Source organism: Notolepis coatsorum, assembly GCF_963971535.1.
Source record: "Notolepis coatsorum genome assembly, chromosome: 17".
Lineage (NCBI taxonomy): Eukaryota > Metazoa > Chordata > Actinopteri > Aulopiformes > Paralepididae > Notolepis > Notolepis coatsorum.
Window position 1 is genome coordinate 77,912,663 of NC_140181.1, and position 118,924 is coordinate 78,031,586.

The following is a 118,924-nucleotide window of genomic DNA, read 5'->3' on the forward strand; positions in this document are numbered from 1 at the left end:
TGTCGTGGAGTCTGACCACAAGATTGTTCTTTGCACCGGAATGGTGAGTTCACGTTGGATTAACGTGGCGAGTTGCGCTCCTGCTAGGGCTGCGCAGAGCTCTAGACGCGGGATAGATTGTTGCTTTCGTGGGGCTATTCTTGAGCGAGCCAGGATGAAAGCAGTATGTATTTCTCCTCCCTCCTCTCGGGCACGCAAGTAGGCCACCGAACCGTAGGCTACTTCGGAGGCGTCGCTGAAGACGTGCAGGTCCATCTGGCACGTCTCCGGCCTCACTGTGGGTGGGAAGTAGCTGCGGCGTATGTTGACACCTGGGAGTGAGCCGAGTTCCGTCTCCCACTCTCTCCATGTGGATGCAAGGTGTTCGGGTATGGGGTCGTCCCAGCCCTGGTCCTTGTCCCATAACGCTCTTACAATCATCTTTGCCCTGGTGGTGTAAGGTAGAATACATCCCAACGGGTCATATTGTCTGGCGAGTGTTCTGTATACACTCCGTCTGGTGGTCGGTAGTGCAGTCGACCTTCCCTGCTCCTTGGTCAGGGGTGTGTGTTCATAATGGAGCGAGTCTGTTTTGAAGCGCCAGACTAGTCCTAATGTCATTTCTTGGGCTTCTCCTGGGATGGTCGCCATCCAGGTCTCGCTGCTTGCTGCCTTGTCCTCGGGGGAGAGGCTGCGCAATACTTGCGGGTCGCTGCTGGCCCACTGCCTGAGATCAAAGCCGCCTTTGATCAGGGAGGCGCGGAGCTTGAGTAGAAGGGCCTCGGCTTCTTCTGGCGTCGAGACGCTTTGCAGACAGTTGTCCACGTAGAAACTATTTCCTACACTTTGTCGGACCTCTTCATCAGCTGCTGGGTCCTCTGCGACGTGTCTTTGCAGTGCAAACGTAGCACAGCATGGGCTGCATGTGGTTCCGAAAGGGAGGACTTCCCATTGATAGATGGCTGGTTGCTCATCCCCGATCCTCTCTCTCCATAGGAACCGCAGCAGGGGCTTGTCCTCCTCCACTAGTCTCACCTGCAGGAACATCCCTTTGATGTCGCCGCTGATGGCCACCTTGTCTTGGTGGAAACGTAGTAACACGCCTAGTAGAGAGGGGCCGAGTGTTGGGCCGGGCAAGAGCTCTTTATTCAGATTTTGTGATCCGATCTGGTAGCTGCAGTTGAACACAATACGATCCTTGCCGTTGTGGTGGACTTTGTGGTGCGGCACGTACCATGATTCGGTCGTCTGATCGGCCTCTTTAATGTCAATTTTCTTTATGTGTCCCGCTGTGATTAGCTTGTTAATCTCAGCGCGGTACACAGTCTCTTGAGCGGGGTCTCTGGCTAGGCGCCGCTCTGTGTTCAATAGATACCGCTCCGTCGCTTCTTTTGGGGCGTGGAAGGTAGGCATACCCTCTCGCCTCAGGAGTGGAGTTGCGTATCTCATCACTCCGTTGACTTTGACTCTCTTTGTCCCCTGCTCGAGGAGTGCTATAGCGTAAATGTCTTCCTTGGAACGAATGTCTTTCTTTTCGTTCTTAAAGGGCATTGTCTCTAGTGTCCATAGCCTCTCGACATGCTGTAGGAGGGTGGTGTCTTCTTCTGTCACTCTGGAGTGGAGGCAGCTAGTGGCTGCTGTTCGGTTAAGAGACTTAGCGAGGGGGCCTTGTAATGTCCATCCTAGGCGGGTCTCGACTGCTGCAGGACAGCCTCTGGGCCCTGTGTGGACCCGGTCTATCGGGACTATGAGGTCTGCATGGTCGGAGCCTATCAGCAGGGTCGGGGTGGCACCGTCTATGAGCGGTATAGGTAGTTGACGCAGGTGCACATATTTATCCATCAGCTTGGCGATGGGGTAGGTGTACTGCGACAGGCCTATTTCTTGGCTGGTGAAAGCATTAGTAATCCTATACCGTCTCTCTGGCTGCCCGCTTGCTGCGATAGTGAAGGAGACATTCTCGCCCTTTATCGTCTTTAGATCTCTTCTTATTGTCCGAATCGTCATCTGGTTTTCGCTCCCCCGCAGCCCCAGCTGGGCCGCAGCGGACGCGAGGAGAAGGGTCTTCTCTGACCCATCGTCAAGGACGGCGTAAGTGTCCATGACCTTATCTTGGTAACTCAGTGTTACGCGGACCACCTTTAAGAGCACCCGGGCGCCCCCGCTGCTGGCGGGGTCAATGTACATAACACTTGCCTTTGTGCTGCTTGAGGGTGCAGGCTTTCTTCTGTTACTGTCGTGTAGGACATCTAGGTGGGCTCCGTCACACCGACTACACCTCTTCTTTAAGCGGCAATCGGCTGCCATGTGACTGCGCGCACATCGGTAACAGCGTCGGTTGGACTTTATCCATTGACTCACCTTGTCGGCGGTCATCTTCTTGAACGTGTCACATTGTGACAACCAGTGTTCCTTTTCGCAGTACGGGCACACCATCTTCCACTTCTCTTTCATCGAGGGGGTACTGTGGTTCTTGCTGCTCGGTACTGATTCTGATTGGTGCATGACGGTCACCAATCTTCGGCCATCGTTTGCTCTCCTAGGTCCCTCTCTGGAGCTTGGTGTGCTCCGCATGAACGTATCCAACCGTAGGCTGTTGACTTCTCTCGCCAGGAAATCGGCTAGGTCTAGGAGGGATGGCTCGGGACCGTTAGGATCACGGTGGTCTTTTTGCCGCCTGAAGCGCTCTTGTCGGGCGGGCGGAAGCTTCTCTAAAATCCTCTCGACATTAGAGTTCGCGTACAGTTCGTGCATACCCTTTTCTCTTTGCGCCCCCAGCATCCCTACCAGGGATTGTACCTTGATAGACAGGTCATCTAGTGAGCGATTGTCTGTGGCTGGGGGTAGGCGGTCAATATGCCTTATCTCTTGTATTACGTAGTCCCATATGCGTCCATATCTTTGGTCGAGTGCTGCTAGAGCCGCTGTGTATGGGGTAGTAGAGGTGGCATAGGCCAGCGCTATATTGTGCGCTCGGGGCACCTTGAGGTGCTTCAGTAGGATAGCATACTTGTACGGTTCATCAGCTACATCGGACATCATTGTCTCTAAGCACATTCGTAGCTCCGTGTACTGTGCTCTGTTCTCGTGGGTGAAGTCCGGAAACGTCGGTGTGCCAATGTATGATGCCATGGATGGCTGGCACATCGGTGAGCGTTGGAAGAGAGGCCTCCTAGGCGAGTCTCCTCTTACGCCTCTTGGTGGGCTGGTACCTGCTGGGTACCATGGCCCGCGTATCCAGGTGCTATTCCTCGGGGCTGGTCGTGCGTCAAGCTCACCCGTGAATTGAGTCGGGGGTCTGTAGCGCAGAGCCGCGGGGGTAGAGCCTGGGCTGTACTGGACCTCCTGGTCCTGTGGAGTACTGTGCTGCTGTCGGGCTTGACTCTCCTCCTCTCCCTCTTCTTCTTCCTCTGGCAGGTCCTCTAGATCCTGTAGTCGTCTATTTAGCCTCTCCGCGGTGTAGACCGTTTCTTCCTTGTAGCTGGGTCTCGCGTGGACCGGTCGGGGAAGGAGTTCGGAGGGGGGTATAGGCTCTCTCTGGTGGTCGGGCTCAGGGTCGCTTGATCGGGTAGGGGAGGGTGCCCTTGACCCTTGTCTTGACGAGGCCCTGGAACCCCGTGCGGAGGGAGGGGGTGTTGCCCTGGTGATCAGCTGCTCCATTATCTGCGCTTGTAATCGGTCGCGCTCGGCTTCGCGCTTGGTGAGAGCGAGGTCGCGCTCTGCTTCTCTTTGGGCACCGGCGGCGGCGCGCTGGGCTTCGGCCCGGTCCCTTACCATATTCTCTTCCGTCTGAAGGTGTCTAATCTCTAGACGTATACGATCTTCTTCGCTCCGTTGCTGCGCCTGAAGGCGTTCTCTTTCCATGGAAGAATGTTCGCGCTCACTAAGCGTCTGTGCTTGGAGTCGATCGCGCTCTGTTGAGGCTGCTAGGCTGGCGAGGAATGCCTGTGCCAGCATCTTGTCCGCCTCGCTGGGGGAAGACGCTGGTTGAGGTGATCCGCTCCTGGCAGTACTCGTTGGAGATCTGTTCTCCTGTGGCGAGTCCTGGAGATCCATCTCCGGGGTGCTCTCCTCTTCTTGTAGCGGGTAGAGTTCCATCCCTGGAGGGCTGTCTTTATCCTGGAGCTCTCCGGGGACTACTTCTTCGGTCTTGGCGGGGGGTAAAGTCGTGTCAGGTCCCTCCTGGTCCCTACCGTGAGCTTGGTCAGTTACGTTAGAACCCACTAGGGCCTCTATTGGCGGGGTAGCCTGGGCGATAGGGTCGGACATAATCTACTTTTTCCGCGTTTACCGTCTGTAGAAGGCTAGGTAGTATATTGGCAACGTAATCCTCTAAGTACTGAGGTGTCTGCCGTCTACGCTGCGGGCGATCTACTTTAGGAGAACCGTTTTGTGGAGTGTTCATCATAGGCCATGTCAATATTAATACCACTATATTAATATTACACTAGTTACCCTCCGGCTCGAAGGACCAATTGTAACTGAGGGGTACAATTCCCTGACTGTATTGATAAGTATGGTATCATTAAACCACTACCGCTTTATGTACTTTAATTACTGGCCATACAGTACATGATATCTAAATATAATGAACACTTCCCACAATGAACCGGTTCTACACAAAGTTGTCTTTAAGTATTTATTGCAGCAAAAGGTACATAATACTTCTCTATTATACTTTGAATGCACTTGTAAGGCAAAGGAATGTGCGTAGGCAAATCAACAATGAATGTCCATTCTCTGGTTACGCAGGAGGTAATTATACAAACTGAATCTTAGGGAATTATATCTATGGTACACTAGTAATATATAGCGGGAGATACTGGAAGGGTCCCCCTGGTTGTAAGCCAGCAGGGGTAGAGGATCTGTCAGTAGTAGAGAGTCTGGTCAACGATGACTAAGGAGACTCCAAGTACAGGAGACGGTGCAATAGCCTCTTGATCCACAGACGAATACAGCTGTTCTCCGTAGACTGTAGCTCCACAGTGAAGAAAGCTAGCCGGCCTCAGGCTCTCTGAGGCGCGGACTCGACCTGGCTCCTCACAGGGTAAATCCAACACGTGCAGGCGTCGGCGATTCTCCGCTCCATAAATCACAGGACCAAAGCAAATATAATCCAGCCGCAAAGGGCTATGTAGTCGTCGGGTAGATTAATCCAGTGTACATGTCCACACGGTTCTCGTCTAGGTCTCCTCGGGTGAAAGCGCCATGAAAGCAGCCCAGCCTGGATAAGAACTCTAGCTAATACGAGGAAGCGTTGGTGATGCTGGTCACTGTAGAACTTTAGCCGCACGATACACTATACACAAATAGACTATTACTGACTTAATAGAAATATGTCGCACTCGACGGTATAGCGCCAAACTCTGACAATTCAGTTATTAATTCGCACGCGGTCTCAACGCTCTATTCTGGGGCCAAACAGGCCATACTTCACCGCACGGAGTATCGTGGGTGAGGCTTCAACTTATTGGGTAACTCTTAGACTAAGTGCTTCTGTATTCACCTGCGCCATATTTATATGCACGGTGAACAAACTAGTGCCAGCCTCATTTCTGTCTCGTAGCCCTGGGCAAGGCCGGGCATGCACAGACATGTCTTGACGGTGACTTTGAACCTGACTCTGGAGGCACGGCTCTGGCGCCTGTGGACCGCTGTCCAATAGGAGAATGAAATATTATGGTCTGGGCTAAAGGGATATTCCGTGTATATGTACAAGGAATATACAAGGGATATCAAACGATATACAAATACTATGCAATATATATCAATAAATAAATATATATATTCGGTTTAATCTGATCCTTTGTAACAAACACCAAAATGATGCCGTAATGCCTTGCATTAATTAATTGGGAGTACCTGACATGAAAACATTAAAGCAGCCCTGGGCCCTCATTCATCAACGTGTTCTACGCACAGATTTGTGCTTACCCTGTGCGTACGATCATTTCTAAGCAAAGAGTGGGATTCATCAATTTCAACTTGAACTTGACTCCGTGCTTACGTCTACGCACAGGTCAGAGCACACTTAGCTGACGCCCAGTGGTAGAATATCGTTACTACGCATAAGCACTCCTCAGTTCTGCATTAGTTTCAAGGCGGAAATAAGCTTCCGTGCATTAGTGTTCAACTTCTGTATGACCCGTAATTCATTATAGTTCATTGTAAAATAGCAACAGTAGTGTAATTATAACGGGCTCACACGCGAACAAGAGGTTGGCCTGCTTGTTTGGCACGGGGGGGCAGACGCAAAACACCAACCTCCAAACGCGTTTAGATATTGTTTCAAATAAAAAGCAAATTATTTTGTGTGTCATGTTTCCAAATAAGATTGGTCACGAAATGCTTTCTACTTCAATTTGTTGGTTAGAATAGATGACCTCCGTTGAAACTTCACTGAGACTAACAGTCTATTTGTGAGCTCCCGCACAGATGTGATGATAATAATAATAACAATAATAATAATAGCTTCATTTTATATAGCGCCTTTCAAGAGACCCAAGGTCGCTTTACATAGATAGGGGGGGGGGGGAATAACAAAGTAACAAACATAGTGGACAGACACACAACATATATATATGATGATGGAATTCATTCAACCTCTCCACCCTCGGGTCTTTGCCACCGGCACGGTCCATCGTGATATTGGAGATGGATCGAGCAATAGACTGTTACTGTAGCTGTCAAAGCTCCATCACAAATGCAGTTATGTGAATAGAAAGGGATTCCACTCAGTCAATGTTGCGATGCGCATTTGCCTGATACATGTTATTGCTGGATGCCGGGAGGAAGGCGATGCTGAATGTTTTCAATTCATTAAATAAAACGGATACTTTTTGCAAGGGTTTACTGACTGTCATACAAATAATCAACCAACTACATACTGTAACTTTTCAGTGCACGTTCTTATTTACATTGTGACAACAGCCTTGTGAGTTCCCGCAGTGACCCGCACACAGACATGATGGAATTCAAGTTCATGTTTGTATTGATCACATATAGGCAGGCTACACATGGCGTATCTGCTACATCATACATGGCAGTAAGATTAATTGTTCTTGTATATGCTCTCGTATTATTGTTTATATAGGCTACCCAATACTGACATCAAAATAGATTGTAGTATGCCTCTAGAAATCATATGCAGCAGGTAGAGAATTGACGGGAGATCCATCGCGATTTGGAATAAAATTGAGGAGAACTTTAATCCCTGGGTATTAATCAAACAACACGGGAAAAGGCAGTCATATTCCAGCGCGGTATTTATTAGTGTTTGCGCTGCCCAGGCAGCAATGGTTAATAGATATCATATCCGACATCACCGTAAGTGTACACGTCTGTCAGCCTGTTTCATGACACGCTTCCCTCGGCTTAGTCCATTTTTCCACATTTCATGGGTGTATTCCATTACCGTATATGGTTAATCGGGGCGTTTCTGGTATGCAAATACTTAAAACAGTGCACGAGCTCAAACGTAGGATCAAAGTCATATTCATCATGACAGGTGTGCGTAGAACCTGCGTACGCACGTGTGATGAATCCCGACTTCCCTGTGCGTACACTCATTCTAAATTCTGTGCTTACGTGTGGAAATAGAACATGTTCTACGCACACGTTGATGAATGAGGGCCCTGGTCTTTAGGAGAACCTGATGTGATAACAATGTAATGCTCGTCATTCCGTACCAAGTTGGAGCTAACATTTATTTGAAAGTGGTTTTGGGAGCTCTTTAGGTCAGCAAACAGAAAATTGGAGGGATAACTTTTTTCCAACCTTATACTATTGTTGATTAGATAATTGTTATTATTTCTATAACACATTGTTTAACTTAGATTTAACTGACCAATGCATGAACGTGACAAAAAACAAACACACGCAGTGACACAAACGGTTGCTTTTTTATTTTTTTATTTATTGCCCTTGACCAAGGTAGTAGAGAGGCGCAAGCAGGTGCAACGGGAATTAAAGAGGAGTCTGAAGCAGGCCAAGGAGGACTATAAGAGGAAGGTGGAGAGGAAGCTGCAGCACAACAACACCAGAGAGGTGTGGAGGGAAATGAAAACCATCACCGGCTATAAGCAGGTAAACTGCCAGGCAGAGGGTGATGTGGACAAGGCCAACGAGTTTAACCAATTCTACAACCGGTTTGACACGGCAGCCAGGGCTCGCTCTGCCCCTGTTGACCGGGCCACACCAACACCCCCTCCCACCTCTCCAGCTGCAGCTCCTCCCTCTGCACCATCTCCTCCTCACTGCTGCAACCACAACTCTGCAGTTCCGTTCCCTGGCCCCACCCCCTGTCACCTAGCCCCCCACAGTGACCTAGTCCCCCCCCCTGTCACCTGCCCTCCCCCCTTGTCCCTCACAGTAGATGAGGTGAGGGCGGAACTTAGGAAACTGCGTCCAGGAAAGGCGGCTGGCCCGGATGGCGTGTGTTCGAGGCTGCTGAAGCTCTGTGCAGACCAACTGGCTGAGCCGGTCCTGTGGAAAACATCATGTCTTGTGCCGGTACCCAAAGCTGGGCGCCCGGCCGAGCTCAACGACTACAGACCGGTGGCCCTCACGTCACACATCATGAAGACACTGGAGAGGCTGCTTCTACACCATCTGAGGCCACAGACTGAACACGCCCTTGACCCCCTGCAGTTTGGGTATCGGGAGAGCATCGGGGTGGACGACGCGGTCCTCTACATCAGTGATTCCCAACCTGGGGTCCGCGGACCCCCTGGGGTCCGCCAGGGGGCGCAGGGGGTCCGCCAGACCACAGATGATTTGAGGTCTTTTTTTTTTAATTTTTTTTTTTATCATCAGAAGCATGAATAGTCTCTCCACTACAATAAAAAATAAAGATAAATAAATAAACATCTAGACATGATTTTTGAACGTTAACAGTAGGCTACCGGGTAGCCGCTAAAACGCGAATCAGTTGACTGTATCACTTTCTGTAGCTAGCCTAGCACGCTAGTTAACTTTCTCGGCTCGTCTGCAGTCAGCCGCCAGAGGCGAAAATGTGTGACAGACGAAAAGGAGATGACGGCAGCTCATCTGCAAAAAAAGTTAGGACCTACAGCAATCGCGAAAATTACATCACCATGGGCTTCACTGAGGGACCAGACAAACGACCTGAGTGTGTGATTTGTGGAGAAAAGTTGGCAAACTCGAGCCTGAAGCCCAGCAAGCTGAAGAGACATCAGGCGTCTAAGCACCCAGAAACCGTTGGGAAGGATCCAGACTTTTTTCGGAGGAAAGAACAGTCTCTCAAGGCGAACAAGCCTGTTGATGTTAGAGTAGCGTGGAGCAGGGGTGGCAGTGATTTACAGAAGGCTACCGAAGCCTCCTTTGAGTGTTCGCTTTTAATTGCAAAAGCAAAGAAACCGCACAATATTGGCGAGCAGCTCATCAAACCAGCCTGCATCAAAATGGTTTAGAAACTGTGCGGCCCACAGGTGGCGGATAAACTAAAATCAGTACCACTCTCGAACAATGTAGTGAAAGACCGAATTGATAAGATGTCAAGTGATTGCGAGCAGCAGCTGTCAGAAAAGCTTAGAAAGGGTCCATTTGCCATACAACTTGATGAAACTACAACTGTCGCAGACGAGGCTGTGCTCATCGTTTATGTGCAATATATTGAAAATGAGGATCTGAAGCAGGACATTCTCATGTCAGTCAACCTTACTACCACCACTCGAGGTGAGGATATTTTTACTGCAGTGGATTCTTACTTCATTCAACATAAATGCAAACCGTTCACCATTAGGGCCTGATTTGAGAGGATGAATACAGGATTTGAATATTGGCCAAAATTTTGAAATACATATGGTGCAAGATTAGATTTGTTGATTGAAGGCACAAGTCAAAGAAGCATAGTGGGTCTAATTATGATGCATATGCCTGTGTATAAGCAGTTTGTTATTAAAATGACAAAAAAAAGGTATTAAACCCAGCTAGGACAGATTCTCTCTGCTACTGATTGGAATTTCCTGTCTCATATTTAGTTTAATTTGTTGCATTGATTTGTTCCATAAATGCAAACCGTTCACCATTAGGGACTGATTTGAGAGGATGAATACAGGATTTGAATATTGGCCAAACATTTTGAAATGCATATGGTGCAAGATGAGATTTGTTGATTGAAGGCACAAGTTAAAGAAGCATAGTGGGTCTAATTGTGATGCATATGCCTGTGTATAAGCAGTTTGTTATTAAAATGACAAAAAAAAAGGTATTAAACCCAGCTAGGACAGATTCTCTCTGCTACTGATTGGAATTTCCTGTCTCATATTTAGTTTAATTTGTTGCATTGATTTGTTCCATAAATGCAAACCGTTCACCATTAGGGCCTGATTTGAGAGGATGAATACAGCATTTGAATATTGGCCAAACATTTTGAAATGCATATGGTGCAAGATGAGATTTGTTGATTGAAGGCACAAGTCAAAGAAGCATAGTGGGTCTAATTGTGATGCATATGCCTGTGTATAAGCAGTTTGTTATTAAAATGAAAAAAGAAAAAAAGTATTTTATGGTATCTTATTAGGAGGGGGTCCGCGAATTTCATCAGAGATGTTTGGGGGTCCCTGGGGGGAAAAAGGTTGGGAACCACTGCTCTACATGCTTCACGGGGCCTACTCCTACCTGGATGAGCCGGTGAGTTATGTGAGGATTATGTTTTTTGATTTTTCTAGCGCTTTTAATACTATTCAACCTCCCATACTTAAAGACAAGCTCAGGAAGATGGGGGTGGATTGATTGAATTGATTGAAAAGTTTATTAACAGATTGCAGAATGGGTACAGTACAGTTCAATACATACAATTGTTAAGGGGATGCAGACCAGAGAAAGACTTTTGTCTTGTTTACATCAGGGTCCCCCATTTTCAATTCATCATAACATATATGACATACATGACATACAGATAGACAGTACTGCTACATCTATACATTTATAACATATCAGATTTGCAAATACAGTACTGTTTGTGATACAAAAGTGTCCAGAAAAAGAGTGTATATACATTTGACGTAGAAACTGTACATTGGAGGAGGTTGGGTGGGTGGGGTGGGGTTGGGTGGGTGGGTGGGGGCTGTACATTGGAGGTGGGGGGGGGGGGTTGGGTAGGGGGGACACACATTGTACACTGTACATTGCCATACTTGGTCATTTACTGTACAACTAGGTTAGGACATTTGTAGGGGCCAGTTTCGAATTGCAGTCTCCCGTAGGTGTTTTTTGAGAGTGTTTTTGAAAGTGGGTAGTGATTCACATTCCTTTACAGCTTTGGGTAGGGCGTTCCACATTGATGTGGCATAATTGCGAAACGTGTTTAGTCCCTTGTTTGAGCCGAATCTGGGTTTAACATGATTTGTGGAGCTCCCTCTCGTGTTGTGATCGTGGTATTCACTGACCTTTGGGAAGTATTTTGACATGTACATGGGTACCTTGGTCGCGTAGTGTATCTTGTAGACCAGGCCCATTGCAAGTTGCTGTACTCTGTCGTCTACTCTAAGCCATCCTAGGTTGTCAAAGTGGGCAGGGGTGAGGTGGGTTCTAGGAGTCAGGTCAAGCAGTAGTCTGACCAGCTTGTTTTGAGATGTTTGTAATTTGGTTTTTAGTGCCTTTGAGGTGCTTTGGTACCATGAGGTGCAAGCATAGTCGTAGTACCCTTGAATGAGTGCTCCTGCTAGAGTCTTCAGGGTATTCTTGTTTACCAGATCCCTCCTTCACTTCCTGGATCACAGATTACCTGACAGACCGACCACAGTTTGTCAGAATGGGCAACTGTGTCTCGGAGACAGTGGTCAGCAGCACTGGGGCTCCACAGGGGACTGTTCTCGCTCCGTTCCTGTTCACCCTCTACACGGCAGACTTCAACTACAACTCTGAGTCTTGCCACGTCCAAAAATACTCGGACGACACAGCGATTGTGGCGTGTGTGAGGAAGGGACAGGAGGGAGAGTACAGGGACCAGGTGGGAGCCTTCAGCGACTGGAGCGAACGGAACGGCCTTCTCCTGAACGCAAAAAAGACCAAGGAGATGGTACTGGATTTCCGCAGGTCGAAACCACCTCTGCAACCAGTCAGCATACGGGGAAACAACATTGCGACGGTGCAGACATACAAATATTTAGGCGTGCACCTAGACGATAAGCTGGCCTGGGCTGCAAACGCGGAAGCGCTCTACAAGAAAGGACAGAGCCGGCTGTTCTTCCTTAGGAGGCTCAGGTCTTTTAATGTGTGTGGGGAAATGTTGTTCATGTTCTATCAGGCAGTGGTGTCAAGTGTGCTCCTCTACGCCGCTGTCTGTTGGGGTGGTAATACCACGGCCAGGGATGCCAGGCGGCTGGATAAGCTGGTCAAGAAGGCTGGCTCAGTGGTGGGGAGGAGACTGGACCCACTGGGGACCGTGGTGGAGAGCCGCACGCAGAGCAAGCTGCTGGCCATCATGGGCAATACCAACCACCCTCTCCACCACACCCTGGTGGGGCAGAGCAGCAGTCGCAGCGGACGGCTCATCTCCCTGCACTCACGGACTGAGCGGCACAGGAGGTCCTTTGTCCCCACAGCCATCAGACTGTAGAACAGCGTAATATAGTGCGGGGGACCTGACCTCTGACCCACACACCTGTTTTTATACACCTGCTTTTATCTAATCACGCTCCTATTAATATTGATGGATATGATTTAATTGAATTTTATCATGTGCTTATTTTTAATTCATGATGCAGACATAACGTGTAATAACTGAATGAGAACGGTCAATGTCTGTATACTGTGTGAGCTGCGAGATACCCTGAATTTCCCCAAGGGGATTAATAAAGTATCTATCTATCTATCTAGTAGGGATGGGCATTTTTAAGAAAAATCCAGATCGATTGATCGCATGCTATACTCGAGTGATCGTGTATTACTCGTAAAGAAAAAATAAATCGAATTTTTTTCTTTTTTTACTTAATTGTGTTCATTCACATGTTTAAGGAAACCAACAAACAGTTAGAATCTTACACATACATGTGATATGTTAAAAAGAAAAAATATTATTAATGAATTAAGATCGATTTTTCTCATAGCTACGAGTAATCGATTACTCACGCCCATCCCTACAAGGTAGTGGCATTAGAACTGGAGTTGGTCCCAGAGTGCTGGACTGTGGCTGCTGCCCAACGCTCCTAAACAGTTAGGATGGGTTGCAGAGGACACCTTGCTGGTATACAGTATGTACATGTATTTGAGGACACCTTCTTGGTATACAGTATGTACATGTATTTATTTTGAGGACACCTTCTTGGTATACAGTATGTACATGTATTTTGAGGACACCTTGGTATACAGTATGTACATGTATTTGAGGACACCTTGGTATACATTATGTACATGTATTTGAGGACACCTTGGTATACAGTATGTACATGTATTTGAGGACACCTTGGTATACAGTATGTACATGTATTTGAGGACACCTTCTTGGTATACAGTATGTACATGTATTTGAGGACACCTTGGTATACAGTATGTACATGTATTTGAGGACACCTTCTTGGTATACAGTATGTACATGTATTTGGCAAATAAGGAGTTTTCTGTTGTTTCCAATTCAAAACTACGTTTATTTTCATCGCAAAATTCATATACAGTCCAAGACCTATGAATAGCATCGCCACTGAAAAGAAAACCTTTACAAAATGATCTTCATGTTAAGTAGTCTTGAGGTAATGAGAACTTGTGGTCGGTCATTTAGAGAGACATGCTAGATAAATGATTTAATTAACATTGACGTCACAGAGACCCAGGTTCAATTCCCATCGGCCGTCCCTACGAACAGAATTGGGAGTGTTCGTGGAGGGGAAGCCAGTGGGGTACGAGTCCTGGTCGTTGCAAAAGCGACTCCTACTGGTTGAGCAGGGAGGGGATCTGGGGAAGACGGCGTGAACCTTTGTGTTACGCTCTCCTAGTGAAACTCCCGTCAGGTGAAAAGCAGCTGCCGACTCCACAAGTATGGAAGGAGGCATGTGGTAGTCTACACCCTCCCCAGAGACAGTAGGACAGCATGTGGTAGTCTACACCCTCCCCAGAGACAGTAGGACAGCATGTGGTAGTCTACACCCTCCCCAGAGACAGTAGGACAGCATGTGGTAGTCTACACCCTCCCCAGAGACAGTAGGGCAGCATGTGGTAGTCTACACCGTCCCCAGAGACAGTAGGGCAGCATGTGGTAGTCTACACCCTCCCCAGGGTGGGAATTGGCTTAACCATCAAAATTGGGGGATGAAATTGTTTTTTATAATAACATTGGCTAACTGTACATGTGTAACCGGCTTTATTTTACATGCCCTGAGTGGGAGTTGAACCCCATACGAAGAGGTGAATTCACTTCTTGTTAATGGGTCTGGATGCCTCTGGGGAGTGAGTTTACTTGCAGTACCGCTTAACGTCCACAGCCACTTCACTACACTGTCCATCGTGACTGTGGATAGACACGCGGTACCTCCGTTACACTCACCCCCCTAAACTCACTCCACCCAGGGCATCCGGGTCACGGCACCACTGTAACCGGCTTTATTTTACATGCCCGAGTGGGAGTTGAACCCCGGTCTCCCGCGCCACGGGCGACATCACAGACCACTATACCAAGAGGTGAATTCACTTCTTGTTAATGGGTCTGGATGCCTCTGGGGAGTGAGTTTACTTGCAGTATCGCTTAACGTCCACAGCCACTTCACTACACTGTCCATCGTGACTGTGGATACACGCAGTACCTCCGTTACACTAGCATGTTAACACTTTGAGCGCCACGCCTGGTTTTCCTTTTTACCGGCTGAATGCCACCATCGGCGCCAATGTTAACGTTAATATCGCCTAATCTATGTTTTAAATTATGGCTATGTGTCTAATCTGCCCATCGCATTATCAAAGACTATTTTCCAGTCAGTGCTGTCAAGGCAGATTGTTTTTTTATCGCGTCGTTTCCGTTTCAGAGCAGTTAGAAAAGCCCCCGTTTTGATATAAAAAACAGCTCATTCTGGAGCATTCTATGAAAATCGTCTTTTAGTGGAATATTCCACAACGTTGATATTCGTCTGCCTTTTTATGTCGTTTTCAAATAAACGCTAGATGATCAATATTATACGTGCACGCAAGCACATTACGGCCACGCGCAGATAATCGCCTCGTTGATTTCCTCTCGGACTTTTACAGTGAAACCGAAAGACATTTCACAAAACAGCCTATATCTTCATCAAACTTACTCCGATTATCCTAACACTGATAACATAGAGTCCTTACCTGACATCAGATGGTATCCAACTGGTATATTCCAATTCCTGATCACCATTCGAAAAAATCGATACATGTATGGATCCAACGCGATACTGTAGAACTCCATGATCAGCGGGGATCTGAGGTTCCAGAATGAACTGTGGTAACCCCGGCTGGATCAGTGGACTGGAAAATGTGGAGTACCGGATTTTTTTCCCCATTCATTTTCATTGAGTCCATTCCAAAATCACTTATGTCATCTGGGAGACGACAGGGGGCGCTTTTTTCCACAGTGATCGCCGGCGCCGCTCGGCTATACTCGGGTAGGCTCGGGTGATGCAATAATTTTTCAGATCGCTACAAAAAAAAAAAAAAAAAAAAAACGAGAAATCTCGTGAGTGGCATTCAACGTCACTATTAAAAACCCGAGATATCTCGTGAGTGGCACTCAAAGTGTTAATAAAATACATTGTCACAATTGATGGATGTTTTTGATCCACTAAAATGGACTACATTTCAGCTAGTTCCATTACTTGTTTGTGGGCTAACTAACTAATATCCTCTCTACAGCTACTGACAACTGACTGATGGACCAATCAGGGGAACCTGTGTATATTATGCATTTGAAAAGGAAGTACATTTTGAAATGGCTTGATTTTGCTGATATTCAGTGTGATATAGTCATCAGTTCTAACATTTTGGGTAATTTTGTGTCAGTGAACTTAGCTTCTGTTAAAAGATGCAACAAGATTGAAAGTTGTTTTTAAATTGTACTGAATCTTTAAGGCTTAGTTTTGTGAGAATTACCCAACTGCTGGGCTCAACATCCATATAGTCCAGTCATTATATGAAAAAACCTAGGACAAATTGCAACAGTAGCAAACTCAACTGATTTTGTATCCTCATTATGTCCTTAGTGAGGGAAAAAAAGTCCCAAGGAATCCCATCATGGGAAAGTTTTGAAAACGACCTATATATATTCATATCGAAAAATGCCTGTTATAACATAGTGGTGAAAATTTTACTTTTAGATATCACTATAAAAACTCACAAGCTGATTACACACACAAAGACAAGAAAAAAAGTCAATCACAACTTCATTGAATTATTCTGTTTACTCATGCAAATCACACATTATCTTATTTGATATGCACCAATTAGCATACACGCCAGAACTAATCAAAACATTTGATAAAGACATTTTTTTCTTCTTGGAATATTAGTAGATAGGCTCTGTGGAGCTCAGTCCACGAGGATGGGGCTCAAGGGTTTATGTCCGTGGGGATAGGTCCATGGAGATGGGTTTTTTTTTACAATAGGCGGAAACTACATATTTGTACAGCATGCAAAACACTACATGATTCTTGCACAAAACTACATGGGCTTAACATAAATTTGGTATATCTGTATAGGGGAGGCTTGTAGGTACCCATGTAACCCATTTCCATTAACATATATTGAGGTAGAAGGCCAAGGGACCATTTGAAAAATGGTGATGGCCATATTTCCCTCCCCAAAAAATCGTCTTAACTTTGAATAATTAGGTATGTAGCCCCCTTTCCAATGAGGTAACATGACATGGTTGGTCTCCTTGGAAACCCGAGGTTGTCTAGAATCAAATGGTATCTTTACTTTTGAGCTACCTCAAAATTTGAACGCGTCACAATCTCTGAAAGACAGTGTCGTCAGTGATCCTGCCAGCAATCAAGTACATTGAAAAAAAACACATTTCCCATGATGGGATTCCTTGGGACTTTTTTTTCTCTCACTAAAGACATATTGAGGATACAAAATCAGTTGAGTTTGCTAATGTTGCAATTTGTCCTAGGTTTAGCCTAATTCTGGCCTATAGGGGTAACAAAACATTGAAAAAAAACACATTTCCCATGATGGGATTCCTTGGGACTTTTTTTCTCTCACTAAAGACATATTGAGGATACAAAATCAGTTGAGTTTGCTAATGTTGCAATTTGTCCTAGGTTTAGCCTAATTCTGGCCTATAATGACTGGACTAATAGGGGAGGGCGGTTGGATCAGTAGCTGTAGAGGGGGATGACTGGGCCGTGGCCTCACTAGGTCCCCGGGGGCGCTAGTGGCTGTGGAAGGGATGATGATTGGAGAGATGGTGACCGGTGTGGTGGTGGCACTGCGCCTCAAGAGGGCGCCACCTCCCCAGGGAATGAGAGGGGTGAAGGTGAGGTGGAAGGCTGAGGCCTAGAGAACACAGGCCCCCTCCGGGAGGAGAGGAACGCGAGAGGAGTTTTGGCTTCATCGATAGTGAAAAGTTATTGATGGAGCCTCCCTACGATCCAGGGTGTTGCCCTGGTACGAAGACTCAATGTACCTCGCCCAGGCATGGGAGATGGGGAGGATCCACTGGGGCCAGCAAAATCATCCCCTCCTCCTAGGTTGCTAGGGTTGTGGATTGGGATTGGACTGGGGGAAGTCCATGGTAAATTCAGCGGAGGATGGGTAGAGATTTAGGAAGTCCATGACTGATGAATGCAGGGTTCCCACTCTTTTGGAGAAATCAATTTCCCAGACATTTCCAGTAGTTGGCAATCTTGGACAATCCAAGACAGCACTTCAGCTCACAAACAGTCACCTTTTTTAACCCTTGTGTCTAAAAACTAAACTGTTACAGTCACTCTTACCATTAGGGGACTAAATGATCCTCTTCAAAAACACCATAAAATATTATTTTGAAATCATTTTCTACTCGCCGCCCCCCCCCCCCCATAAGTATTTTATTCCACCTCAGCCCTGATCATAACCACCAAATATTCTATTCATTTTAGAATTTTAATCCTTTAATTAAATGCCAGTTTTTGGCATCACAAATTATTGAAAAAACAAAACTCCAGAAAAATGGGAGAATTTCATTAAAAAGAAAATCCATCAAAATCTGTGTGGCGAACATTAACATATGCTAGCATGTAATACTACCCCCCAGAAAAATCCACTTTGCATTTGATATATTGAAAATATTTCACTCTGTGTGTTTGTTAACAATAATTTGTGATGCCTTCACACACACCGGCATTTAAAGGGTTAACATTCTAAAATGACTTGAATACGGTGGTTATGATCAGGGCTGAAGTTGAATAAAAGAGAAAATCCCCCCCAAAAAGTGGAAGATTATTTCAACATATACTTTATGGCGTTTTTGAAGAGGACCATTTAGTCCCTTAATGGTAGGAGTGTAACTTTTAAATTCTACAGAGTGAATGAAAGTAGAGTTAGAAATGGGTTTTTACAAATTCCAAGATAATAAAAAAAATACACACCTTTGCCACATATATTGGCTACAAGCATAACCACTGCAAGGTTATCAAAAAATATATAATAATCTCAAAGGACCATTTGGTCCTTATCAGACACAAGGGTTCAAATGATGTAGTGTTCATGATGGAAGTTCAGATTCATTACAGGCGACTGCTACAGCCACCATAAAATGTAGGTTTTAGTCAATACGGTTAGGATTTTACAGCACTTTTAAAAATAAGCATGAGCTTGTCAAATGTCATGGCGGGCAAAAACAAAGGGAGCGTGGGACAAACTTAACCCGTGGGCTCCAGAGTGGGGCAGCGCTGCTATAATCCTACCAACAATTGAGTTTCAAACTAAATACACACCTAGGAGGGAGGGGCTAAAATACACACCTAGTTTTACATAGGAGGGAGGGGCTGAAATACACACCTAGTTTTACATAGGAGGGAGGGGCTAAAATACACACCTAGGTTTACATAGGAGGGAAGGGCTGAAATTAGGAGTGTAAATATTTGACCCCACAACGATTCGATTACGATTCTTCAGGCAAAGATTCAGTGCATCATGAAATCTCTTCATTTTACCATTAATTTTTCTATCAGTTAATTCCCCCCAAAAAATTTAATACACAAATGTGGCTGGGGGAACTGATTCACTCAACATGAATGGACTATAGGGGAGTAAAAAAACCAACCTAAAGAATGTGTTGAAAGAAAAAAATAAATTATTCTAATAGATTCTAACATTTTCAAATCGATGCAGTTGAATCGTCACCTTAGGATCGATGCATTGCGACACCCATAGTTTTACATAGGAGGGAGGGGCTAAAATACACACCTAGGTTTACATAGGAGGGAGGGGCTAAAATACAATAGAAATAATTCCCCCCCCCTGGATATTTAGTAATTTTTTTAAACGTTCCAGGTTTTCCACAACTGGAAATCTAGTCTCAGAATATCCAAGTTTTCCAGGATGAGTGGGAACCCTGTGAATTCAGAGGATGGGGACAGGCCAATCTTCCTGGTTTCCTTAGAGATGAGCTGGTTGGGGGGGGGTGCATGGGAAGTGGAAAACTAGAGCAATCCTACATGCAAATAGGCTAATGCCTAAGAATTACAATGGTGAAGTAGGGTGGGGTGAAATTACTGTGGGGATAAAGGAATATGGTCCCAACTGTGGGGTTGAAACGTGAATGATATGAATGTCATTATACCATACCAAGTTAGAGGTCGTCATTTCCGAGGTTTGAAATGTACTCCATTGTGTGTGAACAGGGCAGGTAGTCGTGTGGGTGGTTGATAGGGAGGCACCGATACCACTTCTTCCACTGCCGATACCGAAACCTTCAGTGTCATCCGATACAGAAGAATGCAGCAAGTCAATAAGTCACTTTACATGTTTCTTGGTATTGGATTTTAGTATGAGTCAAACGGTCAGACACAGATACCCTGTTTTTAGCCTGGTATCGGACCAATATCCAACACCAGTATCGGTGCATCCCTAGTGGCTGATGGTCTCTCCACTCAACTGTCTCACAGGTTCCGTCGTGACGCTGTGCGGCGTGTTTCCCTCCACGGGATTCGCAGTTCTCCACACGCATAGCTGAAATTACGCACTTTCATAGTGTGAAAATCCTCAAGCAGCTGCTGTAAATCACAACACCCACACGTGTGATCCTGCCAAGGTTATCATTACCACCCACACGTATGATCCTGCCAAGGTTATTACCACCCACCCGTATGATCCTGCCAAGGTTGTTACCCCTCCATCTGAGGCCCTCCCATGTCCAGCACCACAGGACAGTGGCACTCTGTCTAATGATAATGATGAGCTGGATCCATATCGTCGGCCCTGAAATGAGAAAGAGACATCTACATTTATAGGGCTGCACGATATATAGACAAAAAAAACACCAACATTATTTTGAGATACATTTCGATTGTGATTTAAATACTGGCATTAAATTCTGGCTTCTGTAAAAAACGAGTACCGAGCTGATTAGCCATCATATAATGATTCCCCCAAATGTATTTTATTTGCATTTGGAGCATGTATTGGAGACAGAATGAAAGCTACCAGTAGCTAACATTAGCAAAGCAGATTGACTAACGATGTTAGTGCACAAAGCAAACAAGTAAAAGGACCTTGCTTAACTACATGATTGCAGAATACTTTTATTTCATTTAGAATTTTAGCTGTAGTAATTGTTTGTAGTCAACAGTCTACGTTACTTCAACGTTAATTCAAGGAACTTTGCACGGCGTGATGTAGTCACTTGCTCCTCAACTGATCTGTCCCAACTACCACTTAATTGTGCAGCGCTATATATTTACCACTTGAAACATACTACACACACTATTGTCTTATGAGAGGTTATTGTAATTAGTGATGCTTACTCCTTCCCCTGCGATTACGGCTCCTCGCCGCCAGCAGCTTGGCTACTCTGCGTATTCCGTTCCATCTTCTGATGCTTCTTCTGCTATGCCATACTCTGCATCTTCTGCTGCGTCTTCTGGTGTATGTTCAGAGAGGTCATACTCTGGATCTTCCGTTTCCTCAGCTAGGCCACACTCCGTAACGTCTGCCGGTGCTTTCGCCCTCGACGTCTGCGCGTATTGTCTGACCGTAGCCCGGCGAAGCGCTTTATCTTCCGCCGTTTCTCCAGCCCTCCGTCGGCGCTTGTGTTCCCTGTCGGCCGCCTGGCGGCGCACTCTCTCCTCCGTCGTTTCGTTCATGCGGGCGCTTCTCTTCATCTCCTTCCACTTCCTCCTCCGCTGTTCGAGACTCTCCGATGTCGTGTCTTCCGATGTGTGTTCAGCGAGGCCATGCTCTGTATCTTCCGTGTCTTCAGCTAGGCCACACTCTGGATCTTCAGACGTTTCGTCCGCTTTTCGTCTACGCTGACTTTCTCTAGCGGCGGCTCGATGGCGTCCTCCTTCCGTCTGAGTCTGTCCTGCTCTGCGCTGCTGCACGTTCTGGTCGCCAGAGGTTTGGCAGCTCTCCGTATCGCCCTTTTCTTTTGCCCGGCGCCTCTGCGTGTGTTTTCTGACTGCGGCTCGGTGAAGCACTCTGTCTTCCGGTGTTTCCTCCGCTCTCTGTCGGCGCTTGTGTTCCCTGTCAGCCGCCTGGCGGTGCCCTCTCTCCTCCGGCGTTTCGTTCATGCGCGCGTTTCTCTTCATTTCCTTCCACTTCCTCCTCTGCTGCTCGTGACTCCTCGACTTGGTGCAGCGTGGCATGATTACAGCGTAGTGCTTTTCTCTTCCTTCGCGGAATCGTCGCAGAGGCTCTGGCTTCTCGTCTGGGAACTATGAAGAAGAGGGAACAAAAGGAATAAATACATTTCCATTTCTTCTAACTCCTTGCTTCTTTTCACCTGACAGCAAGGAGTTTAATTGGGAGAGTGTAACACATGCAGAGGTTCACACCATCTCCCCCAGATCCGCTCCCTGCTGAAGAGGCGCCCCGACCGACCAGTAGGAGTCGCTATTGCAACAACCAGGACTCATAACCCACCATCAATTTAAAAGAATCACTGATATCGGCTGATATGGTCGCCTATAAACTAGGCTATATTTTGTCTTGTACAATCTTGCCAATCAACTTTGTCTGACTTTGCTGTTGACCATTATTGTCACATGATGGCGCCAAAACAAAGGCAATGTACTTTGTATGCCGGTGTAACAATGCATCGATCCTGAGGTGACGATTCAACTGCATCGATTTGAAAATGTAAGAATCGATTAAAAAAATAATAATAATTTTACATTTATTTGAATGTCGATTTTTTTTATTGACCTATAGTCCATTCATGCTGAGTGAATCAGTTCCCCCAGCCACATTTGTGTATACATTTTTTGGGGGGGAATTATCAAATCGTGGTCAAATGAAGATATTTCATGATGCATTGAATCGTTGCCTGAAGAATCGTAATCGAATCGTTGTGGGGTCGAATCGTTACACCCCTACTGGTACTCTGTGTTGTACTTTGAGGCTGAGGGTTACTCTAAGTAAAGGCACAATCTGTAATCCAATTTAAGGCTAGGCAATATGGTCCAAATATATCACAATGTTTTTACGTATAGCCTAATATTTGTTTCCAGTGAAAATTGCAGCATGACTTGGTGTCTTTTATGGTAATAATAATGGTTCTTTTTTATTCAAAAGGTTAATCCAATTTTAAATCCCCAAACACATGATGGGCCTGTTCACGTTCTTCTAGACTAGAGTTTGATCTGTAGCGGGAACATAAGATATCTGGAACTCCCCTAACCCATTATAAAGCAGAATATAGTTCTGTTTCACATCTGTGTTTGAAAATATTACATGCAACGAAACCACCAAACACAGCACATACTGGCTAATAATAATAAATACAAAAATTAACTAACTAGTGTTAGTCCTCGTATCAAGAGCTCAGTCAATCAACTAAAGAATGCAAACGTGCCTCGATTCCTATTTTTTTGTGTGTGTATGTGGTGGGACTGGGGACCACTTCCTTGTTTGTATAACTGACTGGGCATTTAATGTTTGTTTACATCAAACTAGTAAACACTGGGGTAAAGCAACAGGCCTATTTTGCAGTGACTGTTGAGATACAATTGTAGCTGTTGTTACACTGAGAGCAATGGTTGATGAGAACAAAGGTGAAGAATATGCCATCAGTGATAATAATAAGGTAGGCTGATTACAGCTAACTTTACCGGTAGTTTGCCAAATACACAGCACAAGATCGCACAGTTTGACTACAGGCGACGGCAGAGTTAGCGTTAATCTGTCTGGTGTTTGGTTGTAACGTCAATGTTATATCGATGATCGCCCACTCCAGTCAGACTCCAATACAATAGCGTCTCCACACTGGCAGGGATATACACATCCAATGCTCCATTACCTTGTATGGTCCAAACGTCCCAAAGGATAATAATCAGGAGCGAGACCCAGAACGGAAAATATAATCTAAATGTGTTCTTTAGTTTACATACAAAAAAAAACTCTTGTATGTTCCAATTCTACCAGGTATTTATTGATAAAACTACCAAATCGCTTCGCAGATTCGCGCCAACCGTTCCAAGAGGAAGTGGTTCCTACCTTCTTCTTCTTCGGTGTTTATTGGCGGATCGCAGTCCATCTAGTGTAGCGCCACCTATTGTACCGGAGTCTTGTACCGTGGGCGTGGATCGACAGTAGTACATATCCATTTATTATCGAAATAATAAGGTTAGGCATATGACCAATATGATGCCTGGTCATGCGGCTTTATATGAATTCAATGTACATATAAAATAATAGTTTCACAGACACTAGCCACATCGTTACGTCTACTAGAGATAACTAGACAAGTTAATGCTGCACTGGACGGCAGGTGGACAGGAAGTGAAGTGAGTGGGTCTGGCACCATAGATATGTAGCACTAGATGGCTCAAGGCGGAGTCTCCGGCGTACTTCACCGGTGGCCATCTTGATCGGGTGGACTATTCTGGTATGCTGTAAGGTGAGTGATTTGCACAAACAAAAATACTCTTAACTCGCTGAAATCTTGACGGATTTACAAACGGTTTGGTTTATTACAAACGTTATTAATGTGGTGGCTATGATTCTTGCTTGGACATGTTGAAACTGCAGCTTTTCTTTTCGGAAACAAACAGTACTCTATTTGCAAATCTGGTATAGATGTAGCAGTACTGTCTATGATCTGTATGTTGTGTATATATGTTATGATGAATTGAAAATGGGGGACCATGATGTAAACAAGACGAAAGTATTTCTCTGGTCTGCATCCCCTTAACAATTGTATGTATTGAGCTGTACTCTACTGTACCCATTCTGCAATCTGTTAATAAACTTTTCAATCAATCAATCAGCATTTCTGTAAACAAACAGTACTGTATATTTGTATATCTTGTTGTATGTCATAAATGTCGATGTAACAGTACTGTATGTCGTGTATGTCATAAATGTTATGATGAATTGAAAATGGGGGACCCTGATGTAAACAAGACGAAAGTCTTTCTCTGGTCTTCATCTCCTTAATTAACAATTGTGTGCTGTACTGTATTGTACCGATTCTGCAATCGGTTAATAACATTTTCAATCAATAAATCAATCAGCATAGTTGTGTGTCACGGCTACTTGCTATTATCAAGGCTGAGACCACAATCGAGATTTTCAATTATTATATACTAGGCTAGGTTTTCCTGAGACCAATACCGATTTTATGACAGCCTATTATTTTGTCTAAATGACCATCTTTGTGGATGTGGTTGTATTTATTAGCTGGCTAATAACAAGAGGCTGTGAGTGAGTCAGACCTAGTATTACAAAGTTTACCTTACCCAGCAATTTTTCATCAGTGGGAGAGGCAGCATTGCTCTTTCTTTTTAACATAACTTAAGTTGCACATGATTTCCAAGCGGTTTGGTTTGTTAAAAACATCTTACATTATGATACAGGAAATTGATGGCTTTGTGTTTACAGAAGTACGCCTACCAGTGAAGATGCCAGCCTTTTGTGCAGCCTATGGATGCTCTAATGAGCGTAGTCTGAAAACGAGAACCCGTGGGATCACCTTTCACGTGTAAGAAATGACAATATTATGATTATAATTAGGATAATCATTAGTTACTTAGTGGGTGTATGTACAATACAGGTCCTGCTACACAGGAACAGCGGGGCTATGTGAGATAATAGTATTGCAAGATTGTTGTTGACCCAAGGCTTTTTAGAATATGTTGCTGCCATTTGTTTACACAATCATTGAATGTTTCTTTTGGACACCTTTTTTTCTAACTCTTTTAGTGTGCTTGTCTTATTCTTAAAGTGCATAGATGCACACATACAATTACCCCAAAACATACAATTACCCCAAAAATACGAGAATTTAGGTGTATATTTTTGTCCTTACCCATGTTAAAGTAAAGAAGGGTGGAAAATGTTGACAATAATTTATATATCTGGCTACCTTTCTCACGTTTTTAAGGTTTCCCAAAACCGGAGAGAGGAAGAGGCAGTGGGAACTTTCCTTAAGAAGGGAGGGTTTTGTCTCCTCTGGCAGCACAACGCTCTGCAGTGAGCACTTCAGGAGGGAGGACTTTGACAGGACGGGGCAGACTGTCCGGCTTAAAGATGGTGTTGTGCCAACAATTTTCAACTTCCCAACTCCTCTTCAAAGGGTATGTGTATCATTGGCCAACAAGAATTCCAGGTGTATAAGATTGATATATCAAATATATAAATATGTGATTAAATGTCACACTTTAGTTTTTCTTTCTGCAAGTTTAGGAATAAATAATGTGTTGTTTATTACAGCACATTTTAGACACTCAAAACTTCTTTACTTTTGTTTATTTTAGCCGGTAGCAACAAGAAGCACAACCACTTCTAGAAGAGCGGAAGACAACCTGCCAATGGACTTGTCTCAGGATAAACCTCAGCCTGATGTTGTGAGTATTTGCATGTCTTTATATATATCTATGCTCTCGACTCCCTCTACTCTAGGTGCTACGTCATCATATTCCAAAACGCCACTTCCGTGTCCTGTTGCTTCCAGACGGGATATTCAAAGGCAGTAAAATGGTGCAGTGCTGTGTCCCGTGTTGCAGCAATAGAAATTATTTCAACAAAACAGTCTCTTACTACCGCTTTCCTCCCGACAACAAAGAGAAGAGAAGGTGGTTGAAGTTGATACGGTAAGTTGGATCTCAATGATGAACAATAACAGTTAACAGGCAGGCTAAACAGGCTAGTGCCAGTAGTACTAGCTAGGCTAACGTTACTGCGGTAGGTACTAGTTGGGTAACGTTAGCTAGCGCTAAACTTAGTTTACATAATGTTACATGTCTATATAACGTTGAGGCAAAAATGATAAAGTGTGTGTGAGAAGTGCGTGTGTGTTTTGGTGGACATTGGACAGCAAAGCAGAAAATGCATTGCAGTTAGCCAAATAGTTAGCTGACATTAGCCCCCTTCTTTGCCAAACAGAATTGATCACTTGTTTCCAGAGCTGATAACATTATTGTAACTGAGGGGTACAATTCCCTGACTGTATTGATAAGTATGGTATCATTAAACCACTACCGCTTTATGTACTTTAATTACTGGCCATACAGTACACGATATATGAATATGATGAACACTTCCCACAATGAAATCGGTTCCACACAAAGGTATAATCAAGTATTTAATGGAGCAAAAGGTACATAATATACTTTACATTATTCTTTGAATGCACTTGTAAGGCAAAGGAATGTGCGTAGGCAAATCAACAATGAATGTCCATTCTCTGGTTACGCAGGAGGTAATTATACAACCTGAATCTTAGGGAATTATATCTATGGTACACTAGTAATATAGCGGGAGATACTGGAAGGGTCCCCCTGGTTGTAAGCCAGCAGGGGTAGAAGATCTGTCGGTAGTAGAGAGTCTGGTCAACGATGACTAAGGAGACTCCAGGTACAGGAGCCGGTGCAATAGCCTCTTGATCCACAGACGAATACAGCTGTTCTCCGTAGACTGTAGCTCCACAGTGAAGAAAGCTAGTCGGCCTCAGGCTCTCTGAGGCGCCGACTCGACTTGACTCCTCGCGGGGTAAATCCAACACGTGCAGGCGTCGGCGATTATCCGCTCCATAAATCACAGGACCAAAGCAAATATATTCCAGCCGCAAAGGGCTATGTAGTCGTCGGGTAGATTAATCCAGTGTACATGTCCATACGGTTCTCGTCTAGGTCTCCTCGGGTGAAAGCGCCATGTGGTCAGCCCAGCCTGGATAAGAACTCTAGCTAATACGAGGAAGCGTTGGAGATGCTGGTCACTGTAGAACTTTAACCGCACGATACACTATACACAAATAGACTATTATTGACTTAATAGAAATATGTCGCACTCGACGGTATAGCGCCAAACTCTGACAATTCAGTTATTAATTCGCACGCGGTCTCAATGCTCTATTCTGGGGCCAAACAGGCCATACTTCACCGCACGTTGTATCGTGGGTGAGGCTTCAACTTATTGGTAACTCTAGACTTCTGACTAAGTAAGACTAAGACTAAGTGCTTCTGTATTCACCTGCGCCGTATTTATATGCACGGTGAACAAACTAGTGCCAATCTCATTTCTGTCGCGTATCCCTGGGCAAGGCCGGGCATGTCCAGACATGTCTTGACGGTGACTTTGAACCTGACTCCGGAGGCCGGTCCCTGGCGCCGGTGGACCGCTGTCCAATAGGAGAATGAAATATTATGGTATGTAGTAGGCTAAAGGGATATTCCGTGTATATGTACAAGGAATATACAAGGGATATCAAACGATATACAAATACTATGCAATATATATCAATAAATAAATATATATATTCGGTTTAATCTGATCCTTTGTAACAATTATCGTTAAGTCGCTATCTTGTGATAGTAACATGGTCGTGGTGTGAATTACCTCTAAATTAAAGTGTTTTTGTTTGGATGACACAACAGTAATATTCCCTATGCTAACACAAGATCATTCATTAGACTATGAAGGGTAAAATGACGCAAAAATTAAAACTAGTAGGCTTACTGCAGTGTTTCCCCTAGGATTTTTTTCAGGGGGGGTGGTAGGGCCCCCCAAAATTACTAGTGTTTTCGCGGGGCGCACGTGTCACGGATACGTGGTGTCAACAGTGTCGTCATAGCCGCGTGCAGTAAGGCGGTTGTTAGTATCGGTGCATTTCTCTACACTGAGCTGAAATGAAACAATTACACATAAATTAACTTATTTACAATTATACATACAGTAGTGACAACACACATATGAACTATTTACCATACAGGGAGGCACATGCAACACTCATAACTATTTACAACCAGTGTCAGAGCGAGCATACTCAAGTTGTTCTGAAGTTCTGAGGGCTCAGAGTGCACACTGGACGCTCTGACCAAAGAGTCAGTTTATCAGAGCGGAGCAGATTTTCAGAGTGCATTTATTAACTCACCTTAACTAGGGCCCTATGAATTCTGTTTAATCTTTTCTTGTTTTCGGATTTCTCAGTTTTTAATTTTCCTGTTTTTGGATTTCTCTGATTTTATATTTTTTCCTTTTGGATTTAACAAAAAAAAACAATACAAAATTATGTTTTTAACTAACTTTAATAACAGTACATCTGCAAACAGTGCCAGTGTAGTTCAATGTTCAGTGCCAGTTCAGTTATGAGGTTTCTTTTTTTCAATTCAGTTCAGTTCAATGCAGTTCAACTGCCAGTGCAGTGCAATAACGAAATAATAATTAAATAGTTAAATAATACAAAATAATCATTTGTTTAAAAGAAATCAGAAAAAAAACTGTAAAATGTCATTTATTTCAAAGAGATGTCCTTTAAAGGTTCATACTTCTCCCCATCTCTGGCTGACATCACCATTGTGATACATGATGGTTAGGCCTTTGTGTTTTCCTCAGTGAGGGATTCTCTTTTGTCGGTCAGCAGCGTTTTGTAGTTTGCTGAAGCCTCTCTCTGTATAATAATTTTTTAAGTTTAAATATCAACATTATCTGGCCTTCCTCCGTAAATATCAAACTTTCCAAAGACCAGAGTTGGGACGGGCACACGCGCACACACACAGAAAGGGAGAATGGCTTATATATGAACTATCCAGTTCATATATCAACTTATATCAACTATCCAGTTAGGTTTTTATATAATTTTGCTAGCTCGCCAACGTTACTGTGATTAAAGCAAACTTTATAAAAAATAAAATAAAATCTTATTTTTTTAGAATTCTTTTTTATTATCGTTTTTTCAGGGGGGGCGGGGGGTCCCGTTGGCAATGGTAGGGGAAACACTGTACTGTATATATAGCTAAACAACACATCTGATCATAGAAGTTGTTTTTTTTAAGTTGGAGGGACCTTCTTGTGTGAGCTCTGTTTGAATTGGAATTGAAATGACGATCGAATCCCGATAGGTGGCCGTATCGCCTACCTCTTGAACTGGGCTAGTTTACTGTGGGGAATGCTCACTCACTGCTGGCTCACTCACTGCTGGCTACCACTAGCCTGCAGACTGTATGGAATGGCGAGTGAATGTTCTACGAGTCGGTGGTGGCGGGCGCTTTCTTGTACGCTGTGACCTGCTGGGGCAGCGGACTGAGAGCAGGGGACGCAAACAGGCTGGATAAGCTGGTCAGGAAGGCCAGTAACGTGGTAGGGGTGGAGCTGGACTCTCTAGCGGTGGTGGCGGAGAGGAGGAGCCTTGCTAAGCTCCATGCCATCAGGGAAAACCCCTCCCACCCACTACACAGACTTGGCCGACAGGAGGAGCATGTTCAGTGCTAGACTAACACTCCCAAAATGTAGCACTGAACGGCACAGGAAGTCCTTCATTCCGACAGCCATCAGACTTTACAATGCATCTCTGTGCCTCACTGCATCACTGAGCACAGAGTGACAGTACCATCCTCCTGGACTTTTACATTTAAAACAACATTGTTAATATTACACGTACTGTACACTTAATGTAGATCTCTGTATTTGTTACTGTATATTTTATATTAGATTGTACATACATAACAGAGGAAATGTGAAATGTGAATCCCGGACTGTAGTTTATTATTATGTTATTCTTAGGCTTATTTTAGTCCTTATTCTTAGGCAATTTTTTGTTATTCGTATTCATGATTTGTTTTGTCTACCTAAATGTTTACTGTGAGCGATTTGTAGTGCCAAATTTCCCTCAGGATGATTAAAGTATTTCTATTCTATTCTATTCTATTCTATATCCGCAAAAAACGAAAACAAAAGGCTGGCTGTCACAAAACAGTCATCTAGGGACCTTAAAACCTACTCTAGTGAGGCCTTTAACCCTTTCACTGCCACACGACAGAAGGTTAACCCTTTACTATCACACTACCGACGGGTTAACCTAATGTCGTGTGGCAGTGAAAGGGTTAACCAAGAACTGGAGAGCCTGGACTGCTCAGATGAGCTCAGTGGTACACTAGTTGAAGAAACATGGCTTGGCTTCAAAACCAAATTCTCATCAATACTAAACAACATGGCCCCCCTGAGAACCACCAGGGTTAAAAATCACGCTGAGCCATGGATGCATCCGGACATACTGACCGCTATGAAAACCAGAGACAAAAAATGCTCTGAACTTCATAAAAGTCAGTCAAAGCTTACCAAAAGCTTCAACAGTGATCTCCAGGGCGGTCAGGTGGCGTAGCGGAGATTGTGCTCGTCACCAATGCAAGAGGCTGCGGTCTCGACTCCCGGAGAGTCGGCATTGCCTTGGCTTGGGCTGATCGCTATACTAACTCGTTTGGCTGAGTTAGGGGGAGGGAAGCCGTGGGTGGGTCCTGGGCGTTGTGGACAGCGACCCCTACAGTTCGGTCGGGGCGCCTGCACAGCGAGGGTAGGATCTGGAGAAAGGTAGTGTGACCTTCCACACGTTACACTCTCTGGTGAGAATCTGCGCTGCCAGGCTGGCTGCAGGCTGGCTGCACATGTGTCGGTAGGAAAGCATGTGACAGTCTCCGGCCTCCCGGACCAACAGTAGGGGGGGGGGGGGGTGCGCAACAACCAGGAAGGGGGTTGGGAATTGGCATAACGACTAACAGTGGGATGGGAGAAAAATCGGAAAAAAGGAGGGGAAAAAAGATAAAAAAATAAATAAAACTGTGATCTCCAAGCCCACGTGGTGAAACCCAGACAACAAAAGAAACAGGCTAAGAAACGATGTAAATACCATGATCAAATCTGCAAACAATTCTTTTGTCGATGATAAAACTGAGGGGGGTGGCCAATCACTTAAACATCTTCTTTACAAACAGCCACAACACTGGTTAATAAACTACCCTCCCACTCTGGGCATTTTGGTGTAGGCCATCAGGCCATCAGGATGCTCAATGACAATGACACTATGTAACAACCCATCATCTATACTCGCGGCACACACATCCACATGTACACACTCACTTTAAACCTTAACACCCACTTTACTCACTTTAGACACTTTAATAGAGATTGCAATACATTCATACCTCATTTGCACCTTACCCTAAGTTTTGTACCTCATTTATGTATTGTACCTCACTGTTACCCATTTGACTCTGTATTGTATATATCTATATTGAACATTCCTTTTCTTACTTTTTTACCTACTTCTTTTTTTTTTATCCACTTTTTCTCCCATTTTCTATTTTTCTCCCATCCCAATTTCGTATCGTCCAATTCAACCCTCCCCTGTCTCGAACGCTGTTTCATGCCTCCCACAAGCCGGCTGCAATGTGGACGAAGCCATACATAGCACGAGTCCCCTCCGATACTCGAGGTAGCAGCCATCGCATCTTTTCACCTGCGCGGCGCGATCTTTCAGCGTCAGGGGTCTGCGCTTTGGAGGGGCGCCGCCCCCATTGCTTCTTGATTCTACTGCGCAGGCGCACCAACCGACCTGTAGGAGTCGCTGTCCACAACGTCCGATCCCCACCCCTCAGTTTTCCCTCCCCCTAATACTGCCAATTGTATTAGTACGGACGACCAGCCAAACTGAAAACAATGTGGAGAGCTGGGCTCGAACCCAGCGTCTCACTTTTTTACCTACTTCTTAATGACTTTTTTTCCTTACTTTTTAAAAATGTTTACTGTATGAAGCACACTCTCAGGGGCTCATACAGAAACAAGCATTTCATCGTAAAGTATTCTGTATTTTATTGTGACAAATAATAAACAAACTTGAAACTAGAACACATCCTAGCCTTCTACAAAAACCTAGGGGTTCGCAAAGACGATTTCAAACTCGAAATGGTAACAACTGCCCTCCAAGGCCACTGGCCATGACAATATCCCCTCCAAATTTCTCAGACTCAGCAGCAGGCACGTGCACACATAGAGCCCAAGGGGTGCTTGAGCACCTGCCTTTTTGAGCCTCATAAAAAAATTGCCCTTTTTGGAAGAACAATTTTTCTTTTGTTTTTTTTTTGTTTTTTTTTTCATTACTCATAGACTGCCCTTCCAACTGAAAAATGTCAGGATAGAATCAAAATATTAGGTAAAGAGAGAGAGATGCCCCATATTCCATTGCAGTTTGCACGGCCTCCTCAGCGTGCCTCTCCGTGGACCTATATATTTTATGCATACCGTGGGTGCTGATGATGATGATGATAGAAACCGCTGTGGCCCATACAGTTGAATGCTGGTATTACACTCACTGAGGGACACGAAGAAGTCAAGTCCGATGGGATTTGGGAATCTCAAATACAAATCGGGATTGGAATAAAAAATGCATATTAAACAATACAGAATATACAGCACTTCTTGGGGTCTGTAGGGTAAGCACTTATTCCCTCCCCCCTGAACATTTATGGAGATGTATGGGCCTTTTAAGTCAGTGATAAAAGTGTCTTTCAAGGATAAGTGAGCTCCTGCACTGATTATTATAGTTCAATATTTAATATTTGATCAACAAAACCCCCCAAAAAGCATAAAAAGGGGCCCCCCCCGCCCGAAAAGGGCCCTTAAAAATCTGGCTTGTGCACATGGCGCGCTCGGTTAATACACACACACAGGTATAGTGCCCTTTTCAGCCTTTGAGCACCTGCCCCTCTAAAGTCCTGTGCACGTCCCTGCTCAGCAGCCACCATCACCCCAATCATCACACACATAATAAACCTCTCCATAAAACAGGGACACGTCTCCAAAGATTTCAAAATTGCGAGAGTGATCCCCCTACAAGTCAAGTCAAGAGTTTTATTTGTCACGGCATACGCGTAATCAATGAAATGCGGGTGGTCTTGCCCGCAACAATGTGCAAATACAATAGTAATAATATATAATAGAATCCAATAGAACGACATTGTGCAATAAAACAAGTAAACGGAGTAGGGCATATCGGTATATGTACATGAGTTATTTACAGAGCATGGTAGGACATGCTAGGTCCTGTGGTAGTGCAATACACTGTTAGCTACGGATGAGGCACTGGGTCTTTATGTACATGCTATATTATACAATCTCAAGTTATACTATACTATTCTTAAAGTGACCTTTCCTTTTGTAAAGTGGCCATAAGTGTGAGCATGTGCAGCATGAGTGTGTGCTTGCTCATGTTAAAGTGGCTGCTAGTGTGTGTGCTCATGTGTGCTTGTGTGTGGAGAGTTCAGTGTTCAAGGCTCTGATGGCCTGGGGGAAGAAGCTGAGCCGAAGTCTCTCTGTCCTAGTAGCTGGTGTTCGCAGGCGTCTGCCTGACCTCAGCAGCATGAACAGGCTGTTGTTGGGGTGGTGAGGGTCTTTCATTATTCTGCAGGCTCTGGATTTGCACCTCTTGTTGTATAGAACCTGCAGGGGTGGTAGTGCAATACCCATGGTACACTCGGCTGAGCGCACCACTCTCTGTAGGGCCTTCTTGTCCTGTGCCGTGCTGTTTCCATACCAGGCAGTGTTTCCAGTCAAGATGCTCTCTACTGCTCCGGAGTAGAAGGACTGGAGTATCTTCCCAGATACTCTGAACTTCCTTAACTGTCTCAGGTGGTAGAGGCGCTGCTTCGCCTTTTTTACGACTGAGTCTATGTGTGTTGTCCATGTCAGATCCTCTGAGATGTGGACCCCCAGGTACTTAAAGCTGCTCACCCTGTCCACGGTAGCCCCGTTTATCCTCAGTGGTGGTGTGTATGTCTCCTGCTGTCCTCTCCTATAATCCTACACAAAAAAGACAGCAAATTAGACCGAGGCAACTACCGCCCTGTTTCTATTCTTACCTCCATCTCGAAAGTTATGTAAAAAATAGTCTACGAACAGGTCGAAAAGTACCTTGCGGAAAAAAAGCTAATCTACGAATTCCAATCTGGCTTCAGAACATCCCATTCCACTGACACATGCCTTCTCTATTTGAACGACCACATCAAACACGAGGTGGACGCGGGCAAATACTGCGGCATGGTCATGCTGGACCTCCAAAAGGCTTTCGACACTGTCAATCACTCCATTCTGATTGATAAGCTAAAAGCAATTGGTTTTGATAGTTCATCAGTGAGCTGGATGCACTCCTACCTGGAGGGGAGAGAACAGATGGTGGAGGTGAACGGTACACTGCCCCCCGCCCTCCCAGTGAGCTGTGGTGTTCCACAAGGAAGCATACTAGGACCGTTACTGTTCCTAATTTATGCAAATTACATGTCATCAGCTTGTGACTGCAACTTGTTCCTGTACCTAGCTGTTTTGAGAGCCTATAGATCATATCAGCTTGCTAGTCCATAGGCCAACACGTCCTTGACAATGTAGTAGTTACATAAATAAAAATTACTTTTCACAAGTTATGTATATAAATTAATAACAAGTAGGGATGCTCGATATTGGCTTTTTTACCGATACCGATATTGTCCAACTCTTAATTTCCGATACCGATATCAACCGATACCGATATATGCAGGGTTCCCCCCCCCCCCCCCAAAAATGGAATAATTTCAGGTAATTAACATTACATATCTCTTGTTGTGGAATTAACATTATGCATACTTTTGACAATAAATAAAATCAGAATTTGTTCTTACTTGCTTGCCTGGGTAAATAAAGGTTATAGAAATGTAAAAAAAACATTAAAACCGATACCGATATTTTCCGATTCACATTTTAATGCCGATATCGGCCGATAATATCGGTAGGCCGATAATATTGGACATCCCTAATAACAAGGATACTTACTAATTTACAGAGGGAGAGTTGAAGAACAGAAAAACTAAATAAATCTCTGCCCCTCATCATCTGTACTCGCTCAATGTATGTTATAGAAATGTCAGAAATATCTCCTGAACTGTCAAACTCAGATCAATGCGACGTAATGTAAAGACGTGACATTACTTTGTTGGCGTTGATTAAACTACTTTTTTTTTTTTTTCCATTTTTTCTCCCCTCCCCTGTCTTGAACGTTGCTCGACTATGCCCCGGTTGTAGGGAGGATAGAAGCCTGCATCACGTGTCCCCTCCGGTACACGAGGAGGCAGCCTGTCACATCTTTTCACCTGCCAGCGCGGACTCTCAGTGGCGAGGTGTAACGCATGGGAGGCTCACACTACCCCCGCTACTTCCTGTCTCTGCTGTGCAGGCGTCCCCCAATCGACCTGTAGGAGTCGCTGTCCACAACGTCCAAATCCCCACCCACCCTTTTCCACCCTCTAACTCTGCCAATTGAGTTAGTATGACGGCTGGCCCAAGCCGAAGGCAATGCTGACACCCGGATTCGAGACCGGAGTCTCTTGCATTGGTGACGAGCGCAATCTCCGCTGTGCCACCTAGCCGCCCCTATATATTATACTACTTTGTAACTATTATTACACCTGGGTAAAACGGAATCCATTCTCTTTGGATCAAATGGCAAACTCTGCAAGGCCAACCGCTTCTCCGTTACAGTGGGTGACAATATTATCACAAGGAAAGATGAATTTACCTACCTGGGTTCCATCCTAGAGGAAAATCTTTCCTGTGACAAAATGGCAACCAATGTAATCAAAAAAGTCAACCAACGAACAAGATTTTTGTACATGATCTCTGGTAAATAAGAATACCTTGAAGACTCTAACAGGAGCACTCATTCAAGGGTTCTACGACTATGCTTGCACCTCATGGTACCAAAGCACCTCAATTATTTAATTTGCATTTATGGTGTTCTTGTTTTGTTCTTGACTTATTGTGATGTTTCTTCTTGACTTGTTTAAAGAAGACGTGTACGGCCCATGGGGACATTAACGTGTGTTGTCGGGCCTTACAAATAAATTTGATTTGATTTTATCACAAAACAAACTGGTCAGACTACTGCTTGGCCTTACTCCTAACACCCACCTTACCCCTGCCCATTATGACAATCTAGGATGGCTTAGAGTAGATGACAGTGTACAGCAACTGGCAATGGGCTTGGTCTACAAGATACACTACACCACTAAGATACCCATTTACCTGTCGAAATACTTCCTAAAGGTCAGTGAAGTCCACGACCACAACACCAGAGGGAGTTCCAGGTTCAGGTTCAACCCAGATTCGGCTCAAACAAGGGACTAAAGATGTTTCGCAATTATGCCACAATAATGTGGAACGCCCTACCCACAGCCGTAAAAATTAATTGAATCCCTACCCTCCTTCAAAACCGCTCTCAAAGAGCACCTACGGGTGGCTGCAATTAGAAACTGGCCCCGGTAAATGTCTTTTATGTCATAAATGTCTTGATGAATTGAAAATGGAGGACCCTTATGTAAACAAGACGAAAGTATTTTTCTGGTCTTCATCCTCTTAGCAGTTGTTAGTATTGAGCTGTACTGTATTGTACCCATTCTGCAATCTGTTAATAAAGTTTTCAATCAATTACGTTGTCAACTAACCACTTTTTCTAACATGGCTAATAAACACTAGCTAATGTTATCCGGTACGGCAGGCAGGCAGCTAACTAGCTAGCTTTATTGCTAACACCCTCCTCGTAGCTCTTCTTTTTCATTGAGGCCTGGACTTTCCCAGTTAAAGTTCCATCTGGCATTAAATTAACATTTAGAACTCTGTTTGAGTTATACGAGTTGAGACTCTTTTTCACAGACTTTGAGAAGTCAGCAAAGTAGGATGTCAATACTTGTATGAAAGGTGCTATACAAATGAAGTTATAAAGTTTATTATTATTGAACCACACCCGCTGACGTTAAATTAACAAGTAACGTTTAATAATTGTGTTCGACTACCGACAGTGTTTGGTAACAGCCATGGCCATGGATGAAACGGCAGCTAGCAGGACTTTTGACTGTGAGACCAGGCTGATTGTGCTGGTCGCCATCACGTCGGTCGTTGCCATCATCACGAAGTCCTTGGGAAACAACACTGCAAAGAAACTAAAGGTGAGCAGAAAAACTCAACATCTAACGTAATAATAAGTTGTAACATAACAAACGTTTATTATTCAGTAACCTTTTTCTCTTCTCTGTCTTTTCAGGTGTCATTATATAAACCTGCATATACCCACATAAATGTATGATAACATGTACAATAATGCTGTATATACCGTATATATAAACTTATTTATACCTAACGTATACATTTATCAATATCCACATCTGTCTGTAAATACCTGCATAGCATTAACCAGGCATGTCCAGGGGGTAATCAAGCTATGTGAAATAGCTTGATTACACCAGTATTTTCTAGGGATGCTCGATATTGGCTTTTTTACAGATACCGATATACCGATATTGTCCAACTCTTAATTTCCGATACCGATATCAACCGATATCAACGATACCGATATATGCAGGGTTTCCCCCCCAAAAAACGGAATAATTTCAGGTAATTAACATTACATATCTCTTGTTGTGGAATTAACACAACATTATGCATACCTTTGACAATAAATAAAATCTGAATTTGTTCTTACTTGCTTGCCTGGGTAAATAAAGGTTCTAGAAATGTAAAAAGAAATACTTTTTTTATTATTTAATTTTTTAAACCCGATACCGATATTTTCCGATATCACATTTTAATGCCGATATTGGCCGATAATATCGGTAGGCCGATAATATCGGACATTACTATTTTCTATTCTAGATGGTAGCACAATTTATTAATGACTCTGACTTCCCTCCTGTCCTTCTGATTTCCTTCCCCTTAGTTTGTCCCCCTTTTCTGTTGAGTGCCTTGGGTTCCTTGAAAGGCACTATATAAATCTAATACATTATTGTTATTAATTATTATTAATAATAATATGATGTGTATGAATATCAGATTGGTAATGTTGGTCTAAATAACATCTAACCACAAATATCTTCTCAGGTGGGCATCTCAAAGTCCATGTCCTATTACGTGTCAATTTAGGGGTCCTTGGCATGTACAAGTTTATAAGCTGTGATTTAGGCATCACTTATGGGGCAACAGTGGCTCAGGTGGTAGAGCGGTTGTCGGGTAATTTGAAGGTTCCCGGTTTGGTTCCATTCCGGCTCCTCAAAGCAGTGTATCCAAGTGTCCTTAAGCAAGACACTTAACCCCTAACTGCTCCCGAAGAGCAAGTTGCCACCTTGTATGGTTGCCTCCGCCATTGGTGTGTGGGTGAATGGGTGAATGTGAGGCATAAGTTGTAAAGCACTTTGGATAAAAGCTATATAAATGCAGTCCAGGAAATGACGAACTCTAAAATAAGATTAAGAATACAGACAAAACAGCTTTTTACATAATTTCTGGGAGATATACTGGTGTATAAGTGACAATTAGTGTAAGACATACAGTATGTGATACAAGAACATCATCTATTTTGATTTATTTTAAGAATGGCAGCCGCATGCTCATCCATGCAATCATTTGGTGCAAATAATTTATTCAGTCAACATTTCTAGCCCCTACCATTTTTTCCTGAAAAGTTTTCCTTAACATATTATCCGATTGCTATATGGGGGAAAAAAGAATAGTAAAATCGTTACTGGCCTCTTTACCTTTAGGTTACTGACCTCTGGCCTCTTTACCTTTATGCTACTGGCCTCTTTACCTTTAGGTTACTGACCTCTGGCCTCTTTGCCTTTTAGGTTACTGGCCTCATGGACGCGATGGCGAGGGAGGCAGTCCCTAAAATCAGCAGAGTGTTCAGAGAGTTGTACTCCACCGTGCTGAAGGAGAACCAGGCTCTGAGAGACAAGCTGGGACAGTTGGAGCAACAGCTGAAGACAACAGCGCTTCATAATGTCAGTGCTGCGTCAGGGACGACACCCACATTGTTTCTAATGCAACAACCAGGTACGCTGTAGCCACACCAAACACACACACTCAATACCAAGACTCGGTACCAACACTCGATACCAAGACCCAAGACTCTATACCAAGACTCAATACCAAGACCCAAGACTCGATACCAAGACTCAATACCAAGACCCAAGTCTCGATACCAAGACTCGATACCAAGACCCAAGACTCGATACCAAGACTCAATACCTATGACTTGAGCAGTAGTCATACCATACCACCAGTTAAACATTATGCTATTAGCAGTAGTCATACCACCAGTTAAACAGTATGCTAGTAGCAGTAGTCATACCAGGGCTCTACACTAACTTTTTTCCCAAGGAGCACATGTGCTCCTAAATGAGAGATTTAGGAGCAGACAGAAATTTAGGAGCACAGTGAACATATTTCAAACTATTTATTACATGCATATTATACTGTGCGTGTGCATACTAAGGAATGCACATCTGTGCAATAGCCAAATAGCACCAACACCAACATCACACATTAGCCCATGCCTACTAGACTCAAAGGATATGGGTTGTCCAGCTGCTTTTCTATGTTGTAGTGTTGTCACGATAGCAACAGTTTGAATTTGATACTGATAGGAAAGGTAATGGAATGTATTATTACTAGATGACAGAACATGGACAATTCTTTATACAATTCTTTAATTAATTATAATTTAAATGAATATTTTGACGCTGTTGAAATGTATATAATCACAGAGCTGTCGAACGCAGGGCTGAATAGCTAGATGTCATAGCTTCTCAAATTTAAGGTCCGCTCTGTGTCTGTTATGAAAGGACAATTGCACGTTGACACGCCCACTACGCAAAGCTATTACTCGCACACTGTGCTCCTAAATGATTTTTCTGGTTTGCACAAATCTATTTTTAGGGGCAAATGTGAGTGAAATGGTCGCACTGCAGAGCCCTGCATACCACCAGTTAAACATTATGCTAATATCAATAGCCATACCACCAGTTAAACATGATGCTAATAGCAGTAGTTATACCATACCACCAGTTAAATATTATGCTAATAGCAGTAGCCATACCATACCACCAGTTAAACATTATGCTAATAGCAGTAGCCATACCATACCACCAGTTAAACATTATGCTAATAGCAGTAGCCATACCATACCACCAGTTAAACATTATGCTAATAGCAGTAGTTATACCACCAGTTAAACATTATGCTAATAGCAGTAGTTATACCATGCCACCAGTTAAACATTATGTTAGTAGCAGTAGTTATACCATACCACCAGTTAAATATTATGCTAATAGCAGTAGTCATACCATACCACCAGTTAAACATTATGCTAATAGCAGTAGCCATATCATTGATTGATTGATTGAAAAGTTTATTAACAGATTGCAGAATGGGTACAGTACAGTACAGCTCAATACATACAATTGTTAAGAGGATGCAGACCTGAGAAAGACTTTCGTCTTGTTTCCATCAGGGTCCCCCATTTTCAATTCATCATATGACACACATGACATACAGATAGACAGTACTGCTACATCTATACATTTATGACATACCAGATTTTCAAATACAGTACTGTTTGTGATACTAAAAAAATCCAGAAGAAGAGTATATACATTTGACATAGAAACTGTGCATTGGGGGAGGTTGGGTAGGTGGGGTGGGGCTGTACATTGGAGGTGGGGGGGGGGGGGGGGGGGGGGGGGGTTGGTAGGGGGGGGGGACACACTGTACATTGGAATACTGACATACATTTGACATGGAAACTGTACATTGGAGGAGGTTGGGTAGGTGGGGTGGGGTTGGGTGGGGCTGTACATTGGAATACTGACAAAGCCATGCTTGGTCTTTATTGTACAACATACCACCAGTTAAACATTATGCTAATAGCAGTAGCCATACCATACCACCAGTTAAACATTATGCTAATAGCAGTAGTTATACCATCAGTTAAACATTATGCTAATAGCAGTAGTTATACCATGCCACCAGTTAAACATTATGTTAGTAGCAGTAGTTATACCATACCACCAGTTAAACATTATGTTAGTATCAGTAGTTATACCATACCACCAGTTAAACATTATGTTAGTAGCAGTAGTTATACCATACCACCAGTTAAACATGATGCTAATAGCAGTAGTTATACCATCAGTTAAACATTATGCTAATAGCAGTAATTATACCATCAGTTAAACATTATGCTAATAGCAGTAGTTATACCATACCACCAGTTAAATATTATGCTAATAGCAGTAGTCATACCATACCACCAGTTAAACATTATGCTAATAGCAGTAGCCATACCATACCACCAGTTAAACATTATGCTAATAGCAGTTGTTACAAAGGATCAGATTAAACCGAATATATATATTTATTTATTGATATATATTGCATAGTATTTGTATATCGTTTGATATCCCTTGTATATTCCTTGTACATATACACGGAATACCCCTTTAGCCCAGACCATAATATTTCATTCTCCTATTGGACAGCGGTCCACAGGCGCCAGAGCCGTGCCTCCGGAGTCAGGTTCAAAGTCACCGTCAAGACATGTCTGAACATGCCCGGCCTTGCCCAGGGCTACGAGACAGAAATGAGGCTGGCACTAGTTTGTTCACCGTGCATATAAATACGGCGCAGGTGAATACAGAAGCACTTAGTCTTGCTTAGTCAGAAGTCAAGAGTTACCCAATAAGTTGAAGCCTCACCCACGATACAACGTGCAGTGAAGTATGGCCTGTTTGGCCCCAGAATAGAGCATTGAGACCGCATGCGAATTAATAACTGAATTGTCAGAGTTTGGCGCTATACCGTCGAGTGCGACATATTTCTATTAAGTCAGTAATAGTCTATTTGTGTATAGTGTATCGTGCGGCTAAAGTTCTACAGTGACCAGCATCACCAACGCTTCCTCGTATTAGCTAGAGTTCTTATCCAGGCTGGGCTGCTTTCATGGCGCTTTCACCCGAGGAGACCTAGACGAGAACCGTGTGGACATGTACACTGGATTAATCTACCCGACGACTACATAGCCCTTTGCGGCTGGATTATATTTGCTTTGGTCCTGTGATTTATGGAGCGGAGAATCGCCGACGCTTACACGTGTTGGATTTACCCCGCGAGGAGCCAAGTCGAGTCGGCGCCTCAGAGAGCCTGAGGCCGGCTAGCTTTCTTCACTGTGGAGCTACAGTCTACGGAGAACAGCTGTATTCGTCTGTGGATCAAGAGGCTATTGCACCGTCTCCTGTACTTGGAGTCTCCTTAGTCATCGTTGACCAGACTCTCTACTACCGACAGATCCTCTACCCCTGCTGGCTTACAACCAGGGGGACCCTTCCAGTATCTCCCGCTATATATTACTAGTGTACCATAGATATAATTCCCTAAGATTCAGGTTGTATAATTACCTCCTGCGTAACCAGAGAATGGACATTCATTGTTGATTTGCCTACGCACATTCCTTTGCCTTACAAGTGCATTCAAAGTATAATAGAGAAGTATTATGTACCTTTTGCTGCAATAAATACTTAAAGACAACTTTGTGTAGAACCGGTTCATTGTGGGAAGTGTTCATTATATTTAGATATCATGTACTGTATGGCCAGTAATTAAAGTACATAAAGCGGTAGTGGTTTAATGATACCATACTTATCAATACAGTCAGGGAATTGTACCCCTCAGTTACAATTGGTCCTTCGAGCCGGAGGGTAACTAGTGTAATATTAATATAGTGGTATTAATATTGACATGGCCTATGATGAACACTCCACAAAACGGTTCTCCTAAAGTAGATCGCCCGCAGCGTAGACGGCAGACACCTCAGTACTTAGAGGATTACGTTGCCAATATACTACCTAGCCTTCTACAGACGGTAAATGCGGAAAAAGTAGATAGTAAAATTATGTCCGACCCTATCGACCAGGCTACCCCGCCAATAGAGGCCCTAGTGGGTTCTAACGTAACTGACCAAGCTCACGGTAGGGACCAGGAGGGACCCGACATGACTTTACCCCCCGCCAAGACCGAAGAAGTAGTCCCCGGAGAGCTGCAGGATAAAGACAGCTCTCCAGGGATGGAACTCTACCCGCTACAAGAAGAGGAGAGCACCCCGGAGATGGATCTCCAGGACTCGCCACAGGAGAACAGATCTCCAACGAGTACTGCCAGGAGCGGATCACCTCAACCAGCGTCTTCCCCCAGCGAGGCGGACAAGATGCTGGCACAGGCATTCCTCGCCAGCCTAGCAGCCTCAACAGAGCGCGATCGACTCCAAGCACAGACGCTTAGTGAGCGCGAACATTCTTCCATGGAAAGAGAACGCCTTCAAGCGCAGCAACGGAGCGACGAAGATCGTATACGTCTAGAGATTAGACGCCTTCAGACGGAAGAGAATATGGTAAGGGACCGGGCCGAAGCCCAGCGCGCCGCCGCCGAAGCCCAGCGCGCCGCTGCCGGTGCCCAAAGAGAAGCAGAGCGCGACCTCGCTCTCACCAAGCGCGAAGCCGAGCGTGACCGATTACAAGCGCAGATAATGGAGCAGCTGATCACCAGGGCAACACCCCCTCCCTCCGCACGGGGTTCCAGGGCCTCGTCAAGACAAGGGTCAAGGGCACCCTCCCCTACCCGATCAAGCGACCCTGAGCCCGACCACCAGAGAGAGCCTATACCCCCCTCCGAACCCCTTCCCCGACCGGTCCAAGTGAGACCCAGCTACAAGGAAGAAACGGTCTACACCGCGGAGAGGCTAAATAGACGACTACAGGATCTAGAGGACCTGCCAGAGGAAGAAGAAGAGGGAGAGGAGGAGAGTCAAGCCCGACAGCAGCACAGTACTCCACAGGACCAGGAGGTCCAGTACAGCCCAGGCTCTACCCCCGCGGCTCTGCGCTACAGACCCCCGACTCAATTCACGGGTGAGCTTGACGCACGACCAGCCCCGAGGAACAGCCCCTGGATACGCGGGCCATGGTACCCAGCAGGTACCAGCCCACCAAGAGGCGTAAGAGGAGACTCGTCTAGGAGGCCTCTCTTCCAACGCTCACCGATGTGCCAGCCATCCATGGCATCATACATTGGCACACCGACGTTTCCGGACTTCACCCACGAGAACAGAGCACAGTACACGGAGCTACGAATGTGCTTAGAGACAATGATGTCCGATGTAGCTGATGAACCGTACAAGTATGCTATCCTACTAAAGCACCTCAAGGTGCCCCGAGCGCACAATATAGCGCTGGCCTATGCCACCTCTACTACCCCATACACAGCGGCTCTAGCAGCACTCGACCAAAGATATGGACGCATATGGGACTACGTAATACAAGAGATAAGGCATATTGACCGCCTACCCCCAGCCACAGACAATCGCTCACTAGATGACCTGTCTATCAAGGTACAATCCCTGGTAGGGATGCTGGGGGCGCAAAGAGAAAAGGGTATGCACGAACTGTACGCGAACTCTAATGTCGAGAGGATTTTAGAGAAGCTTCCGCCCGCCCGACAAGAGCGCTTCAGGCGGCAAAGAGACCACCGTGATCCTAACGGTCCCGAGCCATCCCTCCTAGACCTAGCCGACTTCCTGGCGAGAGAAGTCAACAGCCTACGGTTGGATACGTTCATGCGGAGCACCCCAAGCTCCAGAGAGGGACCTAGGAGAGCAAACGATGGCCGAAGATTGGTGACCGTCATGCACCAGTCAGAATCAGTACCGAGCAGCAAGAACCACAGTACCCCCTCGATGAAAGAGAAGTGGAAGATGGTGTGCCCGTACTGCGAAAAGGAACACTGGTTGTCACAATGTGACACGTTCAAGAAGATGACCGCCGACGAGGTGAGTCAATGGATAAAGTCCAACCGACGCTGTTACCGATGTGCGCGCAGTCACATGGCAGCCGATTGCCGCTTAAAGAAGAGGTGTAGTCGGTGTGACGGAGCCCACCTAGATGTCCTACACGACAGTAACAGAAGAAAGCCTGCACCCTCAAGCAGCACAAAGGCAAGTGTTATGTACATTGACCCCGCCAGCAGCGGGGGCGCCCGGGTGCTCTTAAAGGTGGTCCGCGTAACACTGAGTTACCAAGATAAGGTCATGGACACTTACGCCGTCCTTGACGACGGGTCAGAGAAGACCCTTCTCCTCGCGTCCGCTGCGGCCCAGCTGGGGCTGCGGGGGAGCGAAAACCAGATGACGATTCGGACAATAAGAAGAGATCTAAAGACGATAAAGGGCGAGAATGTCTCCTTCACTATCGCAGCAAGCGGGCAGCCAGAGAGACGGTATAGGATTACTAATGCTTTCACCAGCCAAGAAATAGGCCTGTCGCAGTACACCTACCCCATCGCCAAGCTGATGGATAAATATGTGCACCTGCGTCAACTACCTATACCGCTCATAGACGGTGCCACCCCGACCCTGCTGATAGGCTCCGACCATGCAGACCTCATAGTCCCGATAGACCGGGTCCACACAGGGCCCAGAGGCTGTCCTGCAGCAGTCGAGACCCGCCTAGGATGGACATTACAAGGCCCCCTCGCTAAGTCTCCTAACCGAACAGCAGCCACTAGCTGCCTCCACTCCAGAGTGACAGAAGAAGACACCACCCTCCTACAGCATGTCGAGAGGCTATGGACACTAGAGACAATGCCCTTTAAGAACGAAAAGAAAGACATTCGTTCCAAGGAAGACATTTACGCTATAGCCCTCCTCGAGCAAGGGACAAAGAGAGTCAAAGTCAACGGAGTGATGAGATACGCAACTCCACTCCTGAGGCGAGAGGGTATGCCTACCTTCCACGCCCCAAAAGAAGCGACGGAGCGGTATCTATTGAACACAGAGCGGCGCCTAGCCAGAGACCCCGCTCAAGAGACGGTGTACCGCGCTGAGATTAACAAGCTAATCACAGCGGGACACATAAAGAAAACTGACTGGCGACGTCGTGCGCTGCTCCGCGCCTCCCTGATCAAAGGCGGCTTTGATCTCCGGCAGCGGGCCAGCAGCGACCCCCCAGTATTGCGCAGCCTCTCCCCAGAGGACAAGCCCCTGCTGCGGTTCCTATGGAGAGAGAGGATCGGGGATGAGCAACCAGCCATCTATCAATGGGAAGTCCTCCCTTTCGGAACCACATGCAGCCCATGCTGTGCTACGTTTGCACTGCAAAAACATGTCGCAGAGGACCCAGCAGCTGATGAAGAGGTCCGACAAAGTGTAGGAAATAGTTTCTACGTGGACAACCGTCTGCAAAGCGTCTCGACGCCAGAAGAAGCCGAGGCCCTTCTACTCAAGCTCCGCGCCTCCCTGATCAAAGGCGGCTTTGATCTCAGGCAGTGGGCCAGCAGCGACCCGCAAGTATTGCGCAGCCTCGCCCCCGAGGACAAGGCAGCAAGCAGCGAGACCTGGATGGCGACCATCCCAGGAGAAGCCCAAGAAATGACATTAGGACTAGTCTGGCGCTTCAAAACAGACTCGCTCCATTATAAACACACACCCCTGACCAAGGAGCAGGGAAGGTCGACTGCACTACCGACCACCAGACGGAGTGTATACAGAACACTCGCCAGACAATATGACCCGTTGGGATGTATTCTACCTTACACCACCAGGGCAAAGATGATTGTAAGAGCGTTATGGGACAAGGACCAGGGCTGGGACGACCCCATACCCGAACACCTTGCATCCACATGGAGAGAGTGGGAGACGGAACTCAGCTCACTCCCAGGTGTCAACATACGCCGCAGCTACTTCCCACCCACAGTGAGGCCGGAGACGTGCCAGATGGACCTGCACGTCTTCAGCGACGCCTCCGAAGTAGCCTACGGTTCGGTGGCCTACTTGCGTGCCCGAGAGGAGGGAGGAGAAATACATACTGCTTTCATCCTGGCTCGCTCAAGAATAGCCCCACGAAAGCAACAATCTATCCCGCGTCTAGAGCTCTGCGCAGCCCTAGCAGGAGCGCAACTCGCCACGTTAATCCAACGTGAACTCACCATTCCGGTGCAAAGAACAATCTTGTGGTCAGACTCCACGACAGTACTCACATGGATCCGGTCTGATTCGTGCAGATACAAGGTCTTCGTGGGAGTCAGAGTCACAGAGATTCAAGATTTAACAGAAGTAGCAAGCTGGAGGTATGTGGACACAAAACACAACCCAGCTGACGTCATCACCCGGGGAATGTCCCTGGATGACCTCACCCGTCACAACCTATACAGTGACGGGCCAGAGTTCCTCAAGCTCCCGGAAGAAGAGTGGCCTACACCCACCCCACGGGAAGCGAGTAAAGAGGAGGCCGAAAACAAGAAATCTATGTTCTGTGGATTGAACACACTCGTCTCCACAGACCCCGACATAGACGATTGCCTCACCCTAGAGAGTGCGCAGCTAAAGACATTCCTGTGGCACCACCCAGAGGTTCAGCTCACTACTGACATTACAGCAGCTGACTACGAAGAAGCAGAACTTCTTCTACTACAACGAGCCCAGAGAGACTCGTTCCCCGATGAGCTAGACTGTCTACAGGGAGCAAAGCCCGTCCCATCAGACAGCAGACTGCTCCACCTAGCTCCGAGAGCCATGGTCTCATCAGAGTGGGTGGTCGTCGGTGGAGAGCTCCAGACTTACCGGATGACGTCAAGTACCCGATAGTCTTAAACAGCCGACACAAGGTCACAGAGCTGATCATAAAGAAATACGACGAGGATGTGCATCACGCCGGGGCAGAGAGAGTCTTCGCGGAGATCAGACGTCGTTATTGGATACTGCAAGGGAGAGAAGCAGTGCGGCGCTTCCAGCGAACCTGTCTAGACTGTCGTAAGTGGCGAGCGCAGCCCAGTATACCCCGAATGGCTGACCTACCTCCCTGTCGCCTCCGACTCGGCGACAAGCCTTTTCACTCCACCGGTATGGACTGTTTCGGCCCGCTGTATATAAAGAAAGGAAGAGGTACCGAGAAGCGGTGGGGTATTGTATTCAAATGCATGACCACCCGAGCGATGCATATAGAACTCCTTCCAACCATGAGCACAGACTCATTCCTTATGGCCTTCCGAAGATTCACATCGCGGAAAGGCAAACCGTCTATACTATTGTCTGATCACGGGACAAACTTCAAAGGCGGAGAAAGAGAGCTGAGAGAGAGCTTCCAAGCTATGGGCCCAGAACTTAAGACCCACCTCGCTCCATCCCAGATTGACTTCCAGTTTAATCCCCCGAACGCACCTCACTTCGGTGGAACTTGGGAACGAGAAGTACGTTCAATAAAGACAGCCCTGTACGCCGTGCTTGGGGCCCAGACCGTGGCGGAAGAAGTCCTAATGACAGTCCTCACGGAGATCGAGGGAGTATTGAACTCAAAGCCCCTCGGTTACGTCTCAAGTGATGTAGCAGATGTCGACCCAGTCACCCCCAACACACTCTTGATGGGGCGGCTGGACCCCGCGCTACCACAGACAATGTACAGGCCTGAAGAAGCGAACGGCCGAAGAATGTGGAGGTACAGTCAAGTATTGGCTGACAAGTTTTGGAACAGCTTCCTACTCCACTATCTACCGTCTCTACAGACCCGCCAGAAATGGGTGAAAGAGAGAGACAATTTGACAGAAGGAACAGTCGTCATGATTATCGACCAGTCACTACCCCGAGCTATGTGGCCGGCTGGCCGCGTAAGCAAAGTGATCACCGGTGCCGACGGAAAGGTCCGAGCAGCCGAAGTGCTCGTCCAAGGGCGGATCTACACCCGACCCGTGGCGAGGCTAATAGAACTGCCAAGGCTCCCCGATACTATCGATGACGACCATGACCCCATGACTTTGTGAACTGACCGACCCCTCACGGCAGACATTGAGTAGTGGACAGTGCGGTTAATCTGTCTCTGCTTAGCTAATTAGGTGGGACTAATTAGGGGGCGGCTGTTACAAAGGATCAGATTAAACCGAATATATATATTTATTTATTGATATATATTGCATAGTATTTGTATATCGTTTGATATCCCTTGTATATTCCTTGTACATATACACGGAATACCCCTTTAGCCCAGACCATAATATTTCATTCTTTGATTGATTGATTGAAAACTTTATTAACAGATTGCAGAATGGGTACAATACAGTACAGCTCAATACACACAATTGTTAAGGGGATGCAGACCAGAGAAAGACTTTCGTCTTGTTTACACCAGGGTCCCCCATTTTCAATTCATCAGGACATATATGACATACATGACATACAGATAGTCAGTACTGCTACATCTATACATTTATGACATACCAGATTTGCAAATACAGTACTGTTTGTGATACAGAAGGAGTCAAGAAAAGGGAGTATATACATTTGACGTAGAAACTGTACATTGGAGGAGGTTGGGTGGGGGGGGGTTGGGTACACTGGGATATTGACAACCATACTGGGTAATTTACATTGGAGGTGGTTGGGGGGGGGGGGGGGGGGGCACACTGTATAAGCAAGCAAAACTGTACATTGAGGGGGGGGAGACTCTGTACAAACAAACAAAATTGTACATTGGACTATTGACAAAACCATACTAGGTAAATGACTGTACATTGGAGGGGGTTGGGTTAGGATATTTACAGGGGCCAGTGTTGAATTGCAGTCTCCCGTAGGTGTCTCTTGAGAGAGGTTTTGAAAGTGGGTAGTGATCCACATTCCTTTACAGCTTTGGGTAGGGCGTTCCACATTGATGTGGCATAATTGCGAAACGTGTTTAGTCCCTTATTTGAGCCGAATCTGGGTTTAACATGATTTGTGGAGCTCCCTCTGGTGTTGTGATCGTGGTATTCACTGACCTTTGGGAAGTATTTTGCCATGTACATGGGTACCTTGGTCGTGTAGTGTATCTTGTAGACCAGGCCCATTGCAAGTTGCTGTACTCTGTCATCTACTCTAAGCCATCCTAGGTTGTCAAAGTGGGCAGGGGTGAGGTGGGTTCTAGGAGTAAGGTCAAGCAGTAGTCTGACCAGTTTGTTTTGAGATGTTTGTAATTTTGTTTTTAGCGCCTTTGAGGTGCTTTGGTACCATGAGGTGCAAGCATAGTCGTAGTACCCCTGAATGAGTGCTCCTGCCAGAGTCTTCAGGGTATTCTTGTTTACCAGAGAGGAGATCCGGTACAAGAATCGAGTTCGTTTGTTGACTTTTTTTATTACATTGGATGCCATTTTGTCACAGGAGAGATTAGCCTCTAGGATGGAACCCAGGTAGGTAATTTCATCTTTCCTTGTGACAATATTGTCACCCACTGTAACTGAGAAGCCGTCGGTCTTGCTGAGTTTGTTATTTGAACCGAAGAGAATGGACTCTGTTTTGCCCATGTGTAATGATAGTTTGTTATCAGCGAGCCATATGCAGATTCTGCCTAGTTCCGAGCTGAGGGTTTTTTCAACCTGTAACTTGTTCTTGTCAGAGACCAGCAGGGCTGAGTCGTCCGCAAACAGGAACAAGTTGCAGTCACAAGCTGACGACATGTCATTCTCCTATTGGACAGCGGTCCACAGGCGCCAGAGCCGTGCCTCCGGAGTCAGGTTCAAAGTCACCGTCAAGACATGTCTGAACATGCCCGGCCTTGCCCAGGGCTACGAGACAGAAATGAGGCTGGCACTAGTTTGTTCACCGTGCATATAAATACGGCGCAGGTGAATACAGAAGCACTTAGTCTTGCTTAGTCAGAAGTCAAAAGTTACCCAATAAGTTGAAGCCTCACCCACGATACAACGTGCGGTGAAGTATGGCCTGTTTGGCCCCAGAATAGAGCATTGAGACCGTGTGCGAATTAATAACTGAATTGTCAGAGTTTGGCGCTATACCGTCGAGTGCGACATATTTCTATTAAGTCAGTAATAGTCTATTTGTGTATAGTGTATCGTGCGGCTAAAGTTCTACAGTGACCAGCATCACCAACGCTTCCTCGTATTAGCTAGAGTTCTTATCCAGGCTGGGCTGCTTTCATGGCGCTTTCACCCGAGGAGACCTAGACGAGAACCGTGTGGACATGTACACTGGATTAATCTACCCGACGACTACATAGCCCTTTGCGGCTGGATTATATTTGCTTTGGTCCTGTGATTTATGGAGCGGAGAATCGCCGACGCTTACACGTGTTGGATTTACCCCGCGAGGAGCCAAGTCGAGTCGGCGCCTCAGAGAGCCTGAGGCCGGCTAGCTTTCTTCACTGTGGAGCTACAGTCTACGGAGAACAGCTGTATTCGTCTGTGGATCAAGAGGCTATTGCACCGTCTCCTGTACTTGGAGTCTCCTTAGTCATCGTTGACCAGACTCTCTACTACCGACAGATCCTCTACCCCTGCTGGCTTACAACCAGGGGGACCCTTCCAGTATCTCCCGCTATATATTACTAGTGTACCATAGATATAATTCCCTAAGATTCAGGTTGTATAATTACCTCCTGCGTAACCAGAGAATGGACATTCATTGTTGATTTGCCTACGCACATTCCTTTGCCTTACAAGTGCATTCAAAATATAATAGAGAAGTATTATGTACCTTTTGCTGCAATAAATACTTAAAGACAACTTTGTGTAGAACCGGTTCATTGTGGGAAGTGTTCATTATATTTAGATATCATGTACTGTATGGCCAGTAATTAAAGTACATAAAGCAGTAGTGGTTTAATGATACCATACTTATCAATACAGTCAGGGAATTGTACCCCTCAGTTACAGCAGTAGTTATACCACCAGTTAAACATTATGCTAATAGCAGTAGTTATACCATGCCACCAGTTAAACATTATGTTAGTAGCAGTAGTTATACCATACCACCAGTTAAACATTATGTTAGTATCAGTAGTTATACCATACCACCAGTTAAACATTATGTTAGTAGCAGTAGTTATACCATACCACCAGTTAAACATGATGCTAATAGCAGTAGTTATACCATCAGTTAAACATTATGCTAATAGCAGTAGTTATACCATCAGTTAAACATTATGCTAATAGCAGTAGTTATACCATCAGTTAAACATTATGCTAATAGCAGTAATTATACCACCAGTTAAACATTATGCTAATAGCAGTAGTTATACCATACCACCAGTTAAACATTATGCTAATAGCAGTAGTTATACCATACCACCAGTTAAACATTATGCTAATAGCAGTAGTTATACCATACCACCAGTTAAACATTATGCTAATAGCAGTAGTTATACCATACCACCAGTTAAACATTATGCTAATAGCAGTAGTTATACCATGCCACCAGTTAAACATTATGTTAGTAGCAGTAGTTATACCATACCACCAGTTAAACATTATGTTAGTAGCAGTAGTTATACCATACCACCAGTTAAACATTATGTTAGTAGCAGTAGTTATACCATACCACCAGTTAAACATGATGCTAATAGCAGTAGTTATACCATCAGTTAAACATTATGCTAATAGCAGTAGTTATACCATACCACCAGTTAAACATTATGCTAATAGCAGTAGTTATACCATACCACCAGTTAAACATTATGCTAATAGCAGTAGTTATACCATACCACCAGTTAAACATTATGCTAATAGCAGTAGTTATACCATCAGTTAAACATTATGCTAATAGCAGTAGTTATACCATACCATCAGTTAAACATTATGCTAATAGCAGTAGTTATACCATACCACCAGTTAAACATAATGCTAATACCAGTAGTTATACCACCAGTTAAACATTATGCTAATAGCAGTAGTTATACCATACCACCAGTTAAACATTATGCTAATAGCAGTAGTTATACCATACCACCAGTTAAACATTATGCTAATAGCAGTAGTTATACCATACCACCAGTTAAACATGATGCTAATAGCAGTAGTTATACCATACCACCAGTTAAACATGATTCTAATAGCAGTAGTTATACCACCAGTTAAACATTATGCTAATATCAATAGCCATACCACCAGTTAAACATTATGCTAATAGCAGTAGTTATACCATACCACCAGTTAAACATTATGCTAATAGCAGTAGTTATACCATACCACCAGTTAAACATGATGCTAATAGCAGTAGTTATACCATACCACCAGTTAAACATTATGCTAATAGCAGTAGTTCTGTTTCGTTAAGGCTTCACTCAGCACCAGTAGCACTGTACTTCACTTCGTGTACATACACTGAATAAAAAAATTCCACCAAATTCCACCATCCCCATATTCGTCTGACCACACCCCCTTCCGCTTACCTTCATAAGCAGGTGTGTGGTCACCTACTCACCTCCTTCTTCACTTTCACCACAAGGAAGTGCCTCGCACTTGACAAGGTTGTTAGCTGAAGAAAGTTGAGACGTGTTTACATTGTGCTTATTATTTTCTTCTCTCATATATATTCGATAGAAAAACCTAAGTCATAATGTCTACTCCGGAGGGTCGTGTTCGCAGCGCCACTCTCCACCAGCGATTCTCCATTTCCGCCTCCGTCGTACGTCCTGGAGCGGGGCTGTTGCCTCTCTCGTGGTTGACAGCCATGCCCGGTAGGCGTCCGATGGGTAGTTCGCCTCTCCAAGGAGCTGGTGCACCGGTGCCGTCGCCTATGCGATGGCCTGGTTCTGGTTCCTCTGTTTCCGAGGAATCGTCCGCTGTTGGGCGGCCGGTTCCTTTGGTTCCAGGGGATTTGAGACGCAAACTTTTTGCGTCGGCTCGCTCCCGTCGCAAGATGGTGGCTTGCAGACGCGAACGGCCAGGGTTTGGTGAGTTTCTGGAGCCCAGTGAGGATGCGTCGGTCTCTACATGCCCGATGGAAACAGAGGATTACATGATAGAGGCGGACAGGTTCTTATTTGAAGGCCCGGTGGAGACAGGTATCCCGCCCATCCAGGTAACACTGGAGGGGGGTGAGATGTCTCCTTGGGGCGCCTCGTTTGAAGACGTTGGAGAAGAACCTCTGACTCATCGGCGGGATGCCCTGCTATCAGCCACATCAGAGTGTGGCTCCTTGACCAGTAGCAGCCTGCTGTATGTGAGGGATGCGGGCTCGGTGGAGGAAAGTCTGCAGGGGGAACTGCGGGCTTTGTTTCCCGAGCTCATGGCGGTGGCGGCAGTCGCAAACGGCGTGCCGCAGCCACTGCCTGTTCCTGTCCCTGATGATCTCATAGGTCATTTATGGCAGCGTCGCCCAGTGAGAGGGGTGGACGTTGTCTACCCATTTTTCCCCTTAATGGGGGCCTATGTTCGTCAGGGCCAGGTGGTGTCCCACATCATAGGCCTCACCCCCGCCTACGTACTAGTGATGTGACGATTCATCGATTTGCATCGGTGCGCCGGCATACACGTTCACGATGCGCGTGCACCGGTGGAATACGTGCGCACCGGCTAGAACTCAGGTTGAACTCGCGATGCATCTTGTTGTAGCGTCTTTGCGTCGGTCAAAACCGATGCATTAATATAATTTCCTCTCATCCACTTCTGTCAGCAGTGCACTGTGACTGCACACAGCTGATACTATACTACTAATACAGAAGGCGAGAGCCGCGTCACAGTTAACAACAACAAACAGTGGAAGTCGAGGACATGAATAGAATTGGGCTTCCTCTGGCTAACGCCAGTTAGCCGTTCAGCTAACGCTAAACTAAACTACAGTGTCTAACTAACTAACTAACGCAACACCAGTTCCATTAGTGAGGAGGGGGGGGGGTATATTGAAGACGCTTGACAACAGGTTCAAAGATAACTTCACATTTATTGGCTATTGGTTTCTTTATATCGCTTCATGCAGCAGGCTATCCAGGCTCCGTGTGTTCTGTTGACATCCGATCCTAGCCTAGTGTGTGACGTCATCAACTACGCGACTCAGACGGGCTCTCTCTCTCTCTCTCTCTCTCTCTCTCTCTCTCTCTCTCTCTCTCTCTCTCCTCTCTCTCTCTCTCTCTCTCTCTCTCTCTCTCTGTTCAATGATTTAACGTGGCCAAACGTTACAATATAAATACTAATTGGATAGTTGATGATAAACATTTAATTTCATTATCTGAAATATTATAAAATCATTTAAGTCTGCTATAAGCCATTATCCCTTTGTGTATGATTATTATTGTCTCACAGTAGTACATTGTGTGTGTGTTTTTAGCTAAAGTGGATAGAAAAGACAGTTTATGCAAAAGTCTTCTTAGGCACCCAAGAGTTTTTATATAAATTGTCTTACAGTAGATTATTTTATTTTTAATAATAATATAAGCTGCATATAAGGAATACAACCAAATCCTCTGTCATACCATAAAATTGTATCATTATTTTGCATCGTGTTGAATCGCATCGTATCGCCCCGAATCGCATTATGTTGAATCAAATCGTATCGAATCGTATCGTATCTCAACAGGGGGTGAATCGTATCGCATTGCATCGCCCGGTGCTTCAAATGTATCGTTAATGTATCGTATCGTTGGCACCGTATCGAGATGCGCATCGCATCGGCCTCAGTGAGGAGATGCACATCCCTACTACGTACAAGTTACGCGGGTGGCTGGTTTGGTCGACGGTATGAGGGAGGGCGTGCCACGGCTTTATAGGCCGATGGCCGCGCTACTCTGTCCGGAGGTGGTGTGGGAGCCGTTACGGAAGCCGGTTCCTCAAGGGAAATCGGCTAGGCGGTTGGCATACTGGAGCGACCAGTCATTTATCGCCGGAACACAATCTCTAGCTGGCAAGATTCATGTCCGGGATATTGACGGGCGGCATGGAGCAGAGTGATGTACAACATGACCAGCTCTCCCAGGCGGCAGGAGCTGTCCTGCATCTGACTCAGCTGCAGGCCATAGCCGCTGGGAAAGTGTGCGCCCTGGCAACTCTGAACCAGCGCTGCGCCACCGTTGGCTGGAGCAGGCGCGTGTGCCGGAGAAGAAGAGGCTTCCACTTCTGACGGCACCTCTATCCGATGCTGGACTGTTCGGGAAGGCCCTACAGTTGATGACCTCAACCTGTAGAGAGATGCAGGAGGAACGCTCCGTGCTTCAACCTCATTTTCCCCCTCCCGATGTTGCCGGTGGGGTCAGACGGCTGCCACGTCGTCGAGCGTCTTCCGCCGTGGCGGCTGCTGCCACCACCGCCACTGCTGGTCCTTCGAGGAAGAAGGCCAGGAGGAGAGAGAGCGCCGCCGCTACAGCCAACCCATCTACGCCCGGAGGTGACGGTAGGGACCGTCGAGACCAGCCGCCGATTGCTTACCGTCCCTCCGGGGCTCCCCGGGGTGGCAAATCCCGAGCGGCTCGTGGTGGCAGGCGCCGCTAGACACAGTGACTTTTTTCCCCTGTGGTCCCCTCTGTTTTTCCCTTCCCGGCCTTGCCATATGATTTGTTTGAAAAATAAAAAGTTCCCTCTAAAGGGGGACTGTATTTTTTTGTTAACAAACTGTGTGTTTCTTCACCAAACATATGATGGGGTTGCAAAGTGTGAATCTTCACTAGTATGGGTTGATAGGAGGGTTACGTTCATGTTAAGAGCTTTAAGCAAGGTCTGCAGCCTACACTCGGTTGAAAAAGGTTTTTTTCTACCTCGGCCTGAGTCTCCACATAAGGTAGAGGTTACTTGTATGTTCTGTTGCTTGCACGAGTAATGTTGAGCTACAACACTGTTGTGTTGGTTGCAGTAATGCTCGTATGAACACGTACCACGGCTCAGCCGTTCTCGCTCTCTCTATCAGTGTTTTTCTATGTTCAACATGGATGCAGGTGTAGGATTCACACACACACGCGACTTGGTTTTGTTGTAAACCCTGTCCACAGTTGTCTGTGGTTAGCATGCATTGTATTAGCTTGCGCTATTCATTAGCATTGCTATTAAAGGTATCGTGTGCTAAAGTTGTTGCTGTGTGCAAGGAAAGGGCTTGTGAGGGGGTACCGGTTAAACCCCTCCTTCCCTCTTCTGATTGGTCAGGGGGTTTATTCATCTCTTGTCAGTCCAGTCAGGGCCAAGTCGTTAGGCGACTTGGCAGGGAGGGGGGGGGGAAGGGTTCCCTAACTCTGCTCCTATTACACAGGCGTTGAGTATTGGGTTTCTCCCCATCATAGCACACGTCACTACGCACGTTGCTATTGACGATGGCTTCCGTGAGTTAGACCCGTATGACGGTCTGTTGTTGTCAAAGTGTCGGGATAGAGCGTGGGTTCCACTACGCTCGATATATGTGTAACTTGAGTCGGTTGATCACATGACTCAAGATTGCCATGGTTTATTCACTCTATGACTCACGTGGGAAGTCTCCCTGAGGAGCTCCGTCTAATCCTCTGTGGTGGGGGTGACTGGATATAAAAATGTAAACAGTTTTTATCCTCAGCTGTGTCAAATGGGGTTCATACAGTCGGTGCTTCTTTTCTTTTTTAATAAAAGAGTGTGGAGTATAGGAAGCACCACACCCTTCTTGTCGTTTCTCCCAGGCGCCTTGAGGATTCAATGAAGGGTCTACATTAGCCTATTCATTGATGTGGTTGTGTCCCGACGCATGCATGGTGCTAGCTCGGGGTGTTTCTGATGGTAATCATGCGGGTAGCTAGTACGCCTTGGTTGCTTGTGGTTAAAACAGCGTTTTTATAAAGCAACTGGGATGGAGGGTTCGACGGGTTCTCGTTCATGTCTGGGGGATGTTAACGGAATAAGATCGGAACATAGGTAGAGCCAGGGGTCTCACGCCCTTGGGGTGGGCCACCGAGCACGGTTCACACCGGCCCGTCTGGGTGGCGCCCTCTTTTCATGTTTTTTGATCGACACGCATATCTGCCCCTTCTCACGGAGTAGGCAGGTCGGCGTGGTTAGGGCACGGTCACAAGGTTAGGCGTTATGGAGACCCTTGTTGGGTACTCTTTTGTACCTGGCACTATCATAAGGGCCTGGTTCTCTTTTTCTTCGCTCCTCTCTCACGCATGGCGGAGAGAGGGCTGTTGGGGTGGTCTTCTGGACCTCCTCTGGTAACCCTGTGTGCTTCCCGAGCCGCCGGGCCCGGTCCGAAGTAAAGTTTCGTTGATACCGTAGACCTGGGATAACCCTTTTTCTAGGGGTTATAGGAACAACCACCGCATATGGTACCAAGGGGGTGGTTGATTCCCTGGTGTGTTGGAGCAGAGTCAACTCCCGGGTTACCCGGTTGAGTGTGCCCCTGCACGTTCATGACGTCTGCCAATCATGTCAGCCTTCTCTGCCTCAACCCCTCTGGGTGGGTTTTTTTTAATGGAGGCTTTGTCATGGTGATCAACAACGCCAGCATACGCCCCTTCCGCCGGGGGGGGCTGTTTTCAGCTGACTCCTTTGGCGCCTGTCTCGTCCGCAGTGCTCCAGGCTCGGGTTACAGCCTGCTGCCTGGTTTCCCCGGTGCGCTGCCTGCTTCCGTTGGTTAACCTTTGAGTGCTTGCCATGCTGACTGCCTGTGTTTCAGAGTCAGTGTGCCAGGCGGTGTGCTATTGGGGGGAAAGGGCCCGCTCTTGGAGGGGCCCTATCCGAATACGCTGGCGATGTGGGGGGCGGTGTCACTAAGTGACCACCTGGTGGGGTCTTGATGCCTGGCGTCATTGACCTCTCCAGGCCCCCTTTTTCCAGGGGATCCAGTCCCTTCAGTGGGACTGAGTCTTCCTTCGCGCTCTGCTGCTACGGCCTTGCCACGGGGTTAGGGTTGCTCTTGTCCCCGTGATTTTGGGGGCAGTAACGAGGTTGTTCCTTCCGTTCGTTCCCTGGTGGCATGCGGGTTGTGCATGTGTGTAGTCGTGGGGTCAAGCCACGGTCTGTTCACCCTGTGGGTTGAGTTGCTTGAGTTCCTCTTCGCCTGGTCGGATCCGTCTCCCTCCCGTAAGCCTCCAATAGGGAGGGTATCCTCCATTAGGGAGGGTCGGGGGGGCTCGGTCCTCCCCGGTCTGATGGTTGTGGGGGGCCTCAGCGGGGTGTATTTGTCGGGCTAAGGCTCCCGCTCAGCCCCTATTGTGCTACTGGTGCTGAGCGAAGCCTTAAAGGGGAACTCCAACATTTTGGGAAATTAGCTTATTTAACATCTTCCCTGGAGTTAGACAAGAAGATACATACCTTTTTTGTCTCTGTGCGTGCATTTTAGCTTTGGGAATAGATGCTCCGTTAGCATAGCTTAGCTTCATCACTGGAAGTGAGGCAGGACAGTAGCCTTACAGTGCCTTACAGTGTATTGCAAGGTCTGACATTGACCAAACTTGATATGCATGACCTTGGTGGGCGCAAGGTCAACTCCTGAAAAGGGGGTCAAAGTCAGACTTTGCAATCAAAAGTTAGGGGGCTAATAACCCTTGCCATAATTTCAGTGCGCCCCCTAACTTTTGATTGCAAGGTCTGACATTGACCCCCTTTTCAGGAGTTGACCTAGAGCCCACCAAGGTCATGCATATCAAATTTGGTCAATGTCAGACCTTGCAATACACTGTAAGGCACTGTAAGGCTACTGTCCTGCCTCACTTCCAGTGATGAAGCTAAGCTATGCTAACGGAGCGTCTATTCCCAAAGCTAAAATGCACGCACAGAGACAAAAAAGGTATGTATCTTCTTGTCTAACTCCAGGGAAGATGTTAAATAAGCTAATTTCCCAAAATGTTGGAGTTCCCCTTTAACTAAACAGAACGTAAGGTTATGTATATAACCAAGTTCTGTGAGTTATGGTGCGCTCAGCACCAGGACGCCGCTGCTGCCCTTGATCTTGCCTTGTGGTGAAAGTTTGGGAAGGAGGCGAGTAGGTGACCACACACCTGCTTATGAAGGTAAGCGGAAGGGGGTGTGGTCAGACGAATATGGGGATGTAAAGGTACATGGTGGAATTTTTTTATTTAGTGTATGTACACGAAGTGAAGTACAGTGCTACTGGTGCTGAGCGCACCATAACTCACAGAACTTGGTTATATACATAACCTTACGTTATCAGCCCAGCCCAGCAGTTTGCTTATCAGCCCAACAGGTCTGTAGGGGATGCTGTATCTATGTGTTTACACACCATCCTGCAGCACCTGGAGGCCTCTGCCACTTATGTACGAATTTTGTTTATTGATTTTAGTTCAGCGTTTAACACGATTGTGCCTTTTAAACTATTTGAAAAACTTAAATTGCTCGGAATTGATGAGTCTCTGTGCTATTTTATTCTAGATTTTCTCTCAGACAGAGAACAAGTGGTTAAAGTAGGTAATTTGTTCTCTAGATCCAGGACCTTGAACACCGGGGCCCCCCAGGGCTGTGTTCTCTCTGCTCTGCTCTACTGTCTATACACTAATGACTGTGCCTCCCACTCTGATTCTGTCCGATTTTTTAAATATGCGGATGACACAACAGTAGTGGGACTAATTAAGAACGGGGATGAATCGGCCTATAGAGCTGAAGTCGATAGCTTTGCTGTATGGTGCAAGGAGAACGACCTGCTTTTAAACATCTCTAAGACAAAGGAAATTATAGTTGACTTCCGGCGCGGGGAGGCAGTCCACCCTCCTCTGTACATAAACGGCCAGCAGGTGGAGAGGGTAGACAGATTCAAATTCCTCTGCATCACCATATGTGATAATTTAAAATGGGAAGTTAACACCAGCCTCATAATTAGCAAAGCCCACCAGAGGCTCCACTCCCTGCGCCAGCTTAAAAAGTTTGGTGTGTCCAGGGAGGCGATGCTCAGTTTTTATAGAGCCACTGTGGAGAGTGTCCTTACCTTCTCAATGACTGTGTGGTACGGAAACACCACCGTCCTTGATAGGGGACATTTAGAACGAACTGTACGCACAGCGTAAAAAATCATCGGCTGTGAGCTCCCCTCTGTGGCCTCCATTTATGCCACACAAATCCGGCGGAAAGGGGAAAAGGTGATCAGGGACCCTTCTCACCCTGCTTACGACCTCTTTAACCTCCTTCCCTCTGGCAGAAGACTCCAAAGTCCTCCAAAGGTGCAGGACATCCCGTTTTAAAAACAGTACATATCCCGAGGCTGTCCGTCACCTGAACTCAAGTACAAATGTACAGGCACTTTGCACAACAAGGGCTAGCACCAGCCAATATGCACTTTAAGGCAATATGCACTTTAAAACTGGAACACTGAGCAATTTATTTTAGGTACTGTAGCATTTTTTCTTTTTAATTGTTTGTGTAAAACTTTTTATTGTGGGGATTGTATTCTTGTGTTTTTATATTGTATGTTTTTAACATTGTCTGTACTGTATGTGGCACCAAGACAAATCCCAATCAACAGTGTTGAAATGGCAATAAAGTTTCTATCTATCTATATCTATCTATCTATCTTATACCATACCACCAGTTAAACTTGATGCTAATAGTAGTAGCCATACCATACCACCAGTTAAACATGATGCTAATAGCAGTAGTCATACCGTAACCATACCATCAGTTAAACATTATGCTAATAGCAGTAGTCATACCATACCATCAGTTAAACATGCTAGTAGCAGTAGTTATATCATACCATCAGTTAAACATGATGCTAATAGCAGTAGTCATACCATACCATCAGTTAAACATTATGCTAGTAGCAGTAGTCATACTACCAATTAAACAAACTCTTCTCTCTGCACTCCTCCTTCTCCACTCAGAACTTGTTCTGCTAATCCTACCGGTCCGCCTGCCTAATATAATCACAAAGAATCCATCTGGATTATCATCCAACACAATGTAAACTGTCAACCTTGTAGAAAAGTAAAATAGTGTTTAACACATTCTCTTTTAAGAAATATTATTACAAAGTCTATCTGAAATTTCAATTGAGAATAGTTGGCCATAATACATTTCCTTTCTCCATTTTCTGATGTTTTTAAATGATACAGGAACTTCTGCCATGTCACTCTACACCAACCAGACCATGTCGGACCCTGCTACAGGACACACCAACACCCTAATTCCACTGGTGGTTACAAGTCAGCCTATCTCCACCCTGGCACCAGTGCCTGTGCATAGAAGTCTTGTCATCTCAAGAAAAGCCACTCCTTCAGTATCTACAAGTCAAGCTGCCACCAATGCCCAAGCTCTACTGATGTCTACAGGTCAAGTCGTACCCAATAACCAAGTACCGTTGGCCAACACAAGCCAAGCCAACCAAGCAGCCCTGCCGATGTTTCTACCTGGATCTGCCACGAGTCAAACTATCCTCAAAGCCCCAGGTTCCATGTTGGCTACAAGTCAAGTTCTCCCCAAGTCCCATGTAGTGTTGATGGATGGAGGTCATGTCATTCCCAACCTGATCTGCCTGCCTGTGGCTACCAGACAAACCAGCAGTGCTCCTCAGGTAGGCCTGGTTCATTTATTTGTAGCCTATGTTCGTCAGAAGGGCAGATCATCGTTTTGTCCCTTGACCACAATGGTTGGTGGATCCCAGAAATCACTTGCACTATTTTATATATATATATATACTGTATATATATATCAGCCCAATAGACATTATTCATCTTTATTCACAATCTTTTTTGCGCGGTGATTGATTGATTGAACATTTTATTAACAGATTGCAGAATGGGTACAATACAGTACGGCTCAATACACACAATTGTTAAGGGGATGCAGACCTGAGAAAGACTTTCGTCTTGTTTACATCAGGGTCCCCCATTTTCAATTCATAATGAATTGTAAGTAAGGTGCAATTAGCACCGTGCAATCCATTCTTTGTGGATCCCGCCCCCAGTATTTCAACTAATTAACAGTGTGGTCGAGTTTTTAGATTAACAAATGTCATAGTGCGTTAATAAATACAGAAACATCAGACAATTCAAGCAATTAACCTCTTAACCCCTAGCCACATTTTCAGAATATGTGCCTAAAAGTACATACCCAAGTAAATGGAAGATTGCTCCACTTCTACAAGGTCCATTTGCATGTTCTTGGTATCTAGGGACATTTATGGACCAGTCCCCAGTGTCATAAATATTGTGTCTGTTACTATGCTTGAGTAAATTCAATTGTAATGAATCAAATGAGAATATTATTTTTTTTTTTTTTTTTATCTTTGACTGTGAATAACACCATGCTAACATCGACCAAAAGCGAAAAGATCAATTGTGCAAAACATCTAAGCAAATTAACAAAGGGCAGATGATTTACATGGTTTTTTGTGGATACAGTACTGAATTTTGCCATCCAGACACATGCAATATGAATATACTGTAGAATACCAGGCCTATAAATGACCTTATTATGGTCATGTCATACATCTATGGATCGGGCCAAATCTAAATTAAATCTGGATTTAGTACCACCAGGCGCCCAGTAAAGGGCAGCAAAGACCATGAATGAAATCTATTGTAAGTACAGTTACTTTTGTATAATGTCCATAGCTCCGCCATTCTTTACCGGATTGAGACGCAGTTTCTTCCTAGACGTTCACAGAAAGGTAAAGAAACAATATACGTTGTATTTTATGGCAATAATGTTTAGGCCTGTTAAATCCGTGAGATATAAACACGATATTTCAGTCAATACTTGTAAGAAAATGTTAGGTCGTCAGCTGGTGTGAGCTGGGTTGTGTAGTAGTGCCCTGGGTCTCATCTTTCTCTGGACTACAACGATTTCATGAGTGCTTCCTGTTCTACCGTCTAAATAGTTTCCTGTGCAATGCTCATATTTAGCTAATAACACTTAAAATCATTGCTAAACAAACATAGTGCTGAAAATATACACTTTGACTGCTGTTTTGATATGGTTAGCGTCTTTACTCTTGGCTATATTTTTAAATGAAACACAGCATCACTTAATACGGACTGTATTGATCTATTTGAGCACATTTGAAAAACTAAAACCAGAGGTAGCAATTTAGAAACAACTACATTGGTCATCAAGGTTCGAAAGTGACCCATAGACACTAGAATGCCTGCTTTCAAAGTTTCCTGCAGGGTATTCCATGAGGTAGGGGGAGAGAAGCCAACTTCAGTACAAACTCTATTGCTATATCAACCCCCCCCCCCCCCCCCCCATTATTGGTACACAGCTGTACAGAGACATGGGGGAATACAATCAAAAAGTATTTTTTAACTGAATGTGTTTATTTAGATGTCTGTGGAGAAGACAACATTTTCTTGTATCTCCTTCACAGGAAACGGTAAAGATCAGTGAGGGGAGGCTCCTGGCTGAAGCCCAGACAAACAGAGGAACAGGTGAGGTCACATGATCAGAGTACCTTGGTCAGACAGCATGGTATTCAATGAACCAACTAGTGCTGGGCCATAATTTAGTATTATTATTCATCATATCAGGATGAAATTATGATATGGTGATATTGTTGAGCACAATTCTGATCTAAGTCGATGATAACAACCACTATTAACTCAAATATTTTCTAAATGCAATATTTGAGTAGCCTTGCAAGCCAGAAGAAGTATGGTGCCACCATATCTATCTATCTGGCCAAATGGCACCAAAGGAAGAAGCAAGATGCTTATCAGGTCCTACCCCTTATTACAATAAACCCTTAACAATGTTTTTCCCCCCCAGTCTTTCATCTTTCGATATATCAACTTCATCATTAGTCCTACATAATCAAGTGCACCTTCAAACACAGTGTTCAATTGTCTTCCAACTAAATCATCTGCAAACCTGCTAAATCACTACATCAAAAAACAATCAGTCAACTGATCAAGTTAATATACATTCATTACTGTTAATGAATAATAAGTTATTTTACAATCAATAGGCTACTGCCCATTCAGTATCCTTAGAAAGCAAAGGGTATATGACTAGATCAGAACAAAAACTAAAAAACGAAAACAAGGCGAGTCAATAACTTCAATATCTCCATTAATGAGAGTTACAACCTCCCTCTTCTTTACTGTACCTTTCAAGAATCGCTCGTTTGTATTACATTTTTACTCAATTTAATTTGAATCAGCATCCAAAGTTAATTGGACCTGCACAATTCTGGCCATACAAAGCCAATGAATAGGGATAAAGGCCAGATGAATCTTCAGTTGTGAAATTTCCCTGACTCGTCTCAGTCAGACACAGTGGTCTCTCTCTTACAATCCTTTGACCTGACTCCCACTGTCATGCCTCTCACTCACAAAGCAGGCAGCTCCCTGGATCTCATATTCTCCAGTAACTCCAGCATCATTAACACCACTGTAATTCCCCTCCATCTGTCTGACCATCATTTCATATCCTTCTCTCTAACTCAGGGGTCTCAAACTCAATTTACCTGGGGGCCGCTGGAGGTAGAGTCTGGGTGAGGCTGGGCCGCATCAAATATTCCACAAAAAAAGGGTTTCAAGCATTCAAAAAAAAAGTACAACTGATCCAATCTTCTCAATCCTTAGCAATAACATTTCAGAACATGAACAGTTCTTCAGAACATGAACAGTTCTTCAGAACATGAATGGTTCTTCAGAACATAGGCTTCTCACAGTGGTGTCAGTGGACTCATCCACAGCTATGGAAATGCACTGTGCATTTTTTTTTATTCTAATACAAAGCTGTTTAATCAAATCACCAGCCAGTATTTCAGTTGTTCTGGTTGCTGTGCGATCTGAGGGGGCTTTGCTTTTGTTTGCCTTCAAACATGGTCTCCATCACTCAGTCATACATTCTTTTCAAATTGCCACCCTTCACAAGAGCTACCGTTTCTTGGCATATAGTCACATTGGTTTGGTGCTGGGACTCAGGATGAATGCATATTTTTCAGTCCATTCACCTTTGAATTGCAGTCGACTTTTCTTTTACTGACCATCTTTGAAAATGGCTAGAAACTAGGCTAGTAACTACATTTATCTCACGGAGATAAAACTGGGAGTGAGTTTACTGTAGATGCGCTGCCAACTGACTCGGACTGAAAGAGAGAGACTACTTGCATTCTGTGAAGACCCGCCCTACTCCCCTACTCTGCATCTGATTCGCAGACTGTGGGTGAGGGGGGGAACGCTGACGGGATGCTGAATGTGATTGGACTAGACCCGTACACAGACACAGACAGTGTGGCAGTGCAGCCAGCCGCTTATGCAGAGCACTGCTCGCAGTCAGAGGAGATAGCGAGGATGCATTTGTCTTCCACTTTACTTGATATCACTCCGGAATCACGTTTCAACCAAGTCACTAACATACCGTTGCTGTCATGAGCCTGCGCTATGGTAGCCTACAAGTGATAAAATAAGTGAGAGAAGAAAGACAGGTCCTGCGTGTGGCAGAGAGGAAGTATAGGAAGTCACGCCTCATAGGTGACATCACCACCTATCACAACCTCTTGTCAGCTTTCTCCAAAACCATTACTACCGGTACTCCCAAAGTGTCTTTCTTTCACCATAAGATCGAGGCATTGGCTAAGAACCTTCGCAAACTGCACGCCACCATGTCCTCCCTCCTCACTCCCCCTCCACCCCTCCCCCTCCTCTCTCTCTGCCGAAGACTTTGTGATTTTTTTTGAGGAAAAAGTGGAGAGCATCTGCAGCTGCTTCTCCCAACCCCCGCCTGTTCCAAATACTGAATCGAGAACCTCATACTTTACCTCCCATTACAGACGCCGAGGCCTTGACACGGATAACGTCGAACTGTCCCACTACATGCCAGCTGGACCCGATACCCTCCCCCACTCCTCCAGACCATAGCACCAGACATCCTCCCATTCCTAACAGCAACCATCAACTCATCCCTCAACTCTGGGGTGATTCCCACCTCCCTGGAACAAGTCACAGTCACATCGCAAAAAAAAACAAAAGAAAGACATGCATGAACCGTACCGTCATAAACAACTATCGTCCAGTCTCTCTTCTCTCCTTCCTTTCTAAATCACTTGAACGTGCTGTATCCAACCAACTTTCTGATTATCTCTTACAGAATGACCTCCTGGACCCTAATCAGTCAGGCTTCAGGACTGGTCACTCTACAGAGACGGCCCTCATAGCGGTCACATAGGCTCTTCACTTCACACAAAAGCAAAGGGCCTCTCCTCTGTCCTGATTCTTTAGGACCTGTCGGCAGCCTTTGACACGGTCAACCATCAGATCCTCCTTGCATCCCTCGCAGGAATGGGAGTGACTGGCTCTGCGCTGGCATGGCTGACATCCTACCTCGACGACCGCTCCTACCAAGTATCATGGAGAGGAACCCTGTTGGCCCCCCGCCCCCTTCGGACGGGTGTCCCCCAGGGGTCGGTCCTTGGACCCCTCCTCTTCTCCCTCTACAACAAATCTCTGGGTAATATTATCATTTCTCACGCCTTCTCGTTTTATTGCTATGCCGATGATACCCAACTCTCCTTTCCTCCCTCAGATATCCATGTCTCTGAGCGGATCTCGGCCTGTCTGTCCAAGATCTCCGCCTGGATGATGACCAACCACCTCAAACTGAACCTAAGCAAAACAGAATTGCTTCACCTGCCGGCCAAATCCTCCCCGCTGACCGACCTTTCCATCACAGTGGAAGATGTAGCCGTGGCCTCGTCCCCGACCGCCAATAACCTTGGTTTCCCCATCGCCGTACGAATCCGCTTCAAGGTCCTCAACCTGGTATATCGCGTGGCGAAGGAAGCACCCCCCCCCCGCCTACCTCTGGTCAATGGTCTCTAACTACACACCCTCAAGACCCCTCCACTCTACATCCTCTGGCCGCCTCAGACCCACTCCTATCCGAGCTCCGGGAGGTCATCTATTCTCGGTCCTCGCTCCACTATGGTGGAATGAACTTCCCACCACAGTTAGGACAGCCGAATCCCGATCAATCTTTCGCTGTCAAACTAAAAACACACTTCTTCAATCAATATCTGAAATGACGAAAAATAAAATAAAAGCATGCCATGCACTACCATGCACTCCTCCTACTATACTAATATGTATTTATGTCTATGCACTCAATACTGCAGCACCCAAGTTTCAGCACTGTTATCATTGTTACTCAGATGAAAGAGTTGTACTCTTCCTGCTGACTTGTTGTACAGAACTTGTAAGTCGCTTTGGATAAAAGCGTCATCTAAATGACAAAATGTAAATGTAAATCATGTAAGCTTTTTGGCTTGCAAGGCTAATATTTGAGAGGATCTCATTTTAAAATAACAGGTTTGGTTTTGGTTTGGATGTCACATTTGCATCAATGCTGCATCATACAGTTCATTGTGATGAACAGCAGTTGGATTATCTATGCTGTTATCGTGATCAGACATCGATATCCTCTTCCATTGTGTGTTAAGTGTTTTTAAAAAAAACACAGCGCCTTCCTGAAGGTCATCCTGCCCCAAGAAATGCAAATGCAGTTCTGTTTTCTGCCACCAGGAGATGCAAGGACATTACATTACACATGCAGTTACACATTACAGTTACACATTAAAGAGTACACAATATACATAATTATACATTATACATTATTCATACAGTTACACAATTGTACATTATACATAATTATACAGTTACATATTAAACATAATATCTTTGTACAGAGTGATGCACAAAATAACTTAAAGGGAACATGCATTATAAATGATTTTTTTCTGTGTTTAGCATGTTTTTATAGTAATAGGAGTTAGTATCAATGGGTCTGTGTCTCTAATTATCATATTGACTCATCAGTCTAGTCTCGAGTTTACGAGATCCTCCCTCACTCAACTAAGCTGTTCTGATTTGACCCGCTCCCTGACATGAATAGGGTACTGATCTGCATAACTAACGCCCCCTATAGCGCACAGTGAAACCTGACACTTCCTCAAACGGGAGGCAGAGGGAGAGAGAGAGAGAGAGATAGAGAGGGAGGGAGAGAGAGAGAGAGGGAGACACAGAGAGATAGAGAGGAGAGATCGCTCCGAGAGCGTGCGTGTGCGCGCTTCGAGTCGCGATGCAGGGGGACTCGGGAGAGACAGAGGAGAGATCGCTCCATATGAGTCTCTCTCTCTCCCTCTCTCTCTCTCCCTCTCCCTTTCTCTTTCCCTCGAGTCGGGAGCACTATATATCACTGTAATATCTTTGCGCATGCTCCCACGCGCATGCCCGTATTCAGATCTGTACAATAATAATCACAGAGGTATATATTGTCATTTGAAACAAGTTACCAATGCATGGGCTTATGCCCCCCGCGGCTAAATTAATTAGTATCCCCCTCAGTCTCTCTCTATCTCTCTGTCTGCCAGTCGCAGACTGTGGATGACTGTCACTCATTATGGGCGGAGCCAGGCCAACACAGCCTGAAATCCAAAGTGAGAAAAATTTACTTGAGTACTTGATTAGAAATATAAAACAAGGATTTTTTTTGAATAAAACCTTACAGAGGTGTTCCATAGACTCACAGGAATTGTGTAAAGTTGCCCACATAGTGCTAGGAATAGCAATGCATGTCCCCTTTAAAAGAAAATAATTATTTAAAACGATGAATAAAGTGTGCATGAAATAATAGGGGAAAGAAAACGTTAGGAACTTGTTACATTCACCCACACAAGGGCTGAGGACTCGCACCCCCGCCCCCCCCTCTCTCTCTCTCTCTCACACACACTCTCCCAGCTCTCTTGCCCCTTCCTCATCTCTCACCCCCCCTCTCTCTCTCTCTCTATCTCTCACACACAGTGGTGCAGTCGTAATATGGGCCAAGGCCAAACGCCACGTGCACGCACACGCGCATACATGTTCCCTCGGTTGCGCACAGAACAGATGATTATTATGCATAACAATGTTTTAAATGTAATTGTAGTTACAATTTCTTTAATTGAATTAACTTAAACTAGAAAAGTAAATAACTAAATTAACAATGTAACTTAGAGTTAGTTTACTGAAGGACAGTTTCCTTCAGACTGAAGCACAACTTGTCTCATCTTTCCAGTCGGGAGATCAAGCAACCCCCCACCTACAGGGCTTGTATTTTGGTTGTCGGTATCCTATTATTATGCAAAGTCTAGGTGATAAGTGCTGGCCGGGGTATACGGCGCGACGAGTCATTTTTGTGTGCGCGCATGCACATCATTGCGCACACTTCTGCCTCAGTGACGTAGCCTAAACGCCGTTTGACCGCATTTGACCGCATTTGACCACCACTGCATACCTGCTCACACACACACACACACACACACACACACACACACACACACACGCACACACTTTGAGTCAGAAACAAACATAGTATCAATGAGAGTATCAATAATACACCTGAGTGAAGTCTAGTTAAATTTTTTTTTAAAGTTTGTTAAATGTACTGTCAGGCTTTAATACTGTGTAGGACCCAGGCCTAGAACTGCACCCTGAGAGAGGGAACTGCGCCCTGAGAGGGAGGTTTGCCCTGAGTGGGAGATTCAAAGGGTCAAAATGGGTATCAAACAGGAGGGAAGACTGTCAGGTTTTAAACTGTGGATACCAAACAGAGAAGGTAAAGACGACGTTGAACTATTGGAACAGTAATCCAGAACTATTTTATTGCACTGTAAAAAAAGAAAAAAAAGAAGAAAAAAATATTTGATCTATTTTATTCTACTATTTTAGTGCACTGCACTATTGCACTATTTTACTCTCTATTTTATCTTACTCTTTTTATTGTCTATTTAAAACTGAATCAAACCATAAACAAGGTGGCCTGTTGGGATGTTAGATGTTTTTATTGCAAGGGATAGACCAGGGCCCTCATGCATCAACGTGTTCTACGCACAGATCTGTGCTTACCCTGTGCGTACGATCATTTCTAAGCAAAGAGTGGGATTCATCAATTTCAACTTGAACTTGACTTCATGCGTACATCTACGATCTACGCACAGTTCAGACCTGGCGTACCTAGCGCCCAGTGGTAGAATATATTATTACAACAAGGAAATGAGCTTCTGTGCATAATAACACTGGCACGTTCTGTACGAACCGTAGTTCATTATAGTTCATTGTAAAATAGCAACAGTAGTGTAATTATGGTCAAAACCCTATAAATAGCATTTGGAATAATAGATCTTTCTCTCAGAATGAATGCAGCATGGTTTATATAGCGTTATCGGAATATACGGGGTGTAGGCTACTGACTGACTGCGCTCCGCGTAGCTTGATTGATTGATTGATTGAAACGTTTATTAACAGATTGCAGAATGGGTACAGTACAGTACAGCTCAGTACATACAATTGTTAATTGGGGATGCAGACCAACTTTCGTCTTGTTTACATCAGGGTCCCCCATTTTCAATTCATCATAAATCATAAAGCTCAACTCGTTATTATTCTGCGCAGACCGCAGAAACACGGGAACGTTTTGATTATATTTAAAAGGCTTTACGTTAAACGAAACAAGTGGAACTTCGAAGCTGTAAGCAGAATACAAGTCATATGAATATAGTGTTCTTCCCCCTTTTTACTGTATAAGAAAGAATAGAAAACGCATTGCAATGACACTATAGTGGACAGACTATGTATATGATGGGATTCAAGTTCATGTATTGAAAGGCAGGCTATCTATCATACATGCAGTGAGATTCATTGTTCTTGTATATGCTCTTGTATTATATTGTTTATATAGGCTACCCAATACTGACATCAAAATAGATTGTAGTATGCCTCTAGAAATCATATGCAGCAGGTAGAAAATTGACGGGAGATCCATCGCGATTTGGAATAAAATTGAGGAGAACTTTAATCCCTGGGGTATTAATCAAACAACACGGGAAAAGGCAGTCATATTCCAGCACAAAATAGATGCATCTAAAAATCATATAGCCAATCGAACACAACTAATAAAGGCATTCATATTACAGCACGGTTATAATGACACACAACCAACGCCAAACAGTGGTCAACGAACGGTCTTTATTAGTATTTTGAGCTGTCCAGGCAGAATTGCAGCAATGGTCTTAGGGAGCCGTTGATATCTGACATCACCGTTTACGAGTCCGCCTTTTATTTATCCCACAATACGCGATAGTGTCTTCTTGGTTCGACAGCAGTGAATTCTCCGTGGAGTTTCTCAGGGTTCCGCTCGGGTCCGTCCATTATTTCACATCCCATGGGGGGTGTTTCCTCATTTTCATGACCATATATGGATAATCATGCGCGAGCATTGACGGTAGAACAAAGTGGTATTCATCAACACGGAGGACCATAGAGCCTGCGTACGCACGTGTGATGAATGCCGACTTCCCTGTGCGTACGCTAGTTCTACATTCCGTGCTTACGTGTGGAAGTAGGTCAAGTTCTACGTCCACGTTGATGAATGAGGGCCCAGGGGTCTCAAACTCAATCCATTGTGGGCCAAGTTTTAATTTCAAGTTTCAAGTTTGTTTTTTATTTGTCACATATAGCGTACATGTACTTCACAGTGAAATGCTTGGTTCTGTATGAGCCGCTGAGAATGTGCTTCATACAGTAAAAAAAAAGTAAAGGAGGAATAACACTATACAATACAATATACAAACTAAAGTACAACCTAAGTACAGTGAAAGACAATGAGGTACAAATGCAGACTTCATCATCATCATCATCATCATCATCATCATCATCATGACACTTTTTGCATTCAAATGATTTAATGCACTTCTCCATCGAATTTGAAAAAACATGTCAAGGTAAACTAACATGGACGGAATTCACGTCACAGCATCCAGTTGTAAAGTTGGCCAAACTACAGCCTTGGAAAAAATTAAGGGTTTAGTTCTTTTTTACATTTTTATACGTGGCTTCGACATTGCACATCCTAAGTTTCTTGTCAAATAGTTGAAAATATTTTTTACATCGCCACTGGTTAGTGGTTAATGAAAATATCCACTGAAAGCTTGTTAGCATTTTGTAGCAATGCTAATGGTAACAAATGGCCTCAGCTTGCCAGTTGACCAAACCAGATACTGGCTAGCTGACCCCATTCACATGTGGCCATCTTCTGTAGATTGTCACTCTGACTGTCCATTCTTCTGATAGCAGGTGTTTAATCAAATATCCCCGCTTTCTAGTCTTGCACAAGGACCAATCAGCATGGGTATGGGTGGGTTAATTTTCCTTTGATGGGGATTTGATTGGCTGTTTTTAAATAAAGTGTGCCCGCAGGATTAATAACGTTAGCATTAGTTCGGCCAGAGAAACGCATATAATAATTACAATTGTTGGACCTGCGAGATGTATACTTTGTAGGTCTGCATTTTAAATGTAAGGAGTAAAAAGTGTGTTTTTTTTCTCTGAAAATGTAATTGAGTAAAAGTACAAGTATACAAACCTAATAATACTCAAGTAAAGTACAAACCCCCCAAAACAGTACTTAAGTATTGTAACGAAGTACAATTACTCAAGTACTTTACACCCCTGCATACAGTTGCACATTACACATTATACAGTTCCACATTATGCATTACACATTATACAGTTCCACATTATGCATTACACATTATACAGTTCCACATTATGCATTACACATTATACAAATAGTTACACATTACACAGTTACACATTACACAATAAACATTACACAGTTACACATTACACAGTATACCTTATTCAGTTACACATACAGTTACACAGTTACACAATAAACATTACATATTATACAGTTACATATTACACAGTTACACATTACACAGTATACCTTATTCAGTTACACATACAGTTACACAGTTACACAATAAACATTACATATTATACAGTTACATATTATACAGTTACACATTACACAAAAAACATACATTATACAGTTACACAGTATACATTACACAATACATATTACAAATTATACAGTTACACATACATAGTTACACAATACATATTACACATTATACAGTTACACATTGCACAATAAACATTACACATACAGTTACACATTACACATTGTTGTCTTCTCTCTGTTTATCTGTTGGTGATGTTGTCTTCTCTCTGTTTATCTGTTGGTGCTGTTGTTGTCTTCTCTCTGTTTATCTGTTGGTGATGTTGTTGTCTTCGCTCTGTTTATCTGTTGGTGTTGTTGTCTTCTCTGTTTATCTGTTGGTGATGTTGTCTTCTCTCTGTTTATCTGTTGGTGCTGTTGTTGTCTTCTCTCTGTTTATCTGTTGGTGATGTTGTTGTCTTCGCTCTGTTTATCTGTTGGTGTTGTTGTCTTCTCTGTTTATCTGGTGGTGATGTTGTCTTCTCTGTTTATCTGTTGGTGATGTTGTTGTCTTCTCTCTGTTTATCTGTTGGTGATGTTGTCTTCTCTCTGTTTATCTGTTGGTGTTGTTGTTGTCTTCTCTCTGTTTATCTGTTGGTGATGTTGTTGTCTTCGCTCTGTTTATCTGTTGGTGTTGTTGTCTTCTCTGTTTATCTGTTGGTGATGTTGTCTTCTCTCTGTTTATCTGTTGGTGATGTTGTTGTCTTCTCTCTGTTTATCTGTTGGTGTTGTTGTCTTCTCTGTTTATCTGGTGGTGATGTTGTCTTCTCTGTTTATCTGTTGGTGATGTTGTTGTCTTCTCTGTTTATCTGTTGGTGATGTTGTCGTCTCTGTTTATCTGTTGGTGATGTTGTTGTCTTCTCTGTTTATCTGTTGGTGATGTTGTCTTCTCTGTTTATCTGTTGGTGATGTTGTTGTCTTCTCTGTTTATCTGTTGGTGATGTTGTTGTCTTCTCTCTGTTTATCTGTTGGTGATGTTGTTGTCTTCTCTCTGTTTATCTGTTGGTGATGTTGTTGTCTTTTCTATGTTTATCTGTTGGTGATGTTGTTGTCTTCTAAGATATTCCTTTATTGATCCCCTTGGGGAAATTCCAGTGACACACACATACAACATCATATCACAATCATTCAATTTTTACAGTAACAACGGCACAACATAAATTCAAACAGACATGTACATTTGTTGACACATGTCGACTACAGAATGCCTGAGACACCATATGCGATAGTCGGCTGCAACAACACCGGGGTTGTCTCTGTTTATCTGTTGGTGATGTTGTTGTCTTCTCTTCCTTCCTCCCAGGCCTGACGGAGGACCAAGAAGAGAGGAACAGGAGGAGGAGAGAGAAGTATAACCAGAAACTTGTCTTCTGCGACGTCTGCAAGAAGGGCTTCCATTATGCACATAACCTCAACGCACACATGAAGCTTCACAACAAGCCTTTCTCCTGCAACCGCTGTGAGAAGAAATTCCACCAAGAGGCGGCTCTTGAAAAACACTTCTTGGCTCACGAAGCCAAAGAGAACAGAGCTCAGATGAGAGCTCTGAGAAGTCACGAGCTGCTGCACGCCGATGTCAAGCCGTTCACCTGCGAGACGTGTGGGAGGGGCTTCACCATGAAAACCAGTCTGAAGTTACACATGTCCATTCACACGGGCGAGAAGAACTTCAAATGCACCACGTGCGGAAAGACTTTCCGAACGCATGTCAACCTACGTTGCCACAAGCGGGTGCATTCGGACCGGCGGCCTTTCAAGTGCGCCGAATGTCCCAAGGCCTTCAAGTCTAAGGTGGCGCTGGGGAAACACACGGTCGTTCACACGCAAGAAAAGGCTTTCGTCTGTCAGCTTTGTGGATCTCGGTTCGGCCTGCAGGGAAACCTCCAGAGACACGTCCGGAACTCCCATGCGGAGAAGAAGCCGCCGAGCTGCATGGTGTGTGGGGAGAGATTCACAGGTGGCCGGGCGCTGAAGTCGCACATGCTCACTCATGGAGCCACAAAGCCGTTCAAGTGCGACCTGTGCGGTAAGACCTTTTTCTACAGCAACATGTTGCTGAAGCATCAGAAACTGGTACACGGTGACATCAAGGAACAGGAACCAGGAGCTCAAGGCGGAGGAAAGCCAGCCAAACCATTCAACTGTAAGGTCTGCATGAAAGGCTTCTGCACACCCACCTACCTGAAGATACACGAGAAAAGTCACCAGGAACACAAGGAGTTCAACTGCAACCTGTGTGGGAAGTCTTTCCACCTCAAGAATACGTTCGACTACCATATGAAAAACCACACAGGGGAGAAACCCTACGGCTGCGGTGTCTGTGGCAAGAAGTTCATCCTCTGGCCGCATCTGAAGAACCACGAGATGATTCACACGGGAGAGAAACCATATAAGTGCGAGGAGTGCGGAAAGGCCTTCAGGACCTCGTGCAACTTCTACAGACACGTGCGGGTCCACACGGGAGTTAAACCATACGGATGTAAAGTCTGTGGCAGGTGGTTCAGCCAGTCCAACACACTGAAGTCTCACATGCAGATCCATACTGGAGTCAAACTCTACTCCTGTGACCACTGTCGGACGGGCTTCTCCGAGTCCAGGCAACTCAAGAAACATGGCTGCTCCAAGAGTTATCAGAACTCGTTTGGTGCTACCACCACCACCACCAAAACGGAGGAGGCAGAAAGTGTAGTTTTTTAACGAGTGATCAGCGAACCGAATGCTATTTGAATATTCTATTTTTGTATCTAGGAGTTTTTCTTGTACTTTGCTTGTAGCTAAAACAACAGCCAATACTAAGCTCGTAGACCAGTGATAACTGTTGCTGATATAGGCCTTACAGTAACACCGTTTGTGATTTAGTAGATGCTGACTGGCTTGAGACAAGAACAGTCCAAATGTTATTGAAATTACCCTTTTGTCACTATTTCCTCCACAGGCCCCAGTGTTCTGCTCTCTTAGAGAGGACCGATATTAAAGGTGCTATAGATAACATTCGGCCACTAGATGTCGCACTAGAGCACCATGTAATTTATCCAATCAGGTGCATTACTGTAGCATTTCCCCAAGCTGGACTTTTATTCAGACAAAATTAACTCCTTGAGACTGATGGCTATGGTGCGGTATGCCAACCATTTATTGACAGTTTCACCATTTGACACCGTAAGAGCTGAAAGTGGAAACAGACATACAGTCATTCGTTTGTTCAAACCACGTTTCCAGTGAAAAGTATAGCACGGGCTAGCATCTTAGCTAGTTTAGCTCAATACACAAATATGAAGATTGCCAAATATAAACAAATAACACAATCCATAAATAAACACGTACCTCTTCGCCTTCCAACTAGGTGCTAAACAAGGTAAGAAGGGGGTTTCCTTCACGAACTGTTATTATTAATGAGAGATATCCTTTATTTACATTTCCTCTCTCCCGTCATATATATCAAGCATTTTTCTGTGGAGTAGCGTTAACCGGAAGTCGTTGTTACGCAAGGTAGAAACAGCGCGAGCGGGACAACCAGAATCTTCAAAAATAAAAGACAGCATTTCAAAATAAAAGACAGCATAAAACAATTCCACGTAAAATCAAGTCTAACATTATAAACAGAGGAATTTGGTTCTTTACAATTACACACAGGGAAATGGGAAGTAGGGAGGGCATACATGCCTGCAAGATGTAAACAACTACATTAATTTTGGAACCGCAAATATTCTTTCAATGATACATTTATTAATCAAGTGTTTTGGAGGGGAAAGCAATACTTTTATTCTGCACCTTTCTAAAAGCTGGATGTATTATTTAAAAAAAAAATTACATAGAAATGTTACCTATGGCACCTTTTTAAGCTTACCCCAATATCACTTTTCATGATTCAAATGTGCATTAGTGTGAATGAGTATGTTCATTTTTAAATATCCCTTCCTCTTCACAACCAGATACGATGAGATATGCCTTTATTGATCCCCTTGGGGAAATGCGGGAAGATCAGAAGGTTAAAGAGATTATTAAAGACTCCCCCTGTTGGCATTACTATCCTACTCCCATTTGTTGTAGTTAAAACACCTCCATAGGGTTGATGACATCATTTTGATTTCTGAAATCCAGACTGAATAAAGTGGAAATATCTGAGCAGCATTGGGCTTTCCAATTGACCTCTCACGTGTGGTGTAATTTTTCTGCTCAAATAATAATATATTCAATCAGGTGTGGAAAGTGACATGTTATACTGGAAAGCCGTACTAGCCAGGTATGGAAAGTGACATGTTATACTGGGCAAATATGTTGACATGCTGTCACCCAGAAAACAATACAGTTACAGAGAGTGTATAAGAATGATTATACAACGGCATGCAAATTTCTCGATTCTGATTGGCTGAAACAGTCAATTTACACGTATTTTTTTTTCATAATCTCACGCTCTTGGTCCCAGGACCCGCCCACAACCGAATTACTATCACTCCGCCGTGCGACTTTGTAGGAAAAAACAAGATGGCGGACAATAATCTTTACAAATCGATATGTTGATAGCGTCATAACGACTAAATAAAAAACGATTCTGTCACGGCGAATGTCTTAGTTCTTTAAACAATGTTGGATGATGTAATTGATGGGTCATGAGTCATTGTGGAACAAAATAAAAATCGCGCGAATTGATTGATTAATTGCATTTTTTTCTTTTTTTACCTACTTTTCAATCTGCTTCTATAGAAAGTAGGTTTAAAAAAAAATAGCGAAAACTTTTTTTCCTATAGGGCAAAGAAAACTTTTTTTTTATTTGTTTTACCTACTTTCTATAGAAGCATCTAAGAATGAAGTTCTATAGAAAGTAGGTTAAAAACTAAAGAAAAGTTGGATGTGTTAGTTTGTTGGATGTCTAGGTGAAAGACAGTTGGATGTGTTAGTTTGTTCGATGTCTTAGTTGAAAGACAGTTGGATGTGTTAGTTTGTTGGATGTCTTAGTTGAAAGACAGTTGGATGTGTTAGTTTGTTGCATGTCTTAGTTGAAAGACAGTTGGATGTGTTAGTTTGTTGGATGTCTTAGTTGAGAGACAGTTGGATGTGTTAGTTTGTTGGATGTCCTACTGAGAACAGTTGGATGCACTTCCGAGCTGCTTCCACATGGAGGCAACTTCCCTTTTTTTCTTTTTTGGGAACAACTTTTTCTGGCGGATGGTTTTTTCAATAAATCTTTAATTAATGTGTGTTTATTGTATAGCAATAAGGTTGGATGAATGTGCCAGTTGTATAAAAGCATTACACCACTTGCACATTCATCCAACCTTATTGCTATACAATAAACACACATTAATCGAAGATTTATTGAAAAAACCATCCGCCAGAAAAAGTAGTTCCCACAACAACAAAAAAGAGAAGTTGCCTCCATGTGGAAGCAGCTCAGAAGTGCATCCAACAAACTAACACATCCAACTGTCTTTCAACTAAGACATCCAACCAACTAACACAGCGGTTCCCAAACTTTTTTGGCCGCGCACCCCGTCACCTGCCGACCTAGCTTGCGCACCCCCCAATGCAAACATAAAAAATAATAAATAAATAAGTCCAGAGACTCCGTGCTGCTGCTGAATTTAAATCAAATAGGTGTCTGTGGGCAGTCAGCCGACATTAATAAACAACAGTGTGTTATAATCAAATTTTTATGAGCTAACGAATTCCGTTATATTGGACATTTGTATTAATTATATCAAGCGAATAACTGAGAAATTTGGCAGAGAGACGGCAACATTATCGTGAAATATAAACGTTGCGTGATAACTATTATATCTCCGCCTCCCAAACGAAGCACATACCAATAGTATGCAACTGCAGAGCCGCAGAGCCAGCGGCGCTCTCATCCCGGTCTGGGGAAGCTCAGCAGAATTGCCAATGGCTGAATTGGAGTATTGCACTGTGCGTGCACAACTGTCTGCTCTGCGGCTGCATGCTTCTCGCAAATCTAGCTCTCGCTGCCAAACCAAATGAATCTCGACATCGCTTCACCAATAGTCGTTATCAGAACACTACACACATATCATAATTATAGAACACACATCGTTGTCATTATTACCCTGTTTTCTTGGTGGAGAGCCACCGGGCTGTTGTGTCTGTGCTCCAGCTGTCATCACCACTCTCTGTCTCCACTCTAAAACGCTGCTCTCCGCTTCTCTCCAATTCCTCCTGTCCTCTTTCATACTTTTATTGACTTTAGATTCACCTGACAGTTTCCCTGTTTTTAGCCAGCTCTGCATGTTGTAAGTGCCACAATCCCGCGCTGGTCCCGCGCTTTTGGCAGGAAGTTATTAATGCACTGGCTCGCGCACTGGCTTGCGCTCACTACTGTCATCGGCCCGCTGTTAATTAAGCATTACATCACACGCAGGAGTGGTTTGTGACCAATAAACCATGCCTAGGGGTGGTCACAAATCACGACTGCACGTGGTGTAAAGCTTTTATACAACTGCCAGATTCATCCAACCTTATTTCTATACAATAAACACACATTAATCGAAGATTTATTGAAAAAACCATCCGCCAGAAAAAGTAGTTCCCACAACTACAAAAAAGACAAGTTGCCTCCATGTGGAAGCAGCTTGAAGTGCATCCAACCAAACTAACACATCCAACTGTGTATTATTGGAATGATTGAGAGAAGTTGCCTCATGTGGAAGCAGCTTGAAGTGCATCCAACCAACTAACACATCCAACTGTGTATTATTGGAATGATTGATTGAAAATGTTATTACCAGATGCAGAATGGGTACAATACAGTACGGCTCAATACACACAATTGTTAAGGGAATGCAGACCTACTTTCCATAGAACTTCATTCTTAGATGCTTCTATATAAAGTAGGTAAAACAAATTAAAAAGTTTTCTTTGCCCTATAGGAAAAAAAACGTTTTCTTCGCCCTATTTTTTTATTTATTTCTTTTAGCCTAAACTTAACCAGTTGGAAACCAGGGGTACAGTAATAAAATTAGCAATCAACCAATCAATCAATTCAATAGACCATGCTCACTTAAAACAGCGCTGCTTCTCTCTCTGACTCCCCCGCTGTTGCAGACAGGAGTGTGTGTGTGTGTGTGCGTGTGTGTGTGTGTGTGTGTGTGCGTGTGTGTGTGTGTGTGTGTTTGTGGGTACGCCAGCGTCGGACAGTGTGAGAGTGAACGCTGCAGTCAGTGGGAAGGAAGTAGAAATTTAAATCAATCAATTAATCTATCAATCAATCCGCGATTTTTCTTTTGTTCTAGATTGACTCAAGACCCATCAATTACATCATCCAACATTGTTTAAAGGACTAACACATTCCCCTTGACAGAATCGCTTCATATTTAGTCGTTATGGGCTTATGGCGCTATCAACATTCTGGCGCTATCAACATTCTCCCGGAGTGAGCCGGCGGAGTGATTATGTGATTCGGTTGTGGGCGGGTCCTGAGCCCAGGACCGTGGATTGTTGCCAATAAAGACGTGTAAATGGCCAATCAGAATCGAGAAATTTGCATGCCGTTGTATAAGCCCGCATATAGGAGACCTGAGACAGACTCCAGGCAGAGCGGAGCGCATCAGCACAGACGAAGCGCACCTCGCCCGAGACATTGTTTATTATTATTATTATTAAAACGTACGTTTTTTATTAAAACGTTTCTTGAATTTCATGATTTACACAGTGAAAATCCCCATTTGAAATAAAGTATATTAGTTATATATTTATTAGTAAAATAACGCCATTAGCCTTTTCATGTCACGCACCACCTGCACCACAGTTTGGGAACCACTGAACTAACACATCCAACTGTCTTTCAACTAAGACATCCAACCAACTAACACATCCAACTGTCTTTCAACTAAGACATCCAACCAACTAACACATCCAACTGTCTTTCACCTAGACACAGGGGTGTCAATTTGGTATGGCAAGGTATGGCACTCGCCATACCTTGGCAAATAAAAATGTAAAAAAAAAAAAAAAAAACTATTTACATTTTCTTTTATATATATTTTTTTTTTATTATTTTTTAAACAAACACATAAACATAAACATGACAACATAAAATTAGATATACGAGCATTAATTAACAGTGCACATCCAATGAAATTACCATTTAAATAAATGTAATATACAAGGTATACACCTAATACTTGCTATCTAATACCCTATACATATATGCTCTCGCTCGCTCGCTCCCCCCCCCCCCCGGGCCCCCCCCTTGGATAATCCATCCAATTATTTACAATTTTTTATGTTGATTTAGAATTCGAATGTCAACATTATGAATGAAGCTTCGAACTATTCGGTACAGCCCTAGCATGTTTTTATATTGTCAATTATCTCACTTTTACTAGGTGACTTTTACTGTGACTAACTGAAATATGCCCAAAAAAAAGGAAAATGGACATAGGGAAGTTTTTTTTATCAAAGGGCAGCAGAGACAAGTGATACAGGGACACAGGTAAGGTCTGGCTTAGTGATTATAACAATGCAGTTCAGCATTCAGTAACCCATACTTTTTGTGAATGTGTTTTTGATACTACATTCTGTTGAACACACACACCTCAAAACCGTACCTAAGGAAAATTGGCTCAATTGCAAGAAAAGTAATAGACAGTTATGATATTACATTCTGCATAATTCGTATGCAAAATATTGTGGTTCCCTGCTTTAGTCTGTTGACACATTTCTATACTAAAAATACTTGTGTAGTCCTGTGTCATACCTAAATGTCATATAACTGAATTGTATAGAAACAACTCACCAAAAGTGACTATTGCACAACTGATTTGAAAAAAAACACACCTAGGGGGGGAAACCCCCCCTCGCCATACCTTGCCTTTTACTGAAATGACGCCACTGCCTAGACATCCAACCAACTAACACATCCAACTTTTCTTTAGTTTTTAACCTACTTTCTATCAATTACTCATTATCACGTCCCATATGTAAATATAACCTTATCAATATCAGTGTTCAACCACAGACTATCTCACACCCCACTACAGAACCCGTACAGCTAAAACTAGCACTGTTCAACGTTAGAGCGCTGAAACAAAAATCATTTCTGATAAATGAACTCATAGTAAAACATGGTGTACATTGTATGTTTTTAGTAGAGACATGGTTAGACAATATCACTGGTGTAGCAACACTGATTGAGACCTGCCCTTCCAATTTTAAATTCTATCAATCAAACAGACAGAGTGGGAGGGGAGGCGGAATAGCAGCAATCATCTCCACTCAATTTGTGTGCAATGATATTGACCTGGGAACATTTGTATCATTTGAATACCTTGCTATTGTATTGAAAACAGAAATGCCAGTAATATGTGTGACATTGTATCGACCACCAAGGTACTCGCCACTCTTCATACAGGAATTTTCAGAACTCATATCCATCTGCATTACCAGGTATGATAGAATCATTCTTAATGGAGATCTAAACATTCATATCAACAAAAAGGATGACCCCAGGGGTTGTGAGTTTCTGAACCTACTGGACAGTTTTGGACTGATGCAACATGTTCACGAGGCCACCCACCAACATGGCAACACTCTGGACCTACTAATAACAACAGGGCTAAACATTGAGAATGTATCAGTAAAACAAATTCCAATTTCTGACCATTATTGTGTGTTCTATGGTACAAGCCTAATATTACATAAGACCAGAAGCGAATTCCTAGTTCACAGAAGGCTTCTGGACGCTAGAGCTGAAGCAAAATTCTCTAGTATGATGAAATCATATGACCAATGCAGTGAATCCTCCTTAAATCAGAAAGTGCAAAACTTCCACAGCACCTTGTCAACAGTGTTAGATACTGTTGCCCCTCTGAAGGTTAAAAAGGTAAAAACTGATAGAATCTCTCCATGGTTAAATAAAACCAATGTTAAAGATAACAAGAGAAAATGTAGGATAGCCGAGCGAAAATGGAGGAAATTCAAACTCACAGCTCACTTTAATTTATACAAAGACGCCATGGGCGCATACAATAAGGCAATACAACTTGCGAGAAAGGAATATTTTTCCAAAATGATCTCAGAAAATATGGGTAACTCCAGGGTACTTTTTTCCACCATCGACCGGCTGATTAACATACCACCCCCCCATATACCGCAGCAATCAGCCACAAAATGTGAAGAGTTCGCAGTTTTCTTTAATGAAAAAATATCATTGATTAGAGCAAGCATTACCGCTGATATAGATCTGGCTGTGAGTGAAAACCCATCTGAGATAACTATGGGGGAATTCACATGTATTACATTACCTGACCTCTGTAAGATTGTCTCTGAGTGTAATTCCGCCACCTCCTGCCTCGATCCTATACCAACAGCATTTCTCAAGCGGGTGTTCGATAGTGTCTCAAATCATGTCCTTGAAATCATAAATATGTCTCTTCAAACAGGCACTTTTCCAGATGCATTTAAAACGGCTGTAGTAAAACCACTACTAAAGAAAACAAACTTAGATGTAAACGAACTAAAAAGCTATAGGCCAATATCGAACCTTCCATTTATCAGCAAGATATTAGAAAAGATAGTCTCAGTACAAATAAACTCCTTTCTCAAAGATAATAACATCATGGAGGAATTACAATCAGGTTTCAGAACAAATCACAGCACTGAAACTGCCCTTACCAAAATAGTTAGCGACCTCAGGCTAAACTCCGATGCTGGCAAAGTCTCAATTCTTGTCCTATTGGACCTTAGTGCAGCGTTCGATACGATTGACCATAATATCTTGATCAGTCGTCTTGAAAGACTGGTTGGCTTTTCCGATCATGTACTAAATTGGCTCATAACATACATTAAGGGGAGAAGGTTCTATGTTAAGCTTGGAGACAATGTATCCGAGGAACATGACAGCAGCTTTGGAGTTGCACAAGGAAGCTGCCTTGGTCCATTACTCTTCTCACTATATATGCTGCCCCTCGGGGACATCATTCGAGACCACAATGTATGCTTCCATAGTTATGCTGATGATACACAACTATATATCTCCGCAGAACCAAATAACACTACAGCCATACAGTCCATTACAAATTGTCTGTTAGCAATAAACAAGTGGATGAACAATAACTTCCTAAAATTAAACGAAAGCAAGACCGAAATCCTATTGATCGGCCCAAAAGCGAAAAGGGAAGTGCTGTGTGAAAACCTGGGGAGTCTGTCATCCTATGTAAAGACTGAGGTTACAAGCCTAGGTGTCATCTTGGACTCAGACCTGACCTTTAAGTCTCATATAAATAAGGCCATGAAAACGTCATTCTTCCACCTAAGAAACATAGCGAAAGTAAGACCTTTCGTAAATAAAAAGGATGCAGAGAAACTTCATGCTTTTGTATCAAGTCGGCTTGACTATTGTAATGCACTGTTCACTGGTCTTCCCAAAGCAACCATTGGGAAGCTTCAGCTTATCCAAAACTCTGCAGCTCGATTACTAACTCATACAAGGAGAAGAGAACATATCACTCCAGTCCTGGCCACTCTGCACTGGCTTCCAATAACTCATAGAATTGATTTTAAGGTCCTTTTCCTAACATATAAAGCTCTTAATGAGCAAGGCCCAAAATACATAGCAAATTCCCTAGTTAGTTATCTGCCCTCAAGAACGCTACGGTCATCCACTACAGGTTTACTCGACACGCCCAGAAACCAAAAGAGGATAGGAAGTATGGCATTTGCCAACTATGCCCCAAAACTATGGAACACACTACCAACACACATCAGAAACGCCAGCTCCATACACATTTTTAAAGGAAAATTAAAAACGTACCTATACAGTCTAGCTTACAAATAGTTATGGCTTGGAAAAACCTGATGGATCCATGAGGCTAGGATAAGCCTTGTGGACCCAACTTTTTAGATGAAGGAACGGGTACATACGCACACAATACACGACCACTGATGGATCCGTAAGGCTTGGAAAAGTCTTGTGGACCCAACTCTTTAGATGAGGGAACGGGTACATACGCACACAAGACGCGGCCACTGATGGGTCCATGGGGCTTGGATAAGTCCTGTGGACCCAACTCTGGCCACTGACCACATGAGGGAACGGGTACATACGCACACAATACACGGCCACTGATGGATCCATGGGACTTGGTAAAGCACTATGGACCCAACTATGACCACTGATAAAAACGTAACTACACTAGCGTTATAAGAGCTAAACATTGCTACCTACCATACAAGTGCATTGGTTTAGTGCACTTCCGGTTGCTACTGAGCGGACATGTTTGTGCGGACCTGTTCTCCCAAACTGGTAAGCAAATGACTGTTTTTACGTTATTTTCATTTTTACGTTACTATTATTATTATTATTATTATTATTATTATTATTATTATTATTATTATTATTATTATTATTATTGTTATTATTATTATTATTTTTTTTTTCTTTCTTTTTTTTAAACATTGATCTTAACTGATCACTGTGACTTTATTGCTTTTATCGTTATATATGCCTATATTTGTGTACAGCACTTTGAGCTACATGACATGTATGAAAGGTGCTTTATAAATACTTACTTACTTACTATAGAACTTCATTCTTAGATGCTTCTATAGAAAGTAGGTCAAACAAATAAAAAAAAAGTTTTCTTTGCCCTATAGGGATTTTCTTTTTTTTTTTTAAACCTACTTTCTATAGAAGCAGCTGGGAGGTGCGTTGTTTTAAGTGAGCGTGGGTTATTGAATTGATCAGGCACCCAATGCCGAAAATAAAGCTGTGTTGACGAATGTTTACCAGTTTATAAAAAATGTTTATTAGCAACACCAAGCTTTCAAACCATTCCGTTTCCATGTCCGAAACCCTTGTGCAACTGTGAGTACCTTTGAAATTTCTCTGCGATACTTGCACAACAAACGTTTCGCGGAGGACCAGTTCTTCAGAGTTAATTATGGGATTTTCCAATGGAGGAGCAAGGGACTGTGGATTCACTCTGTGCATCACAGTCACGAAAGGGGCTAGTAGGTCCCCTTTCCCAGTGGCCTATCGCATGACCCTGGATATGCCCTGACACCAGCCGGAACCAGTGTTTGGTTGTCGGCAAGCCGGCAGGAACATTTTCCCCATCTGATATGGTGTGTTCTATTGATTGTACAAACAACAACTTTCTTGTTCTTGTACTGTATGAAAACATTGCTGCCCCTCTCTCTCTCTGTGAGATAAGATCAACATTGGTATATATTTATTTCCAAAGTGCTCCTCAATGTACTTCACAATGTACGCTCACAGGACAAGATTACCTTACATGTTCCTCGGGTTAATTCTTTTTTTTTTATCCACTTTTTCTCCTTATTTTTATATTTTTCTCCCATCACAATTTCGCATTGCCAATTCTCCCCTCCCCTGTCTTGAACGTTGCTAGACTATGCCTCCCACTGGTCGGCTGTAGTGAGGATAGAAGCCTTCCATCACGTGTCCCCCTCCGGTACATGAGGAGGCAGCCTGTCGCATCTTTTCACCAGACAGCACGGACTCTCAGTGGCGAGGAGTAACGCGTGGGAGGCTCACGCTGCCCCCGATACTTTCTGTCTCTGCTGTACAGGCGTCACCCAACCGACCTGTAGGAGTCACTGTCCACAACGTCCAATCCCCACCCATCGACTTTCCACCCGCTACCTCTGCACAATTGAGATAGTATGACGACTGGCCCAAGCCGCAGGCAATGCTGACTCGGGGAGTAGAGACCGGAGTCTCTTGCATTGGTGACGAGCGCAATCTCTGCTACGCCACCCAGCCGCGCCCTCCTCGGGTCAATTCTGAACTCAGAAAGACTGCTTTTAGATTGTGTGCTCCGAAACCGTCGAATAACCCAAAGCTGTAAAGGAATGTGAATCCCTACCCACATTCAAAACCGCTCTTAAAGAGCACCTACAGGAGGCTGGAATTCGAAACTGGCCACCGTAAATGTCCAAACCCCCCCACCCCTCCTAATAGACAGTCTCCTCCCCACCGTATATCTCCCCCCACCATATGTATATTTCTCTCCCACCCACCCACCCACCCCCTCCTAATGTACAGTCTCCTCCCCACCGTATGTATATATTCTCTCCCCACCGTATGTATATTTCTCTCCCACCCACCCACCCCCTCCTAATGTACAGTCTCCTCCCCATCATATATTTATATTCTCTGTTAGGATCTATGGGTAACAGTACTGTATATTTACATATCGTATATGTCAGAAATGTAACAGTACTATATACCTGTATGTCATGTATGTCCCTATGCCATAAATGTCATGATGTCATATATGTTGTGTATGTCATAAATGTCACTATGAATTGAAAATGGGGGACCCTGATGTAAACAAGACAAACGTCTTTCTCTGGTCTGCATCCCCTTAACAATTGTATGTATTGAGCCGTACTGTATTGTACACATTCTGCAATCTGTTAAATAAAGTTTTCATTCATTCATTTGATTGATTGAAAAGTTTATTAACAGATTGCAGAATGGGTACAGTACAGCTCAATACATACAATTGTTAAGGGGATGCAGACCAGAGAAAGACTTTCGTCTTGTTTACATAAGGGTCCCCCATTTTCAATTCATCATATGACACACACGACATACAGATAGACAGTACTACATCTATACATTTATGACATACCAGATTTGCAAATACAGTACTGTTTGTAATACTAAAAAAATCCAGAAAAAGAGTGTATATACATTTGACATAGAAACTGTACATTGGAGGAGGGTGGGGGGTGGTTGGGTGGGTGGGGCTGTACATTGGAGGTGGGGGGGGGGTTGGGTAGGGGGGGGACACACTGTACATTGGAATACTGACATACATTTGACATAGAAACTGTACATTGGAGGAGGTTGGGTAGGTGGGGTGGGGTTGAGTGGTGCTGTACATTGGAGGTGGGGGGTGAGTTGGGTAGGGGGGACGACGACACTGTACATTGGAATACTGACAAAGCCATACTTGGTATTTACTGTACAACTGGGTTAGGACATTTGTAGGGGCCAGTTTCGAATTGCATTCTCTCGTAGGTGTTCTTTGAGAGTGTTTTTGAAAGTGGGTAGTGATTCACATTCCTTTACAGCTTTGGGTAGGGCGTAACATTGTTGTGGCATAATTGCGAAACGTGTTTAGTCCCTTGTTTGAGCCGAATCTGGGTTTTACATGATTTGTGGAGCTCCCTCTGGTGTTGTGATCGTGGTATTCACTGACCCTTGGGAAGTATTTTGACATGTACATGGGTACCTTGGTCGCGTAGTGTATCTTGTAGACCAGGCCCATTGCAAGTTGCTGTACTAGTTTGTTTTGTGATGTTTGTAATTTGGTTTTTAGTGCCTTTGAGGTGCAAGCATAGTCGTAGTACCCTTGAATGAGTGCTCCTGCCAGAGTCTTCAGGGTATTCTTGTTTACCAGAGAGGAGATCCGGTACAAGAATCGAGTTCGTTGGTTGACTTTTTTTATTACATTGGATGCCATTTTGTCACAGGAAAGATTAGCCTCTAGGATGGAACCCAGGTAGGTAATTTCATCTTTCCTTGCGACAATATTGTCACCCACTGTAACTGAGAAGGTTTCAGGTTTCAGGTTTTTATTTAGACTCCACAACATAAACAGATCATTAATCCAGCTTACATTGCTGTCAAGGATAGTAACGTAAAAAAGCCTCTTGACTTATTTCCATCGTTGTCCTTGGGTGTCAAGGATGCTAGAAACACACAACTCATTACAGAATTAATCACAATTATTATCTTTGCATAATAATAATGGCACAACCCTAAATTAATACAAAACAAAGCACATTTGTTGATACAATGTTCATTTATGTCAAAAGTCAGTGAGCTTCAGGAAGCACCCTCGGGGGAGGGAATTTGGGGGATGGGAGGGAGGGCGGAGAGTGGGGGGTGGGAGTTAAGGAGAGGGTAGTGGCTTAGGGTTTTGGGCGTGTGAGGCAGTCGAGGGATCCGCCCCTCCTTCCGTGCACGTCGCCAGTCGTGCTCGTGGGGGGGAGGTTTGCGTGAGGATGGGGAGGGGGGGGGGGAGGCCATCCATCTTATCTTCAGACAGTCAGATACTGTCCCGTCCTTAGTTGCGATGGGTACGGACGTCATAAACCAGGTCTTATCTTGACTTCTTCTCCTCGGCCTCTTTCATTGACCTCGAAACATTCCTTCTTTTCTTCCACAGACTTGAGTTACGTGGCGGGGGGGGGGGGGGGGGGTGGGTTGCAACAGGTTACAATGATTCCTGTAATGCTTTAATTTAATTTAATCCAGATCTTTCATCTTCTTTGTCGCGGTCCTAATGTCCTGCGCGACCCCCAACATTACTTGACCCCTACATTGTTCATCGGCTGTATGTTGAGCGAGCCGCTTTGTCAATTCAATGTGGGCATTTTCCAATCTTGCTACTACTTGAAGGCAGCAAATCCAAATCCAAATTGCGATCGCTCCCCAACCGATCAGGAAGATGACGAGGAGATATAGATCCTCAACATCTTCAATCTCAATAGAATATAGGCATATTGATCGCCAATTATTCCAACTGTCAATTGCAAACCCGGCCTGGAATGTCCCTATCGGACACAATGGTTCGGTCGCACTTTGTTTTCTTGAAGAGAAGATTCGATCCACTGCTGCAAAACTCCAGCTTACTAGTTGATCCATTGATTGACTGAGTGGGAAGTCAGGAATATTGAAGAAAGGGTAGAATGTCCACACCGTCAAGGAAGAAGCCGTCGGTCTTGCTGAGTTTGTTATTTGAACCGAAGAGAATGGACTCTGTTTTGCCAATGTGTAATGATAGTCCATTCATTCATCATTCAACCTACAATGCACTTTTCATATTAATTCCCTGATAAATAATTATTATGTATTATTTTGCCGGCCGGAACTATCGCATCTGCACTGCAGTTTCCGGGGAGGGATTTTGAGATCGAACTCGGTTGTTGCCTACATTTGCAGGATATAAACTACACTGGTGAGTGTTTTCTTTGTTATACTACGCTTTAAACCGTCTCACTGTTGCAACGTTATTATTACTCGGGCAGTCATTTAAAATAGTATCCGTTAGTATTCACGTATCCTCTGCTGTGTAGCTCACACTGTCACAAAATAACAAGCGAACTGTAAAAGCATTTAGATTCTGAGGCCTAGCTGCGGTGCTAACGTCGGTCGACAACAACTCGTCCGCCTGACTGCTCCAATAGGGTCCAGCTGCAGCGCCGGGGAATCCTCTCACTGGGCAAGCCTGTGGCAGCCACGAACCTACTTTCTATAGAAGCAGCTCGGAGGTGCGCCGTTTTAACAGTGAGCGTGTGTTATTGGATTGATTGAACATTTTATTAATGTCCGCCTTGTTTCGAACTGGTTATGCTTAGGCCCTCTTTCGAAGTCGCTCTCTTTCTTTATTTTTTTTATCTACTTTTTCTCCCCATTTTCTATTTTTCTCCCATCCCAATTTTCGTATTATCCAATTCTCCCCTGTCTCGAACGTTGTTAGACCATGCCTCCCACTGGTCGGCTGCAATGTGGACCAAGCCTTGCATCACGTGTCCCCTCCGCGTGAATATTTTAGGCAACCAACTTGTCTTCAGCGTTTCTCTGATTGGCCACTACGCCCATGTGACCGCGGCAGCGCGAGAGAGCTGCAGTGCGGAAATAGGCTGCATTCTATTGCCATTCTCTGCGACAAACTCTAACCATAACCAACTCCGAAACAGCGCCTAAACTTAACCCTTCTAACCTTAACCAACTCCGAAACAATGCCTAACCTTAACCCTAACCTTAACCAACTCCGAAACAATGCCTAAACTTAACCTTAACCAACTCCGAAAGAATATTGCCATGCTCTAAGACAAACTCTAACCATAACCAACTCCGAAACAGCGCCTAAACTTAACCCTTCTAACCTTAACCAACTCCGAAACAATGCCTAACCTTAACCAACTCCGAAACAATGCCTAAAATTAACTGGCGAAAGAATGCACGTTAAAAAAAAAAAAATTGAAGGGAATCGAACTTGTCACCAACGCACCGCAGGATCCACAGCAAGGCGGCGAACCAGTTGAGCTAGTCGTCGATGTTAAAAGAGGGGGAATTACGGCTGCATAATGCTGCCGCGGCAGAGCGGAGCTGCCGCTCTGCTCTGCCGCGTCGCCGCGGGGGCGTGGCTAGATGCAAGTTGGTTGCCTAAAATATTCACGCGTCCCCTCCGGTACACGAGGAGGCAGCTGTCGCATCTTTTCACCTGTACAGCGCGATCTCTCAGCGGCGAGGAGTAACGCATGAGAGGCTCATGCTGCCCCGTTGCTTCCTGATTCTGCTGTACAGGCGCACCAACCGACCTGTAGGAGTCGCTGTCCACAACGTCCGATCCCCACCCACCGGCTTTCCCACCCCCTAATACTGCCAATTGTATTAGTATGAACGACCATGAACGGCCAAGCCGGAAGCAACGCAGAGAGCTGGGCTCGAACCCAGCATATCCTGCGTTAGTGGCGAGCGCTTTACCCACTGCGCCACTTAGCCGCCAGAAGTTGCCCTCTTTCGAAGTCGGTTATGCTTAGAGTTTGGAATCAGGGCTGGTGGTATCAGGGCTGTACAGTGCTACGAGGGCGTAGCATATTGCCCCTAAAATTGCCTGTGCTAGTAGAAAAAAATATTTGGGGGCACCCTTGCTAGTACTGATTTCAACCCTTTCATTCGTATTTCACTCGTTTTTTTCGAGGAATTTAAACATTGCGAACTAATCTTGTTGGCCGTTTTCTATATCTCTCCTCCCTCTGTCTCTCCGTCTGCCCAAGGAGCGGGGCTGTTACTTATACACTTGCGCGACTGACACTCACACATACGGGTACTTGAGAGGTGCTGTAAGTAAGTAACTTGTGTTCCGCGGGTAAAGACCGGTCATCACTGCATACAACTTGGTTTAATCCAAATATCCATTCAGAAACTTTGTATTATGAAATAATTTTGGGATGCCTGACTATTTCGCATTGTTTGGTGCAAGTTCAGCTGACACTGTTGACACGCCCACTACGCAAAGTGTGCACTCTCTCTCACACACACACACACACACACAGCTCCGGTCATGCATCCACTCAACTCATGGAAAATAATCATCAGGCTATTGTTCTAAAAGTATCTCTACTAATAAAATGGAGTATTGAACCGTGTTTAACAGCTGGGTATTGCATGGGTGGGACATTCTGATTTAAGAACTTTCTAAATAAAATAGAAAGTCCCAAAATAGTTAATTTATCTGACTGCTTGTATTAATTGATCAAAAAGTAGCCATGTGTAGTAATATAGTTATATAAAAGAATAATAAAGCAATGTCGATTATGTGCTTAATAAAAAAAAAAAAGCTTGCAAAATAATCAAAGAACCAATAAGAGTATCGATAAAGTACCGAACCGTTAAGCAGTATCGAATCGATAAGAGTAGTAGTATCGATAAAATCCTAACGATCCTAACCCATCCCTAATGAACACTGTTAATACACTGTTATCAATGAAAGAAGAAATGTTTGCAGCTGTGGTAATACTTCAGTTGGTTCATTATAAAAGATACAAACCTGAAAACAAAAGCACTTAAATGTTAAATAAAAGGACCACAGTAATGAGGCAGGAGGAACATATTTTTTTGCAATATAATGGTAAAATTGTTATTTTAAAAAAGTGCCCCTAAAAAAGATTATGTGCCCCTACATTTTCCTTTTTCCTTTTTATGTGCCCCTAGTGAAAAAGCTTAGCGTACAGCCCTGGGTATATCGCCCTGCTCTAAAGATAAACTCTAAGCTAAGCATAACCGACTTCGAAAGAGGGCCTAAGCATAACCAGTTCGAAACAAGGCGGACATTAATAAAATGTTCAATCAAGAATCAATCAATCCAATAACACACGCTCACTTAAAACGGCGCACCTCCGAGCTGCTTCTATAGAAAGTAGGTTCGTGGCTGCCACAGGCTTGCCCCTTGAGAGGATTCTCCGGCGCTGCAGCTGGACCCTGCTCGACTAGTCTGTTTACAGCTAGCTAGCTAGCAGCTAATGACAGCTGTATATCAACTTCCTTGTTGTCGTTGACAAGCATACAGTTAAGTTAGTCTGTCGTATCACATGCCGCGCGTCTCACAGCTGTTTCCACTGCAGGTTTGTTATGCGTCACCCTTCTGTGTTTGCTAGCCATACCAGGAGCAGGTAGGATTAACGTGACGTTAAGAGGGCTAACTAGCTCGGTTAGCTAACAGTAGCCACATGCTCTTTGACTTTAGCAATGCAGCTATGGATCAGTTTTTATCTAACGTGATCTTGTTTACTGGGAGACTTTATCCGGTGCAGGATATGTGTTAACGGTGTTAGCTTTTGTATTAAAGTTAGCCGTAACAGCTAGCTAAGCTAGAGCTAGTAGGATACATCGTCTCATACAATGGGGGTAATCCGTCAATGCGGAGATGAGTTACTTATGACTATATTGTTGATTGTTTAAGTGATAGTTTTAGTCATAATAACTCATCTCCTCATTGACAATTACCCCTTGTGCGAGACGGTGTAACTGTTGTAGTAAACACCCAATAGCAATTTTACAAGTGGGGATGATAAAGATGAAGTTAGCTCAAAGACAAAGGGCAACAGCTATCATCTTCTTGTTTGTATTGCGTCCAATACACCTTTGAGACTAGAACGTATTTGGCATGAGAACAGGACAGTGTTGCCACTTGAGGCTGGATTGGGAGCTAGAACACATGCCTATTTACCACACACATAGTGAATATTTACCACATGCATAGTGCCTATTGCCCTATTTACCACACACATAGTGAATATTTAACACACTGTTGAAACTGTTTTTGTAGAAATTCTATTTGAAAGGGCTAAATCTGTTCTAGTCGGCACAATTTACAGACCGCCAGACCAAAATGGCTTTTATGACGTGTTGGATGCGTGCTTAGCTGGAGTTGAGGATACAGAAATGATTCTTATTGGGGATTGGAACACGGATATGCAACAAAAAGATGCACCCGTCTTCAAATCCTACAATAGGTTTTGTGATCTGCACGGCCTCAGCCAACTAATCACACAACCCACACGTGTGTGTGAGTCAACTCAGACTACCATTGACCTCATCCTGACCTCTGACAAGTCCAAGATCGCCAATAAAGGGGTTATAGCATGCGGGTTAACTAAGTGATCATTATATGATATTCTGTACGCGCAAAAAGCTAAAACAAAAGGCTGGCTGTCACAAAACAGTCACATCTAGAGACCTAAAAACCTACTCTAGCGAGGCCTTTAACCTTGAACTGGAAAGTCTGGACTGGTCAGACGAGCTCAATGGTACACTGGTTGAAGAAACATGGCTTGGCTTCAAAACCAAATTTTCAACGATACTAAACAACATGGCCCCCCTAAGAACCACCAGGGTAAAAAATCGCGCTGAGCCGTGGATGCACGCTGAAATACTGACCGCTATGAAAACCAGAGACAAAAAATGCTCTGAGTTTCGTAAAAGTCAGTCAAAGCTTAACATAAGCACGAGCATTGAACTCCAAGCCCACGTGACTGAACTCAAACTGGAAAGAAACAGACTAAGAAATGATGTAAACTCCATGATCAAAACAGCAAAGAAAAAATTCATCAATGACAAAACCGAGGAAAACAAAAACAAACCGCGTGAACTTTGGAAATTACTCAATAACCAACTAGGCTGCAGTAAAAAACTTAAAACCAGATTCTCAAACATAAACATAAAGACGGACAACACGCTCATCACAGTAAAGCTGGATGTAGCCTAGAGCTGCCGCGGTATTGATTATTTCCTTATCGCACAAATTTGCAAAATATTTCCTACCGCCGCGGTTTTTACCGCACGCACACAAAAAATTAAAAAAAAAGTTTGAATGCATTTTTTTTTTTAGTAGTAGTCTACTCTTTATAGCATATAGCCTGCCTCTAGTCTAAATGTCTATCTTTAGAGGATGACTTTGCAGCATGAATATTGTTTGGGATTCGGCAAGCACGCATTAGTTATTGAAAGTGAAACACGGATGCGCAGTTCACTCGGTGTCGCGGGCACCCCCCCGACCCTTTCTTATTATTATTACTATAAAGTTACTACTTTATAATAAAGGCATTCGTTTTGTGGCATTGACATTATATAGTTATGCGTTCAATAACATCAGCGTATTTACCGGACCATAGCAAGCAATACTCTATTCATATCTCAGTTCCTTTCTTTGCTCAGAGCGTGCCGAGATGTCCCATTCTGCGGTCTGTTAATAAAGTTTTCAATCAGACAAGTGTATAGAACGAAGGGCTTTTATTATAACATTCGTTGCAGACAGTAAAATCATTATGTCTCGTTTAGTACTCCTGAAGAGCGATGATAGTCCACTCCGGCGGAGAGTTAAAGCTAACGTTATTAGCTGTTGTGATGAACTGACATTCAGGACGTAAAAACGTGTGACGCGTCTCTCTTCTGACCAATCAGTGGTCTGCAATGTTTCACATGACTTTTCTGGTACCCAATAGGGTCGCTTGGAACCTCGATAGACGAGTAGGGTATATCTGCAGAGCCGCAAGCCCAACGAGAGGAGGGTAAATTATTATTATTATAAAAAACAGCGGTGACGCGGTATTCAGCCTACTCTGCGGTGGCCGTGATGTAACAGCGATACCGCGGTAATGCGGTAATCGCGGCAGCTCTAATGTAGCCAATTACTTAAATAGTTTCTTCACAAACATAGCCACAACACTGGTAAACAAACTACCCTCCCACTCAGGGCATTATGGGGTAGAACACATAGTAGCATACTACAAGAACCTAGGGGTCCACAAAGACGACTTCAAACTGGAAATGGTAACAACAGATGAGGTACTCAAAAAACTGAGCGCCCTCCAACCCAACAAGGCCACTGGCCATGACAACATCCCCTCCAAATTCCTCAGAGACTCAGCAGCCATCACCCCAGTCATCACACGCATAATAAACCTCTCCATAAAACAGGGACACGTCCCCAAGGACTTCAAAATTGCGAGAGTGACCCCTCTGCACAAAAAAGGCAGTAAATTAGACCCAGGCAACTACCGCCCTGTTTCTATCCTTACCTCCATCTCGAAAGTCATGGAAAAAATTGTATACGAACAGGTCGAAAAATACCTTGCGGAAAAAAATCTAATCTACGAATTCCAATCTGGCTTCAGAACATCCCACTCCACTGACACATGCCTTCTCTATTTAAACGACCACATCAAACAAGAGGTGGACGCGGGCAAATACTGCGGCATGGTCATGCTGGACCTACAAAAGGCCTTCGACACTGTCAATCACACCATTCTGATTGACAAGCTAAAAGCAATTGGTTTTGATAGTCTATCAGTGAGCTGGATGCAATCCTACCTGGAGGGGAGAGAGCAGATGGTGGAGGTAAACGGTACCCTATCCCCCCCCCCTCACAGTAAACTGTGGTGTTCCACAAGGAAGCATACTAGGTCCACTACTGTTCCTAATTTATGCAAATGACATGTCGTCAGCTTGTGACTGCAACTTGTTCCTGTTGCGGACGACTCAGCCCTGCTGGTCTCTGACAAGAACAAGTTACAGGTTGAAAAAACCCTCAGCTCAGAACTAGGCAAAATCTGCATATGGCTCGCTGATAACAAACTATCATTACACATGGGCAAAACAGAGTCCATTCTCTTCGGTTCAAATAACAAACTCAGCAAGACCGACGGCTTCTCAGTTACAGTGGGTGACACTGACAATACTGTCACAAGGAAAGAAGATATTACCTACCTGGGTTCCATCCTAGAGGCAAATCTTTCCTGTGACAAAATGGCATCCAATGTAATAAAAAAAGTCAACCAACGAACACGATTCTTGTACCGGATCTCCTCACTGGTAAACAAGAATACCCTGAAGACTCTAGCAGGAGCACTCATTCAAGGGTACTACGACTATGCTTGCACCTCATGGTACCAAAGCACCTCAAAGGCGCTAAAAACAAAATTACAAACATCTCAAAACAAACTGGTCAGACTACTGCTTGACCTTACTCCTAGAACCCACCTCACCCCTGCCCACTTTGACAACCTAGGATGGCTTAGAGTAGACGACAGAGTACAGCAACTTGCAATGGGCCTGGTCTACAAGATACACTACACGACCAAGGTACCCATGTACATGACAAAATACTTCCCAAAGGTCAGTGAATACCACGATCACAACACCAGAGGGAGCTCCACAAATCATGTTAAACCCAGATTCGGCTCAAACAAGGGACTAAACACGTTTCGCAATTATGCCACATCAATGTGGAACGCCCTACCCAAAGCTGTAAAGGAATGTGAATCACTACCCACTTTCAAAAACACTCTCAAAAAACACCTAAGGGAGACTGCAACTCGAAACTGGCCCCTGTAAATGTCCGAACACAACCCCCTCCAATGTACAGTAAATTACCAAGTATGGTCTTGTCAATAATCCAATGTACAGTGTTGTTTGTACAGTTGTACAGTGTCCCCCACCCACCCCTCCTACCCAACCCCCCCCCCCCCCCCCCCCCACTCCTACCCAACCCCCCCCCCCCCCCCCCACTCCTACCCAACCCCACCCACCCAACCACCTCCAATGTACAGTCCCCACCTACCCAATCCAATGTACAGTTTCTACGCCTAATGTATATACTCTTTTCTTTCTGGACTCTTTTTGTATCACAAACAGTACTGTAATTGCAAATCTGGTATGTCATAAATGTATAGATGTAGCAGTACTGTCTATCTGTATGTCATGTATTAGGGCTGGGCGATATGGAAAAAAATCATATCGCGATAACGATATGATAATTTTATTTTATTTCTCGATATCGATAATTATCGAATTGTTATAAGTATAAAAAAAATATTTTTTTTTTTTTTTTTTTTTAACAACATATGTATGTTTATTTTGCAGCTATTCTTTGTCATTGCCGCCATATTTAGTGTTACATCCCCTCACACTCCAGTTCTCAGGCTGCAGCTGGTTTAAAAGCTAAAGTAAACCGGCTTCTCTGCTGGCTGTGGCTCCAGAGGAGTTGAACAGTTCTGGCTCTGCTAGTTTATTTTCGATCTTTTGGCGCTTTTTTGGTGGACAAGGGACCGCTGTCCAATAGGAGAACGAAATATTATGGTCTGTACTAGGTAAAGGGATATTCCGTGTATATGTACAAAGAATACACAAGGGATATCAGACGATATACAAATATTATGCAATATATATCAATTAGTAAATATATATATTCGGTTTAATCTGATCCTTCGTAACAGACTCTGTTTTGCCCATGTGTAATGATAGTTTGTTATCAGTGCACTGTGACTCGTGACTGGAGTCTAGTTCTGCTAGCACACATAGCCTACTGTGTACAGACGGTTTCAAAATGTATTTTAAATTAGAAAGCAAACAAAATAAATGGACAAGAGAAAAAGAAATCTGAATTTGGTCAGTATTGTCATTTGGACAAGCAAAGCCATTACTTTAAGTTGCAGGCAAGAAAGACAAGTCTGTCCACTGTCTCTGGTTTTAAAACTGCCCTGTTGCAGGTAAAAAAAAAAAAAAAAACAATTTTTCGATTTTTTTTTAAATTTCGATATTCGATATCGATTATTAAAATATATCGCGATATTTATCGTTATATCGCCCAGCCCTATCATGTATGTCATATATGTTACGATGAATTGAAAATGGGGGACCCTGATGTAAACAAGACGAAAGTCTTTCTCTGGTCTGCATCCCCTTAACAATTGTATGTATTGAGCTGTACTGTACTGTACCCATTCTGCAATCTGTTAATAAAGTTTTCATTCATTCATTCATTCATTCATTCATTCATTCATTCATTCATTCATTCACACATGCACACAGTGCCTATTTAACACACACACAGTGAATATTTAACACATGCACACAGTGCCTATTTAACACACGCTGGTGAATATTTACCACATGCATAGTGCCTATTTAACACGCATAGTGAATATTTACCACATGCATAGTGCCTATTTAACACACGCATAGTGAATATTTACCACATGCATAGTGCCTATTTAACACATAATTTATATGCATAGTACATGCATAGTGCCTATTTAACACACGCATAGTGAATATTTACCACATGCATAGTGCCTATTTTACACAATTTATATGCATAGTGCCTATTTAATACATGCAGTGCCTATTTAACATATACATAGTACCTATTTAACACATGCACAGTGCCTAGTTTAAGTTTAAGTTTAAGTTTATTTGGATCCCCATTAGCCACAGCAGTGCTGGGGCTATTCTTCCTGGGGTCCATAACACATAAAATACAGTTACAGACGTATACACTCACAACATTTACATGTCATACAGACAATTAAAACAACAATAAAAACCCTTATACACTCATAACATTTACATGACATACAGACCATTAAAACAACAATAAAAACCCTTATACACTCACAACATTTACATGTCATACAGACAATTAAAACAACAGTAAAAACCCTAATCAAATTCATAATACAATATAAAAATACAAAATTATACAATATTTTAATAATATATCCCTATCAGACACATGCCTTTTCATCCATATATACCTATCTCTTTATCAGACACATACATTTTAATTTACGTACACACTATCTATTAGGGAATGTCAATTTCTTTGGTTGAAAATGTTGTTTTACCACGATTTTGAAACGGCATTTACTATTCTCCTGCTTAACATGTCTGGGAAGAGAGTTCCATTCCTGCATACCACGGAACATGACAGTTCGCTTCATTGCATTCGACCTCACTTTTGGAAGTGTAAAACCTCGTGCAGAAGCATGTCTGGTGGAATGGTTGTGTCTGTCAAGACTTATTGATAAATTGTTATATAAAATTGAGGGGATCTTTACATAGGCATAGTGCCTATTTCCACTGTCTGTGTCAGGGTCTTGTGTCGGATGATGTTGTCCCCTGTTAATTTCCCTTTCTGCTGGGAGGTCAGACCTGTTCCAGTTCTGAGTTGTCATGATTTCAACTCACCTTAGTTTGAACACCCTTTGTGGACAGTTAGTTAAACTTTAGACCATTGGTCCTCACATTTTTTCACGTCAAGGACCCCCAAATTGTTATGTAACAATCTGTGGACCCCCATTGGATGAGACGTTGTTTATGATTATGATCAAAGTTGTCATTTTTACATATTGTGCTAACGTCTAATGAATAGACTATTAGTGAAATTGAATTAGTCCCCATTTTGCTGGGGACCCCTGCGAGGCCCGGACCCCACGTTGAGAACCAATGGTATATAATATGATGTTGACACCCCAACATTCTCTGTCCCTCCCCTAGCAGGTGGAGGGATGAGTCTCTCCCCTCTGATTGGCACAGAGTTGCCGGAAACAGCCAATGGGATCGCCACACCTGTCTCAGCGGAAATACGTAGCGAAAATGGGCCCCACACCCATCCCTCTGGCCCGCTGAAATGTGGGGGGAGCAGAGTGCCCTGTCCAGGGCAGGGGTCAGAGGATGGCTCCCTGGGAGAGACTGAGAATCACATGGATGTGGAGAGAGGAGTATGCGATGGTGAGGGTCGCTTAGATCCAGAGACAGACCATAATTCAATGATGACGACGATGTCCAATTCTGACACCGAAACACGCGCGGCCACGTTACACACTCCACACGCGCTTGACCTCCACCCCGCAACATGCACGGGAGACACAGAATCGGGCACGCCCCACAGTGACACAGAGCTCTCGGATTTCCCTCACATGGACGAGCCCCCTGGCGCAGCTCTGCCAGGGGACTCACCACAGCACACAGACTCACCATCAAAAGACTGTCCTACGCGAGGAGCCCCCGTTGGTGCAGACGCCCAGCAGATGGAGACAGAGACTGAGACCGTAGAGGGCGAGCCTGGTGACGGAGAGATGGAGGAAGAGATGGAGGAGGATGGAGAGAAAGAGAAACAGGATGAAGAGGATGATGAAAAGGAGGAGAAGGAACGAAAGAGGCAGCGTGCAACAGGGGGTTCTGAATATGAGGTGAGCGGACTGCATGCACGTTCTACACTCTGATTAGGAATGCAGCGATACTGGGTATTGTGATTACCGGAACGGACAAATGTAATTTAAAATAAATTAGTTTAACCTCTTAAAATTCATAATTTCAGAAAAGTATACCCAAGTAAATGGAAGATTGTTCCACTTCTACAAGTCCATTTGCATGTTCTTGGTATCTACTAGGGACAGTGGTATCGCACTGTCAGAAATATTGTGTCTGTTACTATGCTTGAGTAAATTGTAATGAACCAAAGGAGAATATAAATTAAATTAAAGTAAATTATCTTATTTATTTCTTTTGTTCATCTTTGACGGTGAATAATACCATGCTAACATTGACCAGACGTGAAAAATTGCCACTTCAGCACCCTTTTTAGATCAAGTGTAAAAATAAGCAAATGAATAAAGGAGATGATTTACCCTTGTTGATAGTACAGTACAGAATTTTGCCACATGCAATTTGAAATATGAATATAGAATATTAGGCCTATAAATTACCTTGTTATGACCAAGTCATACGTCTATGGATCAGGCCAAATCTCCTCGAGGCTCTTTCCAATGGCAGTTGGCCTCTTTCCAATGGAGTTAAATCTGGATTTAGTACCACCAGGCGCCTGTTACAGTTATGCAATGTAATGTTGTTGGCTGTGTAACGGAGAGCAGCCACCCAGGCAGTGCAGCTCCCGACTCATTATTAATTTAATTAATTAATCCAATCCAATCCACTTTATTTATAGAGCACATTTAAAAACAACAAAGTTGAACAAAGTGCTGTACAAGTCCCACAACATAATTCATTTTTTTAAATTATAATTTTTTTATCTCGAAGCTTGGAATTCAAATCAAATCTCGGCCCGAAGCTTCGAATGCCAAAAAAATATTCGAAGGTCAGCCCCAGGTATATACCTTTGATTTGGAAGTATTTGGGGTTTCAGGAGAGCAACCCGAACGATTTGGGCATATTGCATATAACGTGTCATATCTCGCGATCTATGAAAAGAGACTGGATTATTTTGGAAAGGGGTGATGTTTAGCGTGTAATAGTGCACAAACTACAGTATGTAGTAGGGGTGTAACGATGCATCAATTAATCAAAATGCATCGATTCTAATGTGACGATTCAACTGCATCGATTTGAAAGTGTTAGAATCGATTATAATAGAAATTATTGTACCTCTGTACCTATCACCTCTTCTCATTTACTCACCTCTCTCTTCTCATTTACTCACCTCTCTCCTCTCCTCTCCTTTACTCACCTCTTCTCATTTACTCACCTCTCCCCTCTCCTTTACTCACCTCTCTCCTCTCCTTTACTCACCTCTCTTCTCATTTACTCACCTCTCTCCTCTCCTCTACTCACCTCTTCTCATGTACTCACCTCTCTCCTCCTTTACTCACCTCTCTTCTCCTTTACTCACCTCTCTCCTCTCCTTTACTCACCTCTCTTCTCATTTACTCACCTCTCTCCTCTCCTTTACTCACCTCTCTTCTCATTTACTCACCTCTCTCTCCTTTACTCACCTCTTCTCATTTACTCACCTCTCTCCTCTCCTTCACTCACCTCTTCTCATTTACTCACCTCTCTCCTCTCCTTTACTCACCTCTCTCTCATTTACTCACCTCTCTACTCTCCTTTACTCACCTCTCTTCTCATTTACTCACCTCTCTCCTCTCCTTTACTCACCTCTCTTCTCCTTTACTCACCTCTCTCCTCTCCTTTACTCACCTCTCTTCTCCTTTACTCACCTCTCTTCTCCTTTACTCACCTCTCTTCTCATTTACTCACCTCTCTCTCCTTTACTCACCTCTCTTCTCCTTTACTCACCTCTCTCCTCTCCTTTACTCACCTCTCTCCTCTCCTTTACTCACCTCTCTTCTCGTTTACTCACCTCTCTCCTCTCCTTTACTCACCTCTCCTCTCCTTTACTCACCTCTCTACTCTCCTTTACTCACCTCTCTTCTCGTTTACTCACCTCTCCTCTCCTTTACTCACCTCTCTTCTCGTTTACTCACCTCTCTACTCTCCTTTACTCACCTCTCTTCTCATTTACTCACCTCTCTCCTCTCCTTTACTCACCTCTTCTCGTTTACTCACCTCTCTCCTCTCCTTTACTCACCTCTTCTCGTTTACTCACCTCTCTCCTCTCCTTTACTCATCATTTACTCACCTCTCTCCTCTCCTTTACTCATCATTTACTCACCTCTCTACTCTCCTTTACTCACCTCTTCTCGTTTACTCATCTCTACTCCTTTACTCATTTACTCACATCTACTCTTCTTTACTCACCTCTCTTCTCGTTTACTCATCTCTACTCTCCTTTACTCATCATTTACTCACCTCTCTACTCTCCTTTACTCACCTCTCTTCTCGTTTACTCATCTCTCTACTCTCCTTTACTCATCTCTCTTCTCGTTTACTCATCTCTCTACTCATTTACTCATCTTTCTCCTCATTTACTCATCTCTACTCATCTCTCTCCTCTCATTTACTCATCTCTCTCCTCATTTACTCATCTCTACTCATCTCTCCTCTCATTTACTCATCTCTCTACTCATTTACTCATCTCTCTACTCATCTCTCTCCTCTCATTTACTCATCTCTCCTCTCCTTTACTCATCTCTACTCATCTATTTACTCTCCTTTACTCATCTCTACTCATCTCTACTCTCCTTTACTCATCTCTACTCCTTTACTCATCTTTCTACTCTACTCTCCTTTACTCATCTCTCTACTCTGCTCTCCTTTACTAATCTTTCTACTCTGCTCTCTTCTCTCATTTACTCATCTCTCTACTCATCTCTCTTCTCTCATTTACTCATCTCTCCTCTCCTTTACTCATCTCTACTCATCTATTTACTCTCCTTTACTCATCTCTCTCCTCTCCTTTACTCATCTCTACTAATCTATTTACTCTCCTTTACTCATCTCTCTCCTCTCCTTTACTCATCTCTACTCATCTATTTACTCTCCTTTACTCATCTCTACTCATCTCTCTACTCTCCTTTACTCATCTCTACTCTCCTTTACTCATCTTTTTACTCTACTCTCCTTTACTCATCTCTACTAATCTATTTACTCTCCTTTACTCATCTCTACTCATCTCTCTACTCTCCTTTACTCATCTCTACTCTCCTTTACTCATCTTTTTACTCTCCTCTCCTTTACTCATCTCTACTAATCTATTTACTCTCCTTTACTCATCTCTCTCCTCTCCTTTACTCATCTCTACTCATCTATTTACTCTCCTTTACTCATCTCTACTCATCTCTACTCATCTCTCTACTCTCCTTTACTCATCTCTACTCTCCTTTACTCATCTTTTTACTCTACTCTCCTTTACTCATCTCTCTACTCTGCTCTCCTTTACTCATCTTTCTACTCTGCTCTCTTCTCTCATTTACTCATCTCTCTACTCATCTCTCTTCTCTCATTTACTCATCTCTCTACTCATTTACTCATCTCTCTACTCATCTATTTACTCTCCTTTACTCATCTCTCTCCTCTCCTTTACTCATCTCTACTAATCTATTTACTCTCCTTTACTCATCTCTCTCCTCTCCTTTACTCATCTCTACTCATCTATTTACTCTCCTCTACTCATCTCTACTCATCTCTCTACTCTCCTTTACTCATCTCTACTCTCCTTTACTCATCTTTTTACTCTACTCTCCTTTACTCATCTCTACTCTGCTCTCCTTTACTCATCTTTCTACTCTGCTCTCTTCTCTCATTTACTCATCTCTCTACTCATCTCTCTTCTCTCATTTACTCATCTCTCTACTCATTTACTCATCTCTCTACTCATCTATTTACTCTCCTTTACTCATCTCTCTCCTCTCCTTTACTCATCTCTACAAATCTATTTACTCTCCTTTACTCATCTCTCTCCTCTCCTTTACTCATCTCTACTCATCTATTTACTCTCCTTTACTCATCTCTACTCATCTCTCTACTCTCCTTTACTCATCTCTACTCTCCTTTACTCATCATTTTACTCTACTCTCCTTTACTCATCTCTCTACTCTGCTCTCCTTTACTCATCTTTCTACTCTGCTCTCCTTTACTCATCTCTCTACTCTGCTCTCCTTTACTCATCTATCTTGTCCTTTACTCATCTCTCTACTCTCTGTTACACTCTCCCCTCTCACCTCTTCTCCTCCTCCCCCAGCCGTCACCGCCACGCTACTCCTCCTCGGCCCCCGAAGCCTCCACCTCCCGCTCTCCTCTCCCGGTTCCTGCTTCAGATAGCAGCCCCTGCCCCCCTCACGTCATGGCCCAGGTCCGCGTCCGCAACGTACCCGAGAGGGAGCGCATCGTCCGGGGCATGCAGGACAGCAAGAGCCTGGATGAGATCAGCCAGGCCTGCGGAGGTACAGTGTACAGGGTTCGCACAAGGTCCTTGCACAAGGTCCTTAAAGTGCTTGATTTGTCAAAAAAAGTCAAGGCCTGGAATTACTTGAAAACAGCTAATTATTTTAACAAGGTGCTTAAAAAGTCCTTGGAATTCAAATCAACCACCAATTTATGTTTATCTAAAGTGTATCCAATTGTCGGAAATTGGTTTTAAACCATAAATATTGGATCAGATTTTCTTTTCAATAAAAAACAGCATTTACAAGTGAATTGTATCCTTTTAAATGCCCTTTTAAAAGGGAAAATAGTGCTTAGAAGAGTACTTGAAAGTCCTTGAATTTAATTGTGCAGTGTCTGTAGGAACCCTGAGTGTACAGTCGCTAAATAACATCCACACATCGTTATCTGTGTGCCAAGCTCTACTCTAACATTCTATGGGTGTGAATAGGGCTGGGTATTGTGGTATGAACATTTTCGATATCAGTGCCAATACCGATACCTGGGATTAGGGCTGGGCAATTAATCGGTTCATAGACCTATCCAATCTCATTTCTAAATTATGACAATTTTTCTTTTATTAAAAAATATATATATAAATTTAATTTTCTTTTACTTTTTACTTTACTTTTTAAATTATTTTATTGAAAAAATAAGAATAGTGTGAGAATCGTGATCTCAATTCTTAGAGAGAAAAATCGTGATTCACATTTTAGCAAGAATCGCCCAGCCCTACCTGGGATTCAATACCGGTACCAAAACAATACTTTTCCCCCTATACCATACTTTGCTGAGTTATGTGTGCTGTGTGAGCCAATTGTTTGTTACATCTTGGATGATTTTGTATTGTGGTTGAACAAAAGAAATGTTATATCTTGGAACAAACATGCGTATTGGGCTGACTGACACTGATGAGATTAACTACTTAAGTATTGAAATCTGGCATCGAAGGACACAGTGTCATTTGATACCAAATTTCGGTACCACAGCATTTTTTGATGCTCGGTAGTATTGAAGCAATTCGATCGATAAAAGTATTGAATTTCGATACCCAACCCTAGGTGGGAATCTGGGAATCTCGTGATTTTAATTTGATTTTGATTCTTGGGGTCAAGATTCAATTCAAAATTTATTTTCATAATCGATTCTGGATTCATATACAGTACATAGGCTACATAGATTTGTTTCTAGATTGCCGTTTTGAGTTACTTTTCCCAATTGATCGTTTAATAAGTCTCAAAGAATTACATAGAAGCAAATGTAATCCTTGCCTACCATCTGGAATGCACTGTTCCATGTTCTGGCCACATTGGTCCTCAGCTTGTGGGCACTGTTTCTGCTCAAGGTCAGGCGTATATTACCAGGTATATTACCAGGTATATTACCAACTCGCTAACATTAGTTGCCCTTCATGTGCAACATGAGTCTGAAACATTTCATTCACATTCTGCTTTCATGCATCACTCTAGTTTGTAAAACACGAAACTCTACCTGCCAGTCATCTGTAACACAGTGAGTAGTGAAGGTGACAAATGCCTGAATTGCTCATGTCCTCGCATCACATGTAAGAGCTACACTTGTTTTTAGTTTTTTAAGACCTTTTCCTTTTTTCTCTTGGTTGAAGCACCGCTTTCTCAGTAAAAAAAAAAAGCTGACTGGATGAGATACCTGGGCTCAGTTGTGTGGATCATGTATGGAAAACCTTCACTATCAGCGCAGGTCTTTAGGAATGAAATAGGCTATGGGCTGTTATTTTGGCTGGAGGTTTAGAAAGGTGGTGCAGGGTGGGTTGGTTCAACAGAATGTTTCGCCTACTGGAGGTTGATATTCCACTTCTCTGGGAGATGGCGTATGATGCGAGTCCTCCACGCTTGCAGTAGGCTACTCGCAAAATACTTCAGTCGTTTTGCAAAGCTTGCATAGTGCACAAGTCTTATCAAGCTCCTTCCCTGGGAGATGATACATCCAGAGTGTGAACACTTGCCTTCATTGAAGACGTGGGCAGGCGTCATTTAGTTGAGCTGCTTTTCTTCCTCATTGAATGATGTATTAGTTTCTCCTCCACCGCTGGCCTGCTACCTGTGGTTATCCAGTTAAATAAGCTGTCTAAACTCCAGTTAAAGGAAAACTCCAACATTTTGGGAAATTAGCTTATTTGTCATCTACCCTTGAGTTAGACAAGAAGATACATACCTTTTTTTTTCTCTGTGCATGCAGTAGGAGTAGGAAGACACGCACCGTTAGCCTAGCTTAGCGTCAGTCACTGGAAGTAGGTTCCTCCATTAGCCTAGTTCCCAACGTCTTCCTACTCCTACTGCATGCACAGAGAAGAAAAAGGTATGCTGCATCTTGTCTAACTCCAGGGTTCCCAAAATGTTGGAGTGTTAAGATACATACCTTTTTTCTTCTCTGTGCATGCAGTAGGAGTAGGAAGACGTGCACCGTTAGCCTAGTTCCCAACATCTTCCTACTCCTACTGCATGCACGGAGAAGAAAAAGGTATGCATCTTCTTGTCTAACTCCAGGGTAGATGACAAATAAGCTAATTCTCCAAAATGGAGAATAAGCTGTGGATACTCCAGTTAAATAAGCTGTGGTTATTCAGTTAAATAAACTGTGGTTATTCAGTTAAATAAGCTGTGGTTACCCAGTTAAATAAGCTGTGGTTATTCAGTTAAATAAACTGGTTATTCAGTTAAATAAGCTGTGGTTACCCAGTTAAATAAACTGTGGTTATTCAGTTAAATTAGCTGTGGTTATTCAGTTAAATTAGCTGTGGATACTCTAGTTAAATAAGCTGTGTACTCCAGTTAAATTAGCTGTGGATACTCCAGTTAAATTAGCTGTGGAAACTCCAGTTAAATTAGCTGTGGATACTCTAGTTAAATAAGCTGTGTACTCTAGTTAAATTAGCTGTGGATACTCCAGTTAAATTAGCTGTGGATACTCCCGTTAAATTAGCTGTGGATACTCCAGTTAAATTAGCTGTGGAAACTCCAGTTAAATTAGCTGTGGAAACTCAGTTAAATTAGCTGTGGATACTCCAGTTAAATAAGCTGTGGAAACTCCAGTTAAATAAGCTGTGGAAACTCCAGTTAAATAAGCTGTGGAAACTCCAGTTAAATTAGCTGTGGAAACTCCAGTTAAATTAGCTGTGGATACTCCAGTTAATTAAGCTGTGGAAACTCCAGTTAAATTAGCTGTGGAAACTCCAGTTAATTAAGCTGTGGAAACTCCAGTTAATTAAGCTGTGGAAACTCCATTTAAATTAGCTGTGGAAACTCCAGTTAAATTAGCTGTGGATACTCCAGTTAATTAAGCTGTGGAAACTCAATTTAAATTAGCTGTGGAAACTCCAGTTAAATTAGCTGTGGAAACTCCAGTTAAATTAGCTGTGGATACTCCAGTTAAATTAGCTGTGGATACTCCACTGCACCTCCGGCAGCCTGGGCGGCACAGGCCTGGCGATATAGTGCCAACTGCCATCTGTAGGATTTAGCTATCTAAACATTTTATAGTTTTTAGATCAGCAGAAAATTATATTCAACGTTATTGCAAGAATATGAATCGATTTGGGGAATTTGTGAATGGATTTTGAATCGGTAGAAGAGCGAATCGTGATTATCATGTGAATCGTGATTACCCCCCCCCCCCCCCCCACACCTACAACCCTTCCATATTCCATAATCATTTTTGTCTACTGATTTTGAAAATGTGGCTCAGTATTTAGCTAATATCTAGTACTTGTCATCAGATGTTGCAGCAGCTATCTAGTGTCAACACTTTTCCAACTGGTTGAGCAGTATTTAGCACGTTTGCTTATATCTAATAGGTGGTTCAGGAGCCAGGGGCGGGGGCAGGGGGGGCCAATCGGAGGGCCGCAGGGCGACCATCTCCTCGGCTCTGGAGCTGGAGGGGACAGTCAGTCAAGATGGAGACCTGACCCACTTCATCACCAAGAACCTGGAACAGAAGATCAAGATGAGTTCCAAGCCCAGCCCGGACTGTAGCGACTGTGAGTCACAAGCGGACAGCGGTGTGTGTATTTCTGACTTCAAATACAAATCGGAGATGCATTTAAGGCTGCGATAACTATGTTCAGCATTTTCTTTTACATTTTCAAAACTTCTTATGACCACCTGCCATCAGAAGGTCTCATTGAGTCATAGTGTCCTACTCAATCAACCCTGCTATCAGAAGGTCTCATTGAGTCATAGTGTCCTACTCAATCAACCCTGCGTGGCCAGTGGCCGGTCTGTTGTTATTCCATCATTTATTTTCTTTGTTGACAACCTGACCCATGCTTTAGCTCTGCCTATTTTATAAACCTATGCATTTAAAACGTTTTTTATTTATTATTATTATTATTATTATTATTATTATTATTATTATTATTATTATTATTATTATTATTATTATTATTATTATTATTATTATTATTATTATTATTATTATTATTATTATTATTTTCTTTTTATAAATCAATATTGTACTGTGTTTTGTAGGTGAAGTATTTATAACCAGTATTCTACCAACCAGGAAATGCCCAAGGGAAAGGTTGTATGTATTGTAGTTGAAATCTTGTAATCCATTCACAAAAACGCCTCTTTGTTTTTTGATTGTGCCAGTAAGTCAGTTACTAGTAGTTTATACATGATGAGGCTTTTGTTTTGAGGCATTTGTTTACATTGCCGACTTGCTGCCCTCTTGTGGTCAGGAAATTGCAGCTTTAAAGGGGAACTATCTTATAAATGGCTTTTTCCAGTGGTTTGCATTGTTTTCTAGCAATGTGGGGTTGTACCAACACTGACTAGATGTGAAATCTCTAGCTACTCCCGTTTCTTCAGTTCAGCTCAGACAAGAACCTCCCCCACTGAACCAAGCCATTCAGAATTGACTCGCTCCCTGACGTACAGTAAGTAGGTGCTGCTGATCTGCATATCTCAGCCCCCTCTGTGGTTGTTGTAGCCACCGCCCACAATCAACAATTCGCTCAACAACGGAGCGAGTGGGAATAATGCGGAAGCAGTTTCCCTGTCACTGACACTTCCTCAAAGGAGAGAGGGAGATACAGACAGACAGAGGGAGAGAGGCTCTCATACGGTGTGACTCGTCTCGGAGCGATTTCTCCTCTGTCTCTCCCCCTGCATTTCGCGAGTCGAGCCGCTCACACACACGCACACGCGTGCTCTCGGAGCGATCTCTCCTCTCTCTCTCTCTCCCTCTCTATCTCTCTCCCTCTCTATCTGTCTCTCCCTCTCTATCTCCCTCTCTCTCTCTCGCTCGTTCTCTCGCTCTCTCATAGTAACAGCACTCGCTGTATCACGTCAACCTGTTGCAAAATATCATAGTGCAAGCTCCCACGCGTATTCCGATCCGTGCAATAATATTCACGGGGTATATATTGTCATTTGAAAGTTATCAATGCATTGTCTTGTGGGATTATGCCCCCCCCCCCCCCCCCCCCCCCCCCACGGCGAAATTAATTCCTCTCTATCTCTCTCTCTCTCCCCCAAAAGGTATCTGCCAGTGCAGTGGGTGACTGTCACTCAAAGCGCCTTGCGAGTGTTCAGCTTGGAATCTTGAGGGGCAGAAACTGCTGCTCTACAGTACTTGATTAGAAATACAAAACAATGATTTTTTTAGAAAAATACCTTGCAGGTGTGTTCCATAGACTCACAGGAATTGTGTAAAATTGCCCAAATAGTGAAAGAAATAGTAAGATAGTTCCGCTTTAAGACTAAAGACCAGTTGATTGTGGATGACTTGTCCAATTGGGGAGAAAAGGGCTGACTCCAATTTGGAAAAAACGAATTCATAGATAAAAAAAAAGGTTATGTTTGTCAGTGGTTAACGTTAGGGTTAGATTAAGTAAACTTTGAAAATATACTATTTCCTTTCCCTGCATCAGTGAGAAGGGTGGATGTGTGTAGCCTGTGTTTTGAAACCTGAAAGTGTCTTATCATGCTCCTGTCCTGCCTCCGTCCTGCTGGCTCTTGCTAGATTAGATTAGGAGACACAGACGACAGTCTGAGTTCAAACCTGAGACCCAGATAAGAGACGCCCTGCAACCTGCCAGGAAGAACGGCTCAGATGATGAGCAATGATTTTCTAGTGTGTGTGTGGTGTGTGTGTGTAAATGAAATGCACTCTGGTCTGATTGTGTGTACTATGTCAGGTGTATGTGTGTGTAGGTGGAAGGGTTTATTAAAGTGTCATCATCAACACATTTAAAGCTGCACCATATCGTTTTAAGAAGAAATAAGTACCCCTACAATATCTAGTCACAAATGCTTACATTTTTTTTAATAATCTGGACACAAATGGTTAACTGTTTATAGTTCTATGGTCATGAAAAAGTTGAAACCGTATCACAAGACAAACAGAAAAATCTTTTTTTATTTGTGAATAAAATTTGTAAATATTCTTTTATACATTTCTTTTTTAAGTCACATCTAGTAAATCATTATTGTGTGTGTCTCTCTCTCCATCTTGTCATCAATCCAGCTGACTGTTCGGGCCCCATCATCCGGAGCCGGGGGTCGTCACGGCGACCGGCAGACATCCCGCCCATCGACCCTACCGTCCTATTGGACCTCCAGAGACACACCCAGGAAGTGGCCCACAGCGTGGAGATGATGATGCGCAGCCTCAACGGAACCATCCAGAACGTGGGTTGTGAACACATGTGCACATGTGTCCGTGGAGACACACACACAGACACAGACACTGCTCTATTACTTGTTTCTGTGTGTGTATATATAGATAACAGTTCTTAGATAAGAGTGTCGGCTACATACATACACTGCTCTATTACTTGTTTCTGTGTGTGTATAATATATTTAGATAACAGTTCTAAAGGTGCTCCCATAGTCGAGCGGACCGTACACGGAGCGGACTCGCGCGGACCCAAAGCGGACTCTAAGCGGACTCTAAGCAGACCCAAAGTGGACTCCAAGTGCGAAGGTCCAATTTTCTAATGCGCGGACGTCCGCTCACTTGGTGTCACACAAAACGCTGATCGGCGTTGACATCGACCTTCATTTAATGTGCCGCCGATCTGCATTTACTCTGACCACTCGCCTTTTCACTCGCAAAAGAGAATGGCTTTTCTAAATGAAGTGTGTAAAACTGCCAGTTTTATTATCGAAATATTGGAATTATTTAACAGATTGCAGAATGGGTACAATACAGTACGGCTCAATACATACAATTGTTAAGGGGATGCAGACCTGAGAAAGACGTTTGTCTTGTTTCCATCAGGGTCCCCCATTTTCAATTCATATAGACATTTATGACATACACAACATACATGACATTTATGGCATAGGGACATATAGGTATTTAGTACTGATACATTTGTGACATAAGCGGTATTCAAATATACAGTACTGTTACCCCTAGATCCTGACAGAGTATATACATATGATGGGGAGGGGACTGTACATTAGGAGGGGGTGGGTGGGTGGGTGGGAGGGAAATATACATACGGCGGGGAGGGAATATATACATGCGGTGGGGAGGAGAATGTCTATTAGGAGGTGGTGGGGGTTTTGGGCATTTACGGTGGCCAGTTTTGAATTGCAGCCTCCCGTAGGTGCTCTTTAAGAGCGGTTTTGAATGTGGGCAGGGATTCACATTCCTTTACAGCTTTGGGTAGGGCGTTCCACATTGTTGTGGCATAATTGCGAAACGTGTTTAGTCCCTTGTTTGAGCCGAATCTGGGTTTAACATGATTTGTTGAGCTTCCTCTGGTGTAGTGGTTGTGGTATTCACTGACCTTTGGGAAGTATTTTGACATGTACATGGGCACCCCGGTCGTATAGTGTATCTTGTAGACCAGGCCCATTGCAAGTTGCTGTACTCTGTCGTCTACTCTAAGCCATCCTAGGTTGTCAAAGTGGGCAGGGGTGAGGTGGGTTCTGGGGTTCAGGTCAAGTAGTAGTCTGACCAGTTTGTTTTGTGATGTTTGTAATTTTGTTTTAAGCGCCTTTGAGGTGCTTTGGTACCATGAGGTGCACGCATAGTCATAGTACCCTTGAATGAGTGCTCCTGCCAGAGTCTTCAGGGTATTCTTGTTTACCAGAGAGGAGATCCGGTACAAGAATCTAGTTCGTTGGTTGACTTTTTTTATTACATTGGATGCCATTTTGTCACAGGAAAGATTTGCCTCTAGGATGGAACCCAGGTAGGTAATTTCGTCTTTCCTTGTGACAATATTGTCACCCACTGTAACTGAGAAGCCGTCGGTCTTGCTGAGTTTGTTATTTGAACCGAAGAGAATGGACTCTGTTTTGCCCATGTGTAATGATAGTGAAAGCTCAAAGAGTCCAGCGGACCTCTGCAGAGTCCAGTCCACGTGACCATGGGAGCACCTTTAGGGCTTGTGTCCACCAGGGACGTTTTATGAGTTGTCAGCTCCTTTCTGTCATTCATTTCTATGCTGGAGAAGCGACAGGCGCGCCCCAGCGCCTAAAGTTTAAACTAGTTCAACTTTTGGAAAGGAGCGCTCATCAATGTAACTCATCGAGGAAGGGGCGGAGCCGCGGCTGGCGCGAGCCTCAGAAAAACGCTCTGAGCTTTTTTTTTTCTTTTTCAAAGCGTTCGCCTTGAAAAAAAGGCTTTTAGTGGACACATAGCCTTAGATAAGAGTGTCGGCTACATACACACACACACACACACTGTTCTATTCCATTTCTCTGGATGTGAATATAGATGACAGTGTCTGCCACATCAAGACACAGTCAGTCTCTCTCTCTCCCCCCTCCCCCCTCTCTGTCACCTTCCTTCACTGTTGTTTTTCGTATCCAGATGACAGTCCCTTTGTGGGCTACATCCAGACTGACACACCACACACACACTCAGATATATGCTGTCTGTTTCTCTCCCCAGATGACGGCGTTGAGTGTGGGCTACATCCAGACCTACAGAGACTCTGTGGACAGCTTGGGAGAATCCGTGGATATGAGCATAAAGGTGAGACATGCGTGTGTTTTCTTTTTTGGAATCCAAGTGCAAGAACAGAAAACCCCACAGAAAAGAGGCAGAGAGTGATCTAGAAAGGGTCTACATAGCAAAACAGGAAACAGGAGTTTTATTTGACTAATGTTCTATTCACTAAATGTTTTACCCCAGTGAGGGAATGTATACAAGCGACTACTCTGGTCATAGGTGTCGCTCTGTTATCTCCCTACCCAGTAGAGTAGAGGCGCTTATGGAATTCTGGACTAAATCATATCTAACAACAAATAGATTCTCAGAAGATGGGGGTCCCTGATACAAAGTCTTGTCAAATCGGGGCCCATGGCCTATTTACTTATCAATTTAGGGGGCAATCTGCCATCTCTCCAGGACCCTGAAGCCTGCAGGTAAGATTGTGGCCGACCCCTACCACCCCGGTCACAATCTGTTTCAGATTCTCCCCTCTGGCAGGAGGCTGCGGTCCATCAGGGCCAAAACCTCACGACGCAAGAACAGCTTCTACCCCTCTGCAGTGGGCCTCAACCAGACTTGGGACCCCCACTGATAATGTTAATTTTGTTAATGTTGCACCAAACGACCTAAACAAATTCCTTACCTTTCCGATTCTGATTCTGATTGACACAAAGGAAGCTTGAGAACCACTGGTCTAGAGATGATGCCGTTTCAAACACACAAGCTATTCTAAAATAACGAAATAAAGTCTTTGTTTCTCAACCTCCGCTCACTGCTCCCCTTCTGTAGGGAATGTACACACTGATGGCACGCTGCGAGGAGCTGGACCGCTCCATGCAGCCCATACACACCCTGGCCGCGCAGATCCGCGACATCAAACGCACCCTGGATGCACTGGAGACTATCTGCAAGTGAACCCCAGCCCTTCCAGGGCTGATCTACCGCCACGGCTGCAGAGATCCCACATGAAGCGCACCCCGAACGCCCTGGAGAAACGCTGCAAACCTTACCTCCCGGGAGGGAGTGGCTGCGAAGATTAAACGCACACCCTGGAGGCTCTATTGCGAGTAACCCCAACCCTCTCCCGGATGCCTACCGCACCTTGAACGTTCTGCACTCCGCGATGATTCGCCGCTGACCTATGACACCCTGGAATCGCTGCTACTAATCATGCTTATTGGATGATTAACTCCTGTGATCCCACCCTTTCCTCCCCCGGCCAACCAGTAACATTTGAAGTTGGCCATATTTGTGTCCTTGCTCTCAAATAAGGGGTACTTGATCTGTCAATTGATGCTACACAGAGTTTCTTACCGCAAGATCCCCTCAAATTCAAATGTTTTCAGGCACAAGTGCCCTACACACACACACACACACACACACACACACACACACCAACACACAACACACACACGTACTGATATGCTGGGAGATGCTTGGCTAAATGTGCCCCCCATACTAAAAGGAGACTGATAATGACGTGTGTTATTCTCCGTCCAGCCCGCTTGGTTCAGATTGCACTAACCTCTGCTGCCCACACGGGGGCGATCTTTCTCTTACTTCTATGGAGAAGCCTGTAAGAGCTGTTCAGAAGACTGTGGTTGGACTAAACACAGGAACAGAACATCTGATTTTTAAACCTCATGGCTGCGTTCACAGAGCAACAGAAAACATCTGATTCTGTTCATCCCTATGTGGTCTAGATCTGGTCTTTTTTGTTGCAGGCTAAACAAGGAAAAACATCATGTCTGGATCACATGGGTTTAAAAAATATAAATTCTGTTTTGTGTAAATGAAGCCTATGTTGTTGTCAAGCAAAGAAGCACTGTATTTATTAAAGGGGCACTTCACTGAAAAACAATGATGATTTAATTTGCACATAATGTCACACACATTCCAAACCTCTAAACAGTTTTGCACAGATTCAATTACATTGACAATTGGGAGTTAATTCGTTTAAAAATGGCCACCAGTGATGTAATTGGAAGACACTGAATCTAATTAACGCAAGACAAGGATTCTGTGTCCTCTGATGACATCATAGGACATATTCAAACTAATTTACTGTAAAAACTAAATTAACGAGTTTTGAGATTATGTGTGAGATCATATGATGTTTTTTGTGGTGCTCAGACCTGAGCAGAGAACATATCTGTGTAGAAATGACTGAATAACGGCAGTGAAATCAGTGTCCATAAGGCAGACTAAACCAAGGACACCGTATGTTTTAAAATATTTGAATCCATCACAAATATATCTACGTCACTTCGTCCTGAAGCTGATTTCAGGCATGAACTGTATGAAGACAGACTGGTGACGGGGTCAGTGATGGTATTGGGTACAGTTCACTACTTTCAACTCTTGTCTAGTCACCGACTAGCATAACTTGAATTATTTAAAGTATCAATGTTTATTTTTAATTACCTTATGAATCATTGAAAACAATTGTCCTTCATGAATGATAAATGCTAGTAAATTAAACGATTACAATTTAAAATCCCGATTTGACTGAATTGAAGCAGAAATGAAGCCTGAGTCCTGCTCTTGAAAATGTGTTTACTAAATTACTTTCCACAGCTCCCAGCACAAGAGAGAGTGGTGCTTTTGTGTCGAGCGTTTGCATGACGTTTGGCCCGCGACACTTTCTAAAAAACAGCCACAATGATGCTCCTACAACGGTGAAGCTCCAGGGGACACGCTGCCTGTGGACACACTCCAGGGGACACGCTGCCTGTGGACACGCTGCCTGTGGACACGCTCCAGGGGACACGCTGCCTGTGGACACGCTCCAGGAGACACGCTGCCTGTGGACACGCTCCAGGGGACACGCTGCCTGTGGACACGCTCCAGGGGACACGCTGCCTGTGGACACGCTCCAGGGGACACGCTGCCTGTGGACACGCTGCCTGTGGACACGCTCCAGGGGACACGCTGCCTGTGGACACGCTCCAGGAGACACGCTGCCTGTGGACACGCTCCAGGGGACACGCTGCCTGTGGACACGCTCCAGGGGACACGCTGCCTGTGGACACGCTCCAGGGGACACGCTGCCTGTGGACACGCTCCAGGGGACACGCTGCCTGTGGACACGCTCCAGGGGACACGCTGCCTGTGGACACGCTCCAGGAGACACGCTGCCTGTGGACACGCTCCAGGGGACACGCTGCCTGTGGACACGCTGCCTGTGGACACGCTCCAGGGGACACGCTGCCTGTGGACACGCTCCAGGGGACACGCTCCAGGGGACACGCTCCAGGAGACAGGCTGCCTGTGGACACGCTCCAGGAGACACGCTGCCTGTGGACACGCTGCCTGTGGACACGCTGCCTGTGGACACGCTGCCTGTGGACACGCTGCCTGTGGACACGCTCCAGGGGACACGCTGCCTGTGGACACGCTGCCTGTGGACACGCTGCCTGTGGACACGCTCCAGGGGACACGCTGCCTGTGGACACGCTGCCTGTGGACACGCTGCCTGTGGACACGCTGCCTGTGGACACGCTCCAGGGGACACGCTGCCTGTGGACACGCTGCCTGTGGACACGCTGCCTGTGGACACGCTCCAGGGGACACGCTGCCTGTGGACACGCTGCCTGTGGACACGCTCCAGGAGACACGCTGCCTGTGGACACGCCTGTGGACATGCTGCCTGTGGACACGCCTGTGGACACGCTGCCTGGACACAGTGCCTGTGGACACACTGCCTGGACACAGTGCCTGTGGACACGCTCCAGGGGACACGCTCCAGGGAACACGCTGCCTGTGGACACGCTCCAGGGGACACGCTGCCTGTGGACACGCTCCAGGGGACACGCTGCCTGTGGACACGCTCCAGGGGACACGCTGCCTGTGGACACGACACAGCCTGGGACAGCGGGGCGGGATCAACTTGACTTCAAAGCGTGGGTGTTCACT

The 118,924-nt window shown here is 44.1% G+C and overlaps 2 protein-coding genes across 4 annotated transcripts; both read left to right on the plus strand.

Moving 5' to 3' along the window:
• Positions 1 to 24,982: 24,982 nt before the first annotated feature.
• LOC311243765 (uncharacterized protein) lies at positions 24,983 to 76,817 on the plus strand. Its single transcript, XM_084333107.1, has 8 exons — positions 24,983 to 25,078; positions 25,481 to 25,673; positions 25,854 to 25,943; positions 37,188 to 37,334; positions 39,006 to 39,213; positions 61,971 to 62,428; positions 64,226 to 64,286; positions 74,981 to 76,817. Exons 1-8 carry the CDS (start codon positions 24,999 to 25,001, stop codon positions 76,372 to 76,374), a joined length of 2,631 nt encoding a protein of 876 aa, XP_084189233.1. The 5' UTR covers positions 24,983 to 24,998; the 3' UTR covers positions 76,375 to 76,817.
• A 13,802-nt stretch (positions 76,818 to 90,619) lies between these two features.
• borcs6 (BLOC-1 related complex subunit 6) lies at positions 90,620 to 117,567 on the plus strand. Of its 3 annotated transcripts, none has more exons than XM_084332939.1 (7): positions 90,620 to 90,626; positions 101,012 to 101,706; positions 105,894 to 106,095; positions 109,908 to 110,111; positions 112,583 to 112,746; positions 114,968 to 115,051; positions 115,799 to 117,567. In XM_084332939.1, the coding sequence occupies exons 2-7, from the start codon at positions 101,023 to 101,025 to the stop codon at positions 115,922 to 115,924; spliced, it is 1,464 nt and encodes a 487-aa protein (XP_084189065.1). In that variant the 5' UTR covers positions 90,620 to 90,626; positions 101,012 to 101,022; the 3' UTR covers positions 115,925 to 117,567. The 3 variants fall into 3 exon arrangements, with proteins under 3 accessions (XP_084189065.1, XP_084189066.1, XP_084189067.1); XM_084332940.1 differs by having other exon boundaries at positions 109,908 to 110,090; XM_084332941.1 differs by lacking the exon at positions 109,908 to 110,111.
• Positions 117,568 to 118,924: the final 1,357 nt, after the last annotated feature.

Coding starts and splice junctions, on each gene's coding strand:
- borcs6 (XM_084332939.1), top strand. CDS start 101,023: ATGAGTCTCTCCCCTCTGATTGGCACAGAGTTGCCGGAAACAGCCAAT. Junction 106,096..109,907: donor GATCAGCCAGGCCTGCGGAG/GTACAGTGTACA, acceptor TATATCTAATAG/GTGGTTCAGGAGCCAGGGGC. Junction 115,052..115,798: donor CCGTGGATATGAGCATAAAG/GTGAGACATGCG, acceptor CCCCTTCTGTAG/GGAATGTACACACTGATGGC.
- LOC311243765 (XM_084333107.1), top strand. CDS start 24,999: ATGCCAGCCTTTTGTGCAGCCTATGGATGCTCTAATGAGCGTAGTCTG. Junction 37,335..39,005: donor ACACTGCAAAGAAACTAAAG/GTGAGCAGAAAA, acceptor TTTGCCTTTTAG/GTTACTGGCCTCATGGACGC. Junction 64,287..74,980: donor CCAGACAAACAGAGGAACAG/GTGAGGTCACAT, acceptor CCTTCCTCCCAG/GCCTGACGGAGGACCAAGAA.